We start from the raw sequence: 144,179 nt of genomic DNA, 5'->3' as shown, positions 1-144,179 counted from the left end.
ACGTAAAGGAAATACACCATTTTGTATATCTCATTTGGTTATCCAACCATAATCCATCGATATCACTATGGTTATTCCTATACGCTCATCAACTGCTTAATCTGCTTTCCTACCCAATGCGTTCAAATTAACACAGGAAGTAGCTAGCCAAATCTTCTTTAAGACTCAAAACTATTTTTCGCACTGCCTCAGAACGAGTTGCGGGTATCTGTTAAGCAGTAAATGCTCCAAATATTGCACTTCGGCGCTTGTCCCTTAATCTGGAAACAATGCCACATTCTCCACTACTTAATTGGTTTGGAACCTCCGCATCGAACAAGTGTTTTACCTTTTCCATAATTTCAATTTGAATTATCGCATGCAATTATTGAAATGACGCAATTTCACTAATGTCCGCTCTAAAACATTTTTATGCAGCACTTAGTTCAAATACGGTCTTACAAAATATCACGCCAAATTGCACCACTGCAATGACCACCAAAATATCTCCGCAAACCCCACACCAGATATGTAAAACCCACAGACTTAACTTATTTTTTCTATGTATGTATGTACCCATTCGACATTCCATTGACACAGTTGAACCACTCAAGAGTCCGTTGAGTATCGAAGCTCGTATGCATCACTCTTATTTATAGTTCGATGCATGCATCGCATATTTCAATTAAATTATTAAATTAAAAATTTAAAGTAATACTTGAGAATTTATTACGATTATTACATTTAAAATCTTAAGAAATTTATTTAAAAAGTAGTGTCTACCTGCTTTTCCCAAAATAAAAAGCTCGTTATTAAAAACAAAAAACCCTACTGCCTAAAAGTTCTCATGCATAGATAAGATAGAAATAAAATTCTAGATGATGATATGCAACCAAAAAAATCACCAATTGTACTTGTAAACAGATGCTTAATTTGGATATACCTTTGTATAGGCCAAACATCATATTTGTTGACTCTAGCTCTCAAGACAACAGTTTGCTTAAAAAATTTTGATCGATTGCTTGGAGACAGGGAAAATTTTTAATGTTTTTATTCGCAGTGCGCTCGAACTAGGAGGACCTACATTCAAGAGTACTATTTGACCTGCAATATTATAGTAACCGATACGACCCAGCCTTGTCCGTCTGGCTCTTTGTCAGTATGTATGATCGCGTCGATCTCAGAACTTATTAGAACTAAAGACTTTGGATATTGATTGTAAGTCCTTCTTTTACTTGCAGAGTACGAGTATATTTCAGATAATCGTTAACTTGAGGATTCAGGGTATCCCCAAGACCGGCATTCCCGACAAGAGTGATCTTGCTTACTCTAGCTTTTATAAACTAGAGACATTCATACAAATAACATGATTATGATTCAACATTTCTCGGCTTAAGCACTTCTGGCTTTATAAATCGACCCATACAGACAGACGGACAAAAGGATAGACGTATATAGCGCACAGAATATGAATAAGAATATACTTAATTGGATAGGAACTAATATATGCATTACCCCAACAACAGTATGCCCTTTATACTTATTTTCAATGGATAAAATGATTCATTTAAAATTACTAAGATGTGCTAATAATTCTTTATCTCAAAGTACTAGGGTTTAATTGACCAGCTTGCATCAATTCTAAATTGCACAGTGGTTTGATAATTCAAATTATTTGATAGTAACGTGTTAGTCTAGTTCCGATTGAAAAGTTAATTTGGCTAGTCAACCCAGTGGTCAATTTATGAGTAATTAAAAGGTTTCCCATAACTCTACTTTTATTTAAAGAGGAAATGTCGGTCGGACTGTACTAGAAAATGGAGGATCCATGATCCTAGGAAGGCAAGTGTTTCTGTCCAGATTCAATTATGCCTTAATGAATTGAATATTGTAGAGACCAGTGACATGAGCCAAACTCATGGGATCGTCCAACTCCATGATCCTCTGATAAATCCAAGAAGCAAATCGTGAGGGGTGAGGACAATGAGTTAATACATTTTTAGCTTTCATCAAACGATTCACTACTTTTTTATGCAGAAAACTAAAAATCGATTATATTCATAAAGCAGGGAAATACAAAAGTACCTATAGACAACACAAAATGTTTCAAAGTAGGTTAGCAAGGAGCTACAGCAGAGCGCCTTAGAACACAAACGGGTATACTGGTGGGGCACACTGAGGATACCAGCTTGATTATTTTGCTAGCTATGATTAGACTGAAAATTAATTTCGACATCTGGATATGGATATGGCTTATTTTCATACTCAGAAGAGAAAGTTTCCACATAGTTTGAAAAATGTCTACGGGAAGACCGTCAATGCTCGGAGAAGTATTTGACAGGTTTCATTTAAAGTTATCAAAGCTGAAATTGCCGCAATAATGGTATAATTAAAGCTGATATTGGTACTACTTGCAACAGATAGAACTAAGCGTAAGAAGATTTAGTTGCTAACCTTGATTTCACGATTTGCAACATTTTTTAATAGTACCTTGACTTACTGTTTTTTAATTCATCAATTTACATGACAGCCAGACATTAAATGCTAGCTTACAGTAGCATAAAAGAATTTAATGGTGACATCGCTGCCTGCACAATTGTACAGCTGGGACCAGTCGTCTTAAAGAATAAAACAGTGTTCGGCTCCAGTGGCTGCGGTGAAGTCTTAAATGCGTATGAGTTTTTGATTGGAGGTATCTGATGGTGAAGACAATAGGTTCTTACTCAGAGCAGGAAATGTGCAAACAAAATATGACACAACACTACCTAGTGTGCGATAAGCTGCAACTGCTTTAACCCTCTTCTTTGAAATACCCTCTACCACTGCGTTCCTACGTCTTAGACATAACCGTCCGAATGATTCCAATGAGGGATTGTGCTTAAGTATGTTGGTGTTACGATTACTGTGAATGGTCCATTGCACAGCTAAGGATTTGCGATATTGAGCGATTGGTTGGCAGCACTGCCTCACCGCAGTGTTTTGTCCCTTCGGCAGCACGTAACGAGAATTGGGGCTGTCTTGCCCCAAACACTTAAGTCGACTACCCAGTAAAAGACTGTTGGGCTTGCAGGTTTTCCAATACATAGATCCTTGGCGAATGGACAGGCATCCGGCTTTTCAAGTCATCACTTTTTATCCACCGAACCAATTGAAAATATTGTACACAGAAGGAAGCATCGCCGACGAGGCAAAGTATACATATTCTTAGTCGGCTTCAAATGTCGTATCTATCCAGCTATGTCTGCCTATATATCTGTTAGCCCGTCGGTATTTACGAACGCGTCGATCGCAGAGGCTTTAAGAGCTAGAGATTTGGACGTACGCTCTTATAGTTATCGAGCAGTCATCGAATAACTATCCTGTTCTATAAAATCAGTCAAAATCGATATCGAAATCCGGTTTTATTTATGAAGTTGGGTGTCCAGCGACTAACAGCAATGTCCTGGGCTTCCTTTTTGTTATTGGCGTGGTGTATGTTGACTAGCTACCAGAGTTATCTGGGCTAGTAGGGAATTGTAGTGAGGGGCTTTTGCTCTATCAAGCAATTACATTTTTGGCCAAACACAATCTGAATCAAAGCTAAATGGGAAGCGATACCGCTGACCTTGCGCACTGTGCAAAGTAACAGGCTTAAAACGTAGCATCTTGAGCTTTGAGCGCACCACTTCGGATCATACGATCTCAGGCGTGGTATAATTTACCGTAGCCGCCTGTATCTCCCGCGAACCTTTGTCGAGGTCCTCGTTTCTCCACAGTGAACTCTACGTTTTGTTTTGGATTTAATAGAACACCGCCGTTTTAATATTTATATTTTAAATATTTCTACTATTCTTTTTTCTTCTTTGCATGCTGGTGGCCTAGGCATTTAAGTATTTAAATATTGCTTCTTTTATATTTGTCTTGTGCATTTTTTATTGTGCGCTTGCGCTATCAGCTCCGTGGGTAAGCTTCTTGCTGTTGTTTGTTGTTTAACCGCACATCGCCTCTCTTGGTGTGCAAAAGAGCAAGCAATCAATCTATCTATATCTGTCCCGAAAACTGTGACATCGTTACGAGAAAAACCAGTCGAATTATCCGTTCGTCCGTGCTCCGAAAGAGCGACAGCAACAATCAATTTTACAACAGCCGCTAGAAGGCCGCACTACCGGCTTTTTTAGGTTCCACAGTTAATGCTGTTCCCACTGTCCTACCTGTGACGCCTAAGCCTCTAGTCGGTCTTTCACCGAAAAGACATATTTTTGTTTCTAGGCTTGCCCCTCACTTCTCATCAGATGGCGTAAAAGCCTTTACGCAGGCGAAAATTCAAGCCCCAGGTATAATGGTGGATAAATTTAATTCCGCTTCAGAAAGGGATATTGCGTCCTTTAAAATAAGTATTCCGCCAGAAATATTTACTTATATTTGTTGTACAGAGTTTTGGCCGGAATACTTAATAGTAAAAAATATATGGTCAAAAAGAAAAATCGGACTCCGATTTTATTACCACCTTTGCTATTGGCGCATCATTTTTAGTTGCTGCGTCAAAAAACTAATTTCTTTCGAGCTTGCATGGGATCAATGCGCTTTTCCTGAAGACCCTTTTCATCCAACTTTAGAAATGGTCATTGATATACCAGCTCGAGTCCCTATCAATGAATCGGAATTAGCTGAGCGTATGCGTTGTTTCTGAAAGGCTGATTTTCAAAAACTGAATGATCTTGTTCTGATTGCTCGCTCAGATACTGCGCTGCAGCATTAAAACTTTTTGAATTGTCCGTGAACATTTTCCCGACCATTCGGCAGGAATGAAACATTATCCCACACCATAAGAAAGGGAGTAAGTCTGATATCGAAAACTATAGAGGCATTTCCTAACTATTTGCTACACCTAAAGCTTTTGAGAGAATTATAACTTCTCAACTGCAACATTTATGTACTGCTTTTATTTCACCTTCTCAACATGGGTGCGTGAAGTGCAGATCTACCACTAACCTTTTTGAGCTTGCTTCGATTCCAATTAATTGGTTTAAGAAAAGAATGCAGACTGACGTCATCAATGTTGATTTTAGTAAGGCTTTCTACTCTGTCAACTTGCTGCTTTATAAATTATGCCTTCTCGGCTTCCCAGTCAATCTCTTGAACTGGATTGTTCCGTAATAGAACCCAAAAGATTATTTTCAGAAATTCGTTTTTCAAACGCATTCTAGTGACTTCCATGTTTCTAAAGGTAGTCATCTTGGCCAGATACTTTTTACTCTATTCATCAATGACCTTCTCTCGATACTGTCTCATTTATATGCCTTGCATTTAAAAATATGGCATCATTGTATCTTTTACAAGCTGACATTGATGCGTTTTAGGCTTGGTGTCTAGGCAACCTTTTAAACTTAAGCTGCTCTAAATGACCTTATATAGAAGCCCACCTCAATTGGCTTTTTAAATCCTTGATAGCATACCGCTCTAGCGTGTCAACCTTGATTTTAAAGTAAAGTTCGACTCGTATGTAAACAAGGAAATAATAGTTATGGGTTTCATCAAACGATGGTCGTTGGAGTTTGACGATCCGTACACGACAAAAACACTTTATAAATCTTTGGTAAGACCTATTCTCGAGTTTGACGATCCGTACACGACAAAAACACTTTATAAATCTATGGTAAGACCTATTCTTGAGTATACCTCATGTATCTGGTCGCTATACACCATTCATCAAGACAGAATTGAATCAGTTCAGAAACAATTCTTGTTGTTTGTCGTGGCTTAATTTAGGATCCTGGTGTGCGGTTACTGTCACACTCCAGCAACCTTCTGATAATTAAACTTCCTTCTTTGAGAAAACTTCCTCGTAGAACCATGCTGGGTGTAATATTTATTCATAAATTAATTACGGGTGAAATCGACTCTTCTGTGTTGACTAATCAATTCAATTCTCTATCACTACTGATCAATGATCATCAATAGCCGAGTCGATCTAGCCTAGTCCGTCAGTCTGTCTGTCCGTATGTATGAACCCAAGGATCTCAGAACCTATAAGAGCTAGAGACTTCAAATCTAATATGTAGGTCCTTCTAGTGCCTGCGCAGATCGAGTTTGTTTCCGAAAATCTATAACTTACTCCGAGTCCAAGCTATCGATAAAAATAGATTTCGAAATCCTTGTTTTTTGAGGAAATTTGGTAAATAGAAAGAGCTAGAGTCACTAAACATGATATGTTGCTTCTAGAATATTATATCAATGTCAAGTAACTACCGCTACTCCTCGCTACCACCGCAGATCTATATATCAAGTTAATAAGCGAACTTGTATTGCCATCTAATTTAAGTCCCAATTAAAATGCATCTGACTTTTTGAGAATACATAAATATTCTGTGGTACAATAAGATATACTGTAGAAAATTTCTGTTAAGAAAAAACCAAAGTTATGTACAACTGCGCAATTGGATGGGGCAGCATCTTTCAGAATTTCTGTATACATGTACACACACGCATTCATGCACGTCTCCTTCTCCTTCTAACAGCATGGTAATTGCGACTGTTTTCTGTAATGCTATTTTATTTCATTTTATGCTCATAAGTACTTAATTATTGGTGTGGCTGCTGAGTAGAGGCATAGCCAGTAATGCGGTCAGTTGCGATTTCAAACCCTGCCAAGGGAATTTTTTTTTGTTTGGTGTTGGAACAGGAGGGTTCAGGGTATTCCTCAGTCTTACTTGTTAATTAGTTAAATGATCATACCAAACTCTCAGCAATAGGTCTGTTGTGCTATAGAATATTTTTATATTCTTAAAAAGTGAATTGTTTTAAAATTAGTAGGAACATATCTTAATAAAATGTGGATTCTTTACTTTATCTCTTTCGCCTATTCCCCGCATTTCGTATGGGTGATTCTACCCCTATTACTTTCGGGCTAACTACGTTCTTTGATAGCCTAAATGTATGTGGACCCAAATAGGCTCCTTTCGATGCTTGCCCTCACCAGCTGGAGCCAATGCAGATGGAACATTTTTGGGATGTGCCGGAAAAACAATTTTTACGCACATTTTAAGACTTTATTCACACTCAATGTTCGCATTCCCATTAGTTTTAAAATGCGCCGTTCTCAAGCAATATCGCATTTCTTGCGCCTCGTATAAGTTATTGGTTAGCCGCAGCAAACTATTGCCCTCAGAGTGTCATCAAAGCAAACAGCTGCATGAACATTATGATTTAGAGATATATACAATTAATATATGCATAACATGTACATCCCAAATATGTATGTATATACTAAGAGCGTCTAAGAGGTAACAATGAAAGCTCTCTTATAGTCTCGGAAATCGACAGGTGCATACATTTCGACTTAGGACGGTCTAATAGACAAATACATGGGCATGGCTCAGGCAAAGACAATCTAAAATCTAAGATGACTAACGCCATACAACAAAATGTTTCTATGCAGCTTTGTTTTTTTGAATATCAAGAACGCAAACGTAATCTGTACCATTGGGCTCTCCGAGAAAAGAAAAAGAAATATAAGCAAATATTTGCATTGACTTAAAAATACATATTTTCTATGTAGCCAACAGTACACAACTTGCATTTATATGTGAACACAAATTTTAGATAGGTCATGATCATCGCTAGAAAACTAAGAATATTTATTTCTTTACCAGCTTAATTCGGAACAGTAAATAACAACACATATATTCATATTTTGATGTACTTATGCATGCATAATTCAACCAAAGGGACTTGCTCGCCATTGGCTGAGACAAGAACTTTTCCTGAGCATACACTGTCCACAAACAAATGTGAAATCAATCTATCTGTGTTATTTTCTTAACCGCCTTGTGAAAAAATTATTAAATTCTTTAATTTTCCTGATATATCATCCTAATATATCATTTAAATAAAGCATGCATTTAATGGGTTAAGCAATAGCACTTTTTGTCGATCGTAAGTTCAAGACTTTTTTTCTCAATGTACTTTGAAAACGAAGCGACGCAAAGCACCATCGACCGACCAACTTTGTTAAAGGAAGGCTAGCGACTAGCTTCGTTGCTTCTGTCAGCATCACCAAGCCGCGACTGTGTTTTTTGTTTTTCATAGGTCATGCAAAGTTGTTCAGCTGTTACAAGATAGTGTTCTTGTGAAGCTAAAATAAACTAACTACAAATATGTTATTTTTTTGCTTCTGACGTATACTTATTTATTAAGGAAAATTAGATACAGTCAAGAAGCTGACAAAAAATCGGAAAACACCATGCACACTTTATGAATATTTAAATTCCGATTTAACAATCCTAAAAGTTTCGCAATATACACAATTTACCATTATCATATATCTTTCTATTTTACAGCTCTTGCCCTTTGCGACTGGTCATTGTTACAACAGAAACGACGAAACTTGGCCCGACGACACTGCTCTCCTCGAGAAACATCATCATATTTCGCAAAAATGTCTCGTATCGGTTGCAATGAAATTGATAATTTAATGAAAAATTTAAAAAACGCTATTAAGCCTGGCAAACCCCTTCAATTGAAACCTCTTATTCTAAAAGCATGCGCAAATATGTTTAGTCAATATATGTGCTCAATGCGGTTCGATTATGAAGACAAAGAATTTCAACAAGTTGTTCTGTATTTCGATGAAATTTTTTGGGAAATTAATCAAGGGCATCCATTAGATTTTTTACCGTGGCTTTTGCCTATTTACAATAATCACACGCAAAAAATATGTCACTGGTCTTCCACTATTCGCAAATTTATTTTAGAGCGGGTAATTAATGAAAGAGAGTTGCATATCGATATAGATGAACCTGACATTGATTTTACGGATGCGCTCCTGAAGAGTCTTATAGAAAATAAAAATGTGTCACGTAATACAATTATTTTTATGCTAGAAGATTTTATAGGTGGTCACTCAGCTGTTGGAAACTTAGTTATGCTAGCTCTTGCTTACGTAGCCAAGGATCCTGTTATTGGAAAAAAAATTCAATGCGAAATCGATTCTGTATCCGAAAGCAGTCAACGAACTATTACCTTACATGACATGGATAAAATGCCTTATACCATGGCTACTATATTGGAAGTCTTACGATACTCATCGTCACCCATTGTTCCGCATGTAGCCACAGAGGATACATCGATATCAGGTTATGCCGTTACTAGCGGCAGTATTGTTTTTATAAATAATTATGTGCTCAACATGAGCCAGAAGTACTGGAAGGATCCTGATAGATTTCAACCAGAAAGGTTTTTAGAAGAAGTGACTAGTAGTGTGTCAATGCCAGAAAAATGTCATGGCATAAGGAGGTGCTCCGAAGAATCTGATTCAGGTATTGAGTTTGAAAAAGATACAAGAGTACACAATTCTTCTGCTGAACATCGACATGTACCAAGCAAGTTAAATAAACAAAATACGAGAGAAAACGATAAGCCAAAAAAATTGAAATTGAAAAAGAATATTCCCCATTTTTTGCCTTTTAGTATTGGAAAACGCACATGCATTGGACAAAATTTGGTGCGTGGATTTGGATTTGTTTTGTTAGCCAATATAATAAAAACCTACAATATAAATAGTTTTGATCTTTCAACAATTAAAATAAAACCCGCTAGCGTAGCTTTACCTACAATTTGCTTTCCGTTAGTATTAACACCAAGAGTATAATATTCAAGGTTTTAACAATCGTTGAAACACGTATATAATATTCAACATACGTTTAAAATAAATTGAATTATCTTTGTGCGGTCGTAAAATTTAATTTGTTTTCATGGCTTTTTTTTTTGCCCACACATTTTGGGTATTGCATTAAGAAGTAAAGAAGCACATTAACTTATTAACGATTATAAATAGCTCATAAGCCGATACCATGAAGCTTAAAGGTCTATTTCAATATATATATATATAAATATGTATGCAAATAATTAATATGTATAAGCGAGTGTGAAACATCTGCACTTATATTTTTAAGGGACAACAATTGAAGAATATATCTTGTCTTATGCGTATTTTGAGTCTATATTTTGATTCTTTATGTGCTCTTCATGTACATAAGTAGTTACTAAGGAGTTTTTCGAAAGACTGAAAACGTGTAGTTTTATATGCTTCTAATTATTTATTTAATAAATAAAATATATTGCAATCTTATGTTATTGTATTTGGCGGGTAAGAATGGACATAAAAATAAAAAGTAAGCAGATCGCATATATATATTTATTAATTTTGGGGACATTGACATGATTCCGTTGTGCAATCTGTGCATCTGGAAAGCAACCTACTTGACGTCGATGGGCATTCCATTTATAGGTTTTAAAACTATGTATATAATTTGGGAGTGAAAACCCAGTGCAAAATAGTTATTTTAAAATAAGATTTTAAATTGGGGATTGTTCGCACCAAAGAGGAAGGATAGTTATCCCTCATATCCAAAAAAAATCTTGATACCAAACGGACTTGGAAGAATTATCGCGTTCGCCACTTGGATGCTGGGTTGGGTCCAAAGAACATTTTGCAATGTGCTATGATTTCAACTAAGCTCTGTACATTCAATGATGTCCACATAACTAGATGAAGTAACCAAAACATAGCAAAGACAAAGGCCGTCGGGTTTTTGCTAATGTCATTCGGCAATTGCATGGGTTACACTTTAAGCTAGAGTATACGACCACTAACCAAACAACACATAAACTGGACAATTAGAGTACGTCGATGGGGCTGCTCGTTTTCTGTGCAAAACGGCATCGCTTCTTTTTTATTCCCTCGCACTGCTAGAAACTGCTGTGGATTACACTCAGTGCCTTTTCATTTTGTATTTACCGTTGTACTGTCTGTGTGTGTATTTGCCCAAAAATGCCCAAAAATTCAATTTGTATAATAATATCGCCCGACTTCCCTTTTTTGACGCAATAACAAACATTTGCAGTATGCGATCTTAGTCCAACCGCGACAATTAAACGATGCATTTATATAGCATTTAAAGACGAAGATATTGCGAAATTATTATAGCTGACGCACTATTTCATTAGATAATCAATCCAATTTAAGACTCTTCCGACTCGAATATAGCACCTATCTACAGTATAGGATCGCTGACCCAGGCAATAAAAGCAACTGACAAGCCACTCAATTGTTTCAGAATGAAATAGCTTGAATTTCAGCTCGCTATCATTGGTAAGGGTACCCAAGGGTTGCCATGTGGGCATTTAAAATATTTTGGACTCGCTATTCACGCATACTTGCATAATTTGTATATGAAAAGAAGCATTTATGCGCTTGTTTGCTTGTTGCTTGCCTGCCTGCCTGTCCCCGATGTAAATTTAACAAGATTTTAGGATTTCTGATTTTGGACCTCTACACATAGACACAGGCATACAAATGTCTGTGAATGGGCTGATCATTGGCGCAAAAGAAAATACATTATTGGCACGCGTCTGACGCGCGCCCTTCCTTTTAATGATTTTGTCTCTCAGTTTTAAAGCTATCGTCATGAATCGTTGCATTCGTCCCTATTTCTATTGCATGCAGTAAATATGTCGGAGCCAGCTGGATCGGAGAACTAGCTGACATACGAACCGGTTGAAAAATAGGTTCTTGAATAAAAAACTTTTTTGGTTATCAGGATATAAAAATCAAATTCGGCATTTATTAGTTTCACTATACTCCTCATATATATGCAAGGTAATAGCATATCGCTGACATGGGAACGATCGGTCGTAAATAAAGTTGTTTGGAAAACTTTTATGTTTTTGAAGATATATTGACCAAACTTGGCGTTTATAAGTTTCATTGCGCTCCCTACATATTATGCATTAAAAAATGAGATTGTGGACGAAAATTTTGATAGTGTTAATTGCATTGTAAGCCGTTTTAAAAAAAGCACAACAGTAAACAATACAATTTTTTTCGTTCCTTTGCGCTTAATACAAAGCTCTGAAACCAGGTGGAATTCCACATTTTTTATGTTGGAACGTTTTTTAAAGGTTCATTATGTCGTCTGATTTGTATTTAGTTTTATATATATTAATATCTTATCTTTATTATATTAATATCTTCCACTATCTTCTAAAGACTTAGGATGCTGTGAAAAGCAGTATGGCACTATGCGAAAATGCGTTGCCAGCTTTTAAAAGCAGTGACTAGACTTTATTATAAATATGTAGATATTTGCTCAGATTTTTAAATTTAAAAATGTATTAGCTCCCTTATGGAATGAAAAGGCGACTGGGTAGCTTGGAGCAAAGCAACACGTTAGCGGCTGCAACATTTTTAGATCCAAGATATAAAACTATTTATTTCAAGGATACAACACGACCGAGAGAGTTAAATCTACTCTTGCAAAACTTTTAATTTCTTGCTTCAAGGCAAAAATGCACCACCTGCGATCGAACAGAGCCAGATTGATGCCAACTCTGAAGAGGTTTCATATAACCCTTTAACGCAATTCCACAGGCGTCCAGGCCAAAAAAGTCACCTCTTTCAGAAGCTGTTATCGAAATTGATCGCTATTTAGAAGGGGTTTTTTGAGCCAAGAGAAGGACTCCATTGAGTTGGGAAAACATAATGGTTACCCATTCCCCAACTTTATGTCTGTCACGCGGCAAAAGCTTTGCTGCTTAGGCTCTTCAGTGTCATGTGAGCGCCTCTTTTCTCAAGCTGGCCTTTTATTGTCAGATCGCAAAACTCGATTAAGTGACGACAGGGTCCAGATGCTGGTGTTCCTAAATGCCAACGAAAATCTTTTTTAGCTTTATTTATAATAACATATATTTAATTTAATATAATAAAAAACGAGAAAGAAAGGCTATCTTCGGCACGCCGAAGATCTAATACCCTTGCAGACCAAACCTTTTCATAATGCTTAAAGTGCTTTGCCCGTATCTAAGAAGCACAGGGAAAATAGTTAATGCCAAGTTTGGTCAAGATATCTTGATAAACAAAAAACGTTTTTAATCAAAAACCTAGTTTTCGTTCGATCGTTCCTATGGCAAATATGTGATATAGTAGTCCGATGTAAATAAGATTGTGCACAAATAAAGGGAGCATAGTGAAATCTTTAAATGCCTTGTTTAATCAAAATATCTTGCTGAGTTGAGTCAGGATATTTTGAAAAACAAAATGTTTTTCATACAACTTAATTTTTTTCCGATTGTTTCAATTGCAGCTATATGATATAGTGGTCCGATCTTAAGAGGATTTAGATGAGGGGTATAGTAAAAGTAATAAATGCCGAGTTTGGTCAAGATATCTTAAAAAACAAAATGTTATTTCATACATCAACTTAACTCGATCGATCGTTCGTACGGCAGCTTTATGATATAGTGGTCCGACCCTAATATGATTTTGCCTATATATGAGGAGTAAAGTAAAACTAATAAATGCTGAGTTTGGTCAAGATATCTTGAAGAACAAAATGTTTATCCATGCAACAACTTAATTTTCGACCGATCGTTCCTACTGCAGTTATATGAAATAGTGGTTCGAACTTAATATGATTTTGCCTATATATGAGGGGTATAGTAAAACTAATAAATGCCGAGTTTATTCAAGTATCTGGATAAGCAAAATGTATTTTTATACAACTTAATTTTTAACCGATCGTTCCTATGGCAGATATATGGTACAGTGGTCCGATCTTAATAGGATTGTGCATATATAAGAGGACTATAGTAAAACTAAAAAATGCCCTGTTTGGCCATAATATCTTGAAAAACAAAACGTTTGTTCATACAACAACTTAATTTTTGACCTATCGTTCCTATGGTAGTTATGTGAACTATATCCGATCTAAATATAATTTTACATATATATGAGGAGTATTGTAAAACTAAACAAGTAAGAGGTTCTAGTCGGGAGCTCCCGACTAGGGAATACCCTGAACCCTCTTATTCCAACACCAATAAATTAAAGAAAAAAAAAGTTTCCTTGTCAGGGTTCGAACTCGCAACTGACAACAGTACTTGCTGTCGACTCTACTCAAGAGCCTCACCAGGAAAAAAAAATTTCTTTCCCCGGTTGGGCTGGAACTCTCGACAGACCGCACCACTTGCTATGCCTCTACTCAGCAGCCACACCAATAATTAAGTACTTATGATAAAAAAAAGGTACTAAAATAGCATTACAGAAAAAAGTCGCAATTACCATGCTGCTAGAATGCGAAGCTGACGCGCATAAATGTGTGTGAACAAATCATTGCTGTCCATCTAATTGCGCAGTCACATATAACTTTTGTTTTTTCTTAACCGATCTTTATGAAATATTCTACAGTATATCTTATCGTACCATAGAATATTTGTGTATTCTGAAAAAGTCAATTGCATTTAAATTGTGGCTTAAATTGGTTGGCAATAAAAGTTGGGTTATTAACTTGATTTATACCTCTGTGATGGTAGCGGGGAGGTGGCGATAGGTATGAAATGAAAGATACTTGTCATATATATATAATATTCTAGCTATTGATGCTGATGAAGAATATATAAACTTTATGGGATCGGAGATGCTTCCTTCTGCCTGTTACATACATTTGGATTTTGTACAAAAACAATATACCCCTTTATCCATTTTTAATAGGTTCAGGGTATAAAAATGCGGGGCTTGAAATATCTTTAAAAAAATGTTTGCTCATTTAACAACTTAATTTTCGACCGATCTTTCCATTGACATCTATTTGATATAGTGGTCCGCTCCAGCTGATTTTGACATATGTGTTGCATGCAACTGAAGGAGGGACTTCTGCAAAGTTTCATAAAGATAGCTTTAAAACTTTCCGACTCGTTTACATAGAAACATTCAGTTGGACATGGCTATATCGACTCGGTTGTTGATGCTGATCAAGAATATATATACTCAATGGCGTCGGAAATGGAACGGAAAATAGAAAACCCTCAGCAAGGGTACAATAAATTGTCATAGAGCATAACATTATTAAATTATATTAGGTTTATTTATATATACTAAAGAAGCAAGTAAGAGGTTCTGTCGGGAGCTCCCTCCTAGTGCCTGCGCAGATCGAGTGTGTTTCCGATAATCGATAATTTACTACGTTTCCAAGCAATCGATACAAATCGATATCGACATCCTGTTTTTTGAGCAAATTGGATAAATAATAAGATCTATCACCGAACATATGTTGCTTCTAGAATATTATATATATATGACAAGTATCTTTCATTTTATACCTATCGCTACCTCCCCGCTACCACTCCAGAGCAATAAAACAAGTTAATAACCCAACTTGTGTTGTCAATCAATTTAAGCCACAATTTAAATGCAATTGACTTTTTGAAAATACACAAATATTCTATGGAATAATTAGATATACTGTAGAGCACTTGATAAAGATCGGTTTAAAAAAACCAGTTATATGTAACTGCGCAGTTAGATGGACAGCCAGCGATTTTTTCAATAACTTCTGTATAAATGTACACACACATTCATGCGCGTTCTAACAGCATGGTAATTGCGACATTTTTCTGTAATGCTTTTTTGTTTCCTTTTTATGCTCATAAGTACTTAATAATTGGTGTGGCTGCTGATTACAGTCATAGCAAGTGGTGCGGTTTGTCTCGAGGTCGAGCCCTGACAAAGGAACTTTTTTTTAAATTTATTTGGTGTTGGAATAAGAGGGTTTAGAACCTCTTACTTGTTATGTATGTGTAATACAGCAAATACAATATTATCAAAAATATTCTAGTTCTTGGTAATATTTTTCAAAGCTTCAGCCAAAAAGATTGCAGTATGTGCTTCAGTGGACGGGCTACACTAAAGCAACACTGATTCTGATTCAAAACCTTAATTTAAAAAGTGGACAATCATTACATTTCTACGGGACGTCCGGCAGTCTGTAGTCAGGCAAAGGAACTCCTCATTGTGAAGTAATTTCTGGACTCTCAGCTTACACTCTTTATAAAGAGCCAGAATCATGATGTGCGACGTTTTATGGCGACTTGGCAGCTCATATTTCGGATTCAGCACAGCAATAAGTTTGAGAAATCCTTGGTCGTCCAACTTGTTAAATGTTAAAAGTGAGTCTATATATTGCCTTTGCTGTAGCGTACGCTCTAGGGCACCAAATAGAGTTTTGATTGTCGGTTAATGACACATTTGCTCTTGCTTTCCACAATCTTCTTCTTCCTTGTTTTCCTGATAAGTTCTTATTTGCATTGATTTCAATCAATTCAATATTTGCCTTCTAATAAATATATTTTCGGAAATGTTTTTATAATAATAAGTTAACAAAATAAACATGTGCGCAAGTACCTACCTTTTTTGGCACAACACATGTTGGATGCTGCGCATAATGATTTTATGCAAATTACTTGTTGAAGTCATATATGAGTACTTTTCCTTGCAAATTTTGCATTTTGCAAATTTGACGTCGACAGCCTTAAATAGGAACCAAATTTCACTCGTATTTGTATCCATTTTTATTTAAGGTAAAAACGTACGCACAAATTTAAATGTTTTTTATTAATTGTGGCCGTATAGTTGCAAATTCAAAATAACAGCCATTTACACACCAATTTCATAGTTCTTAGCTTTGTAGCCAGTATAAAGTAACAACCTAAGTACAGGCGTGTTACACAGTACTTAGCTCTTGTAGAGTACGAAAGGAACAACCCGAGTACATCCCTGTGACACAGTACTCAGCTCTTTGTTGAGTACGAGTGTAATAACCTGAGTACAGGCCTGGGAGTTCGAACCCTGTCAAGTACAGGCCTGCGACACAGTACTCAGCTCTTCGTCGGGTACGACAGGATCAACCTGAGTACACCCCTGTGACACAGTACTCAGCTCTTTGTCGAGTACGAAACTAACAACTTGAGTACAGGCCTGTGACACTCAGCTCGTCGAAGAGTACGAAAGGAAAAGCCGAAGTACAAGCCTGTGACACAGTACTCAGCTCTTCGTAGAGTACGAATTTAATAACCTGAGTACATGCCTGCGAGTTCGAACCCTGCCAAGTACAGGGCTGCAACACAGTACTCAGCTTTTCGTCGAGGACGAAAGGAACAACATGAGTACAGGCCTGTGACACAATACTCAGCTCTTCAAAGAGTACGAAAGGAACAACCTGAGTACAGGCCCTTGACACAGTACTTAGCTCTTCGTCAAGTACGGAAGGATCAACTTGAGTACAGGCCTGTGACACAGTACTAAGCTCTACGAAGACTATCAAAGGAACAGCCTGAGTATAGATGAGTCAGTAACTATAAAAATTCAAAATTGTGCAAGTTTTTGATAAGACAGCAAAAACAAAATTAAAGACTGTGCAAGTTTTTGATATGTATTGAAAAGTATATCTTCGTTTAAGGTGTATACATATTATTTAGTCATCAACATTAATCCAGTCATTTGTTTTATTGTCGTAGTAATCTCTTAGTGAAATTTTCTGTCAATCTCTTAAGTAAACAACGACCAAAATGTAGACATTTGTAGACATAGGCATAGAATAATGTCATATAATAATTTTTGCCGCTGTTACTTTTGAAAAGTGTAAGAGCAGTTACTAGTTTTAATTAGTATTTACTTGTAACAGGTTGAGTAAAGATCGCTCATCATTAGAATACACACATTTCTCGAAAATGTCAATTCTTGAAAAATTTGAAAATGGTTTTTCTTGTGTTAGTGATATGTATATTCTAATATTACACCTGATACAATATGTACTACAAAATACGCTACCATTTGTTTGTTTTCGGCTGGGCAAGACCGGTTGCTATAGTTCAAAGACCCATTAGCAGCCCTTGCCTAAGTGGGAAGGTCTCCGCGAGAGTTGAACATCGTGTAATAACCATCGCATCAAATAATAACCACCTCATTAGCTCTTGCTCGGTTGAGCGTCTTTTCTTTTTTATTCAATCCATAGTTCTATTGGCGTAAGGCTGCCTGCTGTCGACGCAGTGGCAGAGAAGTCGTTATATATATATTCTATATGTATAGTGACAATTTTTATAGCGGGCAGAAAGTGTTATGCATGCACATATGCATATAAGCTTTCAGCGTGGGAGCCATGCTGACTCGACTTTAAAACGGTCCGTGTCTTGAAGTGTATCTCACATTTCGGCTGCACTTGGAATGTGCTGAGCACTTGGCACGTTGCAGCTGAGTGACAAAGGCATTGCCCTATACCATTATCATTGGCATAACAACAAAGTAATATGGCTTAGGCTAACCAAGTGTTGCCGCTTAATATTTATGTTATAAACATTGTATGCATATGTGAATATGATATTTGCCAACATGGACTTGATAGTTTGGGCACTAAGTAATTTTTCATTGTCATTGAGCTTATTGATCTAGGGAATTTGTTAACCTGATCTTTTATATCCGCGATTGCTTGCAAGGCGACTGGCACAGCAAACAACATAAGAGGGAATGGGAGTCTCTCCCATGTCTGTCTTGTCGTAACTCATTTTTTATGTTCGTCCGTTGTAATTTTCCGTTGTTCATTCTTGTCTGCGATATATATATGTATACTTGGCGTCCCTAAATGTAGTCCTATGATGGATGAAAGCCAGCATAGGAAGTTTACAATATTTGTTTACAATATTTCTATGTCATGTAGGGTTTGCCATGACAACTCTCTGAGAATCGGATGCCATGCTTCATTTGTCTTTGAAAAGTAACCAAGTCTTAATTGGTGAAAATTGGGCTTTTTCAATAGCTATTTCATTCTGAAACAATTGAGTGGCCTATCAGTTGCTTTTACTGCCTGGGTCTGCACGTAGTCAAATCGAATGGTTTCTTAAGGTCCGGGTACATTGCCATCACATCTACTGATGTCAGTATATTCTTTAGTCTGTCTAATCTCTGATGGTGGTCTTTAGTTAGTTCAATTTTGACCTTCCACGACTGGTTGGTTCCTATATTTCCGTTTGCTTAATTTTAAACGCCCGTTAAGGCATCTGGAATAGCTAGATGGGCCACAAAACGATTTGAGGCCGAACAACGTATTTGGTGGTTGGAAATTCTAAATTGCTTGGATCTTGTCAACTCCTAAGCACTATAAAGCCTAGGTAATTAAGAGAAACTCGGGCATGTAGTTCGAGCACTCGATACTAGACATCGATGCTTGGCCAGTGTGTTTGACCTTCTTCTTAATTTTCTCACTGTACTTGTTTAATATCGAACTCGCATAATTCGTATAGTTACTTTGGCACTTTTCGAAGAGCTGAGTTTTGTGTCACAGTCCTGTTCCACCCTAACCCTACAATGTATAGACATACCAAATGGCCCTTTTTATCGAAACAAAAAAAACGAAACGGACAACCCCAAGGGTACCTGCGACCAGACAAATTAAGATTGCTGAGACAGTTGTCACTGTAACATAGAAATAATTTTATCGATCAAACCTATTTTAGAAAACTCTTCTACGATCTCCTTTCATTTGTATCGATATGTCGGGCATATGTACATATCGCAATAATAGCTCCATTCCACTATACCACTAACCAAACAACATATAGACTGCACATCACATAAACGTGCGTGAAAATGACTCATTTATTGTGTTGGGTGATTTTAATTGCCGGACATCTCCATCATTGCTTTTGTAAAGGAAATTATTCATTGTTAAATCAATTCATTTATGCAACCGATTGGCCTTTCTTATATGACTCGGTTGATATGCATACTGCTATTAATTTGTTTATAACACCCTAAACTTCTTATTTTATATATGTGTATTCCCAAGTCAATACCTTTGACCATTTCGTAATTATACTCCCAGATTATCAAATCTTTGAAATATAAAATCTAAATATTTTAAAAAGTTTAAGTCTCCTACACATACTTTGCTACATGTTCCATGGCCACGTCGAACTTCTTTATTCAGAGTCATTAATACTATGAGAACTATCTAACTCGTATAAGGCAGTTTGCCCAAAATCCGAGACAGTTTTACAATTTTGTAAACTTTAAACTTAAATCTTCAAGTTTGCCATCTTATTTTTTCTCGGGATGGATAAAGCTATCAACGACTCTGATTCTGCTAACTGCTTTACTCATGTGTTCCAATCAACTTACTAAACATATTTCTTACTATTATTACTTTCTCCAATTCTATTATTTCACACTCCTCTCTCCCGTTAGCAATAACTTCTTTAAAATCTTCTTACTCTCCTGGGCCTGACAATATTCTTAGCTGTCTACTCAAGGAATGTTCTTCCCTTCCATTGCCAAAACTTTTAAATCTATCCTTTGAATCTTATGTCTTTCCATCTCATTGGAAAGAATCTTATATCAATCCTCTCCACAAGAAAGGTGGAATTTTTGATATGCAAAATTACAGGGGCATTACAAAACTGTCCGTTATCCCTAAATTCTTTAAAAAATAAATTACTTCGAATTTTCAGCATTTCTGCTAATCAGTTGTTTGGCCTGTTCAACATGGGTTCGTAAAGATTCGGTCAACTACGACCAATCTGCTTGGGATTGTTTCCTTGGTAAATGATGCTTCCCTTTCGAAAATGCTACCTGATGTCATTTACACTGATTTCAGTAAAGCGTTTGACTCTGTGCACCATTATATTTTACTTATTAAACTTGACCGAATATGTTTTCGTCCGACTCTTTTAAAAGGTTAGAGCCAAAGAGTAATGCTGAGGCTGACTACCTCTAAAGAGGTTCACGTTACTTCTGTTATTCCGCAAGGTAGTCACCTTGGACCGTTACTCCTTACTCTTTTTATAAATGATCTTCCCTCTATTATTTTACATGCCCGTGTACTCATGTATGCGGACGATGTGAAACTTATTCATCATACAGTAATCCCCTACATCATTCTCGTCTACTAGACGATTTGAATGCTATCCATTTTGGTGTTCAGCCAATTAATTGCATGTGAATTGTTCAAATTGTATGTTCAAAAATTTAACCATACTGCACCTTATCTTGTCAGGTTTACAATCGACAATACTCCATTGCAACGTATACTAACAGTTAAGGATATAGGCGTTCTCTTTTATTTTAAACTCTGTTTCAATCATCACATAGATACCATCGTTAATGAAGCAAAAGGTGTACTTGGATTCATTAAACGATGGTCTAAAGAGTTTAACGATTCTTTTATAACGAAACTTCTGCATGTCTCTCTTGTTCGCCCTATCCCTGAATACTGCTCTTGCATCTGGTCTCCACAGTATCACAATAGCCAGGATCATATTGAATCTGTTCAGAAGCGGTTTCTGCTTTGTTTTGCCATCCTACTCCAGCAGGCTGCTTCTTCTTAATCCTTTGTTCTTAACCAACCGTAGGACAATTCTCGGTGTTGTCTTTCAACATAAGTTGATTGTTGGCGATGTAGATTCTCCTTTTCTGCTAGGGCGTTTTCAATTCGCTGTTCCGGCTAGACCAACCAGAAATTATCGCCCCTTATGCCTACGTGCGCAACAGACTATCCCAAGCACAAATCTTATTCGTTTTTTCTACAAAACTTTCTTTACCCCTTATAAAATCGATGCTTGCAAGATACTCTCGGTTAGTCACTGACCATTCACGGCTATGAGCAGGGGCAGTGAACACTATTTAAAAACACTATTTTCCTACTCACACCGTTCTTCTTCAATGTAGGCTCTAATAGCGTCACTGACGAAATTAGCTATGAAAAGAATCACATAAAACACCTCAATCGGTCGGTGATGCTATTAGAAAATCTCTAACTAGGCTTTTAGTATATAATTTTAATGATGTATGTATAATCTATTGAATAATGAGGAAGACGCTCGTTTTGTCGACCATAAATAAATAAATGAATAAAAAACTTTTATGACATTTGAACCTAGGCCATTGAATTAAATATTAAATGTTAAAATTTGTGTCTTTTGCCGTTTGCCGAGCAAAACGCTCGGTTGTTTTATAAGCAAGTAAGAGCATCTAGTCTTGAGCTCCCGACGCTCGTTTTAAGTAATAAAAAAAAAATTAGAAAGAGTTTAATTGGCTGGGCTCGAACTCGCAACTGACCGCACAACTTGCCGCCAGCTCTAGACGACTGCCACAACTGCCACAAAAAAATATTATTAGTTAGAAGCAACCTTGTTAAGGTTGGTGACTCTCTCTTAATATTTACCAAAATTGCTTAAAAAACAGGATGTCGAAATCGATTTTATCGGAGTAAGATATCGGTTATCGGAAACAAACTCGATCTGCGCAGGCACTAGGAACACCCACAGCTTGCTAGTCCCTAGCTCTTATAGGTTCTGATACACGGACGGACGGACAGACGGACATAGCTAGATTGATTCGGCTCTAGATGCTGTTCAAAATATATATACTTTATGGGGTCAGAGATACTTTCTTCTGCCTGTTACATATATTTACATTTTACACATATACAATATACCATTTTTACCCATTTTTAATGGGCTCAGGGTATAAAAATAGCAAAATCCCAAATGACTTATATTAACGGATGCAACCCGGACTGACATAACAGGGTTCTAGAAGTAGGCGAAAAGGTGCTGTTATAAAAAAAAGAAGGATAGGCGAAAAATTGATCCCACTATGCTCACAAGAAAAATTCATGCAGACATGGGAATGTCTGATCTTGCTAACGGGAGGGTGGTCCACAAGAACAGCCTCAAGAGCAGCTTGCCTCCAGATAATCAAATAAACAGATTAACTGATATGGGAACAGCCACGTAAGACACATCAGTAATTTGATGGATTTTTCTAACAGTGTGGATGACTCAGAAAATTTGTCCGAATTATTCCCCCAATCACGCATGCGAAAGTCATTACATGTTAACAGAGACCACATTGAAAGCTTTCTGTCTCATTATAATTACGTCGTAGTAATGCTAGAAGCTTACATATTCTAACTTAACCCAGGTTCAGGTACCCCAGATGCCTCAGATTTTGAGAAAATCAGCTTATCAAATCGACAATAGGCAATTAGTATTAAACTCAGAGACACAAAGGAACAAAAATCAGCTATTAATCGAATAATTAAAGCGAAATTGAATGATTTAGCCAATTCTAACATAGTGTACCCCTCCGTTTTCGACCATAATGATATGAAGTCTCTAGTTGAGCACACAGCAGATGTACGCATCAAACATAAAACCTTTCAGTCCCAAAATATCGTACACATACTAATCGCATACCCCAAAATTAAGTTTATCTGTACCATATTTTCCGAATTAGACCAACACACCGTACTGCAATTACAGGATAAGATAGAGTGCATTACGACGGCCTAAATTACATACGCACGGGCCCTGCACTATGGGGGCACAACTCTCTTTCGCAACACAACTCGTAACCCAGCCATCTAAAACCAATTGTGCTCGTGGCTGACGGCGTCATAAATGTCAACGAAAGCCCAGCCATCTCGTCACGTTTTAGCGCTCGACTGTTATCAACGGTACTAAATACTATGAAACATCATTAGCCACGATTCAGTGTTCAGCATGCCGCTGCTCCATAGAAAAAATACCCAAATCTTGCAAACTATCAAAGAGTTCAAGAAACATATGGCGTCAACTGGGTCACTCAAGGTCAGGTTTGCAGCTGGATTAGGACTCAGCATCATCTTCATTGGCTCCCTGTCCTTTTCCACATGCTAAGGAGAACACAAGATTTGGAGAACAAGTTTAGTTTGACTGAGGACCGAGGATGGTCTTAACCTTGAGAGGGAGTAGCTAACAAGTAACCTTCGCGCTTAGTTATTAAGTAGCTCTCGTACCCGCTGAAACACAAATACTTGGGTTCACCGCCCTAGCTGCAAAAGTAAGCGGTGGTAACCAGATACCTTTGTTATGCCGCAAGAGTTTTCGTTATCGCCTACGGTTATGCTGAGTCGGATTGCCGACCATGACTTTGTGTTATTTAGATTTATGCTTCAATTTATTGTCTTAGATTTTAGATATTTTAATTAATAATTTTGAATTCAATTCTGTTAAGATTGCTAATGTCGACTTTCGACTAATAAACATTGCTCTAGCCATCGCCGTAAACACATTATTTTTATTTCTGAGCCAAAAGGCCCGTATTTAACAGAGTGTAGTCGAACATTAATATCCATTGAGAGCCCTCAGCAGGAACCCTATAAGAAGGAAGTTTTCGACACCCATGACTGGAGAATCGCGGACAGGAATACTTTACTTTTATAGAAATATTAGAGAACATTTAAGGCTTTTTGTTTCAGAACTGTTCTTTTTAAATGAGCTGGGACACTTGAGAACAGACTGAGTAATTGATGTGATTAAAAATACATATTGTTTTCCCAATTTTAGAAGGAAAGTGGACGAGCACAAAAAAATTGTCATAAATAAGTTATATTTACAGCAAAAAGTGATACAAAGTATTGCAAATAATACATATAGACTCATAAAAAGCAAAGATACGACGAAGAAACATATTTTGGTGGTAGTGCATGCGACCAAAACAACGAAATCCATGGAAGCAATAGATGATCTAAATGATGATCTAAAATCATATAGCAGGCATGAAATAAATATCTCAAATAAAAGAACATGTTTCATATCTGAAATATTCAAGGAATTTTTAGACAATAATAGTATCAGACACATAAAGGTGACGACAGGTTCTCCGCAAGCGAACGGGTAGGTGACAAAAAGCAAAACAAATATAAGGTTTTAAAACAAATGAAATAGATTTAAACCAGAGATGTTTAGAAATAAATGTAGAAAAAATACAAGAGCAGAGGAAGACAAAGACAAAGTCAGGACAAAAATGATATGTATAAGTATACGTAAAGATGGAAACTGAATATATACGAATAGAGAGAAATCTAATACCATGGTATAAGCCCTCTAGGTTATTAAAAGTACTAGAAAATGACAGGTACCACATAACAGATTTATGAGGCTTTAAATAAAAAAAGTGTTACAGATTTACATGATTGCGAATCAAAAAAAGATCAAGAAAATGCAACAGAGAAAGACGATGGGGAGGCTCATAGCAGGTCAAAACCTTACATAACTGAAAAGAGAACAACAGCTGGGGCTGCTAGAATCGGCTAGGTAGCAATCCATATTCTAAAATTATTTTGAAGCCGATGGTATAAAACCATTTATTTAATAGGCTAATAAAACTTTCATTTAATATCGGCCTCTTTAACCTTCGGTCCGCATTTATTATTCAAGAATGGTAGATTTTGCGAAAAGTGTCAAACACGAATGAGGTGAATTTTCACAAAGACCTCTGAAAATGTTTTTGAAGCCGATAGGATGCTAAACGAAAAACTTTAAAACAACAGTTTACCGGCAATTTACAGCATTTTCGAATGAAATTTCCAATTGTTTCCTTGTAGTGCATTGATTATAAGTTAATATAATTAATCCTTGATTGGAATTTTCCACCGAAGAAGATTTGGTTTTGCCAAAAGTGTGAAGTACGTCTCAAAAGAACATTCATAAAGATTCTAAATATTCAATCTGAGAACGAATCTTTGACGCTCATTTCTAGTAAGGAGGGATAGATTTTCCAATAAGTTTGGGGCACCTCTGAGATAAATTTTCAGAAAGATCTTTAAAAGGTGCATGAGACCAATGGTAGGGTAAGCAAAAGGCTACAAGTTCCTCGATTTGGAGAAGCTGTTCAGCTTGACTATGATAGTTTGACCAACATTTTTGGTTATTTGAGACTACATAAAATGTGCATCAACTCTATACAGCACGGGCACATATGAAACGAATGTGGGCAGTAAAAATGTCGAGTATCCTCAAAGCTACACTGTGCTTCACAGGTATGCGACAATCGCATCGCAACCTTCTAGCTCTGCTGCAGCTACTCTACAGCAACAACCATATGCATGTCTGCTACAGCTGTGGTAAAGTTAAAATTTAGATTTGGACTAGAAAGCTGCATAGCTTTCTTTCACGTCTTTTTTTTATTTATTAATTTTTTATTGATTGATAAATGGAGTGTCTTCCTCATTATTCAATAGATTATACATACATAGTTAAAATTAAATTCTAAAAGCCTAGTTAGAGAGCACAATAGCATCACCGACCGAATGAAGATTTTATTTGCAAGTCCGGCCAGCTGTGCCCCTTTTCCCTGCTAGTTTCGTCAGTGACGCTATTAGAGCCTACATTGAAGAAGAAGGGCGTAAGAAGGAAAAGAGTGCTCTTAAGTCCCTGCCTCTGCTCATAGCTGGCAATGGTCAGTGACTTCCCGAAGGTATCCTGAAAGCATAAGTTTTATTAGGGGTAGAAAAAGTTCGGTAGAGAAAACGTAATGCAAACTATTGTAAATTCTACATAGCCCACGAATTGTATTGTGCATAGCGTAGTCTTTTACTCTTTTCTGCACGTAGATAGGAATAAGGGGCGATAATTTCTGGTTGGTTTAGCCAGAACAGGGAATATGTCGCCAATAATAAGAAATAATCCAAATCAAAAGAGTTGGAGAGAAATCTAATTGGTCAAGTTTAAAAAGTAAAATGTCATCGTGCACAGAACTAAATGTCAGCGTAAATGACATCAGTTTGCATGTTCGAAAGGAAAGCATAACTTACCAAGGAAGTAAACTCTAGCAGATTGGTCGTAGTTGACCGATTCTTCACGAACCCATGTTGAACAGCGGAAACAACTGATTTGCAGAAATGATGCAAATCCGAAGTGATTTATTTTTAAAGAATTTAGAGAAAGCGGGCAGTTTTGAATTGCTCCTGTCATTTTGTGTATCATACTTCCCACCTCTCTTGTGGAGACGAATGATAAGCTTATTTTCAAAGAGATGGAAAGACAGAAGATTCAAAGGATAGATTAAAAAGCTTTAGCAATGGACAAAGAAGGGAAGATCTTTCGTGAGTAGAAAACTAGGAATATTATCAGGCCCAGGAGAGTAAGAAGATTTTAAAGAATTTATAGCTAAAAGGAGAGAGCAGTGTGAAATAAATGAAGGTGGTATAGAAATAAATGAGGAAATGGAATAATGATAAGAAATATTAATAAGACAAAGTGAAGAGTAAGTTATTTGAAAAAATAGCAAAGAGCAGAATCAAAATCATTGATAATGTTATCCATCATGACAGAAAAAGAAGATGACAAGATTTAAGCTTCAAGTTTACAAAATTGTTAAACTGTCCTGGATTTTGAGTTAATTGTTTTTGCACCGAGTTAGATAATTCTCATGGTATTGTAACTCAGAAGAAAGAAATTCGACTTGGCTATGGAATATTTAGCCAAGTCTGTACACGAACCAGACTTGTTGAACTTTCTACTGTAGGCTGCTATATACATCCTCAGGAAGATATAAAGCAGGATATCTAGACACATTAGAAATTAGATAGTCGTTAACAAATACAAGGTCAAGTGTTCTATGCAAATGAATAATAATTAAATTGATTTGAAACAACGGAGTATCAAGCATGCAATCTATAAAGTCATGCTGTGCTGAGGGCACTATATAATTTTCGGCAGTGAATAATGACTAAGAGATGTTCGGTAAATTAAAATCAGCCAACACCAAAAAAAGGTCATTTTCACGCACGTGTGAAGAAATTTCTTTTATACAAGTAATATGTTTCATATAAAGTTAAAGAAGGACATAAGAGCAGGACATAAAACAGAAATGATCTGACTAGAGAGTGGCTTTAACGGCAATTGACACTCCAACACCTTGAGTTGGCCGATCATTTCTATGCAAAATAAAACTATTCGAAAAAACCTTACAATCAGAATTAAACTTAACCATGTTTCTGAAAATGCGATTATATTCGAACCGAAGGAAGTGCCGGCAATGAAAAGATTTTTAAGCTTGGAAATGAGAGCTCTGACATTCTGATAATGAATAAAAATTTGGTCAGAAGACAAGGTTAATTTTTTTGGGGAAAAATTGGTACCCTGTATTGAAGGGACTGGAAGGGTGACAGGCTGGACACCCATTTTAGCTTGAACTCGTGAACATTCATGTGTAGAGGCCAAAATTTGTGATCTGAAATGATTGGAAAACAAATCATGTTAATCATTTGAATGATGATATTTCACAAGGGTTGGAGAAATAACATTTTGCAATTGACACGCTAACAGAAGATTTGCTGGCAATGAAACAGGGGTAATTGAGCAGTCGCTCGGATAAGGCGATAATGACAACATGGGAGATAAATCCCAGTTGAAAGGAAGGGACAAAAGAGGCATAGGTGATACGCCCAATATAACTCCTGTCGCACCTGCAATCAGCACACAAGGCGGTACTTCGCCTCATAGAGCAAGAAGGCGGCACTGGCAAACGCAAGCGCCCCAGCGCTCCCCTGTCGCGTGACCAAGCCATCAAAAAGGGCAAGACCAAAAGACTATTTAACCAGCAAGCATCAAGGGCACTATAAGCCAGCCGATGAAGCGACGACATCGCATCAACTCGTGTAAGGCTTAATAGTTTTGCGGCTCAAGACAGTGCCGACAACGATGCTGAGGAAAGTCGAGAGACATCGAAATACATACTATGAAGTAAGAAGCCAGCATGCTGGAGGACCTACCACTGCCTGCACTATCTTCACCGCCTCCGAAGTCTAGAAAACCTGGACCCATAATGGTTCCGGGAATAAAAGACATCCACAAATGTCAGGCTGCTTTCGACCAAGCCATACCATCTAGCAGCTACTCGACCTGTACGTCTGGGTCAGGCCTTACCAGACTATACACCAGGGACGTTCCAACATTCCGCAAAATAGTTGCCTTCATGCAACAGATCAAATGCCAAAACTACCACTACCAACTGCAGGAAGACAAGCCTTTTCGCATTGTCATCAAACAGATGCCGTCTTCTACGGCCCAAGTCTACATTATCAAGGAGATACAAGACAAAGGACACAATGTAGTAAATATCTATAACACAAAAGGCAAGGTCACAAATGGCACGGAACAAAGTATGCTCCCAACAATAAGGAAGCGCTGAAAATAAACCTTCTATGCCGACAAGGAGTCTTAGTGGAGCGCCCCGCCGATCTGCTGACGTTGTCCAATGCCACCACTGCCTGGATTGTGGACATTCAAAGAATTACGGTATGAAGAGATTCGTCTGTGGTAGATGTGCTGAAGAGCATCCAACAGGAACTCCTCCTTGCAAAGCAGTCCAGGAAACCGACTTCTTCTGCGCCAACTGCGTCGGAAATCACTCCGCCAATTACAAATGGTACATATACCGAATCAAGGTATGCAAGCGGCCCCCAATATCTCGGCTCTCCCCCTTACGGATCATAACACTCCGCAAAATAGAAATAAAATTCAATTCATCCCTTCTCCCATTGTAGCTGGCAAAAACGTATCTTTTGCGGACATGCTCAGATCGGGTAAGACAGCAAACTGCCAGCGGATAGACGCCACCGGATGAAAAAGCGTACGAAAGGCAGCCCAATATCACTCCCGAAAACCAACCGAGCGACGATACTAGCTCGAGAATTGCGGCTCTTGACGAGGTTATGTTAAGGCTTAACTCAAGAATGGACCAGAACCTTATCAAATTTAATAAAAACTCCCAAACTCAGCACATCCTGATGTCGATGATTTTGCGTCTTATCCCATCAAAATGAGCCAACTAAGGATCGGATTATGGAACGCGGATGGCCTGGAATGCGAAACACTGACTATGGGGAAACAGAGCCTGTACAAGTGGGCAGAGCTTGCACGAAGCCATCATTGACTGCAGATGCGATGTTATGGCAACCGGAGATGCAACATATTACGCGTACAAGTCACAACGCAATGTTAGCGCATTAGACTTCTTCATATATGGAAGCCTCCATCGAAGCCAAACATGACCTCTGTTCGGACCATCATCCTCTTCTGGCTACTGTCCACACCAACCTTTTACTGCAGCCAAAAAGAAAGAGACTATTGCCTCTATTGCTGATAAATGGGGATGTTGAATGCTTTCAGGCTGCACTTAATAATTCCATCAACCTCAACATGACTCTGAGCTCCCCTGAGTCCTCGAAGATGCTATCGATTATTTCATGGCGAAGATTCGAGCAGCAGCCAAACTTGCAACACATGCAACAGAACCGATCCAGCCATCTCCCCCTCGTGAATCTATCCACCCGATGGCAGCCCCACTACTGGCATTGAAAAGGTGGCTCCGCAAACCGTTCAATTCTCCACACCCTCCCCTGGAAGAATATATAGACCCTTAAAACACCACATCAACCTGGTCAGTCCAAGGTCCACGTGACTCTTAAAGAGGTCGAATCACATATCTAAGCGCTTAAGATAAGAAAAGCCCTTGGATCTGACGAATTGGACAGCAGAACAATAAAGGTGCTTCCCACCAAGGGCATACTCTTTATTGTGCTCATATTCAATACGATGCTTCGAATCGGACACTTTCCAAGGTAAAAGAAGAGCGCTCTGAGTGCCAAGATAGTAAAACCTAAAAAATCGATCACGCAAGTCGAATCTTATTAACCAATTGGCCTGATACCGACCCTCTCCAAAATATTCGAAAGAATATAATTGGCCAGAATGTCGGAGCTGGATTGCGTTAAGCGGATCATATCAAGACATCAGTTTGTATTTCGAAGACGACATGGGACACCGGAGTAGCTTCACCGAGTAGTTGAATTCATCTTTGAAAGCTTCGAAAACTTCGAGTGTGGCACAAAGGTCTTCGGTTCAAAGTAAAAACGTTGCTTCCCCCTCTCTGTTTTATATATTTCATAGCTTCCTCAAAAGTAGGCGAAATGTTGTGGTAGTCGACGGCACGTTTCCAAGAGTCAAGGAAATCCAAGCTAGAGTCCCCCACAGCAATTTATTCCACGGCCTTCTGTGTATACCACGCCACCGACCAACTGCAAGAATACCTGCACGAATTCGAGACGTGAGCATCTAAGTGGCGAATAGACATGGTTCTTAAAGGAAAAACATCAAGCTCTCTCTGAGCAGCAAGGGGCTGTTGTACAAATTCCTACTGGGCCCAGTATTGCGCTACCCAAGCCATGGAGCGATAAGCAATTGTCAAAATTAGCGAGAGCGCGATGCACAAGCAGAAATATGCAGCAGCGAACACACACACAAACAAGTGTATGCATAGGGGAGCACCAAAGCAAAAGAATCAAAACAGGCAATAACAATAACACAAAACTGACGCTGCGCTTAATAAATGCAAAAACTAACATACTTGCGCTGCACAAGAGATAACACCTTGCACAATTTATAAAAGCTTTTTAAAGAAAGCACCATATTAGCAACATTTTGAAATAAAAAGTAGGATTAAAGCGCAAAAATATATAAAAATCTTGGAGCACAAGTAAATCACGTCAATCACTCTCAACTGAGAACTCTCTTTTGATGCTGCCCACCAATTTAAGACACAATTAAAATAGATCAGGGTATCCTCTAGCTTTCTAACATATCCGTTTCAGCGTGGTAAAATACGTGCATTTACATGCATAAATACGTGGAGAGCCGAGAATGAAAAGGGATCCGGGCATCACCTAGCTCCCAACTAGAACGTCTTACTTGTTATACATACAACTTTTTAACAAACCCGTTTCAGCGTTTCAATTTGTTTCCCAACGTGATTCTTAGCGTCGGTTGGCATTAACTATCGCCTACTACGAGATAATGAAATAAAAAATTAAGACCAATTACTAATCATTTTAAGTAAATCCAACCAATTACACTCATATACTGAACAACAAAAAAGTATGGTAATTATCCATTGATGGGGAGAGGCGGAATGACTGCCAACGTTGGGTGATGAACGCCATCCATTGGTCTAATCTCAGGTAGGGCGGATCTGGAAGAGTAGAAGATAAATAGATAAATTTTTTATTAATTTATATAAGTGTTTGACTTTTGTTTTTCCATTTGTTTGTTGGCCAAAAATTGACGTATCCTCCTGCCACGTCCAGAAAAACAGGTACTGTGATAAAAATTTAAAGTCCAACCCTATTTGCTAATGAAGCCGACACATTCAATTCTTGGCATATATGTAAAGTAGTTAAGCCAATTGAAAAATTATATGCATTAAGTTACTAAGTAAATATATAATATAATATCTGTGTTGCTGTTAATGTTAATTAGTTGTCAAAAATAAATTGTCACTACAATTTCAATTCGCTTAGTCGTTGTCGTTTCTTCCCTCTTGCCATCACTCAAAACCACTATAAAAATATAATAAAAAACAGTTGATAGAGACCAAACGATTGCATATATGTGCAGTATACGCATATGTACACATGTATTTACGTTCTGCTTTGTGCTAAGCGTTGGCGGTGTAATTGTAGTTTGTGTTGTAGTTGGCGCTTTTCGGTCAAGAGACCTCCCCTACACATTATTGATCAGATGTGAAAGTTGTTTGAAGTCGTTTAGCACATAGTGCCACACCAATAATAAAGTATTATTGGGAAAATAAAAACAATTAAAATAGCGGCACAGAAAACTGTCGCAATTATTGTGCTGTTAGAATGCGATAGAATGCGAAACAGACGCGCATGAATGTGTGTGTGTACTTGTATACACAAATTCTTGATGTTTTCGCTAGCTACCCCATCCGATTGCGCAGTAAAACATAACATTGGATCTTCCTTACATGATCTTAATGAAATTTTCTATAGTATATCTTAGTGTACCATAGATTAATTGTGTATTCTCAAAAATTCAATTGCAATTATATTATGGCTTAAATTGGTTGGCAGTATAAGTTGCGTTATTAACTTGATTTATAGCTCTGGAGTTGTAGCGGGGAGGTGGTGATAGGAATAAAATGAAAGAGACTTGATATATATACTATTCTACAAGCGCATATCTAGTTCTTATTATTTACCCAATTTGTTAAAAAAACAGTATGTCGATATCGATTTTTAACGATTTCTTGGAAACGGTGTAAGTTATCGATTATCGGAAATACACTCGATCTGCGCAGGCACTAGGAACAACTACTGCTAAACTATCAAGTCTTTAGCGCTTATAGGTTGGATGGACAGATAGATAGACGTACATGGCTAGATGGACTTGGCCATTAATGCTGATCAAGAATATATATACGTTATGGGGTCGGATATGCTTCCTACTTGTTGTTGTTACATACATTTGCATAAACACATTATACCCTTTTACCCATTTTTAATTGATTAAGGGTATAAAGCGTTACCATCCTGTCACCCTTCCAGTCCCTTCAATACAGAGTACCATTTCTTCCCGATAAAACTAAGTTCGTCTTCTGATCAAGTCTCTTAAAAATCTTTTCATGGCCAGCAACTCCTTCTTACTCTTCCTAATAAAATCGTTGCTTTCAGGATACCTTCGGTGGTCACTTGCCGGACAGACTGTACATTATTCCCCATTTCCCAATACTTTCCAATTCTCTCGCTCTATCTTATGTACTCAACACTCCATATATATAGCATACATTTGTTTACTTTATTAACAATCTTCTTCCTTACTTTTCCTATTTAATGTATTTTCTTATTTAATATAGCAAATAAAGATTATTTAAGAACACATTTTTCTTACACCCTACATCTTGGGTGTAGGCTCTAATAATGTCACTGACAAAATTAGATGTAACAAGTAAGAGGTTCTAGTCGGAAGCCCCCGACTAGGAGATACCCTGAACCCTCTTCTTCCAACACCATATGAATATAAATATTCTATTTTAGAAGCTATATGTCAAGTTTGGTGACTCTAGCTATTATTATTTACCAAAATCGCCCAAGCACACGAAAAACTGAGTCCTTGAGTGCATTGCCACCTCCCAAATCGGTTACAACTTTGCGTCAATCAATAGGATTGGCATAGTATTTCCGTCAATTTTTTTTTTTTTTGTTTTTTCACAAGTGATGAAAAACTCTATATTCACTTAAGTCAGAGAAAAGTAATTGTGCGTGAACAGACGAACATGAAGAGATTCGTAGAAAAATAATTCACATACTTACCAACAAACCAGTATTGATTACTTTCGATCCTCTGTACCCAATTGAGCTCCACACGGATGCAAAAGCTCTTGCATATGGAGCTATACTTCTACTCAGGATCGAAAATAAAGCACACGTGATAATATATTATAGCAAGACGGCATCCCCAACCGAAGCCAAATACGCGTGATATGAACTTTTAACTCTTGCCGTGGTTAATACAGTTTAGTATCTTTGGCATTATTTACAAGGCAGAAAGTTTATAATCTTCACTGGCTGTAATTCGTTAGTCATCCCGAACAAAAATAGAGTTGGTGCCAAGGGTTCACCACTGGTGGGAATATCTTTAAGCCTTTGACTTTTATATACAATATCGTTAAGGCAAGCGGATGGCTCACGTCGATTTTTTGCTTAGGAATCCTCTACCTCACAATAAGTTCGCCGAAAAGTCAAAGAATGTTAGGAAAGCGAATTGAGTAAGCTGAGCTTTCAGAAAATGAGATTTGGGCAGAGCAACAAAGATAAGAAGATATTGCTGAGATATTTTAGATCGTCGGTTATAAACCAAGTGCACGAAGCCATTATGCATCTAGAATGAGAAAAGACTCTCGATAAAGTATATGACCATTTCGGGATTGAGGGCATGGAAAATATCCGAAAGTTTGTGGAAAGCTTCATAACTTACAGAGTTTTAAAATCGAAGTCAGGAAAACCACGTATTGAGTTACACCCCATTCCAAAAGTAAGCATTCCATGGCACACAGTGCACATAGACACTTCAGGCAGGCTTATTGGTAATAATGATCGAAAAGAATATGTCATTTTACAGAATGACGCATTTAGCAAGTGCGTTTATCTTTACCATACTTATACCCTAAGTGCGGAAAGTTGTATTATGGCATTAGAATTCTCGATAGCGGATCAGGAAAGAAGTTACGCGGGTACTAAATTTGTAGACTACTACGCAGCTCAAAAGATAAAACTGCACTTAATAGATACGCGAGCAAGTTGTGCGAATGGTCAAGTGGAAAGGGTGATGAGCACATTAAAGAATCTATAAACTGCAGTTGAAAAGAGCACGTGTTCTTCGCAAGATGCATTGGGAGAGGTCCAGCTAGCCATTTATTGTAGAGTAAATAGAGTCACCAAAGCGAGTCTTTTGGAACTGTTAATGGAAAAGGTTACTCGACTACAACTTGGGTTTAATCTGAAAATGAGGTTAATCTGGCCGAAATCAGAACATTAGCTTCAAAAAATATTGTAATTGCGAGCAAACATGACAAGTCTACGTTTGACAGAAACAAGCCAAGGTTAGTGATTTTGTTCTTTTAAACAGCAGGGAAAGACACCAAACAAAACATGATCATAAGTTTCGAGATTCTTCTCAAATAATAAAGGTATAAGATAATGATAGGTATAAGAGTAAAACACAATGCAAATATCCGCATGAGATCTTAAGAAATAGCTAAAAATCGAGGAGAGCCCGCTATGTAAAACCGTTGAAACAGACGATAGAGAAACCGTTGAAACAGACGATAGAGAAACCGTTGAAACAGACGATAGAGAAACAGTCGAAGCAGACGAAAGAGAAGCCGTTTAAACAAACAAACGGTAGTGGAGTACTTGAAATAGAAGGTAGTGATTGATTGGTACGTAGCGGTACCTGGCCCTGAAGCTCTAGTATTTGTTGATGTTGTGGATTCAGAGAAATCAAAAATTCTTAAGGACGAAAATATGTTGTGGAACAACATATAATTAATTTGATGTAATTAAATGATACAAATTTAATGAATCGGACGGACGGACAGGCGAACAGACAGACAGACGGACATAGCTAGTTCAACTCAGCTATTGGTGGTGGTCAAAAATATATACTTTATGGGGTCGGAGATGCTTGCTTCTGCCTGTTACATACATTTATATTTTGCATAAATACAATATACCCTTTTACCCATTTTTAATGGGTTCAGAGTATAAAAAGGGGCACAGCTGGCCGGACTGGCAAGTAAAACAACTCCATCGTTCGGTGATGCTATTAGTAATTGGTGTTCCCTTATAAGGCTCTTAGCATTTAATTTGCATTATGTATTTGTTGGGGAATGTATGGTTTAATTAGGAGCCTTATCGATATTTACTTTGAGTGTTGATTGTAGATGGTCTTGCATGGGTCTGTGTTGGCACCGAGACTCGTGCCGGGGTGCGTATTCGGCAGGGACTTCTAGCGTCGAAAGAAACAACTCGATTCAATTCGATTCGTACGAGGCGGTACGATATAATATAATTCGAATGCTGAAATCTTTATTATTCTTTCATTATTTAACAACCTATATTTTACATGATTATGAGACTTACATTTGTGCTCCGCACGCGCTTCTGTTCTCTTTCACTTCTGCTCAGCTGCAAGCGCAAAACGAAAATGAACCTCGACAAAAATGCATATTGTGCAGCTGCGTGCGATCGACTTATCATGTAAAAAATAATTCTAACGGTGCGCTTCCAGTCTAAGCAGCGTGGGCTGCTTACAGAAAAAATGCGAGACCCAGTAGGACTTAGTCAACAGCTATTTTCACTTCGCCCCGTAACATTCCCCACCCCGTAATTCACGAACGTCCGTGCAGTGTGTTACCAACTTTAAAGTCAAGCATAGCTAGCTTTCCATCGGCGGTTCGCACCACGGTACTTCGGCACTTCACCCTTTGAACGGTGCACGTCTACGACCACTCCTCTTGTACAACAGTTTCGCTTGGCACCGTCGTCCACTATTATAACGATGTCGTCGACTGATATTGGTTCGAGTGGCGGTTGAAACCACTTAGTACGTTTGGTGAGTGTAGGCAGATACTCGCGCAGCCATCTCTTCTAAAATTGGTCAGCCAATTGACTGGCCACTCGGAAGCCTCGTGCCAAGCTAGCTCCGCCTTGCTCCCGTTATCCTCTCTCACGCAATCCGCTTGAATGACCTATAAGAAAATGATTTGGAGTCAGGGCTTCGGACTCAGATGTCTCCAAGGGAACATAAGTGAGTGGCCTTGAGTTGAGCACGCTTTCTACGTCAGCCAATGCTGCTCGTAGCACCTCCTCTCGTAACCCAGAGGGCGGCAGAATTTCCGACAGTATTGACTTTGTAGAGCGCACCATTCGGTCCCACGATCCTCCCATGTGGGGTGATCCTGGCGGGATAAAGGTAAACTCGAGTTCTGGGTACTGTCGCTTGATCAGAGCCGGCGATATACGTTCAATTTCATCTTTTAATACTCTGCTAGCGCCTCTGAAATTTGTGCCATTGTCCGACAGCTTGCGGCGGGGGCAGCCGCGTCTGGCCACGAACGACTTCAGTACGCATAAGTATGAGTCAGTTGAGAGCGACGTAGCTATATCTATGTGAACGGCGCGCACCGTGAGGCATGTAAATAGCACGCCCCAGCACTTCTCGCGACGCCGTCCAACGACAATGTCGTAGGGGCCGAAGTAATCCACTCCAGTATATGTGAACGGTGGTGATATAACTCAACCAGCAGATACGTCAATTTATGTCGTCTTGGCAGAATTATCGGGCGTTTTACGCAGACTTCGACTTCTTCTATATTGTCTATCCGTCCTTTAATACGTAGAATGCCCGAGTCATCCACATAAGGGGAGCACTTAAACAGCAAGCTTTTGCGATCGGTTAAGCGGCGCCCCGACCTTAAGCAGGTGATCTCACTATAAAACTCCTCTTCTTGACAAATCCGAATAAAACTCACATCCATTTCATTGCTTCTTTTAAGGAGCAACGTCTTCTGCAGATCCAGTCCTCCGTCCAATCTGACCTTCTTAGTAATATTCCGTAGGAAGTCCAGTACGCATAGCTGTACGGCTCTCAATTTTTCTAGCTTGCTGAAACGCTGCAGATCCGGCAGAATACATCTCCAGGACGACGTGTGATTGGGTTGTTCTTCAGCATGGTACAACATGTTTAATGCAGGGCCTATTTCCGATTGTGGCCACTGCGATTCTTCTAGATACAAAAATGATGGTCCATTGAACCACCTGGTTGAGCCATGAATTTCAGGCGTTTTAGTAAATTTCGTACCATCGTCTGCCACGTTTTGAGCCGATGGTACCCATCGCCAGCTGTCCACATCTGATTCTTCTAAAATCTCTCCTATCCGAAGCGCTACGAATTGCTGGAACTTTCGAGCATCGGAACGGATCCAGTAGAGCACATCCTTTGAATCTGTCCAGAATGTTCGTCTATGTATACGTACCGACATTTCCTTTTGGATACATTTGGCCAGTCTCAGACCTTAGACCGCGGCCATCAGTTCCATTCGAGGTATGGACACGGGCTTTAGGGGTGCTACTCTCGTTTTCGAAGCGACCAAACTGCAATGTACTTGGCCATCAAGTTCAGCCCGCAAAAATACAACTGCGGCGTAAGCATTCATACTGGCGTCAGCGAATGTATGCATCTGCACAGCCTGGGTTCGGCTCACCCACTTCATGCACCGTGGAATGCGGACGGCATTCAAATTTGAAACTAGATCAAGCCAGTGTTGCCAATCGGCTTCGTCTTTTTTTTATTTATTTATTTTATTTATTAAAGGGGAAGCGTGACGAGTCTCCATCACGCCAGAGAAGCTTCTGTGCCGGTTGGTCTTCTTGGCGCACCTTAACTTGATGAAAGGACGCTCTCAGAAGCGTATTAGAACCCCCATCAAAGATGCTAGTGCATCTGGACCTTTCAACAAACAATCGTTCAGCGACATGCCACTAACTTTGGCAGCCGCATCCCAAACCAGGCGCGTCTTTTTCTTGTTCGGATTGGTGACTGTAAAGATAGGAAGAAACCAATATGTAGTGTTAGCTACTAACTCACTATCCTTCAACCGGTGGATATATCCCTTCTGCTTGTAATCATGCATCGTGTTCATCATGAACTCTTTCAGTGGTGGGTCTTTTGACATCTTTGCCTCTAAACATTTCAGGCGCTTAACAGCCATCTGATAACAGTTTGGCAGGTGCATGCGATCGAACCTCTATAACAGGCCGGTCTGCCAGCGCTTTTCGTCTTCTAGATAGGTTATTGTTGCCTCCATAATCTGCATCGAGCGTTCGTCCTCTTTGGATCTCAGCGGATGTCAGGAAACGCTCACACCTAGTGACTCAATTGAAAAATAGTTGTTCAGAGCTTCATCCATCCCACGCGCCGCACTGCACTGGCAAATATGTAGCAGCCGAGGCGTGGTGCTGTCTCCCACAATGGGGCGGCCATATATGGCCCATCCTACTCTGCTTCGCACTGCTATGACGTCGTCGTTTTCACCTTCTCGTATCTCCAAGGATACAGTTATTTTGATACTGTCTAAACCAATGATAAGCTGAGCCTTGACGTTGTTATTCGGCAGAATAGGAAGCGTAGATAAGTACTTCCGAGACTTGAGCAACTGTGGCCCGATACTTTGCTCTGGTAAGTCCAAGTTCGCGATTGCTCGCACGTTTTTTAAGGCATACTGTATTGCGTTATGTTCAGGAGCTGAAATTCTCACAGCCACGGACATCGACTCAGGTTCATTTTTGGTTATGTCCCCTGTCCATTTAAGACACAGCTGGGTCGCAGGGCCATCTAATTCCAGCTCGTCTGCAAGCGCTCTTTCTATTAACGTACACTCAGCTCCTTCATCCACTAATGCATATGCGCGCACGTTCTTTGATTTACTATAGAGCGTGATTGGAACATATCGAAACAGTGTCTTACTCGCGGAGCTGCCGTGAAACATAACGGCAGACTCACTTGCCTTAATCCGGTGGTTGCTACCTTGACCCGTGTGCTCGACTTTACTACCACTCATGGTAGGCGTATGCAGAAGCACATGGTGCGTTGTCACCCAACCATCTACATGACACTTCTTCTTTGATTTACACTGTTGTGCACGATGACGTAAAAAGCATCAAAAACAGAGCCTCATTTCCTTAACAAGTTCCCAGCGCTGATTTGTACCCATTGATCTGAAGTCGTCGCAATCTGATAGACGGTGGTTACCGGCGTACTTCGCACATGAAACCCTCTCCTGTTCCTGTTGTGAACGTTGTTGCTGAGAACCCTCAGGGCTATCTACCGTGTTGTGCACAAAAATTCTCTCTATAGTGGTTTTCGTGGAGCTCTTCTTTTCGCTATCAGCCAGTGGTGTCTCGTAGGGCGTGAGCATAGTGGCGCACATTGCCACATTGAACAGCCAGTTATTAAGGTGGCCAAACTGCTACCTTCATTCGACATTCGATGCCGGCCCCAATCCAATTTCATATTGCTGGGCATCTTCGCAAAAAGCTCGTTCAGCAGCGCGGGCTCGTAAAGATATTCGTGCATACCAATGGCCGCTATCGTTGCGCAGTAGTTTTGGACAGCTAGGGCCAGTCGGATAACGGTGTTCAAGTTGTCCGACTTTATTGCTGGTTCCTCTCGGAGCACATGCTGCAGAGCAGCATGTACTATTTCAGAGCGCCCATACAACATTCGCAATGTGCCTATAGCATACGGCACTGTAGCTGGGATCATAAGTTTTCCACGCACCGCATCCAGGGCTTGCCCTCTGAGGCACTTCTGAAGCCTGATGAGATTTTCCTCGTTGCTGAATCCACATCTCTGTGGATTGCTCATAATTGCTGATAAAGATCAACCATTCCTTTGCTGATGACATGTCGCGCGCTGATTTGCGCAAGTGTCAGCGATCCATTCCACGGCGTCGCATTATTACAATGCACATTGTCAAATTGCTGCCGTGGCACGTGCTCAATGGATCTATTGAGCGCTCCCAGATCTGTGTGGCCCATGTACGCGGCAGTACTGTGCTCCATAGCCTGGTTAAACACCGTCGTATTTGCTTGTTATGGCAAACTGGGGTGTACACTCCAATTAGCCGCAACCTGTTTCTGCTTGTAGATCACGTTCTGGTATCCTAAAGGGTCGAAAAGAGCTCCCACTTTCTCAGTTCTTTGCTGCATTGGTGTTGAACTTTCCCTTGGACCAGTAGCAGCGGACGACGTAGACGGACAGCCGCTATAACCTTTTTCTTCACCGGCGACTTTATCTTGTACTCCAGCAGGAACAGGCGATCCGTTAGCCTGTCCCGTTGACCATGCCGTCACAAGCGTTGCAGTTTCACCGGGTTGAATACTACTTGTCGTCCTTCTCGCACTTGCATCTTGTTCATCACCGTCAGCCATCTCGCCACACCAATTCTATGAAATCCGCTTTGAGGTTATGGCTGCTAAGTGTGAGTCTAGCTCTTGTACCACGTGTCTCTCTATAGGCAGCTAAGGTTGGAACTTTGCAAGTCGCTTGCTTCACAGAAATCTCCGCCGTAGCAGAGAATCCCTCGGACACTCTCTGCTGCAGAGAATATTTCATTAATTTGGCACCGAGACTCGTGCCGGGGCGCGTATTCGGCAGGGACTTCTAGCGCCGAAAGAAACAACTCGATTCAGTTCGGTTCGTACGAGGCGGTACGATATAATATAATTCGAATGCTGAAATCTTTATTATTCTTTCATTAACAACCTATATTTTACATGATTATGAGACTTACATTTGTGCTCCGCACGCGCTTCTGTTCTCTTTCACTTCTGCTCAGCTGCAAGCGCAAAACGAAAATGAACCTCGACAAAAATGCAGCTTGTGCAGCTGCGTGCGATCGACTTATCATGTAAAAACCAATTCTAACGGTGCGCTTCCAGTGTAAGCAGCGAGGGCTGCTTACAGAAAAAATGCGAGACCCAGTAGGACTTAGTCAACAGCTATTTTCACTTCGCCCCGTAACAGTCTACATTTAGGCAGTGAAAGCACATGAGAACGAAGCAACACTCAGAAACGCGATGCAATCGAAATTAATAAGCTAATTTGAAAAATGTTAATAGCTACGACTGCTCATCTCCACTCTTAGAATATCAGACATGCTTGGAGCAGACGCTAAGTATTGGTGTGCATCAGCTTTTATCGTTTTAAATGAACAACCATTCCAAGGCAGCTCTTTAATTTTGGCACTAAGTAAATATCTTGAACGGAGTGCTTCTCAGTGGTTGTCCCAAATTTGTTACGCGGGCATAACATGGCCGGAGCAGCATTTTACCATTTGCTTAATAACCGCCCAGTGAAGGTCTCTCGATATACGCAAGCCGTTTAGTGACGTCACTCGTAACAACATTGCGAGACATGACCACTCACACAATTGCTGTATCAATAGTTTAGAGACATTTGGCCAACTTTGATCGTCATGTGCTGAGAATCGCATACACAGCCAAAAGTTTTGCAAGTAAATTAAGTGGTAAAAGATCAGTTAATATTGTAATACTAAAAGGTATTAGTAATGCAAATGCAATTGATTGTGATGTAATGATTGATGGAAATAGTTTAAATGTAATAATATTGTGTTAGGTCGTGAAGTTTTAGCTCAAGGATACTCAGCTTTAGTATCCGGTGAATGAATAGAGATAGTAAAAGCTAAAACAGTAAACGTATGTACTACATCGTCAAACAATTCATTTGATAACCGATGTATATGGCGAATACAAAGACAAATTCGTTTATAATAAGAACTCTCAGATCCGTGTCAGTACAGGTGAAATTAGTATTTGGCTGGTTGATGATAAGAAAACTGTACAGGGAAGACCCTATAGACAGCGTAAATGAAAGAGAACAAATTCGAGGTTAAATACAAGAGATGTTAAAGTGCAAGGTAATCAGACCCAGTTGTTCTCCGTTTGCCAGTCCTGCGTTGCTGGTCAAGAAAAAGAATGGATCTGCGAGGCTCTGTGTAGATTATAGCGAGTTGAATTCAAATACAGTTGCAAATAAATTCCATTTACGATTAATAGCTGACCAGATAACCAGATTTCGAGGAGCGAAATTCTATACCTGTTTAGACATGCATTCAGAGTCTATTGAATATACCACGTTTGTTACCCCGGACGGGCAATACGAGATTCTTTCAATGCCTTCGGACTTAAAAATGCGCCATCAGTTTTCCAACGAGGAATATTGAAAGCATTAGGAGCTGTTCCCTATTGTCTAGATGGATGACAGTATGATTGTAGCTTCAGCTAGACTGGATTCTCATTAAATGTAGAAAAGTGCTTCTTTCTCAAAAGTTCTGTCCAGTGCTTGGGATACGAGTTGCAGGCAGTTCACACGAAAACTGAGTCCTTGAGTGCATTGCCTCCTCCCTAATCGGTTACAACGCTGCGCCAATTAAGAGAATTAGCATCGTATTTCTGTCAATTTTTTTTTTGTTTTTCACAAGTGATGAAAAACTCTATATTTACTTACGTCAGAGAAAAGTAATTTTGAGTGGAAAGACGAACATGAAGAGATTCGTAAAAAAATAATTCACATACCAACAAACCAGTATTGGTTTCTTTCGATCCTCTGTACCCAATTGTGCTACATAGGGATGCAAGTGCTTTTGCATATAGAGCTATACAGGATCGAAAATAAAGCACACGTGATTAAATATTTTAGCAAGACGATATTCCCAACTGATACCAAATACACGTCAAATGAACTTACAACTCTTGCCGTGGTTAATACAGTTAAGTATCTTAGGCATTATTTACAAGGCAGAAAGATTATAAACTTTACTGTCTGTAATTTGTTAAGTCATCCTGAACAAAAATAGAGTTGGTGCCAAGGGTTCACCGCTGGTGGGAATATCTTCAAACCTTTGAATTTTATATACAATATCGTTAAGGCAAGCGGATGGCTCACGTCGTTTTTTTGCTTAGAAATCCTCTACCTCACAATAAGTTCACCGGAAAGTCAAAGATTGTCGGAAAGCGACTTGAGTAAGCTGAGCTTTCAGAAAATGAGATTTGGGCAGAGCAACAAAGATATGAAGATATTGCTGAGATATTTTAGATGGTCGGTTATAAACCAAGTGCACGAAGCCATTATGCATCTAGAATGAGAAAAGACTCTCGATAAAGTATATGACCATTTCGGGTTTGAGGGCATGGAAAACATCCGAAAGTTTGTGGAAAACTGCATAACTTACAGAGTTTTAAAATCGAAGTCAGGAAAACCACATATTGAGTTACACCCCATTCCAAAAGTAAGCATTCCATGGCACACAGTGCACATAGACACTTCAGGCAGGCTTATTGGTAATAATGATCGAAAAGAATATGTCATTTTACTGATTGACGCATTTAGCAAGTGCGTTTATCTTTACATACTTATACCCTAAGTGCGGAAAGTTGTATTATGGCATTAGAATTCTCGATAGCTGATCAGGAAAGAAGTTCAGTTGCAGCTGAAGAGAGCACGCGTTCTTCGCAAGATGCATTGGAGAGGCCCAGCTAGCCATTAATTGTACAGTAAATAGAGTCACCAAAGCCAATCTTTCGGAACTTTTAATGGAAAATGTTACTCGACTACAACTTAGGTTTAATCTGAAAATAAGGTTAATCTGGCCGAAATCAGAACATTAGCTTCAAAAAATATTGAAATTGCGAGCAAACATGACAAGTCTACGTTTGACAGAAACAAGCCAAGGTTAGTGATTTTGTTCTTTTAAACAGCAGTGAAAGACACCAAACAAAATATGATCCTAAGTTTCGAGATTCTTTTCAAATAATAAAGGTATGAGATAATGATAGGTATATGCTAAAATGCATGAAGAGTAAAACACAACACAAATATCCGCTTGAGATCTTAAGAAGTATGCCGGATGGGCAGGTACCATACTAGCTAGAAATCGAGGAGAACCTGCTATGTAAAACCGTTGAAACAGACGGTAGAGAAACCGTTGAAATAGACGATAGAGAAATATTTGAAGCAGACGTTTGAAAAGCCGTTCAAACAAACAAACGGTAGTGGAGCAATTGAAACAGAAGATAGTGATTGATTGGTACGTAGCGGTAACTGGCCCTGAACCTCTAGTATTTGTTGATGTTGTGGATTCAGTGAAATAAAAAATTCATAAGAAAATATGTTGTGGAACACCATATAATTGATGTGATGTAATGTAATTAAATGATAAAAATGTAATGAAGATAATGAAAACGAATATCTTTAAAGATTATGATCAATAACCTGTTATGTTAAGCGGGTATACTGTAAGAAATTAGTTATGTAAAAAAAAGATTACTGATTGAGATTAAAGTTTGTTTATATAGATTATAAAGAAAAGTTTTGGCATGTGAAATGTGTCAGAAAAGCGGTGTCGGGGAGCTGATGGTTTGCTTGAATTAAGCGCCTTATCGAAAATTACTTTGGGTGTCGATTGTATATGGTGTTGCATAGGACTGCATTTTGAAAGTGTTGTTTAAAAATTATCGAGTTGGATAAATAGCGGTATTTATTGAGCGTGGGAAGGTTGCCAAATGGATCTGATTTGAATGCACATGAGAACGAAGCAACACACAGAAACTCGCTGCATTCCAAAATTATAAGCTGATATTGAAAATGTTAGTAGATACGACAGCTCAACTCCAATATATGTATGATCTATTGAATAATAAGGAACACACTCGTTTTGTCAATTATTAATAAATAAATAAATAAAATAAAATAAAAACAAGTAAAAGGTTCTAGTCGGGAGCTCCCGACAAGGGATTACCTTGAACCCTATTATTCCAACACCAAATGCAGTTCGCGCAACGCGCTTGTTTGACGTAATATAGATAATTAAAATTAATAAAGAAGGTCCCTTGACAGGGTTCGAAATCGCAACTGACCGTCATACTTGCTGACGACTCTACTCAACAGGCAAACCAGCAAACAAAAAAAAAATGTTTCCCATGTAGGGCTCGAAGTGGCGATAGACCGCAATGCTTGCTATGCCTCTTCTCAACAGCCCCACCAATAATTTAGTATTATTGTGTGTCTACTACATGTATACACAAATTCTTGATATTCTTGCCTTGGTTTTCTCTTAACCGAACTTAATGAAATTTTTAACAGTATATCTTATTTTACCATAGAATATTTTTATATTCTCAAAAAGTCAATTGCATTAAAATTGTAAATAGGTTGGGAATATAAGTTGGGTTATTAACTTGATTTATAGCTCTGCGGTGTTTGCGGAAAGGGTATCGATAGATATAAAATGAAAGATACTTGATATATATAATATTCTAAATGCAACGTATCAAGTTTGGTGGCTCTAGATCTTAATATTTATACAATTTTCTTAAAAAACAGAATGTTGATATAGATGTTATCGATTGCTTGGGAACGGAGTAAGTTGGCGATTATCGGAAGCAAACTCGATCCGCGAAAGCACTAGTAGGATTACGATATCGATGTTAATCGATTACCTGCAAATGGATCAAATTATCGAATGTCGGAGAAAAATTCGATCTGCACGGGCACTTGGAGGACCTACAGCTAATTTTCTCTAGCTCTCTAGCTCTAATAGGTTTTGACAGACGGACGGACGGACAGACAGGCGGACATGGATAGATCGGCTATTGATGCTGATCAGGAATGAATATAACTTATGGGGTCGAAGATGCTTTCTTCTGCCTGTTACATACATTTGCACAAATACATTATTCCCTTTTTGCCATTTTTATTGGGTTCAGGGTATACAACTAGAGTGATCAACCCTTTTCAAGATTAACAAATAAGTGGAAAAGAAAGAGAAAAACAATTTTTTTAAAGACTTTAAGCTAAAAAGCAATTACGAATATAAAAAATAAAAAATCGATAGACTCCTAAAATTTAGATTTTTTTTAATACATTTGCCACTTTAATTTTTGCACAATATTTTTTGCACAGTTTTAATTATACAAAATTTACTTTTCATAAGCAATTCGCAACATGAAACCATTATTCCATTTTTTAAGCATGCATTTTAAATTCTTTTCAAGTATGCTTTATGTTTTAGTCAACCTTACACCCGACCCTTTTCGTGTGACTTGAGCTTAAGGTGAACTATGTTAGGGAAAGTTAAGTTTTGTGTCATAATAAATAAGTTGAAGTGGAATTTAGCATGTGATAATTTGTTATCCATGCGTTGCGGAGTATTGAGGTAGTGTAACCTACGTTGTTTTAGTAATCACCGTCAAGCGGCCTCGCTGTCGCATTAACATCAGCGCAGGGCTGCAACAACTTCATCAGCCACTGACCCTTTTTGCAAACTAGTCTTTCTTCTGTAATTTTTTCAATCCTTTCCATTTATATTATGTAATAGAGTAGGTAGCAAAGTAATACATTTTATATCCCACACCAGCTGACGTCATAGAGCCGGAACCAGCCGGAGCCGGAATGGTTTAAAAACAGCTGCAAATCAGCGAGAACGCTTTAATAAAAGAAGCATTGCTTATGTGGTTTAGCAATACATTGCTTGCAACGCGATACTGGTCCGCAGCATACTCCTTAAAAAAGAGAATATGATTTTTAAGAGATGTTAAATAAACTTCGAATTAGTTGGCAACTGGAAATAAATACACAGGAAATCTTTTCATTGAACGGCCGTGCCAACTTGTGGATTGGAATTTCATATTGCCGCCTCTTTCACCCTAACGACGCCATCCTCTGCCGATCAGCCACTGTTGGGACTGCAGATTGTCCTCGTCGACGGCCACCAGTTTTTCAGCGACGAAGTTTAGCAGGCGATGGTTCCACTGGGTGGTCGCCTAGCGCTTGCAAGTGCCTGGAATTAGGGGTGGCTTTCACTAGGACTTGAGTCGTCCGTAGCTCTTCGGCTGTTAGCAGCAGGCTGCCTATCTTCCGTAGAAGTAGATGTTTTAGAGACTTCAAGCTTGCTTCCCACATACCCCCCAAAATACGGAACTATTGGTGGTTAAACGCAAATGCGCATCCGCATTTTTATGCCAGCTCGCAAATTGCATCAGCCTCATCCTCGATTCGAGCCCGTTACTCCCGAAACTGGCCACTTGCTCCAACGAAGGTCGTCGTATTTATGGGCGGTCTATGGGACTCTTCGACGGCTGACGAGCCTTTAAATAGCCACTAAAAATGTATAGTAAATAAATCAGCTAATAGTTCTATTAAAAGGCCTTGGAGGAGATGCAAATATATAACGCTATGTACAACTTATACGAAGGCATTCCACGCATTCATCAATTCGTGCTGGGTTATAAAAATCGACGCCACAGATAGAAAACGGCCGGGGCGCGCGATAAATTTTCACGAGTGCTTTTTGGACAGCATAGCAATGCAGCATACAAATGCAGATATCTAATAAAGCTACTAGCAAACTATGAGCTTTAATTGAGAAGTAGCGGAAATTTTGCGTCATACGAAAGAGAAACGATTGCAAGTCGGTTTATATTCGAACAAATCACTTTACGCTTAATTCATACGCATGCGCTTTCTAACTCTCTCTATGCCTTCTTTGAATTGAAATCTTTGGAGGACTTCAACTATTTGTTCGAATGCTTTTTTCACTTCAAGCACCGTACAAACTTTAATTTCTGCATAGTCTTGTCTATCGAGTTATAAGACTCTTTTTGGCAACTTATATTGACGGCAAGAGTTTTTCCACGACTTGTCGCCGTGAAACGCCGTGAGACAATCCAGCCAACAAAAATTGATGGCAGAATTGGAAAATTCGGTCATTGTTTCATCTGACCGACAGAGAGAAGTTCTGTAGTGTGTATATGCCTTAAAAGAACACCCTATATACAAATATAAAGTATGCGACACTCTGTCGAATACAATAACAATAATACATTAAAAAAGGCCAGAGCCACTTTATATATTGGCTCTGGCTCATATTACGCAGCGCAGTTCACTAGCCTCTCTAGCTGACCGTTTATTCTTACGCCGCATTTCCCACGCTCCGTCTGAGCGCATACCATGAGCAACATATATGCTCACTAACACAGGCATATGCAAGCTACTCACTCTCCCTCTCTTTGTAGCTGTTAACCAATAACAGCATAAGTATACACAGGTATCCATAGGTTAAGCGCAATATTTCACTTTGAATAAAATTATTCTGAAAACCCAAGTCAACCAGCACCAACGTGCTTGCTTTTAAAATCAAATATAAATGAAACATTTCATGGCGACCGTGCAGGGGTAACCTGAACTAAACTGCAAAAACTACAAGGAGGAAACCCAGGTGAAGAACAACAAGGAGGAAATCAACGGTCACGGCACGGCACCGGGATGGAAACGGAAAAAGTCTGAGTGAGTAGAGTGCGTGTAATGGGCAAGCGCGGAGGCCAAAAGAACAAGATCACTAAAAGAATAGCACACATTAAGTGGCTTTTATATACAAAAACGCCGCCCACATGGGAAACTTGATCGGATATTAAAATTATAAATGAAGTACTAATTGAAAAACCGCTATCCCCAAAGCCTTGCCCAAAAAGCCAGACGTCTGCCCAAACGACTGCCATGGACCATTATACGCTGCAACATGGAAATCTACGTGCATGAGACTAACGACCAGTGTGAAGACCGGCAACGGCCCCGCCTGAGCTCATAGGCCATGGACATCAGCAGCAGAGAAAGCAACAGCGCGAGGGGCAATCCGCCACTTTCGCCTTCGAAGGAGCGTCAGCATAGCCAAGCCGACGACGACCAGCTGACGCGGAAGACCTCCGAGGCATTATTACATCCGAGGATCCAGAGCAGCAATTAAAATGATTACAATTAAAAAAATATATATTACTCAATAAGAAATATAGCCCGTAAAGCTATGCGAAACAATATGTAGGAAAACGGTAAACATAAATGCAAAATAATTCAATTAGCAAATTTGATGAAAATTTACATAATAATTATAATTATAATTTTATTATATATAAACCCAAAATGGGACTAGTAAACTTAAAGACAGTGGATTCCACTGCTAATATCATTAATAAAGGTGAGTCAGGTAACAATTAGTAAATATACTATTGATAATAATTGTTGCTATAATGTGCGCCAATTGTTTTTATAAATTATACAAGTTGCAACAAATGTTTAAAAAAGAGGTATATTAGCCATTCAAATGATCTGGAAAAGATTTAAATTAAAAAAAATAAAGAGCACAAGCACATTGAAAAAAAAAAAATTTTTAACAATAATTCCGTAATTTACTTTGTAACATTGAGAAAATGAAATAAAATGAATAAAATTAAAAACAAATAAAAATAAAAGGACAATTAGAGAAACTTATAATGGAATGGAATCAATTATATACAGAACTAAATAAAATAAAAATTGACTTTGGTAACTCATATAAATCACTTAACCAAAATAGGCCAATTCAGAAGAATACTGTAAAGATACTGTTAAAAATCATTGGTCCAGAGTATACAAATTTTTGATCAGACTTCGAGCGAATTTAATATCAATTACGCAAAAATTCGAAATCGATATATCAGTCCCGACCATACTTAATACTTCTCTAACTGTTGTAACTTATGATGAACCGGAATCAACAGAACCGGCTAACATTGAACCAATATATTTAGAAGAGTTAGAGTAAGAGTTAGAGTCAGAAAAGTTAGAGACAAACACCAAAATAGAAGAGCAAGATTTAAATAACGTTACTATTTTAGCAGTTTTAATGTCAGATCTGGATGATAATACAGATTCTGATACTACTTAGTTCAAGCATAATAGAGAATAAATTCGGTAATAATATCACAATGGCACAATCCAATATTGATTTCATTACCACTGCATCAAAGCTTATACCAGTTTTCGATGGTAAAGCTGAAAACACAACAAGTTTTATTGATGCATTGCACATAATAGAATCAATAAAAGGCGAACATGAAACAATTAGCAGTTTCAATAATAAAAACCAAGCTAAATGGTGTTGGCAGAAATATAATCGGAAATGAAACAACAGTAACTGAAGTCATTACCAGATTAAAAAGCAATGTCAAAGGCGAAACTGTAGAAGTATTGTCAGCAAAACTGATGAACCTACAGAAACGCAATTGCGATTGAGCAGATGACAGAAGCTTTAGAAGGTGTGTATATAACAGACGGTTTAACCCTAGAGTTAGCCAGAAGTTATTCCACTTAGCATGCAGTCAAAGCAATGATTAAGAATTGCACGGTTAATAAGGTAAAACTTATCATGCAAGCTGGTACCTTCAATACAATGAATGATGCCATATCCAAATTTGTAAATAGTTGCACAGAAGCAACTGAACAGCCGAACACTGTCCTATATTATAAAAATTATTCACAGCGCGCCGGAAACCGCGGACAAGCAAATTATAGAGGTAACTTACGTAGTCGTAACAAAAACAATAGTACCTATTATAACAATGGACGAGGCCAATATTGAGGAAACTCAAGAGGCCGGCAATTCGAATCGAGGCCACAACAGCAATACCTCACATAGTGTCCGAGTTGTCAACAATACATCGGAAAACTCACAAAACCCTTTGAATGCTTAACAGTAGAAGATGCAAGGGTTCACACTATTAATCTCAGTCAGAACATACTCGTATCATTCAAACATGTGGCTACAGGAAAAGAACTTGTCTTTTTAGTAGACACAGGTGCAGACATTTCAATAGTTAAAGATGTCTGATGTCTTTCAAGACACATTATAGACATAAAAGGAATAAGTGATGGCTTAATAGGAATCGATTTTATTAAAAAATATAACTGTCAATTAGACTTCAAGCAATCTGAAGATTGGCTTATAATAAGACCTAATAACTTAAAATTTCCAATTTATGTTCCTATAACACAGTTCTGGCAACAACTCAATTCTTTGTATATTTTTATTTTTATTTTATTTATTTATTAATGGTCGACAAACGAGTGTCTTCTTCATTATTCAATAGGTTATACAATAGCTAATAGAATTATATGCTAAAATCCTAGTTAAAAAATACAATTTTCTAAAAAGCATCACCGACCGATGGAGGTGTTTTATTTGCCAGTCCGGCCAGCTGTGCCCCTTTTCTCAGCTAATTTTGTCAGTGACGCTATAACAGCGTACATCTAAGCAGAAGGTTGTAAGAAGGAAAAAAGTGTTCTTAGATAAAATTAAAAATAATCCTATGTAAGTTAGATAAAGAGTGTTAAGTAGATAGGACAAAGAGAGAAGTAATGGGAAATCACCGACTCGGTGGGGGAAAATTGTTTAGCCTGTCCGGCAAGCTATGCCCCTACTCATAGCTGGGAATGGTCAGCGATTTCCCGAAGGTATCCTGAAAGCAACAATTTTATTAGTGGTAGAGAAAGTTCGGTAGAGAAAACGTGATGCAAACTATTATAATTTTTACATAGCACGCGAAAAGAATTGTGCAGAGCGTAGTCTGTTGTGCACGTAGATAGGAATAAGGGGCGATAATTTCTGGTTGGTCTAGCCGGAACAGAGAATTGAAGACGCCCTAGCAGAAAAGGAGAATCTATGTCGCCAATAATCAACTTATGTAGAAGGACAACACCGAGAATTGTCCTACGGTTGGTTAACGACGGAAGGTTAAGAAGAACCAGTCTGCTGGAGTAGGATGGCAACCGAAGATTAGGGTCCCAATTTAAACCTCGTAAGGCAAAAAGCGGAAATTGCTTCTGAACAGATTCAATACGATCCTGGCTATTGTTGTACTGTGGAGACCAGATGCAAGAGCAGTATTCACAGATAGGGCGAAAAAGAGAGATGCACAGAAGTTTTGTTATAAAAGGATCGTTAAACTCTTTAGACCATTGTTTAATGAATCCAAGTACACCTTTTGGCTCATTTACGATGGTATCTATGTGAAGATTGAAAGAGTTTAGAATTAAAAATAACGCCTAGATCCTTAACTGTTAGTAAACTTAGCAAAGGGATATTGTCGATTGTATAACTGACAAGATAAGGAGTAGTACGATTAAATGTCATAAACATACACTTTAAACAATTTAGATGCAATTGATTGGCCGAACACCAAAGTTGCATAGCGTTCAAATCGTCTTGTAGACGAGAATGATGTAGGGGGTTAGTGTATGATAGAAAAAGTTTGACATCGTCCGCATACATGAGGACACGGGCATGTGATATAACAGAGGGAAGATCATTTATAAAAAGAGTAAAGAGTAAAGGTCCAAGATGACTACCTTGAGGAACACCAGAAGTAACGTGAACCTGTTTAGAGGTGTCAGCCTCAGTATTACTCTTTGGGTCCTACCTTTTAAATAAGAATTAATACAAAGCAAAAGAGACGGAGGGAAACCTATTCGGTCAAGATTAAAAAGTAAAATGTCATGGTGTACAGAGTCAAACGCCTTACTGAAGTCAGTGTAAATGACATCAGTTTTCATTTTGGAAAGGAAAGCATCATTTACCAAGAAAGTTAACTCAAGCAGATTGGTCGTAGTTCACCGATTCTTTACGAATCCATATTGAACAGGGGAAACAACTGTTTGCAAATTCTGCAAATTCGAAGTGATTAATTTTTCAAATAATTTAGTTTTGCAATGCCCCTGTAATTTCTCCCACCTTTGTTGTGAAGAGGAATGATATAAGATTCTTTCCAAAGAGATGAAAAGACAGCAGTTTCAAGAGATAGATTAAAAAGCTTTAGCAATGGATAAAGAAGGGAAGAACTACACTCTTTGAGTAGACAACTAGGAATATTGTCCGGCCCAGGAGAGTAAGAAGATTTTAAAGAGTTTATAGCTAATAGGTGAAAGGAGTGTGAAATAATGGGAGGAGGTATAGAACTAGCGGAAGAAATAGTAAAAGGGTAAGAATTAGTATTAGGACAGATTGAAGAGTAAGTTGATTGGAAAAAAAACAAAGAGGTTAGCAGAATCAGTGTCATTGCTAGCTTTATCCATCCCAAGAGAAAAAGAAGATGACAAACTTGAAGATTTACGCTTCAAGTTGACATAATTATAAATAGTTATATTTAGATAATTACTGTTAGATATTTCTCATAGCATTGAGAATTAAGAAAAAAGAAGTTCGATTTGGCTATGGAATATTTAGCCAAGTCTGTACAAGAACCAGGTTTTTTAAATTTTTTAAAATATTTAGATTTTAAATTTTTTAGATGTGATAATCTGGCTGTAAATCAGGGTGGTTTTGAAAAGGTAGTGGAAGGTATTGACCTAGGAATACACACATCTAAGAGGGAGTTTAGGGTGATTAATGAAAATTAATGGCAGTATTCATATCAACCGAATCATATAAGAAAGACCAATCGGTTGCATAAATAAGCTGATTCAGCAAAGAATAATTTCCTTCGCGGAGGCAACAGCGGGGCTTATTGGCTGATGAGCACGAAATGAAAGGATTACAATTGAGCATTGCAATCTCTAAAGTAGGATGATTGACATCCTCAGGAAGAGATAAAGGAGGGATCCTAGACACATTAGAAATAAGGTAGTCGATAACAAATACAAGCTCAAGTGTTCTATTCAAATGATTAGAAATTGGATTGATTTGAAACAATGAAAGATCAAGCGTGCAGTCTATAAAATCGTGATGTGCTGAGGGCACTAGATAATTTTCAGCAGTGAATAATGACCATGAGCTATTCGGCAAATTAAAACCACCCAACACCATAAATAGGTCATTATCACGCACGTGTGAAGAAACTAATTTAATACAAGTAATATGTTTCATATAAACTTGAATATCAGAAGAAGGAGGGAAAGACACCTTAACTTAGAGAATCTCAGCGTCAGTAGGCGTTCTAAAACAAAAAAGTTCTGACTGGAGAGTGGCTTTAATGGCAATTAACTCCCCACCACCTCGAGTCGGCCGATTATTTCTATACAAAAAAAAGTTATTCGATAAAACCTCAAAATCAGATATGGTTGAGCTTAACCATGTTTCTGAAAATGCTATTATATCCGAATCGAAGGAAGTGCTGGCCATAAAAAGATTTTTAAGCTTTGAAATGAGACCGCTAACATTCTGATAATGAATTAAGATTTGGTCAGAAGATGAAGCTAGTTTTTTGGGGCAGAAATGGTACCCTGTACTGAAGGGACTGGAAGGGTGACAGGCTGGTTACGCTTTTTAGTCTTGAACTCGTGAACAATCATGTGTGGAGGCCAAAATTTGGGATCACAAATGATTGGGAACATATCATGTGAAACATTTATTTTGAATGACATTTCACGAGGGGTGGAGAAATTAAATTTGGTTATTAACACGCTAGCAGAAGATTTGCTAACAATATAGGCTGCCAATGACTCAGAAGTGGTGTCCGACGAAAGTCGAGACACAAAAACTTGCCTACGAGGGGCAACTACCGTTAAAGTATGCGCTGATGGGGCTGTAGGTAATACAGGAGTTGGAGGAGTTAAAGAGGCATAATGATTGTTTTACCTTTGCGACCAGGAGCTGACGGGGCTGAGGCAGTTTGATTAACTGGGACGGGATCAGGTACGGGCTCTACTGAGACTACTACAGGGGTAGAAACAGGGGTAATTGAACAGTCGCGTGGAGAAGGCGATAAAGACAACATCGGAGATACATTCAAGTAGCTTGGAAGGGACAATAAAGGCGTAGGTGTTTGAACAGACGTAGAGGGCAATTGAAGGGTTGATGCTCCAGCCGGCGATTGGTTGGGGACTCGAATTTATATTTACCAAGCAACTCGAAACTCGAGTCAAAATTACTCGAGAGTTACTTAGCCACATTATTCAATTTAAGGAATTGATGTCTCACAGAATTATACATTCTGGAGAAATCAATTTGCTTGTCGATGCATTCTGGGCACGACCAACGCAAGCCACCGCAGCCCTTCTTGGCAATTGCAGCGATCTTGTCATAATCACGCCCAGTGAGACCTGCACATTTAGCATGCATCATATTCTCACACATCCAGCAATTAACAATTTGCGGCAGTGCAGAATCATCAGCCTGCTTGAACGTGCATGGTTTCTTACAGCACGACATAATTATTAAATGCGTATGCAAATTGCGAGAGCGCAGAGCAAAACGAAAACGGTGCACAAGGTACAGAAAGTGTATACTCAAAAAACAATTATTCGCACAAAAACAAATTGTTTGGAGCGAAAAGCAATAGAAAAAATTCGCGAGAGCGTGATGCACAATCAGAATGTATGCAGCGAACACACGCACAAACAAGTGTATGCACAGGGGAGCACCAAAGCAAAAGAATAAAAACAGGCAATAACAACAACACGGAACTGACGCCGCGTTTTATAAATGCAATAATAAACAAACTTACGCTGCACAACAGAAAACACTTTGCACAATTTATAAAAGCTTTTTAAATAAAGCACCGAAAAATGCAAAATTATGAAATAAAAAGCATTATTAAGGCGCAAAAATATATAACAATCTTGGAGCACACGTAAAACATGTCAATCACTCTCAACTTCTGCCAGCCAAATCAAGAAATTAAACATGGTATTTACATAGCAAGTACCATAGCAACAACTGAAAACGCTTTTATAAAAATACTTAATGCAACAAATAAAGATCAGGTAGTCATTGCAAACAACGTAACGTATCACTTTCGAACTACAAAGTAGTCAAAACTAATACGGAAGATAGGGTAAAGTCTGTATTATCTCAACTTTCAAACAACTTTCCACCACAATTCAAGTCACAGGTTTTAAACTTATGCACCAAATATAATGATATATTCGGATTGGAAACAGAACCAATAAGCAAAAATAATTTTTATAAACAAAAACTGAGATTAAAAGATGATGAACCATGGTATACAAAAAACTACAGAAGTCCACACAGTCAGCTGAACGGAATACAGAGCAAGTTGGAAAATTGATCACCGACGGGATTGTTGAAGCATCCGTATCTGAATATAATAGCCCATTATTACTTGTCCCTCTCCAGGTTCAGAAGAAAGGAAATGGCGATTAGTGATTGACTATTGTCAAATTTATAAAAAATTATTGTCCGATAAGTTTCCACTACCTAGAATTGATGATATTTTAGATCAACTAGGTAGAGCAAACTATTTTTCATGCCTTGACTTGATGTCAGGTTTTCCCCAAATTAAACTTGAAAAAAGTTTAAGAAATATAACGTTTTCAACGAGCAATGTTTCATATCGCTTTACGGAATTACCTTTTGGTTTAAAAATAGCGCCAAATTCATTTCAAAGAATGATGACTATTGCATTCTCTGGTCTGCAACCTTCACAAGCATTCCTTTATATGTATGACTTAATAGTTATATGTTGTTCCGCAAAACACATGCTTAATAACTTAACAGATGTTTTCGAAAAATTTAGGGAATACAATCTAAAGTTACATCCAGAAAAATGCTCATTTTTTATGCATGTGGTGACTTCTCGGTCATAAATGCACAGATAAGGGAATACTTCCAGACGACAAGAAATATGACGTCATTATGAATTACCCAGCGCCGCACAATGCGGACAGCGCTAGACGTTTCGTAGCATTTTGCAATTATTATAGACGTTTCATAAAAATTTCGCCGAATATTCACGGCACATAACAAGATTATGTAAAAAGAATGTTCCTTTTGAATGGACAGTTGAATGCCAAAACGCATTCCAATATTTAAAAACAAAACTAATGGAACCTACTTTGCTGCAATATCCCGATTTCAGCAAAGAATTTTGTATAATTACTGATGCAAGTAAACAAGCATGTGAAGCGGTTTAACTCAAAACCATAACGGACTCCAACTTCCAATTGCATATGCATCAAGAGCTTTCACTAAGGGAGAAAGTAATAAGTGTACTACTGAGCAGAAGTTAGCTGCAATACACTGGGCAATATTACATTTTCGATTATATATTTATGGAAAACACTTTACAATCAAAACAGATCACAGACCATTTATATATCTATTTTCAATGATCAATCCAAGCTCTAAACTGACACGTATGAGGCTCGAATTAGAAGAGTATGACTTCACGGTCGAATATTTAAAGGGAAAAGACAATCATGTAGCTGATGCGTTATCAAGAATAGCCATTAAAGAACTACAAAATATTACTGGAAATATAAAGAAACTCACTACTAGATATAAAAATAGACTGAAATTCCGCGCGGAAAGCAAAGAAATAGTATAACCTACGCAATCTATAGAGAAAGCTTCTAAGTCCAAAGTATATGAAGTCATAAACAATGACGAAGTACGTAAGGTAGTGACCTTGCATGTAAAAGATATGCTATGTTTATTTAAACATAGTAGAAAAATTACTGCAAGATATGATGTTAGCGATTTATATACCAATGGAATTATAGACTTAGGTCAATTTTTCCAAAGGGTTGAAAAGCAAGCTGGTATAAACAAAATCAGCTAACTCAAAATGGCACCGTGGGAAAATATCTTTGAACATGTTTCAATAGATAATTTTAAACAAATGGGCAATAAAATATTGAATACATTAAGAGTAGCGCTACTCAACCTGGTGACCCTTGTAGAAAAAGAAGATGAGAAAGAAGCTATACTGTCTATATTCCATGACGATCCAATGCAAGGAGGTCATACAGGCCTTGCAAAAACCTTGGCCAAGGTCAAAAGACATTATTTTTGGAAAGGTATGACTCGAAATATTACTGATTACCTACGAAAATGTCAGAAATTCCAAAATGCTAAAATAACTAAGCATAATAAGACCCCATTAATAATAACTGATACGCCTATAAATATTTTCGTCAGAGTGATAGTGGACACTATTGGTCCGCTACCAAAATCAGAAGTCACTCTAATATGTGACTTAACTAAATATTTAGTTGCCATACCAGTTCCAAATAAGAACGCGAACACAGTCGCTAAAGCAATTTTGAAATCATTTATACTGAAGTACGGTCCAATGAAGACGTTCATTACGGACATGGGAACAGAATATAAGAATTCAATTATAGAGAATTTGTGCAAATACCTAAAAATTACAATTATAACATCACCATCAGACAGTTGGAACAATAGAAAGAAGTCATAGAACTTTCAATGAATACATACGCTCATATATATCGGTTGATAAAACTGATTGGGAAGTATGGCTTCAATATTTTGTTTTTTGTTTCAACACGACCCCCTCAATAGCACATAACTATTGTCCATATAAGCTAGTATTTGGTAGAACAAATAATTTACCAAAACAATTTAATAGTATAGATAATATAGAACCCATATATAATATAGATGATTATGCTAAAGAAAGTAAATATAGATTGGAAGTAGCATACAAAAGAGCTAGAATAATGATAGAAAAACATAAGAAACATAATTAGATACTATATGACCATAAAACAAACAACATAGATATATCAATAGGTGATAAAGTCTTACTAAGAAATGAAACAGGTCATAAGTTAGATCATAAATATACTGGTCCGTATAAAGTAACGGAAATAAGAGATAGAAATAACGTCATAATAATGAATAATAAAACTAAAAAAACAAACAGTTCATAAGGATAGACTAAAAATTTTTATTTCATAATCATATTTAGTATGGCCATACCTAGATATATTGGATAATCCATGAATTCTTTTCATGATTTCATTTTCTTTGTCGTTATTTAGTACGATTATAAATATGAGAAATAATAATAATAATAAAAAAAAAAAAACAAAAACAAAACAAATAAACACAACAAAAAAAAAACACAAAATAAAATCAACCCTTGAGAAAAACAAATTACTATAATGAATTTTACATTTTTATATCTTTATAGTTTTAAATGTTTACATTTTTATATTTCCATAAATCTTACATATTTTTATTTTTAATTAATATTATTTTTATCATTTTATTACATTTTATTATTCTATAAAAAAAAAAAAAAATTATATACCCAAAAAATTTTTGTTCAAAATAATTAATTTCATTAAATAACTACACATCCATAATGTTACGTTATTTCTTTAAAAAGGGAGGTGTAGTGTGTATATACAAATATAAAGTATGCAGCACTTTGTCGCATACAATAGCAATTATACATTAAACAAGCCCAGAGCCACTTTATAAATTGGCTCTGGCTCATATTACGCAGCGCAGTTCACTAGCCTCTCTAGCTGACCGTTTATGCTTACGCTGCATTTCTCACGCTCCGTCTGAGCGCATACCATGAGCAACATATATGCTCACTAACACAGGCATATGCAAGCTACTCACTCTCCCTCTCTTTGTAGCTGTTAACCAATAACAGCATAAGTATATACATGTATCCATAAGTTTAGCGCAATATTTCACTTTGAATAAAATCATTCTGAAAACCCAAGTCAACCAGCACCAACATGCTTGTTTTTAAAATCAAATATAAATAAAACATTACAGTTCAACGAACTTCTCAGATCACCATGTTGACTTTCTGTGGCTTGTAAAGATATGGATCATATGGATCAGCCATTTTGCGGGATCTCAGGGATTTTTTCTACTGACATTGACCGAAAGGTTAGACTATATCCCAAAACGTTTCTTAATAAGTACAGATATAACTATCGCAGCAAGTGCCGCGCGATTTTACTACTATATGGATCTTCCTTTTTACGTATGATTCGCATTGAGAAATCTTTGTGGTAGGTCTAATGTACAAATTTGACTACTAAACCTGAATAGAGTAAAGCTCTAGCCAAAATGTAATTGCCCCTTCTCGTTTTGAAGCTTACGACTGCTGTTGCTAGGATTACACTATCAGACACATTCGCATGCATTGTATGTGAGGTCGATGGTTAATCCTGGGCGGAGTCAATGGTTGGTGATAACTCTCGGGTGTTACAAACAAAAGAGTATATGTGAAGAAACTGTGTGTTATGAGAATGACTGCCTACGCTGCACTTATTTGCCTTACATCTAGCAAAAGCGTGCCCATTTTAAAAGCTTTAGCTGATTCTTCAGCAGAAATGTGTTGATACTTACGCAGTCATTCCATAATAGAATGATTGAGTAATCGAGTCGATATTCTCATTTCGTCTGGTCATTTGGTCAACTTTGTTCAAAACGTGGTGAATAAGAATTGCGTTAGAACTCTTTTTGTCGTCACCCATTAACCGTAGTGAGCAATCTACATATGGCGTAGACAGAATTAATTATGAATGTCAGAAGCAGAATGTTGCGCTATCTTTGACATGCTAAGGAGAGTCGAACTATGCTCGCCACGATAATCATCATCACCAGATTCAAACATTTCCACTCGTGTCTGATATTGTATTTCTGTTTTTTAACGTCGAAACTTTCTTTAGTTGCCATACTTAAATATCAATTTGAAATCGAATTTATAATTTATAGCAACTAAATCATGTTAATCTTTGAATTGCACGCTTAATTATGCCAAACGACTTCAACGAAATTTGGACGACAGCAATTAACAGCCACCGCTTAGCACATAGAGGAACGACTATAAGCGGTCTGCAGATGGCTTGCTATGTAATCCTGTATGTATGCATGTACTGCACTTATATTCTTCGTCGACATCATTACGCAACAAAAGATAATTAAATTTAGTGCCTTCAATTTTTAGCTCAATACATTCTTTTCCTGACGTTCCGCGTCAGAAGTAACTTATTATGGCACTCTCCAACGATGATAGCATAGGCAACGCGATTTTATTTTAAAAATCAATTTAAAAAAAGGCTTAATCAAGCTACGGTGGCGAGGCGAAAGCTTTATTGCGTTCTCTCTTCGCCCTCAACTTAACTATTACTATACTTCAATTTTTTTACTAAATTATATTATTGAATATGCGGATCTTCAACTACAATGCTTTTGATCGAACGAACATAAAGGAACAAAGGAACCATATATAACGAACTATAAAGTAAATATATGTTTTTTTTTGCGCTTAATTTGAATACCGATGCAACATACTGCGTTCCATCTCCCGCCCAACCGAACGAGGGGCGCAGTGTAACGTACGACACGAAATGCAAAGTAAATATGAAAAAAATAGTTTAAAAAAGCAACTTTACAAACTACAAGTATGCGTAAAAATACAATTACAAATAAAAATAATACTATATATATGTTAAATAGTTTAGAATAAAAGACTTTCTACGAGGAAGAGAAGACTCCGAGCAGAATACTTTGTAATGCTTGTTGTAGTCATCACAGAGAACCCTGAACGGTTCATGCAAAGCACAATTAGTTGACCAAAATTAAGGTGGCAGAGGTACAAAATTATGAGTTAGTCTAGTAGGGATAGAGAAATTTTATTGGCTAGTCAACACTGAAAAGTCACCAGTAATTAATAAAATGAATAAATATTCTACCCAACATGGTTCTACGATTAATCAATGAAGGAGGGTTAATCATTAGAAGTCTGGTGAAGTATGACGATAACCGCACACCCGGATTCCAATATAAACCACGAAGGGCAAACAGCAAGCATTGTTTCTAAATATTGTGGTGACCAGATACATGAGGCATACTCAAGAATAGGTCGCACGAAAGATATATAAAGTTTTTTGTCGTGTACGGATCATCGAGCTCCTTCGACCATCGCTTGTTGAAACCCATAACCATTCTGACCTTATTAAGCACGATTTTAACATGAGAGTCAAATTCAAGTTTGTGGTCAAGGATGACATTATCATTAGAAATACTATTAACACGGTCGAGCGGTAACATATCAAGGATGTAAGAAACCAATTGGAGAGGGCTTCGATATATACCTAACATTTAGAGCAGTTTAAGTTTCAAAGCCTGAAACGCATCAATGTCAGCTTGTAATGGATAGCATGATGCCATATTTTTATATGAAAGGCATAATTTTATATCATCAGCATACATTAATACTTGAGAGTGAGATAGTATCGAGGGGAGGTCATTGATGAAAAGGTGTGTGAAGTGTTTACGGACAATTCAAAGAGTTTTAAAATAGGTTTACATAGTGCTGCAGCGCAGTATCTAAGCACGCAAGCAGGAACACCATCATGGACCGGTGAATAAACCGGTTTGATAGTGTTAATGTCGCAAAGAAGTTATCTTTCAGTATTAATGGGACTTAATATGCAGTTCGACCTCTGTAACTGATAAGGATAAGGCTGCTATTTTTTTACCTAGAGGAGAAGTAGATAATTTAAAACAAGTTTGCGAGCAGATCGGCTATGCCTGGATCAGTGTTCGCGCTCTTATCTGCAAACTTAACCGAAGAAGGCAAAATATAAGTTTTTCGTTTAGTATTGACATATTGAGTTTAAAAATTGCTTAGGATTATGTGAAAATTGAAGGCGACTACGCCGAAGGTAATCCTTATAACAGATGGAATTTTGAGTGGAAAAATTCGATCGGGCAACTGCATAACGGGATAAATCAGAATGATTTCCCGATTTCTTAAACCTTTCATAACACCTCGACTTCACGTTCTCATAAGTTCATTTGTGAACCAGGGAGGCCTATCAGGTCTCGCTGCGTGATCAAGAGGAACGCAGACATCAAAAAGCGTACAAGGTATCATAAAAAAGTTTAATGGCAACATCAATGCTTGCACAATTGTACAGTTGGGACCAGTTCACTTGCAGAATAGGATCATTTAGCTTATGAAAATTAGCCTTTCGGAAGCAACGCGTACGTTCAACCAATTCCGATTCCTTGATAGGGACGCGGGTTGGTAAATGACCATTTCCCAAGTTGGATGAAAAGGGTCTTCAGGTAAAGTAAGCGGATTGATCCTGTGCACAACGTTGTTGAAAGAATCCAACGCGATTAACCTGCCTTAAGGATATTTTATGTATACCATCAAGAACCTTGTTTGACGAAGATGGCAACAGAAAGTTTCAGTCTGATGGCGATGACCACTCGACATCTGGAAGATTAAAGTCCCCATGAACTTCAAAAAGATCTCTATCAGAAAGTAGGGAGGAGATAGATTTAATAGAATTAAGATGATTTTGATAGATGGACAAGTTCGATAAAGGGGGTATATAAGAACATAAAATAAGGATAGAAAAACTTCCAAATATAACTCTTACAGCCACCAACTCAATCACAGAGATTGGAAGATGCGTCCCGACGAAACAGCCGACTCGACCGCTATAAATACTCCTCCTCTGATTCGGTAAGCTCGATCATACCTGGTAGTGGTGTTTTTGGAGGTAAAAATTCAGCCAGGTCTCAGTAACGGCGATAATTTGAAAATTAAAAGCAAGAGAGTCTAGATACAGGCACTAACCAAACAACATATAGACTGGACATCCCATACAAACAGCGTTGTCACAAAAAGTATCGGAGGCATCTGGTCCAAAATCGCGAGTAAGGGAGTAAAATATACATATGATGTATTTTTGAACCGCTTACTCTACAGGAAAGTGCTTGGCGCACTCTCTTACATATGATGATATGAAATTTGAGTAAAAATAAAAATCTTTAAAATATTAAAATATACCTAATTAAAAAAGGAGCGATTATATATTTATGGTTTTAATAATTTTGGTGATCAGTCACTTGACCTCCATATGCAGGTGCTTGCCAAAAGTTGATCCATTCGACCCAACGAACTGCTGCAGGTAATAAGGGGTCAACATTCATTCATCAAAATCTCAAAAAATAAGGGCGCGCGTCAGACGCGTGCCAATAATGTATTTTCTTTTGCGCCCATGATCAGCCCATTCACAGACATTTGTATGTGTCTGTGTCTGTCTGTGTGTAGAGGTCCAAAATCAGAAATCCTAAAATCTTGTTAAATTTGCATCGGGGACAGGCAGGCAGGCAAGCAACAGGCACACAAGAGCATAAATGCTTCTTCATACACAAAATATGCAAGTATGCGTGTATAGCGAGTCCAAAATATTTTAAATGCACACATGGCAACGCTTGGGTACCCTTACCAACCATAGCGAGCTAAAATGCAAGAATTTCGCATCGACGTGGCAAACCCTTTCTCTATTTCATATTAGCCGTGCCTTCAAAAGGGTAGAAATGCCTCAGCATTTGAGAAAAATGGAATTTGTGCGCAGTTTTGCTTGTCGGACAAATACACACACACATTGAAACGATCCCTAAACATAGAGAGAGCATTGAGAGCTGAGAGTAAGTGCGAGCGAGATATCGCACAAATCATATGGAAGAGAGTGCGCCAAGCACTTTCCTGTAGAGTAAGCGGAGGCCACCGATACATTTTGTGTCTACTTCTGGTACTCATGTCTAGTCTATATGTTGTTTGGTTAGTGATACAGGTTAGCGAGTTTACATTTAAGACATCTAACAATCTGGTAGGCAAGCTCGAAAGAAGAAGAAAGTTGTTAGAAATAGGTGGTAATAAAATCGGGGTCCGATTTTTATTTTTGGCTTTATATCTCTTTACAACAAATATCAGTAAATATTTTTGAACTCTGAACTCTTATATTAAAGGACGCAATATCCTTAAATAAGGGAACTTAAATTTCTCAACCATTATACCTGGGGATCGAATTTTTGCCTGAATAAAGGCTTTTACATCATCTAATGAGAAGTGAGGAGCAAGCCTATAAATCAAAATATTTCTCTTCGGTGGAAACACTATTAGTGGTACACAGTGGGAACACTATTAACCGTGGTACCTAAAACAGCCGGTAGTCCGGACGAACAGCTTTCCAGCGGCTGTTATAAAATTACGACACGAATAATTCGACTGGCTTTTCTCGTGCCGATGTCACAGTTTTCGGGACAGAATCAGTGTCCACAGCAGACCTAACAGCTACTGGCGTAACAAACGAGATGAGCTGGTGTGTAATCGGTGTAGTAGGCTGCTGAATTGCAGTCGGGCTGTTATGCAACGTCAAATGTTTGTTTTGTTTTGTCAACAGTTTAAAGCTATTGGCTATGTCCAGGGCTGTGAGTTGATCGTTAAGTTCACGATAACAAACAATCAGGCCCCTAAAGCCACTCCTGGTCTGACGCCAAAATCTGTATACACGAGTCACAATAGCATCCCCCACTAGACCAGTGTAGCCCGCACATTTATAATGCAGGGCATTATCACCCAGCCAACAAGGTATGCTGGATTGACTTGCCGTTATTTGCATTTGGCAAGTTTTTTTAAAGCAGACAATTTTATGGTCCACTATAATGGGTAACTACTGTAATAACGCAGACAAATGTAAAATGAGAGTTATTTAGAATTGATTAACAGCGTATGGAGCACCAACAAGCGGCAAAAAGTATAAAAAGATCAAAGCGCAAGTTGAAAAAAGGTGAAAGTGCGCGAGAAAGCGAGAGTAGTCTATTTATAGATTGCTTGCTTGCTCACGAAAATTTGCATCCCAGAGAGAATATGTGCGGTTAAATATGAACTACAAACAGCAACAAGAAGCTTACTAACAGAGCTAATAGCGCAAGCGTACAAACAGAAATGCACAAGATCACAAGTTTAAAAGAAACAAAATTTAAATAATAAAAATGCGCAGGCCACAGGCATGCAATCGCGATAAATAATTTGCGCAAGCGTACAAACAGAAATGCACAAGAACACAAGTTTCAAAGAAACAAAATATAAATAATAAAAATGCACAGGCCACAAGCATGCAATCGCGATAAATAAAAAATAAACCGGGAAGGCAAACAAAAAATATAAATATATAAATTATAAATTATTAAAACGCTGGTGTTTTATTAAATCAAAAACAAAAAAATAAATAAAAAATTAATAGCCGAATCGTCTATCCGTCCTTCCGTATGTATGAACGCGTTAATCTCAGAACTTATAGGAGGTACTGACTTGAAAGGTACGAAAATTAGCCCTCCTAGTTTCCCTGCGATAGCTAGTCCTGTTTCTAAGCGATCGATAAAAATCTATAACAGAATCCTAATTTTGGCGTACATCTTTTAGGCTTTAAGAGCTTTAGTCACCAAACATGACATCACACACATTTAAACGATCCCTAACCATAAAGAGAGAGCATTGAGAGCTGAGAGTAAGTGCGAGCGAGATAATAGTTAACAGCGTTGCCGTTCTATCACACAAATCATATGGAAGATAGTGCGCCAAGCACTTTCCTGTAGAGTAAGCGGTTCAAAAATACATCATAAGATATACATCTTACTCCCTTGCTCACGAGTTTGGACCAGACACCTCCGATACTTTTTGTGCCAACGTTTCTTCTATGTGATGTCCAGTCTATATGTTGTTTGGTTAGTGGTTGTAATAATGCGACTCCATGGAATGAATCACTGACATATGGGCAAATCAGTGCGCGATATGTATAAAATGCACAGCAATATAAAATTGGACTGGGCCGGTATCGAATATCAAATGATGGTAGCAGTTCGGCCACCTTTGATAACTGGCTGTTTAATGTGGCTATGTGCGCCACTTTAGTCACGCCCTACGAGACAACCTTGAGAGCTCTCTGCAACACCGATATTAGCAGGATCAGGAGAAGTGCGCTGGTAACCACCGTTTATCAGATTGCGATGACTTAAGATCCATGGGTACAAGACAGCGGTTGCTGTTTTATGTGACATCGTGCACAACAGTATAAATCTATGAAGAAATGTCACGAAGATGTTTTCAAGTCTACCCACCATGTACTGCTACATACTCCTACCACGAGCATTAATAAGGATGAGCGCACGGGCTAAGGTATTAACAATCGGGCTAAGTCAATGGCAGGTCCGCAAGTAAGACTCTGTTTTGATATGTTCCAATCACGCTCTATAGTTAATCAAAAAGCGTGCGCACATTTTCATTATTGGATGAATGAGCTGAGAGAGAGTGCTTGCAGACGAGCTGAAACCTGATGGTCCTGCAACCCAGCTGTGTCTTGAATGGACAGGCGGCATAACCTAGAATGAAACTGAGTCAATGTCTGTGGCTGTGAGTATTTTAGCTCCAGGACATAATGCCGTACGGTATGCGTTTAAAAAAGGGGAACTGAAGCGAACTTGAACTTTCCAGAGCAAAGTATCTGGCCACAGTTTCTTTAGTCTCTAAAGCATTTATCTATGTTTTCCATCCTACCGCTAGGTGAAGGCTCAGCTTATCATTGGTTTAGATAATATAGAAATACCTACACCCCTGGATACAGGAGAGACCCACAACTGAAGGAGGTCATGATGAACACGATGGATGATTACAAACAGAAGGGGGATTTATCCGCCGGCTGAAGGATAGTGAGTTAGTAGCTAACACGCCATCGTGGTTTCATCCTATATTTACAGTCACCAATGCGAACGAGATAATGACGTGCTTGCTTTGGGATGTGGCTGCCAAAGTAGGTGGCATGTCGCTGAACGATTGTTTGCTAAAAGCTCCAGATACACTAGCATCTTTGATGGGCATGCTAATACGCTTCATAGAGCGCCCTATCGCCGTATCTGGCGACATACGGGAAATGTTTCATCAGGTCAAGGTGCGCCGAGAAGACCAAGCAGCAGACCATTAAGGCACAGGAGTTTCTCTGGTGGTTTCTCTGATGGAGATTCGTCATGTTGCCCCGGAACGTACATTTTGCAAATCATGACGTCGGAGCATCCTGTTCGCAATGCAATAGCAATGCCGAGCGGCTTGTAGCTGAGCATCCGGACGCCGTAAAGGCGATTTTCGAAAACATCGGTGGATGCATCAGCCCAAATGATACAGTTAGCTAAGACCTGGCATTATACATATTAAGGGAAGGATAGGCAATATATAAGGAGTTATAATTTGCGTAAATCGTGTGTGTATGTGTCCGCACGTGCAAAAAAGAGAGAGAGGTGCTACGAGCAGCATTGGCTGAAGTCGAAAGCGTGCCCAACTCAACGCCGCTCACTAAATTTCCTTTGGAGACTTCTGAATCTTAAGCTGTGACGCTGAATCATTTTTTTATAGGTTATTCAAGCGGATTACGTGAGAACGGATTACATGAGAGGTTTTATAGGTTATTCAAGCGGATTACGTGAGAGAGGCTCACGGGAGCAAGACGGAGCTGACTTGGCACGAGGCTTCCGAGTCGCTAGTCGATTGGCTGACCAATTTTTGAAGAGATGCATGCGCGAGTATCTGCCCACATTGACCAAAAGTGCCAAGTAGTTTCAACCCCCACTCGAACCAATATAATTCGACGTCAAAATAGTGGCCAATTGACAAGTGTAAAAGAACACATGCGCGGGCGAAGCACGAATGTAAGTCACATGAACTCGTAAATAGAGGTTGTTAAATAATGAAAAGATAATAAAGATTTCAGCGCGTACATCGAATCGAATCGTATCGTATCATATAGTACATCGAATTGAAACGTACAGCGTACAGTGAACCATAAAAATAATTTTTACTTTTCGACGCTATAAATCCATGCTAAATACGCGCCTCAACACGAGTATCGGTGCCAACAGCATTATATTATTGCAATTGTCGATTTAATAATATACGAATATTTTAATAATAATATATGTACTGTTGTAAATTTCAAATTTGGTTAAGAAAACCAGAAGTTGTTAAAAAAAACGTGTTCTTATATTGCCACATTTATGTACGTCTTTATTTAATTCTGTCAACAGCATTGGAACTGCGTTTGTATTGTATTCTGAGCTGTATGCATATGTTGTAGGGCTACGGGTTCGAGTCCGACTGTATGGGAACTAAATTTTTATACCCTTGCAGAGGGTTTTGTCGTGAAATGTGTAACGCATAGAAGGAGACATCTCCGACCCCATAAAGTATATATATTCTTAATCAGCATCAACAGCCGAGTCGATATAGCCATGTCCGTCTGTCCGTCTGTCTGTTTCTATGCGAACTAGTCCCTCAGTTTTAAAGCTATCTTAATGAAACTTTGCAGAACTCCCTCTTTCTGTTGAACGCAGCACATATGTGAAAACCAGCTGGATCGGACCACTATATCATATAGCTGCCATAGGAACAATCGGTCGAAAATTAAGTTTTTGTATGAAAAAACATTTTGTTTTTTAATATATCTTGACCAAACTCGGCATTTATTAGTTTTACTTTACTCCTCATATATGCAAAATCCTATTAAGATCGGACCACTATATCATATAGCTGCCATAGGAACGATCGACCGAAAATTAAGTTTTTGTATGAAAAAACATTTTGTTTATCAAGATATCTTGACCAAACTTGGCATTTATTAGTTTCACTTTACTTTTCATATATATGCAAAATCCTATTAAGATCGGACCACTATATCATATAGCTGCCATAGGAACGATCGTTCGAAAATTAAGTTTTTGTATGAAAAAACATTTTGCTTTTCAAGATATCTTGACCAAACTCGGCATTTATTAGTTTTACTTTACTCCTCATATATGCAAAATCCTATTAAGATCGGACCACTATATCATATAGCTGCCATAGGAACGATCGGTCGAAATTTAAGTTGTATGAAAAAACATTTTTTTTTATCAAGATATCTTGACCAAACTTGGCATTTACTATTTTCCCGCTACTTCTTAGATAGGGGCAAAGCACCATGAGCATTATGAAAAGGTTGGGTCTGCAAGGGTATGAGATCTTTGGCGTGCCGAAGATAGCCCTTCTTTCTCGTTTTACATTTACTTCTATTACTGCTCAAGGAAACGAGGTCGTAGCTCGAGTTGCATCTAGTCTTGGTAGTAGAGTGATCAGGGTTCCCCTAGTTGGGAACTTCCAACAATATATATTAGTAGATAGTTTTTCTCCGGACTACTATCGTGGTATTGAGTCATATAAAATTGAACGACCGAAAATAAAAGTGCACAAGTTACGAACGGAAAGTGTGCTCAAGTTAGTACGGGCAGATTTTAATTATTCATAGCCGGGAAGTGAATGAAAAAATTTGTACTACAAAACTTGCCGGGGTGTTCCCGCTAGAATTGTATATATACATCGTACAAAAAAATGTTGCTCAATATAATGGCTAAAATGTGTGTAACAGGCAGGAGGAAGCATATCCAACCCAATAAAGTATATATATATATATAGCCATGCCCGTCTGTCTGTGCGTCCGTCCGTCCGTATGTATGAACGGGAGGATCTCAGAACTTATGAGCGCTAAAGACTTGAAATGCTAGTTGTAGGTGCTTCTAGTCCAAGCGCAAATCGAGCCTGTTTCCGATAACTGATAAATTACTCCGTTTAAATGCAATCGAAAAAAATCAAAAATAGAATTTTTTTAACACATGATATTTTGCTTCTAGAATATTATACATATATCAAGTATCTTTTATTTTATACCTATCGACATCGCCCCGCTATGACCACAGAGCTATAAATCAAGTTTATAGCCCAACTTGTATTGACAACCAATTTAAACCACAATTTAAATGCAATTGACTTTTTGAGAATACACAAATATTCTTTGGTATAGTAAGATCGTTTAAGAAATACACAAAAGTTATGTGTTTTGTCTGCGCAAGTGCTAACCGCAAGCGCACAATTCCGTTCATTTCTATACACATGTACACCCACATTCATGCGTGTCTTCGAATTCTATCAGCAGCATTGCAATTGCGATAGTTGCTGCTATTTTAATTAATTTTTTCTCAATAAGTCTCAATTATTTGTGTGGCTGTTGAGTAGAGAGGGCGGAAAGAAAAGCTTTTAGTTGCGAGTTCGAACCCGGCCAGGGAACTTTTTTTTTGTAATTTATCTTTATTACTGCAAACGAGCGCGTAGCGCGAGCTGCATTTGGTATTGGAAAGAGGGCGTGTCTCCTAGTCGGAAGCTCCCGACTAGAACATCTTACTTGTTTTTTAAATTCATTTGTAATATTTTTTATTTTTACTAAAGCGAACGAGCGCGTAGTGCGAGCTGCATTTGGGTAATCTCTAGTCGGGCACTCCCTTGTATAGAGACTCTTACTTGCTTTACATATTTATCCTTTTGTGCATTGGTAAATACATAATCCTTACTTAAAGAATTTAAGATCGAAACTGGTAGAGACTTTCAAATATATGTATTTATGTCTTACTTGGTTTTATAATTATTCATATACATACATGTACATATTTAGGGCCGCTATCTGCAGAATTGCACAAATTTAAGTTCATTCCATTTAATAATCTTATAAAGGACCCGTTAAATATAACAAATGTTTTCTAGAGTATTACCTTTGCAGCTACCCAGAAAAGAGACTTATTTTAATTCTACAATTGTATTTGTAAATTTTTATTATACTTGCAAACGACCTTTTCGGACAACATCGTTATGCGCATTTCATTATTTGGTTTTTTATTTAAGGGCAGACAGAAAAGAAGCTTAAGCAAAACAACAAGCAACAAACATTTAAAAATGAATTATCTGCAACACAAGTTTTTATTAGTTCTGTTTAAAATGAAGTCGCTGCAAAATTATGATCAATCCCTAATAATAATGTCACACGTTTACTTAAAGAGTTTTGTTGTGATCAGCTTAGCAATTTTGCTAACATTTGTTTTTTACTGGGTTTTTTGTGTACCCATTAATTTAACTAAGGTATGTATGTACATACATATGTATGTATTAAACTCACTAATGCATTGGGATTTAAATTTTATGTTTCTCCGCTTCCAATATTTATTTTTTCATATATTTTCTCTGAATAATGTCGATTGGCTTGTGTAGAAATATTTCTGCAAACTCGTGTACTTGGTATCCCCAGTTAAAAATGATTTTGTTTTAATAAAGTGTTGTTGAATCCCAAACCCATTAAAAACGGTTTTGTGCAAATGTTATTAAAAAGCAGAGGCAACCATTCGGAGCCCTTAATGTATGAAAATATGTATGTTTGTACATATATGCACATATGTTCGGCGTCAAAGCCATGTTCGAGTGTCTGTCCGTCTATTCTTATGAAAGAACGCTTCCAGCATAGCATCAATAACCGATATTAAAATCCAGTTTTTCTTTAGCATATACTTTTATATACTTTTTACATAACTGAAGTCAAGGGGAACAACTAATATCGGCTTACAGCTTACTAAGAGCTCTTCTAGCCAAAGTTACTATGTTATGTATGTATCCATATCGATTTCCGATATGCCACGCCCTAATGTATCGTAAACACAACTGATATATCAACGAAGCACTAACCATACAATGTATAGACATACCAAATGGCACTTTTAATCGAAACAAGAAAAATCGAAACGAGGCGACCCCAATGGTACCTGGGACCATTTTAGTGTGCACAGACAGAGTAAGACTGCTGAGAGTGGCAGCCGAACGCCGGCCTCAAAAGCCGAACGTTCAGTATGAAGCCGCATCTCGCTCAGCGCACAGCGTCGCGGCTGATGCGTTTTCTTAATATATGTATGCATGCCATTTTTAAATCCTTACAGCCCAAAAATATATGTGTATGCATGTGCCTCGCTCTCACTCATTGCTTCGTGCACTTGCATCCATCTCTTTCTCCCTGCATAGCTTCCCACGAAACCCCGAGATCTTCAAACATTCATATGTACGTTTGTGTTGTGTGGACGTGCGCACAAGTAGATCGCGGCGTTTGTCGCGAGCCAGAGGTTATTTCTTCAATTGTGTGCCTTTTCTGCCTGTGGGGTAGCAATAGGCACTCACATTAAAATGCTCTATCATGTACTTCTTTGTCCAGTCAGGCATGATGAGAAGAATTTGATCAAATTTTATTTAATACACAATTGATTGACCTAAATTAAATATTTATATTTATTTTCTGTTTACTGTAGGGACCCATTTTGCTTAAAATACAAAAATATCTAAGTCGTATTTCTGCAAGGGTAATTCATCGTCGGCTTGTCGAAGAATTTAAGAAAAGACCAAAAATTGACGGACACTCTTTCATTAAGCAGTTGTGTGAAATTATTAAAGGGTTTGGCCTGTTCATGTGCAAAATTGCTATTTCCCATGCTTGTTGTAGGAGTAAGGGTACCTGATCGCTGGCATGTGTGCATGATAATTTTTTGGGTCGGCCAACCACGCACACTAATACACTTTTCTATATGGATGGAAACATTAATGCGTTTGTTTGCGTGTTGGCTGCCTGCCTGCCTGCACGATGCAAATTTGACCAAATTTTAAGTTTTTGGCATTTGTGAATTTCGACCTCTACACACACACATATACACACTCACAAATGTGTGTGAATGAGCTGATCAAGGGTTTGTCGTGAGGCAGAGATATTTTTATAAATGGGTGCGTAAAATTTAATAAAAATCTTTAAAATATTAAAATATACCAAATTAAAAAAAAAAAGAGCGATTATATATTTATGGTTTTAATAATTTTGGTGATCAGTCACTTGACCCCCATATGCAGGTGCTTGCCAAAAGTTAACCCATTTGACCCAACGAACTGCTGCAGGTAATAAGGGCTCAACATTCATTCATCAAAATCTCAAAAAATAAGGGCGCGCGTCAGACGCGTGGCAATAATGTATTTTCTTTTGCGCCCATGATCAGCCCATTCACAGACATTTGTATGTGTGTGTCTGTGTGTAGAGGTCCAAAATCAGAAATCCTAAAATCTTGTACAATTTGCATCGGGGACAGGCAGGCAGGCAAGCAACAGGCACACAAGAGCATAAATGCTTCTATTCATAAACAAAATATGCAAGTATGCGTGAAAAGCGAGTCCAAAATATTTTAAATGCACACATGGCAACGCTTGGGTACCCTTACCAACGATAGCGAGCTAAAATGCAAGAATTTCGCATCGACGTGGCAAACCCTTTCTCTATTTCATATTAGCCGTGCCTTCAAAAGGGTAGAAATGCCGCAGCATTTTGGAAAAATTGAATTTGTGCGCAGTTTTGCTCGTCGGACAAATACACACACGCACATTGAAACGATCCCTAAACATACAGAGAGCATTGAGAGCTGAGAGTAAGTGCGAGCGAGATAAAAGTTAACAGCGTTGCCGTTCTATCGCACAAATCATATGGAAGCGAGTGCGCCCAGCACTTTCCTGTAGAGTAAGCGGTTGAAAAATATATCATATGTATATCTTACTCCCTTACTCGCGATTTTGGACCAGATGCCTCCGGTACTTTTTGTGACAACGCTGTTTGTATGTGATGTCCAGTCTATATGTTGTTTGGTTAGTGGTAATATGAAATAATGCATGGGCTTGCCACGTCGTTGCAAAACTATTGCATTTTAGCTTGTTATTGTTAGTAAGGGAACCTTAGCGTTGCCATCTGTGCATTTAAAATATTTTGGACTCGATATTCACGCATACTTGCATATTTTGTATATGAATAGTGCGCTTGTGTGCCTGTTGATTGCCTGCCTGCCTGTCCCTCGGAAATTTGTACAAGATTTGAAGTTTTTGTGATTTCTGTATTTCGGGAACTAAAAACACATAGATAAATGTGTGTGAATGGGCAGATTATTTGACGCGTCTGAAGCGCGACCATTTTTTTATGATTTCAGGTTTGAGTAAGCCAAAACGAGATGCCCCATTGCGTACTCTCATTGTCCAGTCGATATGTTGTTTGGTTATTGGTTAGAATAACAGTGGGTCAACTTTTTGTTGCTGCGAATATGTCACTCCCTACTAAAAATAAAGCGTGTCCTCACGCGAGTAGGGTATATAAAAAGGTTGGTATAAAATAAATGTTATTTTAATGCTTGGATACACTTTCGGTAATATACTTAAATTTTCTAGTTCACTTTAAATTTCAAGTTTGATTGGGGGTTGTACAGGTTGCTGATCAATAATATTCAGTTTCTTAATAAATATTCGTTTGGGTATATTTTTAAACTTATATGCTAGATACAAAATTATGATTTATATGATGGATACAAATATGAATATTATAATTTGGAATGTTTTCATTTCTTTAGTATTTTCAAAAATTATTTCTTTTGTTTAAATGTACGAAAGTGGGAAAGTGTGATATAATCAAAATTTTATTCGTATCGGACTTAAGCCGAGTAAATGTTTTTATATTAAGTAGCTTTTCGGAATTAACCTGTGTGAGATAATCGTTTTTTAATAATTTTGGATTAAAAATTCCTAATCTAGTGTTGTAAGTTGAATGAATTTAGTTTCAGTAGTTTAAATTCTTCTCTTTCTTGGCTTACTGTTTCTATTCCTTGGTTGACTGCTTCAATTACATGGTTGAGTTCGTTTATTTGAATACTATTTTGAGCTATTGAATTCATTTTTCTTCGAGTTCTTTGTCATTGTTATCTAGAGTTCCAAATAAGTAGGTAATCCTCTTTTACTTCTCTATACTATTCGGATACCGTTTATTTCTCTGTGCAATTTTCTGTTAAATAATGAATTTGTATTCTGTCTTTATACTTGTTTGTCTGTAACATTAGTTTGTCATATGAGTCTTCTGTCTTTGTTAAATTTATTGTGAGACAATGATGCTCATAGTATGTCTATCATGACTATTTTAAAAAGTAAGTATCCGTTATTTGAAATAAAGGATTAAATAGGGTAGATATCTATAAAATGGTTATTACTTCCTGGTAATATAGTTGACATCATTAATGACAGAAAAATGAAAGATAAAGTTCCTGTTTTGAAATTGCGACCGCTTGTAAATATTTGCTCTTACTTCATTTCATTTGTTTTGATAATTTGTTTTATAATGTTTAATTATTCGACCTCTATTAGTCTCTTTTAAATGATCTTCGTCAACTTTCTCTATTTTCCCAGTGGTTTTGTAATTTACCGTGCATTATGGGTGCTTTCCTTAACTCAGTATTTATTTCGAAAGCATTTCAGTTTTTATCAAGATTCTTTATTTTTGTCACTTTTATATTTTAGGTATTATAATTGGGGCTACCATCGTACATGAAAATGTTGGCTGGAGTTCTACCAGTGGAGTTCTTTTCTAGCTTATGATTATAATTGTATAAAACATCTCAATTTTCACGAGGCTATTTTCTTCGTCATCGTCAGTATTTATAATACGAATTTTTTCATTATTGTCTTATGTAGTCTTTCTACATCCGCTACACCATTTTTACTTTTTGTATTTGAATATCAACTTATTCTTTCAAGGCTAAACTCATAAAATCACTGTCCCTATCTGTCTTCAGAGTTGTAGGTTTTCCCATATTGTTAAATAGGTGGATGAGTCATATTTTACCTTCCATCTAATTCTTTATATAATTTTAAATTTATACTTATGATGTGTTTCTGTGATCAATCTTAGCTAGATTACAAACTTCATATTCGTTAATTATGAATTTTGAATTAAATTGTGTTAGTCTGGGTAAGAAACATACTATTTCTTAAAAAAATGCTGATCATCTTTTCGATACCTGGATGTAAAATTTTCTTGTGGTTGCTTACTATTATTTCTTTAAATTCTGCATAGCTCCTAATATCTTTCAGTTTAATATTTTTTCGTAATATTCGAGTTGTTTAAGGGTTCATATCTTTCTTTAAATACTTGTTATATTAATATATTAATTTGAGTCGTATTCAACGTATAAAACGCTTGAATTGTTGCAAAAACGTTTTTTCAATATCTGTTAACCTTTTTCAATGTTTAAGTTTAAATATTCGATTTTTAAAATATTGCTCGGTATCAAATCTAATCATTTCTATTTGTCTTCTGAAATAGTTCAATGTATTAAAGTTTCATTATCTTCTTCAGCGCTATAAGCTGTAGCGTATGTGTTAATATCTTGTTCGCCTAGCTTATTTTCTTCAATTTTGATGCGTGATAAAGCATCTGTTACGTGGCTTAATTTCCTTCTTAGTATTGTATTGGAAATTTCTTTGTAATTTCATGTTGTGTTCCTTAATTATGTTTAGCCACACAATTGGATTGTGATCGCATAAAATGTCAATTGGTCTGCCATATAAATATGGGCGAAAATATTGTATTGCCCACACTATTACTAAAAGGTCTTTTTCCATTGAAATATAATTTTATTCGCGATCGTTTAACGTTCTACTTCAAAAACTAATTGGCTTTTCACCTTGTGACAACACAGCTCCTATTGCAAATTAGTTGCTTTGGTTGTTACCTGAAACTTCTTATTATTAAGGACATGTTGATATTGGGTCGTTCATAGTTTATAATTTTAATTTGTCAAATGCTTTATTATATTCATCATTATACCCTGAACCCATTTTAAATGGGTAAAAAGGTTATATTGTATTGTGCAAATTGGAAAAATAACAAGAGCTAGAGTCACCAAATATCATATGTTGCTTCTAGAACATTATACATATATGTCGGAGAATTAAAGTCACCACTTGGCTTCACGAATTCATCAACTACATTGTTCGTCCATCGCCCAACACTTGGCTTCACGAATTCATCAACCACATTGCTCGTCCGTCGACCAATACTTGGCTTCACGAATTCATCAACCATATTGCTCATCCATTGCCCAACACTTGGCTTCACGAATTCATCAAACACATTTCTAAAGCAACCCTCGTCCATCGTCAATCACATGACCTCAAGAACACTATCAACAGACTTTTCCAACAGACGTTGTTCTTTATAATTTACATCAAGCTCTTCTGGAATTTGCACATCCGGTAACTTCCGCAAACTTTCGTGTGGATACTTGTAACGTCTATTGTTCTGTATAGACTTTAAAACGTGTCTCCGTTCAATAGCTCGACCACCAAAAAAGGGCCTTTGAACTTTAGATTTAATTTCGTTTGCTGTCTCACACTGTTTTTAAGAAACACAAAGTCAGCCACACAGAACCTAATTACCTTAGTCATATTTTTATCAAATTTTGTCTTCTCATATCTAGCGACCTCTTCCATGTTCTTAGCGGCCAACTCCCTTCATTTAATCTTGTCAATTTCAGTTTCGGTATCAATAATAGGAATCAACCCCACAAATCTTTGAACATATTTTGTCATAACAGAAAACCAGTAATGATCGTACACCTTGCCTAGCGTTTTGTCTCAACCTAGATGCATGATAGACTCATGTACCTGATTTATAACTGACCAGCGGAATGCAGTGGAACTACCGGTAAACAACAAGTTCTTGAATTCCTCTGAATCTTTCTATACATAACATTTGATCTAATTTCATAAGTGGCAACTAATGCCAATGGTAAATCGTATTCTTCAACTTAGTTAAGATTTTTGATATATCTGGTTCGTTTTTTTATTCCACCAGTAACCAGTTTTCCGATATTTCTGTTAGATCAATTCGCTTCTCTTCTATTTTACTTGGTACTGATTTATTCTTTTGACACACCGGATTCCTAGAAAGAAAGTCCACGTGTGCCATGCGTTTACCTTCGCTGTATTCAATTTCGAATTCAAATGTTTGTAAAAACTCCCACCAACCATAAGCCCTAGGAGACAATTCGACTTTATTTCTCGAAGCTTTGATTGAATTACAGTCAGTAAAAATCACAAATTTTCTCCCATGTAGATAGTGACGAAAATGTTTTACAGCATACACGACAGCCAGCGTTTCCAATTCATAGGATGTGTACCTGAACTCACAGCAGCTAGTTGCTTGTTTATGTGGTGCAAAGAGATAGCACTTACCCGATAGAACTGGAGTCTGTATGCAGTTCTATCGGAAGCTGGGGATCAAAAATAATTAAAACAGACTTGTTTGTTAATACACTGATGATTTTACTGCGAATTTCTTCATCCTGTGGCTGCCAATCAAACTATTCTTTTCAAATGTGGGAAAATATAAAGGCTTCCTCAGTTGTGGAAACCTCGGAATGATTCGACGAAAATATAACGCTAGCCCAATGCCACTAGTGATTATATTTTGCTTAAGTAGTGATATTAAAATTTCTTTTTCATTTCCGACCATTTCAGTTTCAATGTTATCAAATTTAGTAGGTTGAACGATTTCACAAACGTTTACAACTTTAGTTTGAACAATCTTAAAGTTATCGTAAGAAACTTCCACTTAAAATCCTTGAGCCAATATTTCTCTGCCAATTACAATATTATTTTTCATACATTCGTCTGGTACTATATGAAACAAAACAACCAAAGAATTACCATCAATCATGAGGTTTGATTCAACTTGTACAGTACTGTAAGTATTGGCATTACCTATTCCATTTAACGAGATATCGCTAACTTATTAGAAACGCTTTCTTTAATTAATTAGCACTCAGCTACCGAATTAAATATAATCGGAAATCTCTCTCACCATTGACCAGCATACTCGATTGAGGCTCCACTATAGCGCACAGCTCCACTCTTTTTTCCGATCTTACTCCCAATCCGGTATTCTGCACTTTTTTTTGCAATTAGTGGCAATATGTCCCGGCTCCTGACATCTGTAGCCAGTTACATTTGCCCTTCCATGACGAGGCTGCCCTGAACGCCACTCCTTTTCTGTTGCCGAAACCTGGAATTTCATTCCAGATCTACAGTCTTGCTTTTTTTGACCTGATTTTCCATACTGATAACATTTGAGTTCCATAGTTTAAGCACGCGTGGTCTCTGGTTCCCAGTTTGATGTAATAGGACGCTCTTTTAGCGCTGAGAATACTTGCAGCACCGCTTGCAGTTCACGTCGATTGTTTACATGCGTTGTGTGTAGGCATGTGCCCAAGAACCAGCGCGATGGAAATTTGTTCAGGATAACGCAATTTTGTGCACAGTGACGTCACACGGCGACTCGCAAAAACAGGCAAGCTTTCACCGTTGCTTTGACGACGATTAAGGAGATTCAAAATAACAGCGGCTGGCGGCTCCGATGTCTTGTATCGCTGCTCAAACAATTGCCTGAACTGTTGTCAAGTAATTTCTGGGTAGCATATTTGTGATAACCACTGGGCCGCTGCGCCTTCCAACGCGTTACTCAACGCTTATATAAGAGCGCTGTCACTAAACGGTTTTGCTCGTAAAATGATGTCGACCGTAGCGCACCACTGCGTGGCATCCACCCCAACGATGTCCGGAATATATTACGGCAAACAAATCTCACTAGTCTGTAGTAACTCGCACGCCGGCATCTGTACCCTCTTAACCAGTTCCAGAAAATTCCGGGTTTGCTGCTCTAATAAAGCGAAGACATCCCTTGAAGAAGTTTGGTTAGGGCCGAATCCCACTTCTGATGTCGGAGAATTAAAGTCATCTCCCTGCAAGTCGTCATTATTGGTCGCTTGGTCGTTCGGATTCTGATGTTCCGTACTCAGTCCTGGCGGATGCAGCGAGTCTTCGTTGCTTTGTTCCTCATTATTGTCTCTTAAATACACACACGTGACCACCTCACGCCGTGCTGTAAACACAGGACCACCACAAGAGAAAGAAAAGATCTAGCAACGCATACGAAGCCACACAAAGCCTCAGTTCGCAAACTGAGTCCCCGTTCTACCAGAACTAGTATCTACCAGCACATCCCATGGTCACATCTTAAAGTCTCATGCCTATCGAGATGCTACAATATTTCCTCTCCGACATATATATGTCAAGTATCTTTCATTTTATACCTATCGCTACCTCCCCGCTACCACCCCTGAGCTATAAATCAAATTAATATCCCACCTTGTATTGCCAACGAATTTAAGCCACAATTCAAATGCAGTTGACACTTTCAGAATACACAAATAATCTATGGTACAATAAGATATACTGTTGAAAATTTCATAGAGATCGGCTAAGAAAAAACCAAAATTATATGAAACTGCGCAATTGGATGAGGCAGTTAGCGAATACTTTAGAATTTCTGTATACATGTACACACACACATTCATGCGCGTCTACTTAGCATTATATCGCATTCTAACAGCATGATAATTGCTGTTATATTATTTTTGTAATGCAATTTTAGTTCTCTTATTTTTGTCATAAGTACTTAATTTTTGGTGTGGCTGCTGAGTAGAAGCATAGCAAGTGGTGCGGTCTGTAGCGAGTTGGAGCCCTAAGGGGAAAGTATTTTTTTTTATACCCTGAACCCATTAAAAATGGGTATAAGGGTATACTGTATTTGTGCAAAATCCAAATTTATGTAACAGGCAGAAGGAAGCATCTCCGATCCCATAAAGTATATATTCTTGATCAGCACCAATGGCCGAGTCGATCTAGCCATGTCCGTCTGTCTGTCTGTCCGTGTGTATCGCAGATCGAGTTTGTTTCCGATAATCGATAACTTACTCCGTTACCAAGCAATCGATAAAATTCGATATCGATATCCCGTTTTTTGGGCAATTTTGGTAAATAATAAGAGCTAGAGTCACCAAACTTACCACCTAGCTTCTAAAATAGAATATATATATGCATTTGATATTGGAAGAAGAGGGTTCAGGGTATCCCCTAGTCAGGAGCTCCCGACTGGAACCTCTTACTTGTTTATTATTGTTGTTATAGTCATTTTCCTCATAATAGCCCTCCATATTGTTTCAATTTCGAAATAGTGGATATGTCGTATCTTCCGAGTGACATAAAGAGTCTATCTGCTAGATTTTTATGTATTAAGTTTTTAAAGGTATTGTTCATAGCGTTGGTGTACAATCAGGAATTATTCAAATTCCCTTATAATAATATTTTGTCCGTTATAATTATTATCTTAGCCTTTACCTCACTACAAAACGTGGGTAAATTACCTAGATAATTGGTTTTATATACACGGGTGCTTGCCTCATGTATTCGGAGATTAAAGCATCCCTGAGTTGTTACCATTGGTTGCTTTGCAGCATTCTGGGTACCTCCAGATATTTGGAGCTCAATTTTCCCGAATATGATTCATTGTTGTTGTTGATTGTGAGTAGAGTAGAGTAGAGTAGAATCAGGAACTCATCCTTATAATAAATGGACCCAGGGTTATTTGTTAAAGCAATTGGGGTAAATTTTGGTCGTTTAATTTAATCATTGCTGGAATTGCAGCAGCATGAGAACCTTCTGGTCGCTCAATTTTTTAAATTTTAGCTTTTTGGTTAATGTGTCCCGAAATTCACTGTGTTACATCGACCAATTTGGATTTATACGTTGCTTGAAATGTTCAGACACGTTAAGTTCTTTTGCGGGTAGCGAATTTCCGAATTGACATAAATTCGATATTATTGTTATACTCGAAGAAGATAACAGTTGAATGGAGAAGCCTCTCTTTAATTGACCTATCACTCACGAACTTTAATTTATTTCGTTTCACAAAATGTAACGGTATCCTACCTGCTGCGCCAATAACGTAGTTATAAGTTTTGAAAAAATAAAATGGATTTATTTTACGAGAGTTAATTTTTATCTGTTTATTACGTTGAATATCTGGATTAAGACTAAAGACAAAAATTGACTTACGCTATATTTTAAAGTTAAATAATAATTGGAGATCTGTGTAATCAAAGCTCTGTTGTTGTGAATATGTCACTATATACCCATATCCCAAAAAACTATCATCGAGTAGCGCGATTGTTAATTCTCTTTGTCGGGCCAGAATAGATCGACCAATGTTGGAAAGCGTGGCGGTAGTCAAGTGAGTCCATTCCTAACACTGTCCTCCCCCAGAGAGGATGTGCTGCTGATATCAAATTAAGTCATATTTCTCTATTGCGTATTTCACTTGGTAAAACTAGCAACTAATCTTGTAACGGGAGGGAGCTGCTCCAAACACCATTCGCGTGCCATCTAGGAAAATAAAATTAAAAACACGAATCCACACGTTCTATACATATACATATACAATCCATCGCCCTTAGCACGCCAGAGAGCACTAAGCTAAGATTAATTAAGCGATTGAATTCATATAAATATTATATAAATATATATAACATATAAATATATATAATACACATATATATACACATACACATACACATATACACACACACATAAATGTTTCTATATATTAAACTGTTTGTGTAGACTGACGGACTAATTGGTGATCAACGCACAGCCCAAACCCTGAGAGCTACGAATCTGAAATTTTCACTGCAGTTACCTTATGTGATGAAGTGTGAAGGTGCACATTAATACGCGGTCTCGAAAATGGGGGTCAAGGATTTGGTGGATGACGTGTTGCGCTCAAATTCATTTTCAAGGATCTATATGAAAAATCATTAAAGCACCCTCGGCAAAATGTGCAATTCCAGGATTTTTTGGTGATGTCTTAATTTTTTCGATTTGCTTCAAAATTATTTTTAAAGCTATACATAAAAACTGAATGAATACGTGTTTTAACGAATTGTGAAATTCCACCCGCATCCGTGGTAAATTGGCGAAAAACATTTGTATGAAAGTTGTTTATTTATCGATTTCAAAGCTTTTTGAGAACATTTATTTTATACGTGTCACGGGCAAGGCCGGGCTATATCCGCTAGTATATATATATATATATATATATGTGTTGGCAGCCAATCGCTAAATTTAACATTAATAATATTTGTTCTTCCACGTTTTTCCCAACGGCGATTGGCATTAGCTTTCGGTGACATCCTTTTTCTGTGTGTGACAAGAATTGCATTTTTTCGAAATTAATACACATTGTCCATAATCATAAGTATATGCAACAATTATAGGCACCTGGTGAAGAAATTTACAAGTGCATAAGAACGTTAATAACGGAGTGTTTTATAAGATAATAAACACCTGATAAAGGAAAGTTAATGAAAGGTTCGCTCGCATGAGATTGTAAATGGCTAACAGATAAATCCAGTAAAAAATTAGAAAAAATACGAAGATACTAAAGAAAAGAATGTCCGACTAAATATAAATTGACTGGTAGAGTGGGCATAACAGCTGACACGGGCTAATGCAGGCCTTCTCGTGGCCAAATTGGGATAGACGAGTAGGTAATTGTCTCATGGTAGAGCGGGTACCCTGGGTCCGGAACCGGGACCCGAATGGGGAAGCAAAGTGAATCAATAGTGTTTTTTTCGGTTTATTTATATTGAACAACTTACCTATGTAATTTACATCTCTTGTTGTCACAGGTGTTAGTGTTTTTCATTTGTAACTGGTTCCAGCTGTTTTATGATATCGCTTTTTGGTTCCTTTTGGTTAGTATTGTGTTGGGCTGCTACCGACATGTAGCTTTGTTGATATCGGTTGTGCAAACTGTGGGTCATGGGATTACACCCAGAGAATCAATGAGCCAGACGGCGCGGCCTACCGAGAAATATGGCGCCCAAGTTGAAGAAGCACTCGGCTTCTTTGAAGTTGGTGTGGAAATAAAAAAAAATATATATATTAATGAAGGTACAAATGACTCCTATGGCTTTAGGATCTACACCGCTGATGTCTAATGTGGCACATGTTGCTGGCCCATAATCGTGCAGCGTGAAGTGGAGAACCACGATGGAGTCAGGAAGATCATTAGAATGAGAAGTTTTTCTTGTAGTGGTTGATGCGGTAAGTCACGTTCGCATGTTGGCGAAGCGTTCGCGACCGTTCTTCGTAGCCCGGTGGTAGCCGCAATGACAAACTAACCTGCAATATTAGGGTAGAGGTTGTTAGAGTTTGTTGTTTACTATTTGTTTTGTCTCACTCTGTGTTTACGTTTGGCGTTTGCTGGCCGTAAATATATAAGCTTCGGAGCCAGGCGACCCATGACGATATAGATTCGATCCTGCGCCGCACCTGTGTCGCAGCATGCCCTAAGAGTGCCCAAAATTGTGACAGAAGCCAAGGTAGCGTTCTTTCAATGTCGTTCGTCAGTCAAAATGATTAACTGAGCATTTGACGAATGCTTAATGTTGTCCACTGTCCAGATTAGCCTGCGTTGGGACTTGTCTTCTCTCCCCCATGTTAATTAAAATTGATTAGGAAAAGAAACAAACACATTATTTTTGTGAGTTATTTTTGTGGTCGATGTGTATTTAGTTATTATTAATTATTATTAAGATTTGTTATCGGGTGTTTATTAATTAATTTATTTAAAGGGGAATTTTTTGTGATTTTTTTTTTTGTATTAGGGTTAATAGAAGAGAGGGGTACAGTTTTCAGAAGGGATTAGTATGGCTGAGGAACAGGTGTCTGATTGGGGTTCTGAAGCCGACGAAGCGTTGTCACTTCCACCGCCACATTCCGCAGGAGGTCTTGTGGGAACGCCAATGAATTTCCGAGAATTTGCTGAACGACACATCCCGGGTCATTTGGTAGACTTGTAGAAGCAATTGGCGCAACAAGATAGACCTGCACGGAACCTGGAGTTCCCAAAACCGACGAACGACTCAGTGTTGACATCGGCACTGAAAGTTGCGATAGTTCAACACACGTATCTGATGAAGGACATCATTGAGGTGCCTTAGCCATCAGGGACCACGCTGAAGAGACTAACAGCGCGAGACAGCGCGGGCGCGCGAGGAGCGGAGTACTCATCCTGCAGCCCATTATGCGATGCAGTTGGTCAGGCGAGGAACTTGCCTAATCCGAATAATCGCCATTTACAAGTAGAGGACCTGAGAGCGGATGACTTCCAGCCGGAGGCAGCGTATGCCAACGAACGTGAAGCTGCGTACCTGAAACTCGAGTGCTGAACCGTTAAATTTTTATGGTGAGGACGCCATGAATTCTGTCGAGGACTTCGTGTTTTGGCTGGAGTTCTTGCAGAGGCCCGTGAATGCCCTGATGCCCGTGAAAAGAGGTCTTGCGCGGTTTTTTACTGGAGTGGTACTAGATACACGTGCGGCATTCTGGGGTCGATATCTTGATGCAACCACGGCCTGCCCACTTAAACAGATTCCAGGGATATAAGACGGAACATGATGTTAATATTAGAAAGGGTGCTTTGAAGGAGAGTCTGTCAAAATATATCTATGCTATGGATGTACTCACCGTGGATGAACTGCGCCGGCAGTTCCGAAGTGGTTACCTGCAGCCGTCGCGTTGCGCGCAAGGAGCAAAGCCAACGGTCCACGAGGTGGAGATAACATCTCATCGTGCGAAATCCCCGCCTAGAGATCTGAAGGAGGCTTTCGTGCGAGGGAAGACACTTTTCCGGCTAGTGTGCAGGTAGTTCGACCATGTCTTTAGAGACGGCCAATCTAAGGAGCGGAAAATATAGGTGCGGAAAGCCGGACTCATTCTGCTCATAATGCGAAAATTGTCCGGGAAACCCAGAGGGAGCGCCATAATGGTGGAACAGACGCGTTCGGGAATGGAGACGCAGGGAAGCAGCAGAAGAGCACCTCCCAAAGGCAATAGTCAGTGAAAAGGAGTCGGTTATATACCTTAGGACCAGAATAAGACTATTTAAAGGGAGATGAGCAAAGGAGGAACATGAAGGGGACTACCATATGGAGCACGTGTTCGGTCATACATGTCGGCTCAAAATAAAATTTTTGATGAGCGACAGCTGGATGGGATAACGCTGGCCACCCGAAGAGTGGCGAAGGCTAGGGCACGCTTCCGTAGACTTAGGATGACGAGGCGCCAGGTCATTGAAGCTGTAAAGCGGGAGAATAGCCTAGAGCTTCGCATATTTGCCGAAGTGGAGGTCGCTGGGATCCAAATGAATGGTTTGTTAGACACAGGAGCCTCAGTCAGTATGTTACGAAAAGGACGTCGAGAATTGGTAGAAAAATTAGGGGTTACGGTGCAACCTTACGTTTTGCTAGTCACAACCGCTAGAGGCGAGGATAAATAGATCATGGGTAGGGTAGAACTCTCAATTTCGTACAAAACGTTATTTTTTATACTGCCCGTACATTAAGCAGCGAGAATATTTTGGGAATGATTTTTGACGAGCATTTAACCTGGCCATTAACATTTTGGGCACCAAGATACTAATCTCCACGGAACACCAAGGGAAGAAGAGGAAAATTACGAATGTTAGCCGGCTTCATGGGAGTTGTCTAGGAAAGAAAGGATAGACTTGGAGCTTATGGGTTACAGAAGAGTATAACAGTCCATGGAGTAAGCGCAGAATAGCAGTACGAAGTCTGGGGAAAATTAATTCACCCAAGCTTAACAATTTGACGGTGAAAAATGCGTATTCACTAACCTGTATAGAAGACATCCTCTCAAGAATAGACCAGGCTCACTACATATCTGAAGTTCGCTTATTGGCAGACGACAACTAGACGACAAAAGCAAGCCCTATTCGGCATTTGCCGCATCTGGTAGGCTATTAAACGAGTTTCGGATCATGCATTTTGGTTTATGCAATGCAGCTTAAAGTCTGGTTCGTCTGATGGTCAAGGTTATTTTCAACCAGTTACGGTCCACCGTCTTTGTGTACTTAAACGATTTATTAGTTATTTCTCCAGGATTCATAACGCACTTGAAATATCTATAAGTGGTCAAATATTTAAGCGAACCTCTCAATCGGACTGCTTCAAAGCATTTAAATATCTACGATTCATTATTGGTGGTGGCACGTTTCGAATGGACCCCATTGTTGGGTATAGCAAGGTGGTACCGGCGATTATGCAAGATTTCAAGTCCATGGCCGCCCCGTCTCAGTTCGGTGTGGGACCGGTATTGTTTCAAAAAGATATTGAGGATCAGGAACGACCCATACTCTTGTTTTCAGCCAAGTTGCACAAACATCAGCGGAACTATTCCGTAGCTGAAGAGGAGTGCTTACTGGCCATAAATATGTTCAGACCCTATATAGAAGGGATGCCTTTCACATGTATCACTGTTCACGCCATCTTATAATGGCTGATGTCTGTGAAGCACCTAAGCGGGAGAGTTGCATCCGCAAGGCTATGACTTTACCATCAAGCAACGTAAAGGCAGTGACAACGTGGTAGCCGACACTCTATCGCGCAGTATCGTAGCAGTGGGAAAAGTTCAAGATCTTTTCGAGTTTGCGAATCTGGAACAAGTACGTTCGAATCAGGACAAACTACCAGACCTGAAGGTCGAGAGGGATTTGCTTCTTAAGCGCATGAGTTTCGTCCACTTGGAAGATGAGTTAGAAGGCACCGTGTGGAAGTTGAGGGTGCCAAGCTCGTTGACAGCCGGCTTTATAGCGAAGACTCATGTTGATGAGACGACTGGTCATGAGGGTGTCGTGAAAATGCTCGAAACCTTACGTCGACAGTTTTACTGGACTGGCATGGCTAGTTAAGTAAGGGATTGCTTAAGACAGTGCATGATATGCATGGAAGTCAAGGCACCGAGCTTCCGCATGAAAGTGGATGTATGGAAAGAGGTTGTGACCGAGCGATACTTTCTAAAAACTGTATATTTACTTCCTTGAATGTTTGGATCTTCGTGGACGACCATTCGACCATTTTTTAAATTAACTTTCTTGAAAGTGTTGCGGGAGGCTACGGCTCTTAGCGCAGTGGATTTTTAGGTCAGCGAGGTTTTCTATAAGTTAGGTGTACCCGAGGCTATCCACTCCAAAACATGATCTCTTTCGGCATCTCGCACATGCGCACTGCAATCTATGCACCACAAAGCAATGCAAGCGAGTTAATCGCTCCGAGTCGTCGGCGATCCAGGCTTGTCCAGAGCCAGATCACCAGGACTTGGTCCTCTACCTACCAGAAATAGAGATGTCAGACGCAATGCTACACAAACAGGGGGCATGCTACAAATTGGATCGTTGGTTGAGGTCTCTGGAAGGGAGTCCAAGCCAACGTCACCAGGCCTACGAAAGAAGTTATTGGCAGTACAACGCTAAAGCCCGATTGCTCAGGTGCTGACCGAATTTGTGAAAGCATTTAACGCCAAATTTGCAAAGAAAGTTCCTTAAGGCCAGAAGTTAATGAAAGGTCCACTCGCATGAGATTGTAAATGGCTAAATGATAAATGCAGTAAGAAATAAGATTGCTGTTTGTTTTAAGAAAGTGCTTCTGAAGAAGCAAAGTGGATCAAGTGGATCTGAAGAAGCAAAGTGGATCAATACGTCTTTTTCGGATAATTTATATTGAACAACTTACCTTTGTAATTTACATCACTTGCTGTCACAACTGGTAGTGTTTTTCATTTGTAACTGGCTCCGGCTGTTTTATGATATCGCTTCATGGTTCGTTTTGGATAGTATTGTGTTGGTCTGCTACCGACATGTAGCTTTGTTGATATCGGTTGTGCGGATTGCGAGTCAGGGATGGGACTGCACCCAGAGAACCGAAGAGCCAGACGGCGCTTCCCATTTGCATTTCTTATTTTTGGTTTTCAATCATTAAAATCTCTTCCCTTACTCTTTTCAAATGTCCATCCAGCTCAACCGCTCAAATTTTGGTGTTCGGCCTACCTGACAATATTAATCGACTCCGATTTACGTACTAGCGGATAAAACTAGGCCATGGTTTGAGGGGTGCAGGCTTTAAGACCCTCCGATATGGTAATTTAGTCTTTTGGGAGTTGTTAATGTCCAGTACTTCGTAACGATCATTTTCAAGCACTGAACTTATATAGACTACGATATTGCGGAGCAAACTTTATATTAACACCACGCGTTGTATCCATATTACGAATTGCAACATAATCGGCTACTCTATACGAACTCTGTTTTTTCCTTATACATGTCCTCATTTCTGATTTGCGCAATATTTTCACCTGCCATCTTTCTCATAGACCCCAAATCTCGCTGCTCGCTGCTATTGATCCATGTCTCAAACTATTCGGTAAGCTCATTTAAAATGTGTCCTTTTTGATCTACTACAAAGAGTAGCATACTAGGCATTTTCCGCGTACTAATAAGGAGGAATTGTTCATGCTGACTTAAGAGCGTTAAAGTCCTCTAGTTCCTCGTTGTTAATAGAGAAAAGACCGCTCTTCTTCCATAGTTCTGTCAGGGGTCTAGCAATAATGTCAAATAAAAACACAAAAGGGCGGGACTACGAAAAAATTCCGAATCATGAGTGCTAATTCTTAAGATTATGGGTATAGGATACCTTTTCAGCGAAGGGGGGGGGGGGGGGGGGGGGGGGTTAATAGGCAGACAGGCAAGCTATGCCCCTACTCATGAGTGCTAATTCTTAAGATTATGGGTATAGGATACCTTTTCAGCGAAGGGGGGGGGGTTAATAGGCAGACAGGCAAGCTATGCCCCTACTCATAGTTGGGAATGGTCAGTGAATTCCCGAAGGTATCCTAAAAGCAAAGATTTTGTTAGGGGTAGAAAGAATTCGATAGAGAAAGCGTGATGCATACTATTGTAATTTTTACATAGCACGCGAAAAGGATTAAGCATAGCGTAGTCTGTCGTGCACGTAGATAGGAATAAGGGGCGATAACGTCTGGTTGGTCTGGACGGAACGGAGCATTTAAGCCGCCGTAAACAGAACAGGAAAAATCTATATCGCCAACAATCAACTTATGCAGAACGACAACACCGAGTATTGTCCTACGGCTAACGACGGAAGATTAACAAGAAGCAGTCTGCTGGAGTAAGATGGCAACCGAAGATTAATATCCCAATTTATTATTCAATTTTCAATACGATCCTGGCTATTGTTATACTGCTGTGACCAGATGCAAAAGCAGTATTCAAGGATAGGGCGAGCAAGAGAGATGTGCAGAAGTTTTGTTATAACAGGATCGTTAAACTCTTTAGACCATCGTTTAATGAATCCAAGTACACCTTTTACCTCATTAACCATGGTATTTATGCGAAGATTGAAACAGAGCTTAGAATCAAAAAATACGCCTAGATCCTTAACTGTTAGTATACGTTGCAATGGAATATTGCCATTTGTAAAGCTGACAAGATAAGGTGTAGTGCGATTAAAGGTCATACACATACACTTTGAACAATTTAGATGCAAGTGATTGGCTGAACACCAAAGTTGCATAGCGTTCAAATCGTCTTGTAAACGAGAATGATGCAGGGGATTAGTTTATGATCCCAGCGGACCAAACTGTCTCAAATGATATCGCAAACTGGTCAAATGCGAGACTTTACCCTACAAAACTCTCACCAATACATCGGGAAACGATAGCAATATGAATCATATGTCGTTCAGTTTGTGGCTGTCAAAGTTTTATTGACGTCTGTCGCAAGAAATACGAATAGCGACCGTTTTGTGATATTTTAAAGAAATCTCTAAAAAGATATCGTAAAAGGCTCTCATGAAATATGATTTGCGAAATTTTATTTGTTCCATGCCCATTTTGTTCCCATAAAAATGTTTGTTGCTGTTTTTTTTTTTTTAATATTCATTTTAATTCAAGTTGTATTTTAAAAATAAATAACATTTAATTTAACTTAAAATTAAAAGGCATTTTTAAAGCAATTTTATAATTATAAAAAAGTTAATACATAATATAAAATAATTTTATTTACAACTATTTAAAACAAAACCTAATGTATTTTAATTTCTTTTATTTTTATTTAATTATACTCTGAAAGGGAATAGTTTAGTTATTAATTTACACTTATTGATTATATACCTCTCTATATAAATGCAAATTCCAACAAATCACCTATAACTTTTTGACCACGTGTCTGCTCGCTTCGGCGGACAATAGAAAAGATAACAAGGGAATTTTTTAGCCCCCAGAAAACGGTCTGAGTGGGATAAAGCAACAAAAACAACACAGCATCCGAATGCCACGTCGTTTTTACTCTCTCGCTCTCATGACAATTTTGCACTCTCTGAGCACGATTAACATTTGAAACAACACACCATTTTCTCTACTGTGCACGCATTTTTATCGCAAGGATCTCACTGCTCGTGTGCGAGTGTTTTGCGATAAAAATATATCCCACTCGTTTTCTACTCACATGCGAAGTCATCTGTTAGCAGGCTCGCGTGTTGGTCGGCTGGGATAGAAAAAGTGACATCGTCCGCATACATGAGTACACGGGCATTTAATATAAAAGAGTGGAGATCATTTATAAGAAGAGTAAAGAGTAAAGGTTCAATGTGACTACCTTGAGGAACACCAGAAGTAACATGAACCCGTTTAGAGGAAGTCAGCTTCAGCATTACTCATTGGTTCCTACCTTTTAAATAAGAAATAATCCAAAGCAAAAGAGACGGAAGGAAACCTATTCGGTCAAGTTAAAAAAGTAAAATGTCATGGTGCACAGAGTCAAACGCCTTACTGAAGTCAGTGTAAATGACAACAGTTTGCATTTTCCAAAGAAAGCATAATTTACCAAGGAAGGAAATTCTAACAGATTGGTCGTAGTTGACCGATTCTTTACGAATCCATGTTGAACAGGGGAGACAACAGATTTGCAGAAATGCTGCAAATTCGAAGTGTTTGCGTATCAGACTTCCCACCTTTCTTGTAGAGAAGTAGATATTAAATTCTTTCCAAAGAAAGAAAAAGAGAGAAAAAGAAGATGGCAAACTTGAATATTTACGCTACAAGTTTACAAAATTATTAAACTGTCTCAGGTTTTGGGAAATTCCTTTTGCAGAGAGAAAGATAAATTACATAGCACTGAGATAGAAGTTCGACTTGGCTTTGGAATATTTGGCCAAACAAGACCTGACCTTTTAAACTTTTTAAAATATTTAGATTTGATATTTTGTAGGTTTAATTGTCTGGGAGTGAACCAAGGTTTTGAAAAAGCAATTGGGGGTATTGTATTAGGAAGACAATTATCTAAGTCCAGGTTACTATAAAAAAATTAATGGAAAATATTCATATAAAAAGAACCAATCGATTGCATGATTACGTTGATTAAGTAAGGAATACTTTCCTTTGCGAAAGCAACAGCCGGGCCTTATAGGTAGTTGATAAAAGTAAAACGAGAGGACTGCAATTGAACATTGCGACCTCTAAAGTAGGATGATATACATCTTTAGCAAGTGATAAAGAAGGGTACCTGGACACATTAGCAATAAGGTGGTATTTAACAAATACCAGATCAAGAGTTCTATTCAAATGATAGGAAATTTAACTTATTTGAAACAAGGAAAGGTCTAGTCATGCTGTGCTGAGGGCACTAGATAATTTTGGCAGTTAATAATGACCAAGAGATAATCGACAAATTAAAATCATCCAACACCATTAATAGGTCATTATCCCGCACATGTAAAGAAACTTCTTTTATACAAGTAACATGTTTCATATTAACTTGAAAATTAGAAGAAAGAGGGACATAAGAGCATGTAATATAAAATGAATGTGGCTTTGACGGCAATTAATACCCTACCACCTTTCTATGCAAAATCAAATTGTTCGAAAAAAACTCAAATTCAGATATGGTTGAATTTAACCAATTTTCTGAAAATGCTATTATTTCCGAATCGAAGGAACTGCTGGCCATAAAAAGATTTTTAAGCTTTGAAATGAGACCACTGACATTCTGATAATGAATAAAACCTTGGTCAGAAGACGAGGTTAGTTTTTTTTGGTGCAAAAATAGTACCCAGTATTGAAGGGACTGAAGGGATGATAGGCAGGTTACGCTGTTTTGCTTGAACTCGTGAACAATCATGTGCGGTGGCCAAAATTTGGGATCACAAATGATTGAGAACATATCATGTAAAACATTTATTTTGAAAAATGATATTTCACGAGGAGTGGATTCGGACGAAAGTGGAGACACAAAAACTTGCCTTCTAGGGGCAACAGCAATAAAGGAAGGAGCTGATGGCCTGCACGATATACAGGATTTAGTGGGGCTAAAGAGGCACAATGATTGTTTTTCACAATCTGGGCTAGATAAAGGGCAGTTCTACATTTGCGTCCAGGAGCTGATGTGGCAGAAGTTTGGCTAACTGGGCAAGTTCCAGGACGGTGTCTAATGGGACGATTACAGGGGAAAAAACAGGGGTAATTAATGGGCAGTCGCTCGGAGAACGCAATAAAGACAACATTGGAGATAAATCCAAGTTGCTAGGCATTGACAAAAAGGTCCTAGGTGTATGGATAGAGGAAAGGGCAAATGCAGGAATCGAACCTCTAACTGACGATTGGTTGGAGACTCGAATTTGTATTTGCTAAGCAACTCGAAACGCGAGTCAAAATTGCTCAAGAGCTGCTTAACCACGATATTAAGCTTTAAGAATTAATTTCTCATTGAATTATACATTCTGGAGAAATCAATTTGCTTGTGGATGCATTCTGGGCAAGCCGCCGCAGCCCTTCTTGGCAATTGCAGCGATCTTGTCGCAATCACGCCCAGTGAGACCTGCACACTTAGCATGCATCATATTCTCACATAGCCAGCAATTAACAAATTGCGACTGCAGAGCAAAACAAAAAACTGAGCACAAAGGTAGATCAAGTGCAAATGCAGCAGCGAACACACCCACAAATAAATGTATGCACTGGGGAGCACCAAAGCAGAAAATCAAACCAGACAATAACTACAACACGGAACTCCAATTCAATAAATGCAATAATTAACAGACTTACGCTACAACAACAGAATAAAACTTTGCACAATTATAAAGATTTTTAAAGAAGTTCATAAAATACAATAATTTAGAAATAAAGAGCAGGAGTAAAGCGCAAAAATAAATAAAAATCTTGGAGCACAAGTAAAACACGTCAATCACTCTCAACTGAGAAATCTCTATGTTGTATCAGCTAATATAATACTCATCTGCTGTGTCTGCCTTATGCTATTGTCACTTTTGCTACTCAAATATCTTAATCTTATCAAAACCTGCCTGCTAACCAAAACCTGACCCGACATTATACTCTTCATTTGCTTCAATATCATTATTAGCGCGAAATTAATTAAACTTATCGCTTTGATCGCGTGTTTGACTATCATTGTTACACATCGGCTGCAATGGAGTGGTGTCTGTATTTACTTTGTTGCAAAATAGATGCTTTGAGTATCAAAGATGTTGAAGCTTTGGTACGTTCTTTCATTGGTGACGATAACTACCCTGTGTCAATGTGGACATGTGGTTTCGAGAATATTATGGACGCTTAATATGTAAACTCGATGAAGCGATTTACTTACGCTAAACATTTACTGGCCGGATCTGCCCAATTACATGTGCACAAAACTGGAATATTAACTTGGAAGGACATGAAAGAAGAGTTAATCCATACCTTTTGGTATAGAGTGACAGCTTGGGATTTTGGAGAGCAGATGGCAACAAGTGACGTTCAGTTCAGTCATTCAGTCATTGTCAACGGTCTGCAAGATAAACAGCCGCTGCATCTATAAGGTATTGTACATTGCTGAATGAATTTCGTAAAAAGCTCCTCGTCTGCGATCAGTTTCGAAAAGTGCCACAAGTTTCTATTGCTTCAGCTTAAGGTAGCATAAATCCTAAGCCGAGGACATCTTTGGTTCAACAAGAAATGAGGTGCTTCAACTGCCGTCAGTTGGAGCATCGGATATTAGATTGAAAGCAGCCCAAAAGTCCCGAGGAAGCCTGCTACAATTGTTGGAGCACCGTATCGTCAGAGCCCGTGGCAGGAGGTAAACGTCCCTGATTAATTTATGAGTAGCGCCTGGTGAGCAAAGACATAATTTTCGTGCTTTAATTAAAACCGGTAGTCGAGTAAGTTTCACTGATGAATCATTAGTTTCAAAATCTTTAGTATTAACACCATGCTTTGAAAAATATGGATTGGGAGGGAAAGATATCCCCATTAAAAGATATACTGAAGGCTATATTAATTTTGTCACAAACACATATTTGATTTCACTTTATGTAGTAAGATCCAAAGTATTACCTAGCAAAGTATTATTAGACCATGATTCTTTAACAAAAATGAATATTTAATTAGCTTATCATAATAAAATGAAAAGCATGAATGATAATAATCAATCTTAGTTCACCAATACTATTGATAATAAGAAGATAAGTAATCTACCGATTTCGGTCTATTAATTTTTCGCTATTTCGCATAATTGTTCTGCATTATTGTAGTTCAAGTTTTGTGCTGTACATAACAGTAGTTCTGCCTCTTTGTTTCTTCACAGAATTTCATCTGAGGCCGGCGCCAAGTTGTTGGCGTTGCTTGTCTCGAAATCTGGTAACAAGGCTGCATTCTCCACCATTTGGTTTGGAGCCTCCGCATCGATCATCGCCTATACCGTAAAATCTGGGAAGCTTTTACTGTAACATTACATTGTAATTACTGTAATTACCATATGTGAATTTCCACCCGCATACGTGCAAAAATCGCGAAAAATGTGAGTCAAAAATTTGGTGGAAGACCTTTCGCGCTTTAATTAATATCCAGAGATGACGTGTTTCACTTTTTTCAGAAAAGCGAACATTCCTCGGTGGAAAGTGCGATTTAAAGATTTTTCAGATGCAGTTTAAAGTTGTCTGTGATTTGCTTAAAACTTATTTTCAAAACACTACATAACAACTTAATCAATACGTGTTTTAGCGATTTGGGGAATTCCATCCACAAAAGTGGGTAATTATCAAAATAAAGTGTTTTGCTAACCATACGATCGGCCTCAAACTCATTTTCAAAGGCCTTTGTTCAAATTGATTTTAAGAGTGTTCCACACTTTTCAAAAATTGATCCCTCCTCCTGTTTAAATTTATTTCCAAAGATTTGTACGAAGAATTATTTGAGACGTGTTTCACACCTTTCGCAGAATACAAACTTCTTCGTATTAATGATATTCTAAGAATGGTTTGATAAATTTAGTTTTAGTTAGGCCTGATTTGCATCAAACTTCTTTTCAAATGTCTACATAAACACTTAATGGATTCGTGTTTCAACGATTTGGGGAATTCCATCCACAAAAGTGATTAATTACCATCCTATCGGCCTCAAGCTCATTTTCAAAGGCGAAAAGGCCGATTTAAAGATTTTTTGTGAAGTTTTAAGTTGTGCCCGATTTTCTTCAAATTTTTTTTCAAAACTCTAAAAAACTGATATAGTACGTGTATCAAAAATTTTGGAAATTTCACCCATAACAGCAAATTGTCTCCGAGTTTAATCTGTTCAACAGCCAGGCATTCGAAAAATACCTCGGTACCGATAAGGAGATCAATCCGACCTGACCTGTGGAAAGTTTCGTCCGCAAGTGGTGTTCGCGAGCAACCTCCAATCTGAGGTGTCGATTTCCGAATCCGGCTGGTAGGCAATGTGAGACGTTATGCAGAACTGTAGTGTTACTTCAAATGGTGACAAACGAGATTTAATTCCATTAGTTGTACAGTTGTTAATTTTAGTCGAGGTCTCCCCTATGCTGCAGATTTCGAAATTATGCTTATCACGGCGTAGATGCAGCCGTTGGGCGAATTGATCAGTTATGAAATTGACTTGGGAACATGAGTCAAGCAATGCTCTGCCTTGTTTATACGCCCCTGATGAATCTCGCACTAGTACCTTTGCAGTAGCAAGAATTATTTGTCCGCCTGGCGTTGCAGCAAAAGTCGTTGTTGAGGACATTTGCGCTATGGATGATGGCGATGTAGACGATGATGATGCAGGCGGTTGGCCAAAATGCAGAAGCGTGTGATGGCGATGCTTGCAGCTTCGACAACGATTGTTAGACGGACACTGAGCCATCCGATGTCCTAATTGAAGGCAATTAATGCAATGTCCAGCATTTTTTACGACTCCGCACTTGAGTTTAGGACTCATGTCTTGAAACTGAGAACATTGTACAATTTTATGGTCGGAGCTGGAACAAACAATGCATGTTGGATAAGTAATAGCAAATGATAATCCCTTGCTAGGCTTGTATACGTGTTTTTGTTTTGAAGAATCAGCCATTCGATACGATGCAATGCCGCTTGATTGCAGAAACTGACAATGAAGTTCCAAAATAATTGTGCAGTGAGCCCAATTTGGCAATGTACGTAAGTCAAGAGACTCATTCCACTTGTTACGAGTTTGCTGGTCACATTTTCCGATGACGATGAATATCAACATGGCTTGGGCAATATCTGATCCGGTACCCAATGACGATAATGATGATTACAGGGCTGACGCATTGTCCAGCAGACTGCGCAGCTGATTTCCGTCCGGTTTGTCGACTGGCTGTAGATTGAATAGTGATTCTATTGAGTCTAAAAATGTAAGTGTAGGATTGTCATAACGTTCACTTAAACGAGCAAGAGCCTTGGGATAATTTTCCTAAGTCACTTGGAATGCCTTTACTGCCTGTAGGGCAGGGCTCTTCAAGCAATTCAGCAGATGATTAAACTTTTCAATGTTCGAAAGAGGTACTCACGACCGATAATCTGATTGAATGATGTAATGAAGTTTTTAAACTCTGCTCGTTAGCCATCAAATACAGGCGGAGCCAATCGAGGAAGACTCGATGGCGGCGAAGAGCGAATTGGAGCAGGGTTAGAAAATGAGGTGCTGTGCAGTACATCATCCAGTTGAGATTGGATGGACAATTTGATACTCACATATGTGTCTTCCACCTCTGCAAGGCCATTGTCCTGAGGATCTTCCAATTCAATTTCAGATTGTACTTCCGAAACCTCCTTAATGTATATCTCCAACATGTCCAAGCGTAATTGTAGCTCAACGTGTGATTATCTTTTTTCACTGCCATCGACCTCAGTAGACACTCTTACGACATCCTCTAAGTGTGCGATATTGCGTTTTATGTTCGCTCGCTTACGTAAGTTTGCTTCAAGAGTTGACATTATGTATCGAGAATGTTGTGATTACCGATGTGACCGAGCGACAGTTTTGATACTGCCAAATTTTCACAGCCTAACTTTAACTTGATTGTCACTCTCACTAATGTGAGCGAGCGACAGTTCAAATGCTCCCACTGTTAACAGAACAGCTAAGACTTGTAAATGTTGCGCTCACCGATATGAGGGTCGCTTGCAGTGATGAAGCAAAATGCAGTGAACAAGCAGAGGCAGCGAGCTTCCAACGACGAAGCAACGGTAACGAGAATGCAGCAGCAAAGCGAAGGTAGCGAGTTTCCAGCAACGAAGCAACGGCAACGAGAAAGAAGATGTGAGGCAAAGGCAATGAGCAATCAAACTCAGAGCGTATCCAACGCGAAGTAACGGCTACAAGAATGCAGTAGCGAAGCGCAGGTAGCGAGTTTCAAGCGACGAAGCAACGGCAACGAGAAAGGAGATGTGAGGCAAAGGCAATGAGCAATCAAACTCAGAGCGTATCCAGCGCGAAGTAACGGCTACAAGAATGCAGTAGCGAAGCGAAGGTAGTGAGTTTCCAGCGACGAAGCAACGGTAACAAGAAAGAAGTGCTGGCCAACTGTTGCTGTCGATGCTGTATTTCGCGAGGAGTTCGATAAAACCTTTTTCCAACGAAATGTTGTGCGACAACGATATGCCGTCAATTTCCACACACTAGCCCCAATGTTGGGCGCCAAAATGTTGGATCAAAAGCGTTTTTTTTTTAACCTTTTAAAAATCTTATCTCAAGTGGACGTGTGTGGATGGTATGAAGTTTTAATAAAGGTTTTACAAATTGGTGAGCAACACGACTGACTTCTATGATGATGCTTACAGAACTGAACATTTAACATAAATTAAGATTAAAGGGACCGAGCAATTGCAGAGTTCGAAAGAGAGCGAGGCTTCGTACATGGGTATGAGTGCTTATGACATTCAAATAGAAGAGAATTAGCACAATCTTAACATAATCTGCTTTGACATTGCTATTGATACCCTGACTAATGTATATATATTTAGTATTTGACCGAACAAATGCTTTGCAACATATTGAATAGGTCCTATTGATTAGGTCCTTCATGGATTTCATCCATTTTAATTTGGGGTTGTACATTCGATGCAAGGCTTAAGCGCGAAATCTCGGATGAAGCAAGATGCTGTACCCAAAAATGCCCGAAATTTCTATCGCGAACGAAGCACTGGGACTTAACATCTGTAACCCGTGCGGTCTCCATGCTAAGCATGCCTCAACTAAGGTATTTCAAAGCTTTGAAGAAGAATTTTGATTTTTGCTGCCCGATAGAGTGTTTTTCTCACAAGCACTGCCCTACTCATCGCAAGAACCTTTGATAAGTTTGTAAATCGTGGGCAATAATAAGAAGTTTATCCGATAAACAAAAACATGTGGATCTTATCTTGTCCATCGGTCAAACTAGTTAAGGGCATGATTCGACTTTTGATATAAGGTTCTGCCTGGGACTGTAAATACGGACCTAACTGGATTTTCTTACATAGTCCGACAATACTTTCTTCAGTGCTGGCAATAATGGGAAGGATCGATCTATAAACGGTTGTTCATGTTTCTCTTAGTCTGTTCACTGTTCACTGTCTACTCCTTCCTCTTTTTCTCCGTGGCATGCCATCGACACGGCCAGTTACTTTTCCATTTGACTTTCCGTGGAGATTAGCTTCTCGGGACCCAAAACGCCCGGGGCTAGGGTAAATGCCCGCCAGAAATCAGTCATCTCGCAGTTTTATGTTAGGGCAGATGTTGTTTTATTCAGTTCCTTACACGATATTGGGAGTTCGGCCCGACCGATAATTAATCTATCTGAGATCTGGAGAAGATTCTAAAGGTTCGGACTTTCGAAACGTATGGCTGCACCGTACCGCTAGATCTTCGACGACTTCTCGACATCCTTTTCCCATCAGATTATCTATCGATCCTGTGTTTAAAAGACCTTTTATGAGATGTGTACCCGGTTTTTTACCTCTTTTAACGACGTCTGCAGCCTGCTTCTTCAGAAAAGGACGGTCTAATGCCTTCTTGACACCGCTTGTCACTATTCATATCCCACCAATTGCTTTGCATTAAACATCTTGTATCATATATCTACATAATTCCTTCATTTTTCTTCAGGAGCGAAATGCTTGATTATCTTTATATCCTTATTCCTACAAAGTTCTTCCAGCTTACCGGGTATTCCTTCTTTTGGGCGTGCTCCTCAGTTTACTTTCCGTGGATGGACAGTGTCTAAAATCGTGGCTAATGCGGCGCAGTCACACAGTTCCAGCATCCGGGCCGGTTAGAGCGCTTATGGTCAAAGCGTACGTCTACCACGATTTCTTCGACCTCCTCTTCTAGCTCACCATCGATTTTTGCCCTAAAAATTATCGGCAATAACACTCGTCGAAACAGGCTTCCACTTAATTGGCCTCATACCACAGCTAGTCGACTGCGAAGGTGCATATAATCTTACGCCACCTACTCGAGGCTTTTAATTGCATTGTAGCAGCTCTTTTATCCGGTCATGCTCAGACCACGGACCATGAAACCTATCAAACCTAAAAGGCCATTCCCCTCCCTCGCCAATACTACCACCCCAGCGTGGGGGAAACGATATAAAAATATCTAGATCAAAATCCGTCTCGGGGCTGTTCATTTCATACTCTGGGCTACTGTGCTCTGGCTTTGTTCAGGTCATCCCTCTCTATATGTCAAGTTTGGTGACTCTAGTTCTTATTATTTGCCAAAATTGCTCAAAAAATAGGATATCGATATCGATTTTATCGATTGCTTGGAAACGGAGTGAGTTATCTGGCTCTTATAGGTTCTCAGATCTTTGCGTTCATACATACGGACGGACGGACGAATGGACGGGCAGACAGACGGACATGGCTAGATCGACTCGGCGATTGAGGCTGATCAAGAATATATATACTTTATGGGGTCGGAGATACTTCCTTCTGCCTGTTACATACATTTGGATTTTGCACAAAAACAATATACCCATATACCCATTTTTAATGGGGTCAGGGTATGAAAAGAGTGATGACTCAAAAGTTCCTTTTAAAAGAAGAATGCTTCTGGATAAACCATGAACCGCTTAAGCCTCCGGATACGAAACTACTCTACAATGTGCGAATCCCCCTCCGATCATTTATTGAATTGATCAGTCTCTTTAGCATTTTGATGTGACATGTTATAATCAAACAACTCTTAATAACTTTGCAATTGCGTATAGACACCCACTTCACACGTTTTTTCACCAAGTGTGTGATGGTTTTCCGTTCTCCATTTTAAGTTTTAAAGTCCAACTTTTCAAATGGTGCTCCATTTCCAAGTCACTTTATTTTTGTAAGTAAGAAAAATCTATTTCCTGTAGTTTTATATCATGAAGTTTAATGTCTTCCGGGAGTTTCTTTGCAAGTAAATTTTAAGCGGTTTATCCTCACATTGGTCACCACATTATCGAATTAAATTATTTTACTGATTTTGTCATTCATTAACACTTCTACTTAGCCCCTTATTAATAAAGAGTACCATTATACCTAAATACAATTAAAAACTTATAAAAAGCTTCTTACATTGTTACAAAAGTAAGTGAAATTAAAACAGGAAATGAAGGCTGTCTTCGGTACGTAGAAGATCTAATACTCTTGCAGACCCAACCTTTTCATAATCCTGATAGTGCTTTGCCCGTATCTAAGAAGCAGTAGTTAATGCCGAGTTTTGTCAAGATATCTTGATAATTAAAATAGGTTTTTAATTAAAAAACCTAGTTTTCGACCGATAATTTCTAGGCAGATATATAATATAGTATTCCGATGTAAATAAGAATTTGCAAAAATGAAGGGAGCATATTGAAATCTTTAAATGCCGTGCTTAATCAAAATATGTAGAATGACATACAACAACTTAATTTACGACCGATCGTTCCTATGGCAGCTATGTGATATAATGTACCGATCTTAATAGGATTTATATGAGGAGCATAGTAATACTAATTAATATCGATATTGGTCAAGATATCTTGATAAACAAAAATGTTTTTCATACAACTTAATTTTCGACGATTGTTCCTATGGTAGCCATATGATATACTGGTTCGATCTTAAAAGGATTTTGCATTTATATAAAGAGCATAGTAAAACTAATAAATGCCGAGTTTGGTCAAAATATTTAAATTTTCGACCGACCGTTCCTATAGCAGCTATATGATATAGTGGTCCGATCCAGCTAGTTCTTGCATATGTGCTGCTTGCAACAGAAAAAGGGACTTCTGCACCGTTTTATTAAGATAGCTTTAAGACTGAGAGACTAGCTCGCATAGAAACACACAGACGGAGAGACGGACATGGCTATATACCATGTACCATACATACATATACTTTATGGGGTTGGAGATGTCTCATTCTATGCGTTACACATATCACGCCGAAATAATAATACTCTCTGCAAGGGTATAACAAACGACAACAAAAAATAATTAAACATATAATACACAAAATACACGTCAAAATACGCACAACACGTCTCTAATGATAGATTTGATATGATATAGATTTTTGTTTCTCACTTCTCGCAGAATCCAAACTTTTTCGATGGAATGCGATTAAAAGATTTTTTTGGTGAAACTTTAAGTGGTGTCCGATTTGCTTTAAGCTTATTTTCAATGCTCTACATAAAAACTTAATGAATACGTGTTGTAGCGAAAGCGCGAAATGTCACCCACCAAATGGTTGCCCCATATTCACCAAGCAGCGATGGATTTTCCAAAAAGTGCGAAACACCCCTCAAATAAATTTGATCAAAGATCTTTGAAATTGAGTTTGAGGCCGATCGGATGATATACAAAAAAGTTTCATACTTTGCGTTCTCGATTTGTACTATTCTCTCATATCTGCAAAAGAGAAATGTTGGCAAGAGTATTAAATTTCGGCGTGCCGATGATATCATTACTTTCTCGATAATATTAATTTAGGGATTCATATGTTTATCAGGAAGAACCATGCATGTTCAAGAATTTTATTTTTATTTTTATGTATACGTGGAAGCATATGGATAATATTACAGACTGGCAAGTATTATGCACTAGCAAAAATGTGCGTTGTAAAAGTAAACTAGCTGGAGTCAACCGGCTTAGAAATTCACGGCTAATTGGAGCAAAGGAATTACCCCCTCCATATCCAAATGGTTGGTATGGAATTCTTGAATCATCGAAACTTAAGGCTGGAGAATCAACACATATGTCTTGTTTGGGAGAACATCTTATAATCTATCGATCTCAAGGAAATAAAATTTATATTTTGGATGCGTATTGCCCACACTTAGGAGCTAATTTGGGCATTGGCGGTCGAGTTGTTGGGGATAATATCGAATGTCCCTTTCACCAATGGAGTTTTAGAGGGAGTGACGGAGTGTGTACCAATATTCCATATAGTACTTGTGGTAAGTCAAATGCAGAAAAAATTTTACTACTCTAGAACAAGTGAAATTTATTTATCTATACATTTCAGTTCCGCCGGCAACAAAAATAAAGAAATGGACCTCCACAGAAGTAAATGGATTTGTATTTGTTTGGTATAGTGTCGAAGGATCAGAAATTCCGTGGGCTATTCCAAAATCAGTCGAAGTTGAAAGCAACAAATTGATTTACCACGGGCGAAATGAGTTTTATGTACACTGTCATATTCAAGAGATACCAGAAAATGGTGCTGATCTGGCACATTTCCGAGCGATTCACAATGATAACATTGTAGCTGAATGCCGCAATCGAAAAAAAAATCTTCTTCACTGGCTTGGATATCATCAATGGCAAGCAAGGTACATTTTACTATAAAAAAAATACTTTCAGTCGAAAGCTTCTTTCGCATCGTACTAAACATGAAATAAGTTGTATATGGTTTGTAATGGGAAAGGCATTTTGTTTTGGTTGTTCTTATCGTTGGCTTTATATTTTAGCCATGAAGCTGCGTTATACGACGTTTTCAGGGTGATAAAATGCTGGGAGAGCAAGTAATCGAATTTTGAAAAAGTTCACATAATGCAGAATTGAATGTTTCCAAATTACACTGCTGTTTTTTATTAAATGACCAGTTCACAAAGTCCAAAATAAAATGTTCGAGCTTTAGATAAAATGAATGGTAAAGCGTATAAATTGCATTACACAGAAAGGAAAATAAAACGAGAAACTAAGAAAATCTTCGTCACGCACCAAAAGATTGTGCTGTGACTACGGCGTTTAAACGAAAAGATCGCGAGGGACAATTTTTCAATGTCCTTAATGGACGATGTGATTGAGAGATTGCAGGGCCAAAGAGTATTTACTACACTCGATCTTACAACGGATTTTTTCATGTTCTAATTGAGCTCAGTTCGATAAAATTAACATAATTTGTAACAAGTTCAGGGCTGGATGGTACAATCGTAACTTATATGGATGATCTTAAAATTCCCTCCAAGAATATAAGCGATGGTATCCAAAATTTTAAGCACATACTGGACAGAGCAGCATAGCGCAACTTGCGTATAAAATGGAGCAAGTGTCAGTTTCTTTTGAAGGAAGTTGACATTTTTAGGGGATGTTAGAAAGGCATGGCCGTACAATAAGTCCATCTGTGAAAAAACACAGGCAGTTCAAAATTTTCCTATATCGCACGACCGAAGGAGTTTGCAGCGTTTTCTCGGATTATCGCCGTACTTTGGGCGCTTTGTAGAATACTATGAAATGATGAAGAACAACTCGTCGCATTTAGGCAAGCTCAGACTGAAGTATATTTGGACGATTCAATGAATATTTATAGTGGTGTGCTCCTTCAAAAAGACTCAGATGATTAACTTTTCCAACCAATTTATTTAATTAACCCTGAGTGAAAAAATATCATTGTAATGAGCTATAGTTGGCTATAGCTTTGATAAAGTGATGTGTTTACTTAACAATCATAAAATTTAAGATCGTTACCAATTGTGACGCTTTTGCTTTGACCTTGAGAAAACGTTTCGCGTTGGCCATTATTCCTTTAAAATTTTAACTACAGCATTGAACATCGAAATGGCAGAAAAATTAGGCTTGTTGATGCTTTGGCCGGCATATCCTGTCTTATGATTGAAGACTCACTGCAGCACAGATTTCAGCAAGCCCAAGCGAGAGATGATTGGCAAGCAAGGGCATTTCTAAGCAAAACGAACTAAAAATTGAGAAGACATTCTATTTTCCGCAGCTATCGTCAAACATGCATCAAATTGTAAAAAGTTGCATAGAATGTATAATATTTTAGAGCAAATCAGACAAGAAAGAAGGTTTTTGGCAGCAATCGACAAAAAGGAGTCTTTAGGTACGTACCATGTGAACCAAGTCCGTCCAATATAACAGACTAGTAAAAATTATAGCTATATTTGGGTGATAGTCGACGCATCTGTAGATCTACTAAGACGCCAGGCAGGAAATCCTAATCGCATGATAATTTCGTTTCAAACTTCTTCAAGGACTACTGTGAAGCAGAAAGTATACGTATCCATAAAATTGTAATACTAATGTTTAATTTATTTAATTATTTATTAATTAATGGTCAAAAAACGAGTGTCTTCCTTATTATTCAATAGCTTATATAATAGATAATAGAATTATATGTTAAGGCCTAGTTTAAGAATCCAATTTCTAAATTGCATCACCGACCGTTGGAGGTGATTTATTTGCCAGTCCGGCCAGCTGTGCCCCTTTTTAAAGCTAATTTTGTCAGTGACGCTATTAGACCTTACATCTAAGCAGAAGGTTGTAAGTAGGAAAAAAGTGTTTTTAAGTAAGATTAACAAGTAAGAGGTTCTAGTCGGGCTCCCGACTAAGGAATACCCTGAACCCTCTTATTCTTAAAGCTGCTGCCCCATTCAATTGCGCAGTTGCATATAACTTTGGTTTTCTTTCTTAACCGATCTTTATGAAATTTTCTGCAGTATATGTTATTGTACCATAGAATATTTGTGTATTCTGAAAGAGTCAATTGCTATAAAATTGTGGCTTAAATTGGTTGCCAATAAAAGTTAAGTTATTAACTTGGTTTATAACTCTGTGGTGGTAGCGGGGAGGTAGCGATGGGTATAAAATGAAAGATACTTAACAAATATATAATATTCTAGAAGCAACATATCATATTTGGTGGCTCTAGCTCTTATTATTTACCAATTTGCTCAAAAAAAACGGGATGTCGATATCGATTTTTTATTATTATTTTTATCGATTGCTTGGACACGGAGTACGTTATCGATTATCGAAAACAACCTCGATCTGCGCAGGCACAAGGAGCACCTACATCTAAAATTTCTCTAGCTCTTATAGGTTCTGAGACCCTTGCGTTTATACAAACGGACAGACGAACAGACAGACAGACGGACATGGCTAGATCGACTCGGCTATTGGTGCTGATCAAGAATATATTTAATTTATGGGGTCGGAGATGCTTCCTTCTGCCTGATACATACATTTGGATTTTACACACACAATATACCCTTATTTTTAATGGGTTCAGAGTACAAAATTAATCTTAATTTTCTATATTCATCAATAAATACAATAAAAAGGAAAAAAGAAAGTGGAAGAAAAAGAGTCTTAAGTAGATAGGACAACGAGAAAAGTAATGGCAAATCACCGACACGGTGGGGGAGAATTTTTTCAGCCTGTCCGGCAAGCTTTGTCCCTGCTCATAGCTGGGAATGGTCAGCGATTTCCCGAAGGTATCCTGAAAGCAACGATTTTATTAGTGGTAGAGAAAGTTCGGTAGAGAAAACGTGATGCAAACTATTATAATTTTTACATAGCACGCGAAAAGAATTGTGCATAGCGTACTCTGTTGTGCAGGTAGATAGGAATAAGGGGCGATAATTTCTGGTTGGTCTAGCCGGAACAGAGAATTGAAGACGCCCTAGCAGAAAAGGATAATCTATGTCGCCAATAATCAACTTATGTAGGAGGACAACACCGAGAATTGTCCTACGGTTGGTTAACGACGGAAGGTTGAGAAGAAGCAGTCTGCTGGAGTAGGATGGCAACCGAAGATTAGGGTCCCAATTTAAGCATCGTGAGGCAAAAAGCAGAAATTGCTTCTGAACAGATTCAATACGATCCTGGCTATTGTTATACTGTGGAGACCAGATACAAGAGCAGTATTAAATGATAGGGCGAACAAGAGAGATGTACCGAATTTTCGTTGCAAAAGGCTCTTTAAACTCTAGACCATCGTTTAATGAATCCAAGTACATCTTTTGCCTCATTAACGATGGTATCTATGTGAAGATTGAAACAGAGTTTAAAATCAAAAAGTACGCCTAGATCCTTAACTGTTAGTATACATTGCAAAGAGATATTGTCGATTGTATAACTGACGTCATAACTGATGTCATAAACATACACTTTGAACAATTTAGATGTAATTGATTGGCCGAACACTAAAGTTGCATTACATTCAAATCGTCCTGTAGACGAGAATGATGAAGGGGCATTACTCTTTGGGTCCTACCTTTTAAATAAGAATTAATCCAAAACAAAACAACCTATTCGGTCAAGTTAAAAAGTTAAATGTCATGGTGCACAGAGTCAAACGCCTTACTGAAGTCAGTGTAAATGAAATCAGTTTGCATGCAGGAAAGCATCATTTACCAAGGAAGTAAACTCAAGAAGATTGGTCGTAGTTGACCGATTCTTTACGAATCCATGTTGAACAGGGGAAACAACTGATTTGCAGAAATGCTGCAAATTCGAAGTGATAATTTTTTCAAATAATTTAGGAATAGCGGACAGTTTTGCAAAGCCCCTCTAATTTTGTATATCAGACTTCCCACCTTTCTTGTGAAGAGGAATGATATAAGATTCTTTCCAAATAGATGGAAAGACAGAAATTTCAAGGGATAGATTAAAAAGTTTTTGCAATAAATAAAGAAGGGAAGAATTACATCCTTGAGTAGACAACTATGAAAATTGTCCGGGCCAGGAGAGTAAGAAGATTTTAAAGAGTTTACAGGAGAGAGGAATTTGAAATAATGGAAGGAGGCATAGAACTAGCTGAAGAAATAGTATAAGGGTAAGAATTAATATTAGGATAGACTGAAGAGTAAGTTGATTGGAAAAAATTAGCAAAGAGGTTAGCTGAAACAGAGTCATTGCTTGCTTCATCCACCCCAAGAGAAAAAGAAGATGGCAAACAAGAAGAAGAAGATTTAAGTTTCAAGTTTACAAAATTATAAAACTCTCTCGGATTTTGCGGAAATTGCCATTTACAACGAGTTAATTCTCATAGCATTGAGAATTAAAAAGTTCTTGGCTATGAAAAATTTAAACTTATTAAAATATTTAGATTTTACATTTTTTAGATGTGATAATCTGGGAGTACACCAGGGTGGTTTTGAAAAAGTAGTCGAAGGAATTGACTTGGGAATACACACATCTAATAGGGAGTTTAGGGTGATATAAAAAAAATTAATGGCTGTATTCATATCAACCGAGTCATATAAGAAAGACCAATCGATTGCATAAATAAGCTAATTCAGCAAAGAATAATTTCCTTTGCGAAAGCAACAGCAGGGCTTATTGGCTGAGGAGCACAAAATGAAAGGATTACAATTGAGCTTTGCAATCTCTAAAGTAGGATGATAGACATCCTCAGGAAGAGATAAAGGAGGGATCCTAGACACATTAGAAATAAGGTATTCGTTAAGAAATACAAGGTCAAGTGTTTTATTCAAATGATTAGAAATTGTATTTATTTGAAATAACGAAAGATCAAGCATGCTGTCTATAAAATCGTGCTGTGCTAAGGGCACTAGACAATATTCAGCAGTAAATAATGACCACGAGATGCTCGGCAAATTAAAATCACCCAACACTATAAATAGGTCATTATCACGCACGTGTGAAGAAACTTCTTTAATACAAGTAATATGTTTCATATAAACTTGAATATCAGAAGAAAGAGGGACATAAGAGCATGTTATATAGATATTCCGTGTAGGAAAAGACACCTTAACTGAGACAATCTCAGCGTCAGCAGGCGTAATAAAAAAGAAAAGTTCTGACTGGAGATTAACACCCCACCACCTCGAGTAGGCCGATTATTTCTATACAAAATAAAGTTATTCGATGATATGATTGGGTTTAACCATGTTTCTGTAATGCTATTATATTCGAATCGAAGGAAGTGTTGGCTATGAAAAGATTTTTAAACTTTGAAATGAGACCTCTAACATTCTGATCATGAATAAAGATTTGGTCAGAAGGTGAAGTTAGTTTTTTGGAGCAGAAATGGTACCCTGTATTGAAGGGACTGGAAGGGTGACAGACTGGTTACGCGTTTTAGGCTTGAACTCGTGAACTATCACGTGTGGAGGCCAATATTTGGGATCACAAATGATTGGGAACATATCATGCGAAACATTTATTTTGAATGATTATATTTCACGAGGGGTGGAGAGCTGAAATTTGGTTATTGACACGCTAGCAGAAGATTTGCTAGCAATATAGGCTGCCAATGACTTAGAAGTGGTGTTTGACCAAGGCCGAGACACAAAAACTTGCCCACGAGGGGCAAAGAAGGAACTGTAGGTAATACAGGAGTTGGAGGAGTTAAAGAGGTACAATGATTGTTTTTAACAATCTGGGCAAGATTGCGCGCAGGTCTACCTTTGCGACCAGGAGCTGACGGGGCTGAGGTAGTTTGGATAAGTGGGGCGGGATCAGGTACGGGCTCTACTGGAACTACTGCAGGGGTTAAAATATTGGACAGTCGCTTGGAAAAGGCGATAAAGACAACATTAGAGATAAATCCAAGTTGCTAGAAAGGGACAAGAAAGGCGTAGGTGTCTGAACTGACGTAGAGGGCAATTGCAAAAGTTGAGGCTCCAACCGGCGATTGGTTGGAGACTTGAATTTATGTTTGCCATGCAACTCGAAACTCGAGACAAAATTACTCGAGAGATGCTTAGCTACATAATTCAATTTTAAAAATTGATTTCTCACAGAATTATACATTCTGGAGAAATCAATTTGTTTGTCGATGCATTCTGGGCACGACCAACGCAAGCCGCAGCAGCCCTTCTTGGCAATTGCAGCGATCTTGTCGTAATCACGCCCAGTGAGACCTGCACACTTAGCATGCATCATATTTTCACACAGCCAGCAATTTAACAAATTGCCGCAGTGCAGAATCATCAGCCGGCTTGAACGTGCATGGTTTCTTACAGCACGACATAATTATTAAATGCGTATGCAAATTGCGAGAGCGCAGAGCAAACCGAAAACGGTGCACAAGGTACAGAAAGTGTATACTCAAAAAACAATTATTCGCACAAAAACAAATTGTTTGGAGCGAAAACCAATAGTAAAAATTTGCGGGAGCGCGATGCACAATCAGAAAGTATGCAGCGAACACACGCAGAAACAATTGTATGCACAGGGGAGCACCAAAGCAAAAGAATCAAAACAGGCACAATTTATAAAAGCGTTTTAAATAAATCACCGAAAAACGCAAAATTTTGAAACACAAAGCAGGACAAAAGTGCAAAAATATATATAAAAATCTTAGAGCACAAGTAAAACACGTCAATCACACTCAGCTCTTACTCTCTCATGTTGCCGAAACTATATCGTGAAAATCTTTGTAGCTGCTATAAACATATTGATTTCGTTCAACAGCCAATCAGCAGAACGCCTTCAAGAATCACTAAAGCTTAACCATTCAGATTGTTGACTGGTGTAGAGATAAAACTTAGAAGAATATCGCACTCTCGGGGGACTCTAAATGGGTAGCACGTTATCTCTCCAGTGGCTATGATTTCAATAACATGAGTTACAATTACAGAGAGTGGCGTTTTTCCTATGGACACATCCGGTAGTTTCCCCACCAGTGATGTTTGGTGTTCCAGTCTCCGCCTACCAAGAATTTGGCCCGGGTGGTCGAAGAGGGCTTGAAAGTGCGCTTTAGTCAGTCTTGAGACTGGATGCAGTGCATATGGCATACAGCATATATGCGGGTTGCATATGTCAGTGGCAGGACGACCTGATCAGCATTGGTACTCCTCCGCTGTTGTCTGCGTTATTGGCGGTGTGGAGAGTGTAGCCTGGCACTCTCATGGTGGTACAAGAGCGGTAGTGAGTCTCAGTGGGCACTGGTGGAGTTCTATGAAAGCTGGATCTCGTTCGATTTCGAAAACTCTCCGTTGGAGTTACACAATGCTAGTCTAAGAGAGGTCATTTTAGATACTGTTGTTTATTGCACTAGCATTTTTTAGCGCTTGCTTTAGATTCTCTACGAGAGACAACATTCTATCCAACCTGGCGAACAGTTGATCCAACCTTAGCTCGAGAGCTGAGTTGGGACTGTTGTAAGCAATTGGATGGAATCGGACACGGAGCGAACTCTGCGCTCGGGGGCTGGCTAACGCGCTGGCAAAGAACTTCTGACCGCGAACGCAGCTGTGGGCAGGAGGCCCAGCTGGGGCCGGCTTATGTCTCTGTTATTAGCGTTGTGCTGATTCTTTTTGCTGGAAAATGTACTGCAGGTACTTATTGAAGCCTTTAAAGTTTTCTGCGTGAGATTCGCTATAGTGTTAGCAAAACATGTGTCATCTATACATTGCTGTTGGCAGTTAGCTCTACTTCCATACACATGTGGCTTTCCCATTAGTCACAGAGGTCCGAGAACCGGGTTTGGCTTCAATTGTGCTAGCCTTCTAGGGAGTTATATTGATATATGGCCTTACCCTTTATTTTTTAGCGGCGCACTTTTTGGGCTTCCTTTTGTCAATTGACTGCAGTTTTGGGCTGGTATTTGGAAAGACGGAGTGAAGGGACGGGGTGGAGGGACGGGGTGGAGGGACGGGGTGGAGGGACGGGGTGGAGGGACGGGGTGGAGAGGCACTGGCAGCTGATGCCACTTGCGAGGGACGACGTTACTGTAGTCGTTCCTAGGGAGCAGGCAGATGTGGAGATGCACGACGTTGTGGGCAGCGTAGCGCACTGAGTAATATATGGCGGTAGAGCATTCGAACATTCGGAGAGTGACAGGTAGGTGGCGTAGGATAGTAGTGAAAAGGATGAATTCAGTTGTTGGACGCCATTAGATAAGTTAGTTACCAACACTTAACAAGCTGCACTAAAGATATAGGACCTCCTACGCCCTGCGCAGCTCGAGTTTGTTCCCGATAATCAATAAATTACACTGTTATGATAAAATTCGATATTGAGTAAATTGGGTAAATATTAAGAGCAAGAGTCTCCAAACTTGATATGTTGCTTCTAGAATGTATATACCAAGTACCATTCATATTATACCTATCAAAACCTCTCCGCTACAGTCCCAGAGCTATATATAAAGTTAATAACCCAACTTATATTGCCAACCAATTTAAGCCACATTTTAAATATAATTGATCTATCTGTCATATGCAAGCATGGAACTCAAGATAAGTTAAAAAAAAGCTAGAGGCGTAAAACTTCGAACGTAGGTCTTCCTAGTTCCCAGGCAGCATAATTCTGTTTCCGAACATAACTTGCCCTATGTAGCTTAAAAAAAAAGTATATAAAGATCAAGTATTTATCATTTCATGGCAATAGAGGCATATAAAAAGTAGTATGATCTTGAAATTATTTTGCCCATATTGCATTACAATAAGCATTACAATCCCATGGTTCTTAATATTAGTGATTGTTTGTTTTTTATTCCCTTGCAGAGGGTATTATATTTTTTTTGTGAAATGTGTTACGCATAGAAGGATACCTCTCCGAACCCATTAAGTTTATACATTCTTGATCAGCATCTCAATCAGCATCGAGCCGAGTCGATATAGCCATGTCCGTCTCTCCGTCTGTCTGTTTCTATGCGAACTAGTCCCTCAGTTTTAAAGCTATCTTTATGAAACTTTGCAGAAGTCCATCTATCTGTTGCACGCTGCTCGCCGGACCACTATATCATATATCTGCCATGGGAACGATCGGTCGAAAAGTAAGCTGTTGCAAAAAAAAAAATTTAGTTTTACAAGATATCTTGCCCAGAATTGGCATTTATTAGTTTTACTATGCTCTTTATATAAATGCAAAATCATATTAAGATTCGAACACTATATCATATAGCGGTCAATCGAAAATTAAATTGTTGCACGGAAAACTTTTTTGTCATTCAAGATATTTTAATTAAACACTGCATTTAAAGATTTTACTACTCTCCCTGCATTTTTGCCAAACCTTATCAAGATATATACTATATCATATACATATCTGTCATGGATACCTTTTTGTTTAACAAGATATCTTGACCAAACTCGGTATAAACTATTTTCCCTGTGCTTCTTAGATACGGGCAAAGCACTATGAACATTATGAAAAGGTTGGGTCTGGAAGGGTATTAGATCTTCAGCGTACCGAAGGTAGCCTTTCCTTTTTCGTTGATGTTATAAACTGTGGAATAATTACAAATTCATACAATGATAATGGACTTAAAATGGGTAATTCAGCATTGAACAAATAGCTGTTACTGGCAGAAAGAGCCATTTCTGAGACCAGAATGAAATTTATTGAGTTATAAAGAATTTTAAGGTCTCTGAATAGTTTAATTTCCGAGGCTTTTTTATTTTATACCCTACTTGAAGGTTCCAGCTCCATAAAGTATCTATCTTCTGTATCAGTACTGCGTATGTTTGATTCTATGCCAACTTACAGCTATCTTTATATAACTTTGCTCAGGTGCGTCTTATTGTTGCAGGGAGAACGTATGTCAGAAACGATCGAATACGACCCCCATATATAAGTATATCTATGACAGGAACGTTCGGTAAAAAAAGGGGTTTGTTTATCACCAAATCGTGTCGGTATTTATTTTACTTATTGTATTATGCTTCTGACAATTAGTTGGGATAGGATGTAGCAACTGAAGGATCTGGATCAGGATCTGACAATACCAATTAGGGTCAGTAAATTTATGTTTCAAATCCAGCTTCAGTTAAGTGATTTTTTAATTTGCGTCAACCATTTAAAATAAGAATGTAAATGGCCAATGAGAGAACAAAATATCTCCCATACTTGTGTGTTCGAATACGATTTTTACCCAATGTGCCTATTTTAAAATTTTTTAGTTAAATTGCACAGAATATTGCCTAATAAGTTGTATCATATTAGTTGTGTTTATTTTTAATGTTGCCCTTTATAATACATTTAAAAGATGCTAAGAGATTCAGTCCACATATGAATAAGCACATAATGGTGACCCACTTAATTTATTAACTAGGATTTTAGGTTTTTGCCTGATGTAGAGTGATTATCTATTATATGTAGAGCTGCAATATCTGGAATTGTAAATAATAATTTACCATTTTGTGTCTTATTGCAATAATTTCATGTTCAAGCATATTTATTTTTTAAAAATCCGGGACTTCTATGAAGCTAATTCAATGCCTTAAACTGTTGACCGTAAACGACTTTTAATGGCTGCCATTGTCAAGTATACTTCAGCTTGTAGCTAAGAGGTCTGTAATGGACACAAGTTGAAAGTTGAAAGAGAAAAGACGGCCTTCAATTTTAATATCACTTCATTAATATAGTAATTAAACATTTATCTCTGCGTTAATAACTAACTACATTTCTTGCCTATCAAAATGTTAAAAGTCTTTCATCATAGCTGTCTAACCTTTAATTGGATTCCCTTGTTTTCGATTTCGATATTATCGGCTTAACCGGGAGTCTCAGATTCTACAAGAGCTTTTTTTCTTCTTTTTATGTGAATCGCAACCCAACCGACCGAGGGGCGCAGTCGTGTAACGTACGACACGAAAAGCAAAATTGTTATAGTCATTACAGAGAACCTTGAACGGTTCATGGAAAGCATAATTAGTTGAACAAAATTAAGGCGATAGGGGTACAAAATTTCGTGTTAGTCTGGTAGCGATAGAGAAATTTAATTGGCTAGTCAACACAGAAGAGTCAAATTCACCAGTAATAAATTTATGAATAAATATTACCCCCAATATAGTTCTACGATTAATCAAAGAAGGAGGGTTTATCATTAGAAGTCTGCTAGAGTATGACGGTAACCGCACACGAGGATGAAATTTACACCATGAAGGGCAAACAACAAGAAGGATGTGAAAACCCAATTGAGGAGGGCTTCCAGCAAGGAGTGTTTGACAAAGTCGAAAGTCTCAGTGAAATCAGTATACATAACGTCAGTCTTCATTTTTTTCTTAAGCCCATCAATTTCAAACGAAGTAAACTCAAGAAGGTTAGTGGTTGTAGATGTTTGCTTCGCGTACCCATGCTGGGAAGCTGAAATAATATAACTACATAAATGTTGCAGTTAAGAAGTTATAATTGTCTCAAAAGCTTTAGGTATAGCGGATAATTTGAAAATACCTCTATAGTTTCAACATCAGACTTACTTCCCTTCTTATGGAGAGAAATTATGTGATTCCTTTCAAATGGTCGGAATAAATGAAGTATTTACGGACAATTCAAAGATTTTTTAAACAGGTTCACGTAGTGCTGCAGCGCAGTATCTAAGCATGCAAGCAGGAACACCATCAGGGCCCTGTGAATAAGCCGGCTTGATAGTGCTAATGTCGCAAAGAAACGATCTTTCGGTATTATTGGGCCTTAATATGCAGTTCGACCTCTGTTGCTGATTAGGATAGGGCTGTGTTTATTTTACCTAGAGGAGAAGTAGGTAATTTGAAACAAGTTTGCGAACTGATCGGCTATGCCTGGATCAGTGTTCGCGCTCTCATCTGCAAATTTAGCCGAAGAGGGAAAAATAGATGTCTTTTATTGAGTATTTACAAAGCTTACAACTTTTTAAGGATTATGTGCAAATTGAAGGCGACAACGCCGAAGGCAATCCTTAAAACAGATGGAATGTTGAGTGGAAAAATTCGATCGGGCAACTGAATAACGGGAGAAATCAGAATGATTTTCCGATTTCTTAAACTTTTTATAACACTTAGATTTGACATTTTGTAATCTCATAAATTCATTTGAGAACCAGGGAGACCTATCAGGCCTCGCTGCGTGATCAAAAGGAACGCAGACATCAAGAAGCGAGTACATGGTACAAGGGTCATCAGGAAAAGCAAGCGGATTGATCCTCTGCACAACACTGTTGAACGAATCCAACACGAAAATAAGATAAATAATCAATAGATCTGTTTCTTAAGTTACGCACACCATTAAGCTGCCGTAAGGACATTTAATGTAGACCATCGATAATTTCTTGTGACGAAGATGGTAACAGAAAGCTTGAGTCTGATGGCGATGACCACTCGACATCTGGAAGATTGAAGTCCCCAAGAATTACTAAAAGATCGCTACCAGAAAGTAGGGAGGAGATAGATTCAAAAGCATTAGGAGGGGGGATATAAGAACATGAAATAAATATAGAGAAACTTCCAAATACAACTCTTACAGCCACCAACTCAGAGTCTGAGGTGGAAAGATCAATGCGTTCCGATGAAAGAGCAGACTCAACCGCTATTAGTACTCCTCGTCCGATTCGGGGAGCTCGATCACGCCTGTAAGTGGTGTATTTGGAGGTAAATATTGAAGAGTCTGATATGTTCGGCTTCAGCCAGGTCTCAGTGAAGGCGATAATTTGAAAATTAAAAGCTAAAGAGTCTAAATACAGGTTAGCAAGTTTTAAGCAGGATTTAAGACCTCCAACATTCTGGTAGGCAAGCTCGAAAGAAGAAATTAGTTTTTTGACACAGCAACTAAAGCTGTTGAGCTATTAAAAATAGGTGGTAATACAATCGGAGTCCGATGAACCCATTTAAAATGGGTATAAGGGTATATTGTATTTGTGCCAAATTCAAATGTATGTAACAGGCAGAAGGAAGCATTTCCGACCCTATAAAGTATATATATTCTTGATCAGCATCAATAGCCGAGTCGATCTAGCCATGTCCGTCTGTGTGTCGTTCCGTCTGTCCGTATGGTTGAACGCAAGGATCTCAGAACCTATAAGAGCTAGATACTTGAAATTTTAAATGTAGGTGCTCCTAGTGCCCGCAGATCGAGTTTGTTTCCGATAATCGATAACTTACTCCGTTTCTAAGCAATCGATAATAATCGATATCGATATCCTGTTTTTTGGGCATTTTTTGGCATATAACAAGAGCTAGAGTCACCAAACTTGACTTATATCTCGTAAAATAGAATATATGTGCATTTTGTTTGAAGAGGATGGTTCAGGGTATCCCCAGGTCGGGAGTTCCCGACTAGAACCTCTTACTTGTTCTGTTTGGCCTTATATTTTATTACTATTTAGTGCTCCGGCCATAACTCTTTACAACAAATATCAGTAAATATTTCTGGTGGAACACTTATTTTAAAGGATACAATATCCCTTTCATAAGAGAACTTAAATATCTCCACCAATATACCAGGGACAAGCCTCAAAACAAAAATATGTCTCTTCGGTGGAATACAGACTAGAGGCTTAGGCGCCATAGTTAGGACAGTGGAACCACTTATAACTGTGGTACCTAAAACAGCCGTTAGTACGCACAAAAAACCTTCTAACGGCTGTTGTAAAATTAATTGTTGCTGTGGCCCTTTCGGAAAACCCACGACAGCGGACGACACGGATAATTCGACTTGTTTTTCTCGTGCCGATGTCACAGTTTTCGGGACAGAATCAGTGTCCACAGCAGACCTCACAGCTACTGGCGTAACAAACGAGATGAGGTGTGTAATCGGTGTAGTAGGCTGCTGAATTGCAGTTGGGGGTTAAAGGGTGTTATGCAACGTCAAATCGCAAGGATTGGACTTTTTAGGCCCAGGAGACTCATTCAACAGTTTAAGGCTATTAAATTGGATGTCCAGGGCTGTGAGTTGATCGTTAAGTTTACGAAAACCAACAATCAGGCCCCTAAAGCCACTCCTGGTCAGACGCATAAACGTCCGCATTTCACCATCAATCTCCCTACACGAGTCACAATAGCATCCCCCACATCAACGCACATTTAGAATGCAAGACATTATCACACAGCCAACAAGGTATGCTGGATTGACTTGCCATAATTTGCATTTGGCAAGTTTTCTTAGAGCAGTCAATTTTATGGTCTACTATAATGGGTTGTAATAACGCAGTTAAATGTAAGATGAGAGTTATTTAGAATAGATTAATAACGTATAGAGCACCAACAAGCGGCAAAAAGTATAAAAAGATCAAAGCACAAGTTGGAAAAAGGTGAAAGAGCGCGAGTGTGAGAGTAGTCTATTTATAGATAGCTTGCTTGCTTACGAAAATTTGCATCCCAGAGAGGCAATTTGCAGTTAAATATAAACAACAAACAGCAACAAGAAGCTTACCAATAGAACTAATAGCGCAAGCGCACAAACAGAAATGCACAAGAACACAAATTTGAAAGAAACAATATTTAAATAATAAAAATGCACAGGCCACAAGCATGCAATCGCGATAAATAAAAAAAAAAATAAACATAAAATATAAATATATAAAAGATTAATAATGAAAAAGCCGGTGTTTTATTAAAACAAAAACAAAGCGCAGAGCACAATAAAAGACATCTGTTCTTTTCAAGAGGAGAACGCCTTTAAATACAGTAGTATTATTACTAATGGCAGCTAATTTGGCTCTTTGTTAGGAACTCTGGATGTTTTTGTTATGATGATTACATCCCATCCGGAGATCTATTTGATGTGATTAAAAGTTTCATATACTTAGTAATCATTGATCGTACTTGGCAACTTCAATATTCCATTTTTTATACCCTGAACCTATTGCAAATGGGTAAAAAGGGTATATTGTATTTGTGCAAAATGCAAATGTATGTATCAGGCAGAAGGAAGCATCTCCGACCCCATAAATTAAATATATTCTTGATCAGCACCAATAGCCGAGTCGATCTAGCCATGTCCGTCTGTCTGTCCTTCCGTCCGTCCGTATGTATGAACGCAAGGATCTTAGAATCTATAAGAGCTGAAATTTTAGATGTAGGTGCTCCTAGTGCCTGGGCAGATCGAGTTTTTTTCCAATAATCAATAACTTACTTCGTTTTCAAGCAATCGATAAAAATCGATATCGACATCCTGTTTTTTGGGCAAATTGGGTAAATAATAAGAGCTAGAGTCACCAAACATGATATGTTGCTTCTAGAATATTATATTCATGTTAAGTATCTTTGATTTTATACCTATCGCTCCCCGCTACCACTCCAGAGCTATATAAATCAATTTCATAACCCAACTTGTATTGCCAACCAATTCAAGCCACAATTTAAATGCAATTGTCTTTGTCAGAATATACAAATATTCTATGGTACAATAAGATATACTGTAGAAAATTTCATAAGAATCAGTTAAGAAAAAACCAAAGTTATATGCAACTGCGCAATTGGATGGGGCAGCAGCCTATGGAATTTCTGTACACATGTACCCACACACATTCATGCGCGTATTCTTCGCATTCTATCGCAGTCTAGCAGCATGGTCATTTTTTCTGTAATGCTATTTTAGTTGCTTTTTTCATCATAAGTGCGTAATTTTTGGTGTGGCTGCTGAGTAGAGGCATAGCAGGTGGTGCGGTCTGTCGCTAGTTTTCGCTGATGTATCTGTTGAGAAGAGTCGACAGCAAGTAATACGGTCAGTTGCGAGCTCGAACCCTGCAAAGGGAACTTTTTTGTCAAATTATTTGGTGCTGAATTAAGAGGGTTCAGGGTATTCCATTGTTGGAAGCTTCCGACTAGAACCTCTTACTTTATTCTTTTTAATTCATTCAGAAGTGTTGTGCATAAGAATAATTTCTCATTAAACTATCAGTCGTTGTGCCTGTCAAGGCATAAAAATCAGCTAGTCCAACCCGTAACTTCTGCAATGCTGATGCTTAAAAGTTCTACGATGTGTGGTGTGTGTTGCTTAATAGGAAGAGCTTAGTCAAATTATTGGGAGACCTTTTACAGTCATCGACTTAACAGATATTCTACTATGGCCGCAAAACAATTGCATTGCTAGTAGCAATTAGTGGCAGTGATTACCAAATCCTTGCGTCTCACTGAAATACAGCGCAATCGTCAATCATGGATAAAGTGATACCCATTGGTGCTGCCATGAGGGTAGGTGGGTAGTAGATGGGCTTTTAGTGGGTACAACCTCCAAACCTTTCGGCTTTTAATGCTTTTTCCTCCTAAAAAAAAACATTGTGTGTGGATTAGCTAGAATAAAGCTGGGCAAGGAGCAAAACTTGTCATGGTTCCTCCACAGGGAGGGAACGTTCTTGTTTTGCATGTCCTTTTTCGTTGGTTGGGAGGTGAGATGGACTACATTATACCAGAATTCGGTCAAAGAAAAATTGTAAGCCGTTTCATAGTGCCGAGTGATTTTGTCAATTATTATTATTCTGTCCAATCACTGCCAAATTAATTCTAAGTTATGGCGACGACATCGCTAGCTACCACTGACTAACTTACGTTAGTACTAGCTGCGTGCTTCAGCCACTTTCCGTCAATGTACTGCTTTATGCACTCCCTACATTCTTAGATCACTATCTCTGGCGGCCTAAAAGCGGGAACCTTCAACTGTATCACAGTGTTCACTCGTTTTTGTTCCGTAATGGTTGTTATCTCCTGCCTACCGTGTTATGGTCTGGGCCTTTATTAGAAAATTAACTTAATATCTCTTTGCCCAGCTCTAGCAAATGCAAGGATTTCAATGATATTTTCTCGCCTTAAGGCTTTTAAGGCATTTATCAAGAATCCAAACCCCGATAAATAGGATCAGCTATCCTAAGATTGCTCAATTTTTATTATGTGTCTGGGGTCTTTCGGTTTCAAGGCAAGGTCTGTACGTGACATTTCATACAGTTTTAAGCACAAGCTTCAAGCTGCTTGCATAATCTTCAATTCGGTAGAAAACCTGCAACAATCCGATGTGTGTTTTTGTTCTTGTACAGACATTCGTCAGTTATTTTCTTGTCATAGCCACTTAGCTATCTTTTGCTTTGCCTTGCGCTCTGGCATCAAAGATGCTAGTGTATCTAGGCCTTTTAGCAAACAATCGTTCAGCGACGTGCCACTAACTTTGGTGGCTGCATTCCATACCCAGCGTGTCTTTTGCTTGTTCGGATTGGTGACTGTAAGTCACTATCCTTCAGCCGGCGGATATATCCTTTCTGTTTGTAGTCGTGCATCGTATTCATCATGAACTCCTTCAACGTTGGGTCATTGAACATCTTTGCCTCTAGACATTTAAGGCGCTTAACCACCATCTGGTAAGAGTCTGGCTTATGAATGCGATTAAACCGCCATAACAGGCCAGTCTGCCAGCGCTTTTCGTCTTCCAGATAAGTTATTGTTGCCTCCATTATCTGCATCGAGCGTTCGTCCTCTTTGGATCTCAGCGGACTTAAGGAGACGCTCACCCCTAGCGACTCCAGGACAAAAAAGTTCTTTAGAGCCTCATTCATCTCAAATGACACACTGCACCACAAATATGTAGCAGACGAGGCGTGTTGCTTTCACCCACCATTGGGCGGCCATATACAGCCCATTCTAGTCTGCTTCGCGCTGCTATGACGTCGTCGTTTTCACCTTCTCGTATCTCCAGGGTTGCAGTTATTTTCATGTTGTCCAAGCCGATAATAAGCTTAGCCTTTACGTTGTTATACGGCAGTATGGGAAGCATAGATAAATACTTCCGAGACTTAAGCAACTGTGGCACGAAACTTTGCTCTGGTAAGTGCAAGTTCTCTACAGTTCGCACGTTTTTCAACGCATACTGACCCGCATTATGTTCTGGAGCCGAAATGCTTACATCCACAGACATAGATTCAGGTTAATTTTTGGTCATGTCGCCTGTCCATTTAAGACTCAGCTGGATCGCCGAACCATCTAGTTCCAACTCGTCTGCAAGCGCTCTTTCTATTAGCGTATATTCAGCTTCTTCATTCACTAATGCATAGTGCGCACACTATTTTATTTACTATGGAGCCTGATTGGAACATATCAAAACAGTGTCTTACTTGCGGACCTGCCATGAAACAAACCGGCAGACGCCATTGACTTAGCCCGATTGTTGCTACGTTGATCCGTATGCTCATCTTAACTACCGCTCGTGGTAGGCGAATGTAGCAGTACATGCTGCGTTGACTCGCAACTACCCACGTGACCTTTCTTCTTTGTTTTACACAGTTGTTTACGATGTCGCATAAAGCACCAAGAGCAGAGCCGCTTTTCCGCCGCTGTTTTGTACCCATGGCTCTGAATTTGAAATTCGATGACGGCCCCAGTCCTATTTCATATTGCATCTTACAAATTAGCTCGCTTAGTAGCGCGGGATCACAAAGATATTCGTGCATTCCAATGGCTTCAATCGTTGTGCAATAGTTTTGGACAGCTAAGGCCAATCGGATAACAGTGTTCAAATTATACGATTTTATTGCTGGCTCCGCTCGTAACTTTTGCTGCAGCGCAGCATGTACTATTTCAGAGCGGCTATACAGCATTCGCAATGTGCCTATAGCATACTGTACTGAAGCTGGTATAATAAGCTTTCCACGCAACGCATCCAGGGCTTGCCTTTAAAGGCACTTCTGAAGCCGGATGAGATCCTCATTGCTGAATCCACATCTATCTGTGGATTGCTTATAATTGCTGATAAAAATCAACCATTCCTCTGTTTTGCCAGTAAATATTGGTAAATCTTTGCTGATTACGTGTCGCGTACTGATTTGCGCAGATGTCAGCGGTCCATTCCAAGGTGTCGCAGCATTACAATGTACATTATCGAATTGCTGCCGCGGCGCGTGCTCTATCGATCTATTAAGCACTCCCAGACCTGTAAGGCCCATACACGCGACAGTACTGGGCCCCGTAGCCTGGTTAAACACCGCCGTGTCTGCTTGATATGGCAAGCTAGGGTGTACACTCCAATTAGCCGCAACCTGTTTCTGCTTCACGTTCAGGTATCCCAAAGGGTTGAAGAATGCTCCCTCTTTCTCAGTTCTTTGCCGCGTCGGTGTTAAACTTTCCCTTGGACCAGTAGCTGCAGACGACGTAGATGGACAGCCGCTACTTTATCTTGAACTCCAGCAGGGACAGGTCGGCCTGTCTCGTTGACCATGCCGTTACAAGCATTGCAGTTACACCGGGTTGATTACTAATTGTCGTCCTTCTCGCACTTGCACCTTGTTCATCACCGTCAGCCATCTCACCACACCAATACTCTGAAGTCCGCTTTGAGGTTATTACAACACGTATCTCTATAGGCAGCTCAGGTTGTGACTTTGCTTGCTTCGCAGAAATTTCCGCCGTAGCAGAGAATACCTTAGACACTCTCTGCAGCAGAGAATATTTCAGATTGTTGGTGCCGAGACTCACGCCGGGACGCGTATTTGGCAGGGATTTCTAGTGTCGAAAGAAACAACATTCGATTCGATGTGCGATACGATTCGATTCGATGCTGTACGTACGATTGGTGAAATCTTTATTCTCTTTCGTTATTTAATGATCACGCGCTTATCTTCTCTTACACTTCTTATCAGATGTAAGCAGAAAACGAAAGTGAACCTCGACGAAAAGGCAAATTGCGCAGCTGCGTCATATCAACTTCTGTAAGTACAAACTAATTCTAACGCTGCGCTTCCAGTGTAAGAAGCCAGCGCTGATTACTGAAAAATGCGAGACACAGTAGGACAGTAGACATTTTCACTTCGCCCCGTAACACACATGTTTCGGTTCGAAAGTTGCCTAATTCAGGCTTGAAAGTTATTAAGCTCCTTCAGAAACTTAAGATCTGGAGGGAAGATGGGGAGATGAGAAGACCAGTAAAAAGAAATAACACTGTAGTAAAGTCTGTGTTCTGTTGGTACAACTCTGCAAAAGGTTTGGTTTGGGGAAGACCAGTCGACTAGAGTCAATGTTCAGTTTTCTAAACAGGAGCTTTGAGAATAAAATCATCAGGAAAATACGCAGATATTTTCGGCGAACAAATAACAAGTTCGACAACCCCTCCATTTTTACCTTAAGAGTCTTAACTTTTCTTATAAACTTGTATTTTATCGCTAAAAATAAGTTTTTGTGACGACTTTCATATGACAAGTATCCGAAATTAAAATCCCATATAGCCTACTACTTTAATTCACATCAATATGTCAGCACACAATTGTGAATTGTCTATACAACGGAAAAGTTGCGATGAATGACACTGGACTCTAGTTCGGATTAGCTTTGCATACTTTGTCCTCTTGGAGTTATAAGTAGAGCTCGATTAAAATTCTATTTGTGTGTGTGCATGTGTGTGTATGTCTGAACATGTATACAGAAATTCTTGTACAGTGCGCTTGTATCCATATGGACTGCCAATAACAATTTAATAACTTCTGTCTTTCTTAAGCAATCTTGATGTCATTTTCAGAAGAAATTTTATTGTGCTGCAGAATATTTGTATGGTTTTGCAGTTTTTTGCAGTAAATTGGTGGGGATTTTTAAATGAAGTATTTATTTTTTCTTTACTTTACTCAGTTTATTAAGAAAACAGGATTTCGATTTTTATCGATTACTTGAAATCGGGAATATCGAAAAGGTGATCTGCGCGGGCATTAGGAGTTCCTACAACCAAAATTTCTCTAGCTCTTATAGGTTCTGATATCCTTGAGTTCATACTCGAATGGTCGGAGGGGCGCCGCATATGGCTATGTCGACTCGGCTATTGATGCTGATCAATAATATATATAGTTTATGTGGTCGGAGGCGCTTCCTTCCGCCAGTTTCATTCATTTGCACAAATACATCACTATTTTCAATGGGTTCAGGGTATAAATAGGTTGCTAGCCATTATTGGCAACATTACAGGCAGACAGACGAACATGACTCAATCGACTCGACGATTGATACTGACCAAGAATTATATACTTTATGGGGTCATAGATACTTCTGATAGTTACACTTTCACAAAATATTATACCCATTTAATGCATTTTTAATTGCTTGAAGTGCTAGAAAGATGTACCGCCAAGTGATAATCCACGAAGTAGACTTGTACTTTCAGTTCGTAGTGTGGAGAAGAGATCTCTAAAGATCTTTAAGCTGAACACCGTAAATTTTTGAACGGCATATGCACCATTTTTGACTATTCGGACTACTCTTAGAACGACTATTGTGTCTATGACATGCCTTGTGCCTTGTGCGCTGAGCAACTCCTTAACCAAAAGTCGCCCTCCTCAAATAAAAAGTTTACCTTATCGTTGGCTATGTGAGGTTCACCTTTTTACAGATCTATTTTCCTGTGTAAAGCCATTTTAGCCATTGCTCAGTTATTCGACTGAAAAAAAATGATTTTCTGCACAGACTCCGAACTATTCTTCATTGGATAAAATAATATATATAAATCATATATATTTTCCCATGAATATGAGAAGCTTTTATAAGAAGATTATTGAAATGTATAAATCAGCGATAACCCTATTTGCGAATCAATAACTTAATTATCTCCTTCGAAAGGTTAAAACCTTTTAGTCACACATGAAGCTTCTAATTGTGTGCGAGTTTGATTTTCATTATAGAGCCTTTTTGGTGGCTCTTCTAGATAGTCTTGCCTCCAGAGCTTTACTCTTAAAGTCTGACTTCACTACTGAAGCGTTTCATAATGTTACGGGAGGGATGTTAGGGCGACAATGCATCCGATTTTATCAGAGCCTTTCGCCACCTAAAAAAGCTCGCCTCAAAAAGCCGGTAGCAAAATAAACAGTTCGCTTAAAAAAAATTAATATTTATTTGCGCGCACACCATAGCTCATATTATAGCACACCCCTTCGGCTGTCTTTAGGAGGCATACCTGTCCGGAACGAACTCTTAACTGTATAAAAGCTTAAAAGTCTCCTCGCCAGCGACACGTTTATTTCCGGGCAGTTTCGACTGATAAGCATACACCTCCAAAACGGCTATGCCTTCCTCCAAAGCATAACTTAACTATTCCGAAAAGGGAAAAGCATCAATGTCCGGTTAGTACTGGAGTCTTTCAACTGAAATCACCGAAAAAATGGTAAGATTTCCTATTGTTGTTATGGGTGGGCCATAACAAACTTGCATTCGGTAAATTTTTTCTATGTCTATCCCATGCTACCTGAACTGTGTTTTTTAAGGAAAAAGTTTTCAATGCGTTTTGTATGAGAATATTTAATACCATCCTGGTTTTCTGAGTATTTTTAAATGGTGTTTCTAAGTCCCCTTTTCCGTTGCCAGCTCCAAACATAGGGTAGACCCCGAACTGTAATACGTAGAATACGGTTGTATAAAAATCGATACTGTTCTTCAGTTCTGTATATGCAATCCTGCCCCTCTCGACAAGCCCATCTTAGAACCGTCTTTTTAAAAAGAATTGTGAACTACCATATCCCTCTCCCGTTTGATATATATATTTTTTTTGTGAAGGACAGTTCTGGGGACTTGTATTCTGTCTGTTCCTGTGCTGTTAGTGTTGAAAGTAAAAAGTGTGTGTTTTACTAATATTTTTTTGCAAATACGACTGCTTTTAATCTTAAAGCTCTCTGCACTGCGATGAACAGTTAAAGTCAAATGGAAGTCGCTTTAGTAGTGTGTTAAAAGCCCATGCGGGGCAGGGTTCAGATGCACAGGTTTCTCTTTGTAATCTCGTTAGTCTCTGGGCATACACTAGGCCAGAAATTCGCATGTTAGAATAGACTTCCGATAATTATGAGAATATCATTTTTAGGTTTAAGGCCTAGTTATTGCCAAAGAGATTTATGGTGGGGTCAAATACGATGATGCCCTATTTATCATCAGATATTAATTTATTTTTCAGTTAACTTTTGTCTTCAATATCGTTGTGTACGGTATGCGAAGTCGTGTTCATGTTAGTTTAAATGAAAAGTTTTTCTTAACTGATAGAATAGCATCTTTTTATACCCTTGCAGAGGGTATTATAATTTTGTCGTGAAATGTGTAACGCATAGAAGGAGACATCTCCGACCCCATAAAGTATATATATTCTTAATCAGCATCAACAGCCGAGTCGATATAGCCATGTCCGTCTGTCCGTCTGTCTGTTTCTATGCGAACTAGTCCCTCAGTTTTAAAGCTATCTTAATGAAACTTTGCAGAACTCCCTCTTTCTGTTGCACGCAGCACATATGTGAAAACCAGCTGGATTGGACCACTATATCATATAGCTGCCATAGGAACGATCGGTCGAAAATTAAGTTTTTGTATGAAAAAACATTTAGTTTATCAAGATATCTTGACCAAACTCGGCATTTATTAGTTTTACTTTACTCCTCATATATATGCAAAATCCTATTAAGATCGGACCACTATATTATATAGCTGCCATTGGAACGATCGGTCGAAAATTAAGTTTTTGTATGAAAAAACATTTTGATTATCAAGATATCTTGACCAAACTCGGCATATACTATTTTCCCGGTACTTCTTAGATAGGGGCAAAGCACTATGAGTATTATGAAAAGGTTGGGTCTGCAAGGGTATTAGATCTTTGGCGTGCCGAAGATAGCCCTTCTTTCTCGTTTACATATATATATGATCTGTATGGGAAAGATCCCAAAATACTGAGTATAGTTCTAGGCTTTTTAGCATTTAACATTGCATTTTGGCATTTAATTATAGAGTCTCCACTACTTAAATCTTAGTGAACTTATGTTCTTTCTGGACTTGCAATAAATAATCAAATATTATATCTGATGATTTATAATTGAATTAAGAGTCATAGCTCTGCAGTGAAATGTATTTGTAAAGTTGGATTATAGACGGATGCAAACGCGTTGTGTAATATGTATTGCGGTGTCGTAAAATAACGTAGGCGTTGTTAGCTGGTATTCTAAAGATATATCCACCGTGTATAGTATGTACAGGAATGACAAGGGAACGCTGCATTAGGCCACTGCAATTTTGATAATGTGATAATGTCATGCGTCTCATTGTGAAGGCTTATTTGTAGAGGCACGATTTTATAAAGATTTGTGTGATCTCAGCAAGCAGTAATTATTCTCCACAATGAATAGCATGAAAAGTATATCCTGGTCTTTTACAGTTTCATTAATTTTTATTTTTTTTATAGTAGTTGCATAAGTTGAAGTTTGTACCGAGAAACTCTATTTTGTGGCCATAAAGCTATTATGTGGATTTTGACGATAGTGATGAAATAAGTAATTGCACTATTAGTTCTCCTATGTTGATTGGAAAAAGTGTCAAAAACTCCTTCCATATTTTTTTTTACTCACAATGTTAAGGTAAATCAGTTATTTCAGCTTCTGATGTATGTTACCCTTTTTGAAGAATTATGAAATCTTACTTCGAATTATTACAACTAGATTATTCATAATTGTCCTTAAGCTTTGTTTTTGGTGTATGCTGCAATTTTAAGGCTCCCCTCCTATTATTTGGCGTGTCGCTTAGAGGGTGCTACAAGTGCTTCGCTATCATCATTGCTATGGGTTATTTTATTTATTTTATTTATTTATTTATTTATTAATGGTCGACAAAACGAGTGTCTTCCTCATTATTCAAAAGATTGTACAATAGAATTATATGCTAAAAGCCTAGTTAAAGGATACAATTTTCTAAATAGCATCACCGACCGATGGAGGTGTTTTATTTGCCAGTCCGGCCAGCTGTGCCCCTTTTCACAGCTAATTTTGTCAGTGACGCTATTAGAGCCTACGTCTAAGCAGAAGGTTGTAAGTAGGAAAAAAGTAAAATTAAAAATAATCTCAATATGCTATATTAATAAAGAAAATACAATAAATAGGAAAAAAGAAAGTAGAAGATTGTTAATAAAGTAAAGCAATGTAAGTTAGATAAAGAGTGTTAAGTAGATAGGACAAAGAGAAAAGTAATGGGAAATCACAAAATTTTTCAGCCTGTCCGGCAAGCTATGCCCCTGCTCATAGCTGGAAATGGTCAGCGACTTCCCGAAGGTATCCTGAAAGCAACGATTTTATTAGGGGTAGAGACAGTTCGGTAGAGAAAACGTGATGCAAACTATTATAATTTTTACATAGCACGCGAAATGGATTGTGCATAGCGTAATCTGTTGTACACGTAGATAGTAATAAGGGGCGATAATTTCGGGTTGGTCTAGCCGGAACAGAGAATTGAAGACGCCCTAGCAGAAAAGGAGAATCTATGTCGCCAATAATCAACTTATGTAGAAGGACAACACCGAGAATTGTCCTACGGTTGGTTAACGACGGAAAGTTGAGAAGAAGCAGTCTGCTGGAGTAGGATGGCAACCGAAGATTAGGGTCCCAATTTAAGCATCGTGAGGCAAAAAGCAGAAATTGCTTCTGAACAGATTCAATACGATCCTGGCTATTGTTATACTGTGGAGACCAGATGCAAGAGCAGTATTCAAGGATAGGGCGAACAAGAGAGATGTACAGAAGTTTTGTTATAAAAGGATCGTTAAACTCTTTAGACCATCGTTTAATGAATCCAAGTACATCTTTTGCCTCATTAACAATGGTATCTATGTGAAGATTGAAACAGAGTTTAGAATCAAAAATAACGCCTAGATCCTTAACTGTTAGTATACGTTGCAAAGGGTAATTGTCGATTGTAAAACTGACAAGATAAGGTGTAGTACGATTAAATGTCATAAACATACACTTTGAACAATTTAGATGCAATTAACACCAAAGTTGCTTAGCGTTCAAATCGTCTTGTAGACGAGAATGATGTAGGGGGTTAGTGTATGATACAAAAAGTTTGACATCGTCCGCATACATGAGGACACGGGCATGTGATATAACAGAGGGAAGATCATTTATAAAAAGAGTAAAGAGTAAAGGTCCAAGATGACTACCTCGAGGAACACCAGAAGTAACGTGAACCCTTTTAGAGGTAGTCAACCTCAGTATTACTCCTTGGGTCCTACCTTTTAAATAAGAATTAATCCAAAGTAAAAGTGACAGAGGGAAACCTATTCGGTCAAGTTTAAAAAGTAAAATGTCATGGTGCACAGAGTCAAACACCTTACAGAAGTCAGTGTAAATGACATCAGTTTGCATGCAGGAAAGCATCATTTACCAATGAAGTAAACTCAAGAAGATTGGTCGTAGTTGACCGATTCTTTACGAATCCATGTTGAACAGGGGAAACAACTGATTTGCAGAAATGCTGCAAATTCGAAGTGATTATTTTTTCAAATAATTTAGGAATAGCGGACAGTTTTGCAAAGCCCCTGTAATTTTGTATATCAGACTTCCCACCTCTCTTGTGAAGACGAATGATAAAAGATTCTTTCCAAAGAGATGGAAAGACAGAAGTTTCAAGGGATAGATTAAAAAGCTTTAGCAATGGAAAAAAAAAGGGAAGAACTACACTCCTTGAGTAGACAACTAGGAATATTGTCCGGGCCAGGAGAGTAAGAAGATTTTAAAGAGTTTATAGCTAATAGGAGAGAGGAGTGTGGAATAATGGAGGGAGGTATAGAACTAGCGGAAGAAATAGTATAAGGGTAAGAATTAGTATTAGGACAGACTGAAGAGTAAGTTGATTGGAAAAAATTAGCAAAGAGGTTAGAAGAATCAGTGTCATTGCTAGCTTTATCCATCATAAGAAAAAAAGAAGATGGCAAACTTAAAGATTTACGCTTCAAGTTTACAAAATTATAAAACATTCTCTGATTTCGAGCGAATTGCCTTTTACAACGAGCTAGATAATTCTCATAGCATTGAGAATTAAGAAAAAAGAAGTTCGACTTGGCTATGGAATATTTAGCCAAGTCTGTACACGAACCAGACTTTTTAAACTTTTTAAAATATTTGGATTTTACATTTTTTAGATGTGATAATCTGGGAGTAAGCCAGGGTGGTTTTGAAAAAGTAGTCGAAGGAATTGACTTAGGAATACACACATCTAAGAGGGAGTTTAGGGTGATATAAAAAAAATTAATGGCTGTATTCATATCAACTGAGTCATATAAGAAAGACCAATCGGTTGAATAAATAAGCTGATTCAGCAAAGAATAATTTCCTTTGCGAAAACAACAGCGGGGCTTATTGGCTGACGAGCACGAAGTGAAAGGATTACAATTTAGCATTGCAATCTCTAAAGTTGGATGATAGACATCCTCAGGAAGAGATAAAGGAGGGGACCTAGACACATTAGAAATAAGGTAGTCGTTAACAAATATAAGGTCAAGTGTTCTATTCATATGATTAGAAATTGAATTGATTTGAAACAACGAAAGATCAAGCATGCAGTCTATAAAATCGTGCTGTGCTGAGGGCACTAGATAATTTTCAGCAGTGAATAATGACCAAGAAATGTTCGGCAAATTAAAATCACCCAACACCATTAATAGGTCATTATCACGCACGTGTGAAGAAACTTCTTTAATACAAGTAATATGATTCATATAAACTTGAATATTAGAAGAAGGTGGGACATAAGAGCATGCTACATAGATATTCCGTGTAGGAAAAGACACCTTAACTGAGACAATCTCAGCGTCAGTATGCTTACTAAAACAGAATAGTTCAGACTGGAGAGTGGCTTTAACGGCAATTAACACCCGACCACCTCGAGTCGGCCGATCATTTCAAAATAAAGTTATTCGGTAAAATCTCAAAATCAGATATGGTTGAGGTTAACCATGTTTCTGAAAATGCTATTATATCCGAATCAAGGGAAGTGCTGGCCGTGAAATGATTTTTAAGCTTTGAAATGAGACCTCTGACAATCTGATAATGAATAAAGATTTGGTCAGAAGATGGAGCTAGTTTTTTGGGGCAGAAATGGTACCCTGTATTGAAGGAACTGGAAGGGTGACAGGCTGGTTACGCTTTTTAGGCTTGAACTCATGAACAATCATATGTGGTGGCCAAAATTTGGGATCACAAATGATGGGGAACATATCATGTGAAACATTTATTTTGAATGATGATATTTCACGAGGGGTGGATAAATTAAATTTGGTTATTGACACGCTAGCAGAAGATTTGCTAGCAATATAGGCTGCCAATGACTCAGAAGTGGTGTCCGACGAAAGTCGAGACACAAAAACTTGCATACGAGGGGCAACTACCGTTAAAGTAGGCGCTGATGGGGCTGTAGGTAATACAGGAGTTGGAGGAGCTAACGAGGCACAATGATTGTTTTTAACAATCTGGGCAAGATTGCGCGCAGGTCTACCTTTGCGGCCAGGAGCTGACGGGGCCGAGGCAGTTTGATTAATTGTGACGGGATCAGGTACGGGCTCTACTGAGACTAGTACAGGGGTTGAAACAGGGGTAATTAGACAGTCGCTTGCAGAAGGCGATAAAGACAACATTGGAGATACCTCCAAGTTGCTAGGAAGGGACAAGAAAGTGGTAGGTGTCTGAACAGACGAAGAGGGCAATTGCACAAGTTGAGGCTCCAACCGGCGATTGGTTGGGGACTCGAATTTATATTTGCTAAGCAACTCGAAACTTGCGTCAAAATTACTTGAGAGCTGCTTAGCCACATTATTTAATTTTAAAAATTGATTTCCCACAGAATTATACATTCTGGAGAAATCAATTTGCTTGTCGATGCATTCTGGGCACGACCAACGCAAGCCACCGCAGCCCTTCTTGGCAATAGCAGCGATCTTCTCGCAATCACGCCCAGGGAGACCTGCACATTTAGCATATCATCATATTCTCACACAGCCAGCAATTTACAAATTGCGGCAGTGCAGAATCGTTAGCCTGCTTGAACGTACACGGTTTCTTACAGCACGACTTAATTATTAAATGCGTATGCAAGTTGCGAAAGCGCAGAACAAAACAAATACGGTGCACAAGATAGAGCAACTAAACACTCAAAAAACAATTATTCGTACACAAACCAATTGTTTGGAGCGAAAAGCAATAGAAAAAATCGCGGGAGCGCGATGCACAAGCAGGAAGTATGCAGCGAACACACGCACAAACAAGTGTATGCACAGGGGAGCACCAAGGCAAAAGAATCAAAACAGGGAATAACAACAAACACGGAACTGACGCCGCGTTTTATAAAATGCAATAATTAACAGACTTACGCTGCACAACAGATAACACTTTGCACAGTTTATAAAAGTTTTTAAATAAAGCACCGAAAAATGCAAAATTTTGAAATAAAATGCAGGATAAAAGCGCAAAAATATATAAAAGTCTTGGAGCACAAGTAAAACACGTCAATCACTCTCAATTGAGAACTCTCTCTGAGTCAGACTTTCAGCTTCCTTTGCACGAACCCAGGTCCGCTTCTAATTTTGTTTTGGTTCCTGATTTTTTATATGGTTGTTAAGGCCGGTATTGGAACTGGAGTTTTTGATATACCAAAAGAAGAGGAATGCCGTCGATATTGCGTTGCTCGTGACGAAAATCATTTGCGTCATTCTTGTTGTGGTTAGTGTGTCACTCATTTTATTTCTTTAGATTTGGTGTTCAATATTGAATTTACCGTTCCTAACAAACAATGGATTCTACCCGTAAATAATTTGTAAGGGGCTAAGTCTGCTGTTGTAGCGTCATTGTAAGCGAAACATGTATCTTTCGGTTGATATTTCCTCATGTAAATTGGGATGCCCTATCGTTTTTATTCTGCCCAAAGTTAATCTATATGTGTTATTTCCGTAAAGGTTGAATGCTATCTTTGCCGTTAAAAGTGTTTGCATAATGTACTATATAACTCACAGAAGTCTTTATTTTCTTTAGAATGTCATAAGCGGATATGAAATTTGTAATAGAACGTACAATATTAATTGTGTATCTAATCAAAATGTTATAAATGTTGTATTTTCTGATTGTATATAAGTATAAATGATGTTTGAGGGTATATTAGAGGTTTGTGGGTGTTTGAAATTTTATTTTTTGGGGATTTAGACCTATTTGAGAACTGGGCAGATTGATTTATTTTCTGCGGACTTTTGTGTTTCATGTAAAGCAATTTTTTCCTTTTAAATGAGCTTTCATTTCGTCGATACTCCTGTGTATGAGTTATCGATAATATATTTATATTCTGAACCCATTGAAAATAGAAAAATCGCGTGTAATGGTTTTGTGTAGGTGTATATAACAGGCAGAGGGATGCATCTCCACCTCATAAAGTATATGTAATCATACTCAGGACCAGAAGTAACTGGCAGCCCTAGGTGAGTGATAGTCTAGCTTATTGCTCTATATTTCACTTGTGGCATTATATGGGCTGGGTCAACGTCTCGTTGAAGAAAAAGATTTATTACATTCCCTCTTTGGTGAATGTACTCCCAATTCGATTCCTTCGGCTGGTTCTTCTAGACCAAATTAAAAAATATTAAGTCTAATTATTTTAAAAACGTTAAGAAGTCTGGTTCGAGTATTGATTTCGTCAAATGCTCCTTAGCCAAGTCAAACATATTATTCTGAATTGTCTAGTCCGAGAATTATTTTACTCGTAAAGTTAATTTGATCAAAGCCCGAGACAGTTTTACAGATTTGTAAGCTTAAAGCGCTATTCTTCAACTTTGCCATCCTCTTTTTTTGGGAACGATAAGGAAAGCAATGGCTCTGATTCTGCTAACCTCTTTGCAGAACTTTTTCAATTAACCTACTCCTCTCTTTTCCCAGACAACATGTCTTACTCTTATATTATTACTTTCGCTAATTTTTTCTTTTCAGCTATAAGACAAGAAAGCCGCAACTAAAACAAATTACAAGTATTTCTGTTTACATATAAATAAATATTTAAATAAGAAGTCCTCGCGGATTTTCGTTATAAGACTTTATTTTGATTATTTTATTATTTGGGTAACACAAAATTAATAAATGTTTTATGGTTTATAAAACACTAGGCCGATACGCCGTAGCGAGTGAGTTAATGTATGCGCGAAGTCGCTGGACAGATGTGCCTCAGTGAAAGCCGAATTAAAAATTAAATTTACAAAAGATTGATCAAAATTCCCTAAGCTATTGTGTGCTTTTCACAAACGCCGCTGGAATGGTTAGCTTGCGCCTCGTGCGCTACTGTCGCGCAAGAACATCCGGCCAGAGCTATGTCAGCATCTGTGGCTGGTGGTTTATTACATTTTGCTGACCTATGTTAACTCGTAAGAACATTCGGCCCAGTAATATATCAGCATCTGGAGCTGGTCTTGTTGGTCCCCTCTTAAGTTAAGGCCGCCCTCGGCTGCTCCTATCTCGGCGATCACTTTCTTGGCCGATGTCATGATTTTGGTGAGCCGACGGTAGGTGCCCACGCTGTCGACCCTTCCAATTTCGTCCTTGACTTCCTTGATGATCTCCAGGTTACGTTCATTTAACCGATTAAGGTAAGGGAGACTCAGCACGTCTTGGTGGTAGGTGACGTTCAGAAGGGGAGATGCCGCGATGCCGGGGAACTTACTCTGGACGTTGTTGCGAGAAGTGTCAAGTACTTAGTTCATTGATCAGCGCCTAATTACTGAACGTGATTACATTCGTACTGTGAACCCAAGTCTCAGTAAGTGACTCGGCTGCATTTTGCCAAGCCACCAGCATGCAGCTCTCTGGCAAAATAGCTGGTCGGTGAAAGTTGACAAAAGGTTCCTCTCGGCGTGGAAGCGCAATTCATACGGCAAGCACTTGATCTCCGCATTGATCTATAGTGTTGTCGTCAATTTGTAGCACAGCATTCTCATGTGCAACTGGATACAGCATCACTTTCCTGCAAGCCATTTTGATTTACGGGCACTTGATGATAAAGTGAAGGGCATACACAGATTGTAATACTTTAACAGACGCAACGGACATAAGGTTAGCTATCGGGAACTTAATGATAAAGTGAAGGGCATTAACAGATTGTAATACTTTCACGGACGCAACGGACACAAGGTCAGCTATTGACCTGTGGGCTCATCGATCCAAACTGATTTTAAACCTGCGTGATCTAATATATTTGGGCTTATGATATTAATTTTTACAAGGATAACAGCGAGCATCAAATTCTGCATTTCCAACAACATTTTACTCCGAGCTAAAAGAGTCTCGTATATATCCCGGAATCTTTCTGATTATTTTTTGCAGCTTTTAGTAATGTGTTGACACTTGTAGTGAGTTGATTAATTTGTTCCTGAGCTTTTGTGTTGATAGCTACCTGTCTGTTGTTAGAGTTCACCAATTTATTGGAGTCAGGAGTTCCCGAAACTACTGTGAGGGGTGTGCTCAAGAAATCTTAGCTTCTTGAAAACCTGTCGTGCACGCCAAAAGCCTCTATTAGATCTCTGAGGTGGGACGCATCTACGCTTAGAAACTTTCTCATGTGTGACTGCGGAAACAGAGTTCTTTGCTGTGTGCCTGACGAAATCGCATTCCTCCCAGACCAGAACTTGGCAGTCAACAATGGGTATATACTTTGCGTATGAGTAATTAGTCACACGCGCTGCTGAACTTGCATAAAAAAGAAATAGCAGAAACGCGAACTTGCGGAAAACGGACCAAACAATTACGTGTCTTTCTAAAGGCAATGTCAAGTGGCGTAAATATTTAAACTTAAAGGTGAAGCCTAGTGGCTCAAATGTTGAAACTTATAATTAAATTCAAGATGCATAGAATCGATCTTTTATTTGAGCTCTCACCCTACTTAAGGTTGTCCTTGTGGACCACCATCCCTCCAATGAGAACGGTCGTCGCGATCCGTTTATTGCCAAGCCTGCGGTTTCTTTTTATAAGGACTTTTTCGCCTACTTCAAAGACTCTATTCTGTCGATGGTCGTTCAGCCTAACCCATTTAGTGCATCTAGTGAACTCCTTAACTTTGCTGATATTTCCCCTTGAGGTTCGCCTGAGGGCACATGGAGGGTATAAACAGGTCTCTTGTTGATGACCGAATATTATGTCTTGTTATAATCAATCGAGGCTGGCATTATGACTTCGACTGAGTCACTGATGTTTTTCTCCAGCTTGAGGCAACGTGCAAGCTCGGCTAGAGTGCTATGGAAACGCTCGACTTGGCCATTGGATATGCTATGCAGCTGCGGCGCATTAACAATATATACTTCGTAGTTGTTTAACAACAGTGTCTTTATCTTTTGAGAATTCGTCAAAGAGTCGTTGTCGCAATAAATTGTTCTGGCTCGTGGAAAGAAATTTATGAGCTGCAGTAGTGGAGCTTTTAATTCCCCGATAGTGCGCGATTAAATTGGTTGTACGACTCAAATTTAGTGAACCTATCAACACAGGTCAAAAAAAATTTGTTTGTCCCTGGAAAATATATCAATGTGTAGAAATTCCCCAGGAGTCTCAGAGATCGGAGTTACTCCCTACTCCTGTCTTTTCGGGTGCCTACGTTTTTGGCTGCTGAGCAGATTCTATAACTTTCCGCAGTTTCCTTAGCCAACTTCGCTATTTTATGGAAATAGCGATAATATTTGATAATACTTGCTTAACATTTTCTTCAGCTGCTCTGTGCGCTCTATTATGTTCGGCAACGAATTTCTCTCCTCTCGTCAACGTTGAAGCACTAACCAAACAACATATAGACTGGACATGAGTACCGGAAAGTATAAAATAAAATGTATTGGAGGCATCTGGTCCAAAATCGTGAGTAAGGGAGTAAGATATACATATGATATATTTTTAAACCGCTAACTCTACAGGAAAGTTCTTGGCGCACTCTCTTCCATATGATTTGTGCGATAGAACGGCAACGCTGTTAACTTTTATCTCGCTCGCACATACTCTCAGCTCTCAATGCTTTATGTTTAGGGATCGTTTCAATGTGTGTGTGTATGTGTCCGACAAGCAAAACTGCGCAAAAGTTCAATTTTTCCAAAATGCTGAGGCATTTAAAATATTTTGGACTCGCTATTCACGCATACTTGCATATTTTGTATATGAATAGACGCATTTTTGCGCTTGTGTGCCTGTTGCTTGCCTGCCTGCCTGTCCCCGATGCAAATTTAACAAGATTTTACGATTTCTTATTTTCGACCTCTACACATAGACACACACATACAAGTGTCTGTGAATGGGCTGATCATGGGCGCAAAAGAAAATACATTATTGGCACGCGTCTGATAAGAAATCCTAAAATCTTGTTAAAATTGCATCGCTGTGGACTGTGGCTGCGCAGGAATCAGTATTCAGCTCGTCAAGAGCGTTGAGCTGTTGTCGCGATAGCGCATCAGCAACTAAATTCTCCTTGCCTGGCTAATAAAATATTCGCGCATTCGTTTCCTCAATGCGCGCCTTCCATCTTTTAATTTTGGCATTCGGGTTTGACCCAGAAACGGCAACAATTAACGGATGGTGGTCCGTGAAAATGTTAATGTGTTTTATCCCATATAGGTAGTGGCGTAGCTTGCTAAGGGCCCAAACTATAGCCACAAGCTCCCGCTCGTTGGTGGCGTTGTTCAGCTCCGGGGGTTTCAATGTTCTGGAAATCATTGAGATGGGGCGACCCTCTTGAGAAAGCACTGCCCCTATGCCGTAAGCTGAAGCGTCGGTCGTTAGATCAAATGGCTTCTTAAAGTCAGGGTATCTGAGCATGACGTTTTCTGCTGACAAAATGTTGCGAAGCTTTTGGGATGCGTGACGCTGAAGCTCAGATAATTCTAACGGGATATTTCACGATCTGTGTTTACTTACTGACCCATTCTCGCCCTTTAGAAGATCAGAAATGGGTTTGCTATTGAGGAAAAGTCTTTGATGAAAAACCTTAAGTAACTCGCCAGTCCTAAAAATGATCTGATCTCGAATATATTCATTGATTCTGGGAACTCCTGAATCGCTTTTACACGAAACCAAGAAAAGAAAAAGAAGAAGCAAACTTGACATATAGGGTATCCCCTAGTCGGGAGCTCCCGACTAGAACCTCTTCCTTGTTTAATATTTTTTTTTGCGAATTTTTCACAATTAGTGTCAGAGAGTTTAAGTACTCACAATCTTAAAAGCCTCATGTGCCAAAATAAATAATCAAAACAATTTAAAGCCCCATAGAAAATGAAAGAAAAAAATGTTAAAAAACACAGCTATCAAAAAAGAAAAATTTGATGAAAACTCTCCGCTGGAAGGCCTTTCATCAAGGAATACTTGTATGTCTGTCCCTTTTGTTTTGATTATATTTTCGTATTTTTGGCATAGATAAGCACAGCCAGAGAATTCTATTTCACGATCTGTGTTTACTTACTGACCCATTTGCGTTTTGCGTTTGAGGCAAAATCTTTCTTTAAAAAATGCGATTTTTCCTTGGAGATTCTCATATTTTCTTCGAACAGGCTTTTTAAGACCCACTCTACATGTTGGATATGAGAATTTTCGTCTTTTGAGAAGACGATGACATCGTCAACATAGACATAGCAAGATTTGCCAAGTTGCTTACGCAGTACGCTATCAAGAGTTCTTTGGAAGCTGCTGGCCGCATTCTTCAACCCAAGGGGAAGTCGACAAAATTCGTTCTTCCCCCCGTTAACTGCAAAGACTGTTTTTTCACGGTCACGCTCTGCTAGCGTGATCTATTGATTGACGGATTTTAGGTCACATGTTAAAAAGTATTTAGCTTTGCCAAGATTCCCCAAAATCATTGGAATGTTAGGCATAGGGTATCTGTCTGTGAAGGTTTTCTCGCTAAGTTTACGAAAATCAATAACGAGGCGCATATTCTTGTTACCCAACTCGTCCGTCCCCTTCTTGTCCGCCGCCCAAATGGGGTTGTAGGGGGAAACAGATTGGTTGATGATACCGTTCTTCAGAAGGCTTTGAATTTCTTTATTAACGAATTCCGCTGGTCTAATGGGAAAGGAATATAGTCGGACATAAGCTTGTGGTTCATCAGTGGTCCTCATAGTGTCCACCACTGATGTGTTATAGGGAAGTACTTCTTCCGGATCCGCAAAGACCTTATGTTTGCTTTGTAGGCGAGAAGAAAGACAAAGTGACACTCCTGCTTGCGTGAGCAAGTCGAGCCCCACAATTCCATCAAATGTGAACAGGTCTGGGAGTAAGAAAAATATGGCAGTTTTGCCGAACTGAGATATAAGGCACTTATGAGTAATCGTCGCGGTGCCTTGTATAGAATGGGTAGAGAAGAAAGAACTAACAGCACATACCGTTTAGATTTTTATGTGGCCTGATATAATTCTTGAAACCGATCGTGTTGATGAGAAATCTCATCTGGATCCCTGCTACTGTCCTACTGATGTAGGGCAGCAGGAAGCTTCCACTAAAAAATTGAGCGTGTCTAAGTCATATTCGCTGTTCTGCTGCTGCTGCAGAGCTAGCATTCGCACCTGAATCTTGACCAGGCTCGTGAGCTGTGTGATTGACTCTCTGCCTCCTTTGTCAGCTTAAGCGCCCAGACGTGGCCGTTTTTTTAGCCTTGAGGAGCGCTAGAGTTAACGTAGGCTGGTGCCTGCGATTGATGTGGAATTTTTGACATAGATGGATCGACGTCCATTGGTTCCTGTGACCTGCCACCTTTGTTCCACCTGCCACTCTGTTCCTGAAATTGACTTTGTTGGTGTTGCTATTGTTTAGTCAAGTAAGGATTTTTGAAACCGCTGGGTTGCGGATCCCCCTGCTGTTGACCCCTATCTAGATGACGGACCTGCGGCCTCGGGATCACTTTTTATGCCCTATCTTCTTGCCCTTTTGCGAAGCTAGCGGCAAAGGCGTACCTCTTGCGCTGGTGCTAGGGCCGACGGTAAGTTCTTAGGCTTTGCCGCAAACACGACTTTCGTCAGGCTACGTTTTAGGCCTAAGACAAAAGCACGCAACGCATCATCACTGAACTTCGTACATAGCGCTTGTGCCATGCTTGGTTCAAATCATATGTTGACCTTATTGGAAAGAAGAGTAGGCTTTTTCTCAAACTCGTTATAGTATTGTAAAATTGTTAATGAGCTTAGTGTGCTCATCTCTTTCTCTATGACGTGAATGCCTCTCTTATCCCTGTATGTGAAATAGAGATGGTTTATTATGGCATCCAAATTCATTACTGTGCCAAACTGACCCAAAACACCATCAGCTGTCCCTATAATTTTTCTCTTAATAATTATGACCGCCTGGTAGTGGTAGTGGTAGTGGCGTGAGCTGCCGTCGTATGGGTTGTAAATTTTATCGCAGGTTGTCTCCAAGAGGCACACCAGTAAATTTTGGTCAATTGCCTGGACCGGATGTGTTTCTATACTACTGGCAGATATTCTGTCTGTCAATTCTTGTATCCGAGTGCCTAACGAAGCCCTCAGTTCTGTCTCTCTTTTCTTCAAAAATGCGCTCTGCGCAGTTAAGGCGGAGGTCACTGCGGCCAACACCAAAGCCCTAAGCTACTCATGCTCCATTCCCATTTTACACCTATCGTCAGCGATTTCTTGCGGGACGGCTTTCCTACCTAAGGTTGAGGCGTCTGACTCAGATCCCCTCGCAGAGCGGTCTCTATACCTGATAAACGAACTGTTCATTGACTATACTGTCAACAATAATAAAAACACAGTTTCAAGGGCCAATCAACAACAGTAAATTAAATGAATGCTTACAGAGGAGAGTTCATTGAAAATTGCTGATGGATGCAAAATTGTGTTGCACAAAGTAAGTTGGAATAAAAATTACTGCAATTTTTTATATTTTATTTTGTTGTTGTTTTATTGCTTGACGAAACGAGTTCATTCCTACATGTTTGTAAAAATTAATTTCATTAATTCAAGTATTCCTGAATAGAGTACCTGGACTTATTTATAAAAGTTTTAATTATATTTTTTTTTTTAGTTGGAGCCCATTAGAAGACAGGCACATAGCTGAAACAAGATTAAATCATATATTCAAGTTATTTGGAAAAATTCAGTGCTTTTCAATGGATGTTATCGGAAAACAGGTTATTTTTTTAGTGATATCGAAAAAAATCGGTTGATATTTATATTATTTTGCAGATTGGACCCGCCTACGTTCATCTCGTTTTGCACTCCCCCACATTTGGAAATTTTCAAATATTTCAAACCATTACTCCAGTAGAACCACTATTACAAAAAGTAGTACACAGATTTTACGCTTCCCGATTCATGGCACCAATTATGAAGTTTTTAATTTTTGGAGAAACCGTTATGGTATGTAAATTATTTCCAAATTTTGAACTACATATTCAAATTACAACTTTTTTTTTTAAATCAAGTTTGAGCGGGATTTGAATATATGGAATCATAAAATGTACCGGAACAACCCTATGCTTCTAATGGAAGAATCCTCACTAAAAAAATTTAGGAAATGGTATGCACAGTTCTACACGGTAAACAGTAAATCATTTCAATTAGAAACCAATACAAATTGGTAGCAAACAAAAAAAAACAACAATTATACCGACTATGTCAATATCTTAAAATAAATTCAAAACTATTGGATTACAAAAATATCTGTTTTGGTTGAAGTAAGCATGACGAAAAAATTAAAACGGATCCTAAGCGGATCAACAGACAATCCCCAAGCGAAGTCTCATAAAATTCAACAGCATCACGTATGGAAGAGAGAGCGGAAAAGTAGGAAGGAGATACTTAAGATAATCCGTGCCTTTGGTTAATGATTATATATCGATTCGTAAAAATTCCTTGATTTAGTGGTTGAGATTTTCCTTGAACTTTTTTCTTTTGTTCTCCAAAGCTAACAGATGCGTGCCTTCAAGTGATATAAATTGCAAATAAATTGGAAAATAAAATAAAGTAATAAGTAAATCAATAGACAAGTAAGTAATGTTTATATTTGGAAGGTTTTTTTTTATTAATACTTTTCTGTGCCTCCTCAGTAATAAAGTAGGTTTTTTGAGTAGGAAAAATAGAGAGTAAAGATTTCGGATTACTAACTTCTATAAAAATAGAAAAACGTCTTTGAAATGAAGAAGCCGCCAATATATTTGCTAGGCTCTGCATGTAAGACGATGCGCAGATAAAAATTATAGCGTTAATAAAATTAGTACAAAAAATGAAGTAGAATATAAAACACAATTAAATTGTTGTCTGTTATCTTGAAGAATTATTCAAGGATGCTATATCACCAGAAGATATTAACAAGTACGGGGTTCTAGTCGGGAGCTCCCGACTAGGGAATACCCTGCATTCCAATGCCAAATGCAGTTCGCGCTAAATGAAAAAAACAGTTCCCTTGGCAAGGTTCAAACACGCCACTCGCCACATTACTTGCTGACGACTCTACTCAACACACCAGCCACACCAGGCATAAAAAAATAGTTTCCCTGGAAGGTTTGAACTCGCGACAGACCGCAACACTTTCTATACCTCAACTCAACAGTCACACCAATAATGCATGCAGTTGATAGAATTCGAAGCAGACTCGCATGAATGTGTGTGTGTGTCATATATACAGAAATTCGTGAATTTTGTGCTGGCTAACGCTGAAATGAGGAAAGTCAAAGCATATTTTCTTTAACATCGTTTGTGTTTCTTAACCGATTTTGATGAAATTTTTTACAGTACATCTTATTATGCCATTGAATATT

The 144,179-nt window shown here is 38.5% G+C and overlaps 3 protein-coding genes across 11 annotated transcripts in view; 2 read left to right on the top strand and 1 right to left on the bottom strand.

The window, feature by feature from the left end:
* LOC26531130 (cytochrome P450 307a1) overlaps window positions 1-10,090 on the top strand; it is a 14,705-nt gene extending 4,615 nt beyond the window's left edge. The window contains exons 2-3 of one of the 2 annotated variants that reach the window (XM_032440811.2): window positions 8,298-9,275; window positions 9,427-10,090. In XM_032440811.2, the coding sequence (XP_032296702.1) occupies window positions 8,298-9,275; window positions 9,427-9,488 (1,040 nt within the window). In that variant the 3' untranslated portion in view covers window positions 9,489-10,090. Of the gene's footprint in view, window positions 1-8,297 lie in introns of both variants that reach the window. The other variant, XM_015169315.3, reaches the window with a different exon arrangement.
* Window positions 10,091-35,885: 25,795 nt separating this feature from the next.
* Window positions 35,886-43,266, bottom strand: LOC138911493 (uncharacterized). 5 transcript variants are annotated; one of them, XR_011417117.1, is made up of 3 exons: window positions 42,480-43,032; window positions 41,324-42,404; window positions 35,886-41,271 (listed from the first exon to the last, which is right to left on the bottom strand). XR_011417117.1 is itself a non-coding variant. In XM_070210812.1 (2 exons), the coding sequence occupies exon 2, from the start codon at window positions 40,393-40,395 to the stop codon at window positions 39,880-39,882; it is 516 nt and encodes a 171-aa protein (XP_070066913.1). In that variant the 5' UTR covers window positions 40,396-41,271; window positions 41,324-43,032; the 3' UTR covers window positions 35,887-39,879. The 5 variants fall into 5 exon arrangements, 1 of the variants encoding a protein (XP_070066913.1); XR_011417115.1 differs by having other exon boundaries at window positions 35,887-36,054; window positions 36,111-41,271; window positions 41,324-43,032; XR_011417118.1 differs by having other exon boundaries at window positions 35,887-41,271; window positions 41,324-42,543; window positions 42,649-43,032.
* Window positions 43,267-68,603: 25,337 nt separating this feature from the next.
* On the top strand, window positions 68,604-143,079 carry nvd (cholesterol 7-desaturase nvd). Of its 4 annotated transcripts, none has more exons than XM_070210810.1 (6): window positions 68,604-68,656; window positions 103,817-104,210; window positions 104,279-104,585; window positions 142,445-142,550; window positions 142,606-142,779; window positions 142,845-143,079. In XM_070210810.1, exons 1-6 carry the CDS (start codon window positions 68,636-68,638, stop codon window positions 143,001-143,003), a joined length of 1,161 nt encoding a protein of 386 aa, XP_070066911.1. In that variant the 5' UTR covers window positions 68,604-68,635; the 3' UTR covers window positions 143,004-143,079. The 4 variants fall into 4 exon arrangements, with proteins under 4 accessions (XP_070066911.1, XP_032296685.1, XP_070066912.1 ...); XM_032440793.2 differs by lacking the exon at window positions 68,604-68,656 and adding an exon at window positions 71,672-71,945; XM_032440794.2 differs by lacking the exons at window positions 68,604-68,656; window positions 142,445-142,550; window positions 142,606-142,779; window positions 142,845-143,079 and adding exons at window positions 71,578-71,945; window positions 135,386-135,485.
* Window positions 143,080-144,179: the final 1,100 nt, after the last annotated feature.

Source organism: Drosophila virilis, unplaced genomic scaffold (assembly GCF_030788295.1).
Source record: "Drosophila virilis strain 15010-1051.87 unplaced genomic scaffold, Dvir_AGI_RSII-ME tig00001170, whole genome shotgun sequence".
Lineage (NCBI taxonomy): Eukaryota > Metazoa > Arthropoda > Insecta > Diptera > Drosophilidae > Drosophila > Drosophila virilis.
Note: the sequence above shows the minus strand (reverse complement) of the source record. Positions and strands in the feature narration are given on the sequence as shown.

Coding starts and splice junctions, on each gene's coding strand:
- nvd (XM_032440793.2), top strand. CDS start 71,679: ATGCGCATTTCATTATTTGGTTTTTTATTTAAGGGCAGACAGAAAAGA. Junction 71,946..103,816: donor TACCCATTAATTTAACTAAG/GTATGTATGTAC, acceptor TATACGTGGAAG/CATATGGATAATATTACAGA. Junction 142,780..142,844: donor TTTTTGGAGAAACCGTTATG/GTATGTAAATTA, acceptor TTTTAAATCAAG/TTTGAGCGGGATTTGAATAT.
- LOC138911493 (XM_070210812.1), bottom strand. CDS start 40,395: ATGAGCAATCCACAGAGATGTGGATTCAGCAACGAGGAAAATCTCATC.